Raw genomic sequence first — 144179 nt, 5'->3', positions numbered from 1 at the left:
AGGGGTTTCCCGAATTCCCGACCAGCGAAGGCGAGGATGTTTGCGAGCCTCTAATCCAAACATGCCCAGCCACCAACAACGAGCGGTCGGGAAACGAAAAAGTGCGCGTGCGCATAAATCCGTCGTGTTTTCTTCTGTAGTGCGTGTGTATCAACTACCCTCCGAGTCTCGCGTGAACTTTGACCTCATCAACGACCAACGCTTTCGCCAAAGGATAACGGAATTTGAAAAAAAATTTTTAAAAACAATTAATTAATAGGGATTTTTTTTGGGTAAAAGGGTTTTTTTTGGTTTATATTGTTTTTTAATGCTATTTAAATATGTAAGGGTTTTTTTGGGGTTTTTGGATTTATAGTGTTTTAATTTTTTTGATTATTAATGTTTTTTAAATATCTATGTTTTTAATATAAATAACCTGTCAACAATAATAAAATGTTTATTATTTAAAATGAATCCAACCGAGTCAGTCTCGCATTCTTTAAAGTTCCAAACACCCGCCCAGTTTCTAATCGTGGGGCCAACGCAAGCGGGGAAGAGTTTTCTTTTAAGTAACTTATTGCAAAATCATCAGCTTATGTTTGACCCACCGCATAAAAAGGTTATTTATTGCTACGCCGCCTGGCAGCCAAACTATGAAAAATTGAAACAATTGATTCCGGGAATTCAATTTATTCAAGGCTTGCCAACGGCGGATCCGGACTTTTGGGAAATGAATTGCGACTCCTACTTGATACTAGACGATTTAGCTAGTCAATTATTTAAACAAACTCATATTGCCGATGTAGTGTGCGTGACATCGCATCATTTAGGGTATACGGTTATTATTATTACTCAACAACTGTTTCCCAAGGGTAGCCAATCGCGGATAATTTCTCAAAACTCTTCCTATTTTATAATAATCAAAAATCCTCGAGATGTCGCCTCTATTAGATATTTAGCACAACAAATAAGTCCAGATAACCCGAAGCGTATTACGGAGGCGTACAGACTAGAAACTAAAGAACCCTATAGCTATTTGTTAATTGATTTAAAACAAGAAACTCCTGAAAATTTACGATTAAGGTCGCGTGTTTTACCTCACGAATCACCTATGTATGTCTATGTAGATTAAATTTAATTGTCATTTGAATAATGGCCCCACGCGTTAAACGTCGATCAGCAAAACGCTCCCGACTCGTCGTAGCCCGTCCCTCAGCCAAGTTTGCCAAATTTGTCCCTTATTTACAGAGTTTGCGTCAAACTAGCTGTAAACAACGGCGAACCCTCTTAAGCAATAGTAGCGCGCCTCAATTAAAGAGCATTCAGACAATTTGTAAGAATTTAAAGGGCGGGGGCATTTAATTGAGTAAAGACCGTAAGAAAAAGCTAGCAAAGTACAAGAAAATTATTAGACAACTCGGATCAAGTACCTTGTCGCAGAAAAGCAAAAAAAAAGCTGTTGTTGCAGCAATCAGGTGGCTTTCTTACGACGTTGCTTGCAGCAATCTTGCCTTCAATTGTCCAAGCCATAGCTGCTAAACTATGAAACAAATGGTGCTTGTGCCCGCTAGCGCAGTAACTTCAACAGCTGCCCAAGAACACTCGGCTTTAGACCGAAAGATTGAGGATATTTTAAAATCGCCATTGAATGCCTATGATAAATTATATAAATATTTAGACGCTTTTAAGAGATATTTAAGTATCGAGAAACAAATTCCTTTACCTAAATTTGAGGTCGTAACACAGGCAATGTCCAATGTCCCCACGCCGCCATTACCGGTCACCCCTAAAATGCCCCCGCGAAAAAAACAATTGTCATGGCCGACTTATGCCACGTCATCACCGACAACAAGCGCTTCGGGCAGTTCTTTTACTACGCCTAAACGAACCGAGCCTCGGCAAAAGGTTTTTAAAAGCGAAACGGCTGTTGGGACACCATCACAAGAAGATTTTTACCAGCAAAATGGGCCGACCTATGTTGGAGATATGGTGAAACGGCAAGCCGAAGTCCTGGCAAATCGTTTGCAAAACACATTTTTTATGCCAAAAAGAGAGCTAGAAGAGGGGGCTGTCGGTTATGCAAATCCTGACGACGACGATTTTCAAGAAGAAATCGCCGATAAACAAGAGAATTTAGAGGAGGAAAACGGGGACAATTTAACGGACTTGGAAAACCTGTTCGAGACGGCCTCCGCTAAACAGAAGAACAAGAAAAAAAAAGAAAAAACCTCGGAAAAAGAAAGACGAACTTCAAAATCTTGGTCCAGTAGTTCCATCTAACGAACGAAGAGCTAAACACCATAAATGGCGTGATATTGATTAATAAAATGTAATATTAAGACAAATAAAAAATTGTTTTATTGCGAACAATATCTGTGTACATGTTTTTTTAAATGTAAAGATAAATATAATAAGGCGACATAGTCGTTAAGTTTAAGGTTATTAGCGTAAATGGCGTCTAATATCGTCTTTCTAGCCACGCCCTCGCAGCGGAGTGCTAGGTACAGACTACAATGCAAACCGCACAGTTGAAAAAATGGATGTTGAATTTGTTGTTTATTGTAAACAACTCGTTTCCCGTATCGTTTTAAATTAACTTTATAGTATCGCGGCGACTTTCCGTAAGTGCAAAACATTTCTACCGTGTCATTGTTAGAAAAGCACGCTATCCAATGTTCTCCAGCCTCTCCAGCAGCTTCGTTATTGAATATAAAGCAAAATTTGGGCCTTTTAGGATGTGCTGGGAGTCTGTTTACTGGGAAGCATCCTAAATAGTAGGGTCGCGTTCTTTTGTCGCAAGTTAAGAGAGCGTTTATTTGCGAAGTGTTCATAATTTAGTCTTGACAAGACCCGTCTCGGGTAACGAGACTTTTTGTAGTTCAGCGCCGTAGAAAACACCCAAAATTTGCTCCCCCTTTAAATCCGCTACGCGATAGACGGGTGGTGACCTGGGTATGACGTCAACAACGCGAAATATTTCGTCAGTAAACGTGCCTCCCGAGCTGGTTTTTCTAAAGACTCTACTAGCTATAGAGAGACGCACGTGATCGCCAACTTTAAGCCTCGGTGCGTATCGATTAATGCCGTTTGATTTCCCGTACAGTTTATTCCAAATGATTGACTCGTTATATATATTAACATGAGCCGGTGCAATTCCAGTAGTTGAATGAACCCGTTCATTATAGGCTTGAGTAATTAAAGGTAAATATTTAACGTAATTTTTATTCCCCGTGGCTGTAATAACCCGGGCAATTTGTTCCTTAATTGTTCTAATAAAGCGTTCCGCTAGACTGGCCTTATGCTGACTCCGGGCAAAATGTATTTGCACATTGTTTCGTTTCAAGAAGGAATCAAAGTTGCGCGAACTAAATTCTCCACCGTAGTCAGTGTATATTTTTAAAGGGATTCTCTCTCGAAATATTTTTTTAAAAGCTTCGATAACCTCGCCAGATGTTTTGTTTCTAAGAGGTACTGTCCATCCGTAGCGGCTTAAGACGTCAATAACGCACAAAACATAGCGAACATTTTTATTAAAACGATTTAATTTCGGTAGATCCAACAAATCAGCTTGAAAAACGTCATCGATAGTCGAAGCGTAGACCTGGTTGGTTTTGAATCGGAAACGTCGAAATCGGTGTTTCGTGTAAGCGGGTTGTTTCTCGAGAAAGGCAATTAATTTGGCTTTTGACACGTCCGGTAAGGCCTTTTGTAATCTCGCTAGCGACCCATAAGCGGCCGGATTAGCCACGTTGTAATAAATTTTTCTAATTTTAGCGTTCATGTCTTAACAAGTATAAATAACGACTAAATAGTTTCCCAATAAACAACTTTATTTAATACACGCAAAGGTATTTTATAAAAACAATATCAGTTAAACAAATACGCTATATCAGTACATTTATTTTAATAGCCATAAATCAAGGCATTCTTTAAATCGGCAAAACTGTTGACAAAATAAGCGTAAATATCCTCTTGATCCTCCATCCAGCCATGATCGATCTCAAATTGATGCAAAATTTTCTCACGATCCAGTTGAGGCAGCGCTTCGTGCAAATTACGCTCGACTCGGTCACTGAAATTTGTGTCAAATTCCGAGCAGCTTTGAGAATGGCATATTTGTTTTCGACACTCAACGTTGGCGCAAGTGGAAGTGACGTCAAACAAAGTGGTAGTGAGCTAGTTTAAAATTAATTCGCGCATGCGACAGACAGCTATCCCTTTAGCCTTGAGATCCTCGTCAATCAACGGTTTTAAATCGATCAATGTCTGCCATCCTGTTTTGTTCAGGCTAAATCCTTCGCTGGTGCTAAAGTTGAGGAAATAACGACTGCCGCTGCCTCGTTCATAGTATCGAAGATTGATTAGACGTTCATCTTTCGAGTTGACAAAGCATTCCAGCTTGAGGCGCTCTTTGACGGGCAACCAAATATGATAGCGAGGTATTTTTCCGTCAAAAAAGGACGTGAGTTCATTTTGAAACCGAAACAAAGCGTACCAGGCGTTAGGTTTTAATATAGTTTTTGTACGCGTATCCGATCTTTGAATTAATATCTTAGGTTCAATCGATTCAATGACGCAAATGTCGAGCTTTGGCGTGACGGTGTGTACTTGGTGCATCTTGGCTCGCGACTGATATTGTATTTATAAAGTTTTAGTCTTTTATACGTTGGGGTGATTATAAATAATTTCTCTGTTTTTAGATATTATTAGTTGGTTGTTTGGAAATTCGGCCATGACAATGCACGTGACGTTTTCGGTTAGCGGAGAGCTAAATCTTAACGATAATCGCAAGTTACCAGTCTGGGGCATGGAATTTAGGCCTAACGAAGCGAGATTATCTCTACTCAAATCAAAAACAACGACAAAAAAACCTTTTTTATATAAATCGTAAGAAATTATATTTCCTCGGTCAAGACCTAATATCTCGAGACCCTCGAATAAAGAATTGTAACATCTAACGTATTGATCGTCGGCAAAATTAGGCGTAAAGGGGATATCGGGATAATTTTGTGAAGTTAAAGAGAATTGCATGAAATCGAGTTTGAAGTGTTGGAGATCCAGGGGGTTAGAAGTTGCTTCCCCTACAAATTTTTTATTAGTAACGAAAGCCACGAAAGTTCGCGAGGGTAATTGCCCCGTAAACAAGCTGTCCCTAATAAAATCTTGCGTTCCGGTGGTTATTAAGAAATTTTTCATAACAATAGAGTTTACTTCGTAACAAGCGTTTATTCCCGAATTTAACATCTGGGCGTGAGCTAGCTGCAGCTCTGGATTAACCTCAATTTCGCGCCTAAACAAGGTGCATTCCGTTAAATTAATCTTATACTTTTTGCCCGTTTCATTGTGAATAATAGCAAAATCCGTGGAGCTTCGATGAAGTCTAATTCGCACCTCGATATTATCTAGTAAGAATTTGGGCGTTTTGAACATATCCAAAAATAATTCGCCAATTACATCGCACGTCTTTGATTGTGCCACGCGTTTAGCGCGACGACCAATACCGTTATCTTCCTTGTTGATACTGGCGTCCGCTAAAGCCGTCGCCGGATCGATAATGGTATCCAAATAATATAACATAGAAGTTAACCAGGAATTGGCCGCCGTTTGTCCATAATTTAAAAGTATTTTAAAATAGGCCATATATGGGTACATATTATTAGGTTGCTGGACAGCGACGCCATTAAGAAATAATTCTACTTGACAAAATAGCGAGGCAATTATTAAATTTGTTACCGAGACTTTCTTTTCCGCATCTGGAACGGCCGTGCCGTCCTCGTGTAAAACGCGAAATTTTAATCTCAAAAGAGTTTTAGTCAAATCATGATAATTGTTAGAGGGAGGAATGATAAATTCTATATATTTTGCATTAGTTAGGGGAGAAATTGGATAATGAGCAGTCGTTTTAGTCCCAACAATATTATTATTCACCTCTGGCTTTTCAAATACTTCAAAGTCGGAAAGAACACTTTCGTAGGTCGACATGTTTAGTCTAAAAAATCGCGTTTAGTGCGTCGCTTAACACGTTTGCTCCGGCTTGTTTTAGCAGTCCTCTTTCGTTTTCGGCCCGTCCCGCTTTGAGTGTTGACGAACCGGTCCACGCCTTTATGTAGTAGGGAATTTATAGATTGTTTGACATTTCGTTTAATCGATTCTCGAGGTGATATTCCGGGGTTTTGGGCATCGCTAATTACTCTACTCGTTAACCCAACAGCTTCGGACGCTAAAGTACTAATGGCCGGCCTAATAAAGGGTGTAATTTTGCGCAATAAAGAATTGAATATACCGCCGACACTAAAACGACCGCCCGATTGGAAAACGTTTGCGTGTAAAGCCGGAAGGGACGATCCTCTTTGGAAATACAGAGTGTATCTATTAGGCACCATTGCTCCTGTTCTATTGACGTCGACGCCTAAAAAACAGTTTAATATATACTTTGCCCAAATTAAACGGGATATTTTCCCCGTAATCGGATTTCAATTCAATTTCAATTTCTTGTATATCGCTAGTTGAAATTGGATAAAAGTCGATATTATTAAATATTTCCTGGTTCTCTTCGTCTAGCAGCGAAAAAGCCGGCATTTTTATGAAACGTAGCAGAGGGGCTTGACCACCACCCACTACTTGTTGACGGATAATATTGGTATAAACAAACATGGCATCGACGCCTCTCATGATATCAGCGGGGTACTCCGAAGTCTCGTTATTAAGATACCGATCTAATTGATTGGCACTAAAGCCTAACAGCCTCCCGAGCCCTCTTCCGGGTGTTGTTTTGGGAAACAAAATTGAGACCGTATCGTTTAATTTTGAAACCGTCACGGTTCCGTCTACATTCTGCGTAAATTTTAAACTTTTCCTATGCGCCGGGGACATGGCTTCGCTCATAGCACTTAAAACATCGCTAATATGATAATAAACCCCGGGAGGAATCTCGCACGCGTAATTGTCAACTCGTTTGCCTTGAGGGTTATCCTGTTGATATCCGGGTAGGGCCGGCTGGTCAGCCATATTTGGATCTTCTGGAAATCTATCAACATCGTATTCGCTAGTCCAAAAATTATTAGCCTCTGTCAGTGTCATTGATCTCAATCGAGGGTTCACCAACGCTACACCCGAGTGGCTATGTTGCAAAACTTCTCCCTCTTCGGGAATGTTAAATAACTTGGCCATCGGTCCAGCTACCGATACGCGAACACCTCGCTCTATTTCGAGACGCGTGTAGTATCTATTTTCTGGCGCCGTTTTGAGAATAAAGATTTTAAAATGACGGCGAGTCATAAATTGCTGAACTTCCAATAATTTGTTAATCACTTTCAAATGTAGCGAAAAGGGGATTACCGCACCGGTCGGGGTAAGATCACAGGTATATTCACGCGCCGGTATTTTGATTTTCGCTGTCTCCGTCTTTGTAAAAAGATACATTAATGAAAAGTGGACGCGATATGACACGCCTGTACTGTTAGTAGTTTTAAAATGCGTAAAATTACGCTTTAGAGGCCTCTTGGATAGAAACGTCCCCCCAACGTATTCATTTTCTAAATTTAATATATCCTGCAAATCCGGCGAAAATTTCATTTCAATTTTTGCCGGACAATGGACTCTAAAATAATGCTCCGCTCCTTGTTTAATAACGCTAAATTCAGCATTGTGCAATCTTAAAGGATCATGGTTGTTCGAGCTTATTTTGAGCTCTTCGGCGATTTCATAATAAATTTTAAAATCATCCTCCAAAGATTGTTTCGCTTTAAACTCGCCTGACACCGAGAACAATAAATAAATCCATGGCTCCTCCCCGGCGGTATAATGCTTAATGGTTCTATTGACTCGATATTCTAGATAGGCATTGTTTTCATTTATGGTATATTCTTGTATCGTGAGGCTTAAGGGACCGCATTGCTGCTTTCCGGTATAATATTTATCGGGGTCGAGGTTGAGCAATTTAGCTAATTGGGGAGAAAATTTAATTTCCGCCCATGCTGGTGTGCTAAAATTATACACGATAGCATAGCCCCAATTATCTACTACATGATATGTGAATTGAATTTTATTTATTACTAATTTTTCTAAAGTGTTGGCTACGGCTCGATAAAGCCCTTCGGCGTTTTTCTCTCGCGTTTTACTGGCTCTAAAAGTTTGCGGTAAGAACAATATCTTATAGTTATCATAATCTTCGGGGTTAATTTGCTTAGGCTTTTCAGAGATAATTGGCTTGGGTTTTTTCTTTGGCGGATCAACCGGCTGCGGAAACAAGGGTTTTTCATCAACCGGTGGTGGGGAGGGGGTCGGTAATACGGGTAGCTCAAAAGTAGAGGATGTTGTAGAGTCTGGAGATTTTGAGAGATCAGGCTTGGATAGGTCGGGTTTCGATAGGTCGGGGTTCGGTAAGTCGGGTTTCGGTGAGTCGGGTTTCGGTAAGTCAGGTTTTGGGGGGTCTGGAAATATATATATTTCCTCAACCTCCGTTGGCGAGGGGGTCGGCGTCAGTGGCTCGAAGGTAGAGGGTTTTGGGGCCTCTTGTTTGATAGATCAGGCTTATATGGGTCCGGAGCTGGAATTTTGGGGGGATCCGGAAGTTTCAGGGGATCTGGCTCCGGCTTTGACTTCGGTGATTCAGCCTTTGGTTTTGGTAGTTCGGACTTCGTTGGCTCCGGCTTTGACTTTGGTAATTCAGCCTTTGGTGGCTCTGTAGTCAGAATCTTTAAGGGATCTGAAGTAGACGGGGTTGGCCTAGTTGTTGTTGTTGTAGTAGATGTTGGTTTAGTTGTTGTGGTAGATGCTGAATTAATCGTTGTAGTAGCGGCTGAATTAGTTGAGCTCGGAGGTATTAGTTTATCCGAACTTGGAGGTATCGGTTTATTTGAACTTGGAGGTATCGGTTTAGTCGAATTTGGAGGTAACTGTTTACCTGAAGCTGGCGTTTTAGAGGGGTCAGGCCCTGAATATGTTGGATAATAAGGTTTTGGAGAGGTTTGTTTCGGAAGCGTTATTTTGGGTGGTGGTGGCGGGGGAGGGGTTATTTTGGATGACTGTGGTTGTACAACTACTACGGGTTCAGTCGTAGCAATAGGTATCGGAAGAAAAGGCGTAGTTCGCGGTAAAATAGGTATAGATGGCGGTACAGGTTTATATTTTGGTTGAGGTTTTTTTCTTATTGGCGGAACCTCATTGCTTGTTTTACGTTTCATGGCGGCCTTAGGAATGTACTTGTAATCAAATTTTTTTTTAAAACTATCTCCAACATTATCAATTTCGATTTCCACGTAATTATTAGTGTAATTTAAACTTATATTTTTAGCATGCTTTGATACAGGATATTTGGATATATAGGGAACATCTTCGTAATTATTCTCATTAAATTCAAATAATGTGGTCAAGGGGGAATCAGCTGGTATTTTGAACCGTATGTTTTCCTCTCCTAACACTTGCAGGTAAACGGGAAAGTTTGTATCTAACTGTTTTCCTAGGGCCCCGTCTTTATATTTATTCACTAATTTAAAAGATAATTTGCCTTTTAAATACGGATGACTGTCTACATCATCATTTAACAGCTCGACAAAATTTTGGGGCAGTTCGTATTCTTTGGTCTTGGTATAACGATTGACAGGTATCTCTATTTTTTGATATTCAACAGGCTCTCTAACAGCTGCATAGTTGTCACGGTTTGGGTCACTTACAACCTGAATTTCAAACTTGTTAAACTCTTCGCTTATATTCACCCAATGATTTGGAAATATGATTTCTGCCAACCCGACTACAAAATCACTAGTCAAGTTCAAAGGTTGATGCAAATAATTTTTAAAACTTGATTGGGTATTGTTTGGGTATATATCTAGACACGTATTAGACGCTAAAGTTAAAAAAAGTCGTCATTCATGACTAACGTCTGTTTATCAACTAACCCCAACTTCTTAAACAAACCTTATTTTATACATAAAAAAAGATCGTCCATAGCTCGGTAGACTGGCCGGGATTTGAACTCGCCACCTTTTTGGGCATTACATTAGTATACCCTGCCTTTAACCACTGAGCTATGGACGATCTTAAAATACACGCCGTTTATCTTCATCAAAAAAAAACTTTAAAAATTCTTAAACTTTTAAAGTCGTTACCCTTGAAAAATCTACGTAGCTAGGTAATTGACCTTACCCGATTCCAATAAAAAAAGACAACGCCCTGACTAGTTCGAGCCGGTTTCAACCTGTTTTCAAGCGGTTATTATATAAGACACGCGGCTTTAATAGTACGTTTCAGGGTGTGGTCGATTGGGTGTGGTCGGTAAAAAATAAAATTTTTTATCTAGAGAACTTGTTTAATATTAAATCTGCTCTCGGTCATTTAGTATATAAGCTCCGTGTTTCGTAAAGAAAGTTATCAGTTGCTCAGCTATGCTCTTAAAAGTCCAACTAAAGATGTCTTGCTTTAACTCGTGCCGCTTTTGTTGGGTGAGTAAAGACCAAACTCAATTTTCCAACGGAAAAGGGACCAATTTCGATTATGCCAACTGTCTCTTCTCGGGCATTGCCTGAAAAGGGACCAATTTCGATTCATGGGCTAGATTTACGTAGCTTTTCAGTACAATCTCTGCTCTGCTACATTTGGTTGAACTGAAAAGCTGCGTAAATTTGTGTGAAGTCGCATTTTTTCGCGTCCCACCACTCAACGTCGGCCATAGTTCGTGACCAAATGCAAGAGATTTACGTCAGAAATCCGGAGAATTTGGTCACGGATGATGTTGAGGAGGTTCATGAATCGACCTTCATTGCAGTGTCATTTGCGTCCATACAACGGACTATAGCAATGAAGGAAAATCAAATTTAAGTTAAGTCCTGCTACTTCTTCCGCGGCAAGACTTAATTTGACGTGTTTTCCATTGGTCTCTTGAAAGTTGCGTAAAATTTGTGTGAAGTCGCCTCAGCCATCAGAATGCATGAGCAAAGCCTTTTGGTTGTGGTTCGATTTCATTCGCAAGGTCGGGCTGACGCTGCAATGAAGGAGAAGTTCTGGCCCAAACAACCAGACCAGAACAAGAAGACCAGGCCCCCCACAGTGGCTCGGATGTAACTTCCTTCGGGAGGTAAAGGGTCAACGAAGAATTTTATAGGACATGGCCCGTACAACCCGACAAGCCCTACTACCGCATACGGTTCTGCGTACCCTGCACCAGCTGGAGCACGTTCTCTTCAGTGCGGCCTTGACTTCGATGTCCTTCTCAAACTTAACAGCTGTTCGCTCGATCAACGTGGATACGATTCGGAGCCTAAATGCCCAAGATCTTCTTGAATCAATGGAGGCATGTATCACCAGAGTGCCTGAAAAAAAGCTAGTGGCCGACGCCCCGGTAGAGTGAATGCCACGTTGATGTCGTGAAATTCTTAATAAAACGCGGCGCTAATTACGATTTAAAGAGCGGCTTTCAGTTAAGATTTCGACTAAAATATCAAGTTTTGAAAATCAAAATGTCACTTTGAGCAAGATGCTTTTTACGCTAGAGATAAGAACAATTACCTTCAAAATTACGATTTAAAGAGTGGTTTTCATTAGCGGTAAAAGTGGCGGTAAATATTTCTAGTTTTAATTTAATCTTTGTTTATATTTATATTCTTGTTATTCTCTATTTATATTCTTGTTATTCTCTATTTTATTGTATATATTATTTGGTATTTGTTATTAAAAAATCTTTATTTATATATTTGTCTTTGTTTCTCAGACATACTTTAAAGGTTATTTTTTATGGCGGGAAATTCAAACGAGAATCTTACAAAATAACTAGACTGGTTTATTAAAAGAACTACAGCCTCCGAGGGTTAAGCCGAGCTTGTTTCGGGGAAAAATGGGTAAAACCCCTCTAAAGAGTCATAGCCTGCTGGAAGGTAGGGTTGGTCAGGTAGAAGTTTAGCTTAATCTTTGTTTGGAAGTTTGGTGGATGATGTTCTGGCCGCCATCTTGGGGTGGCGGCCATCTTGGATCCGTGGCTATTTGTATAGCTATCACTACTCGTGGCGCAATGGTTAGCGCGTTCGGCTGTTAACCGAAAGGTTGGTGGTTCGAGCCCAAACGAGAGAGGCTTTGTGGGGTCTCAGATGTAGCGTGAAAAGTCGTAACTTTTCACTAATACCTGACAACCATTTAATTTTTGGGCGTCCGTGGCGCAATGGTTAGCGCGTTCGGCTGTTAACCGAAAGGTTGGTGGTTCGAGCCCATCCGGGAGCGGTGTTGTGACGTCTCAGATGTTACGTAAAATGTCAGAGTTTTTCCACAATACCTGACGAACATTTAGTTTTTGGGCTTCCGTGGCACAATAATTAGCGCGTCCAGCTGTTAATCGAAAGGTTGGTGGTTCGAGCCCACCCGGGAGCGGTATTTTGGGATCTCAAATGTAACGTAAATAGCCAAAGTTTTTCCACAATACCTGACGACCATTTAATTTTTGGGCGTCCGTGGCGCAATGGTTAGCGCGTTCGGCTGTTAACCGAAAGGTTGGTGGTTCGAGCCCATCCGTGAGCGGTGTTGTGAGGTCTCAGATGTGAAGTAAAAAGTCAAAGTTTTACCTCAATACCTGACGAAAATTTAATATTTGGGCTTCAGTGGCGCAATGGTCAGCGCGTTCAGCTGTTAACCGAAAGGTTGTTGGTTCTAGCCCAAACGAGAGAGGCTTTGTGGGGTCTCAGATGTAGCGTGAAAAGTCGTAACTTTTCACTAATTCCTGACAACCATGTAATTTTTGGGCGTCCGTGGCGCAATGGTTAGCGCGTTCGGCTGTTAACCGAAAGGTTGGTGGTTCGAGCCCATCCGGGAGCGGTGTTGTGACGTCTCAGATGTTACGTAGAATGTCAGAGTTTTTCAACAATACCTGACGAACATTTAATTTTTGGGCTTCCGTGGCGCAATATTTAGCGCGTCCAGCTCTTAATCCAAAGGTTGGTGGTTCGAGCCCACCCGGAAGAGGTGTTGTGGGGTCTCAGATGTAGCGTTAAAAGTCAAAACTTTTCCACAATACGTGACAACCATTTAATTTCTGAGCTTCCGTGGCTCAATGGTTAGCGCGTTCGGCTGTTAACCAATAGGTTATCTTCAAGATATAAAATCCGTGACAACGATTTCTTATTTAAAATTGAATTTTAACAGTTTTTTAAATGAATATCGTTACATTTGCTTGAATTAAAGCAAAAAGTACAAAAATAATGATTTCTTTGGTTTTATTTAAAAATAGTGAAGAAATACTCAAAATGTGTTTTTCAGGCCGAAAAACGTCGATTTTGAAAATGTTATTAAAAATCGAGGTACATTTTTATTTATTGTTCAATCGAGATGAAATCACTTTTAATGAGTGTTTTATAGGGAATTAAGCTGATTTCGGTCAAAAATTTGTCCAGAAAAAAATGCATTCAAAATTGTACCGAAAAAATCGCATGTTTTTTTTCTTCAAGATACAAAATCCGTGACAACGATTTCTTATTTAAAATTGAATTTTAGCAGTTTATTGAATGAATATCGTTACATTTGCTTGAATTAATGCAAAAAGTATAAAAATAATGGTTTCAGGGGTTATATTTGAAAATAGTGAAGAAATACTCAAAATGTTTTTCTCTGGCCGAGTTACGTCGATTTTGAAAATGTTATTTAAAATCGAGGTACATTTTTATTTATTGTTCAATCGAGATGAAATCACTTTTAATGAGTGTTTTATAGGCTATTAAGCTGAATTCGTTCAAACATTTCTCCAGAATAAAATGCATTCAAAAGTGTACCGAAAAAATCGCATGTTTTTCTTCTTCAAGATACAAAATCCGTGACAACGATTTCTTATTGAAAAATTTAATTTTAACAGTTTTTTGAATGAATATCGTTACATTTGCTTGAATTAAAGCAAAAAGTATAAAAATAATGGTTTCAGTGGTTATATTTGAAAATAGTGAAGAAATACTCAAAATATGCTTCTTTGGCCGTGAAACTTCGATTTTGAAAATGTTATTAAAAATCGAGGTAAATTTTTAATTATTGTTCAATCGAGATGAAATCACTTTCAATAAGTGTTTTATAGGGAATTAAGCTGAACTCGGTCAAAATTTGGTCCAGAAAATAGTGCATTCAAAATTGTAACGAAAAAATTGCTTGTTTTTTTTTCTTCTAGATACAAAATCCGTGAATACGATTTCTTATTGAAAATTGAATTTTAACAGTTTTTTGAATGAATATCGTTACATTTGCTTGAATTAAAGCAAAAAGTATAAAAATAATGGTTTCAGTGGTTTTATTTGAAAATAGTGAAGAAATACTCAAAATATGCTTCTTTGACCATGAAACGTCGATTTTGAAAATGTTATTAAAAATCGAGGTACATTTTTAATTATTGTTCAATCGAGATGAAATCACTTTTAATAAGTGTTTTATAGGGAATTAAGCTGAACTCGGTCAAAAATTTGTCCAGAAAATAATGCATTCCAAAGTGTACCGAAAAAATTGCATGTTTTTTTTCTTCTAGAAACAAAATCCGTGACTACGATTTCTTATTGAAAATTGAATTTTAACAGTTTTTTAAATGAATATCGTTACATTTGCTTGAATTAAATCAAAAAGTACAAAAATAATGATTTCTTTGGTTTTATTTAAAAATAGTGAAGAAATACTCAAAATGTTTTTATTCAGGCCGAAAAACGTCGATTTTGAAAATGTTATTAAAAATCGAGGTACATTTTTATTTATTGTTCAATCGAGATGAAATCACTTTTAATGAGTGTTTTATAGGGAATTAAGCTGAATTCGGTCAAACATTTCTCCAGAAAAAAATGCTTTCAAAAGTGTACCCGAAAAAATCGCATGTTTTTCTTCTTAAAGATACAAAATCCGTGAAAACGATTTCTTATTGAAAAATTGAATTTTAACAGTTTTGTGAATGAATATCGTTACATTTGCTTGAATTAAAGCAAAAAGTATAAAAATAATGGTTTCAGTGGTTATATTTGAAAATAGTGAAGAAATACTCAAAATGATTTTCTCAGGCCGAGTTACGTCGATTTTGAAAATGTTATTTAAAATCGAGGTACATTTTTATTTATTGTTCAATCGAGATGAAATCACTTTTAATGAGTGTTTTATAGAATATTAAGCTGAATTCGGTCAAACATTTCTCCAGAATAAAATGCATTCAAAAGTGTACCGAAAAAATCGCATGTTTTTCTTCTTCAAGATACAAAATCCGTGACAACGATTTCTTATTGAAAAATTTAATTTTAACAGTTTTTTGAATGAATATCGTTACATTTGCTTGAATTAAAGCAAAAAGTATAAAAATAATGGTTTCAGTGGTTATATTTGAAAATAGTGAAGAAATACTCAAAATATGCTTCTTTGGCCGTGAAACGTCGATTTTGAAAATGTTATTAAAAATCGAGGTACATTTTTAATTATTGTTCAATCGAGATGAAATCACTTTTAATAAGTGTTTTATAGGGAATTAAGCTGAACTCGGTCAAAAATTTGTCCAGAAAATAATGCATTCAAAAGTGTACCGAAAAAATTGCATGTTTTTTTTCTTCTAGAAACAAAATCCGTGACTACGATTTCTTATTGAAAATTGAATTTTAACAGTTTTTTAAATGAATATCGTTACATTTGCTTGAATTAAAGCAAAAAGTACAAAAATAATGATTTCTTTGGTTTTATTTAAAAATAGTGAAGAAATACTCAAAATATGCTTCTTTGGCCGTGAAACGTCGATTTTGAAAATGTTATTAAAAATCGAGGTACATTTTTAATTATTGTTCAATCGAGATGAAATCACTTTTAATGAGTGTTTTATAGGGAATTAAGCTGAACTCGGTCAAAAATTTGTCCAGAAAATAATGCATTCAAAAGAGTACCGAAAAAATTGCATGTTTTTTTCTTCTAGATACAAAATCCGTGAATACGATTTCTTATTGAAAATTGAATTTTAACAGTTTTTTGAATGAATATCGTTACATTTGCTTGAATTAAAGCAAAAAGTATAAAAATAATGGTTTCAGTGGTTATGTTTGAAAATAGTGAAGAAATACTCAAAATGATTTTCTCAGGCCGAGTTACGTCGATTTTGAAAATGTTATTTAAAATCGAGGTACATTTTTATTTATTGTTCAATCGAGATGAAATCACTTTTAATGAGTGTTTTATAGGCTATTAAGCTGAATTCGTTCAAACATTTCTCCAGAATAAAATGCATTCAAAAGTGTACCGAAAAAATCGCATGTTTTTCTTCTTCAAGATACAAAATCCGTGACAACGATGTCTTATTGAAAAATTTAATTTTAACAGTTTTTTGAATGAATATCGTTACATTTGCTTGAATTAAAGCAAAAAGTATAAAAATAATGGTTTCAGTGGTTATATTTGAAAATAGTGAAGAAATACTCAAAATATGCTTCTTTGGCCGTGAAACTTCGATTTTGAAAATGTTATTAAAAATCGAGGTAAATTTTTAATTATTGTTCAATCGAGATGAAATCACTTTCAATAAGTGTTTTATAGGGAATTAAGCTGAACTCGGTCAAAAATTGGTCCAGAAAATAGTGCATTCAAAATTGTAACGAAAAAATTGCTTGTTTTTTTTTCTTCTAGATACAAAATCCGTGAATACGATTTCTTATTGAAAACTGAATTTAAACAGTTTTTTGAATGAATATCGTTACATTTGCTTGAATTAAAGCAAAAAGTATAAAAATAATGGTTTCAGTGGTTATATTTGAAAATAGTGAAGAAATACTCAAAATATGCTTCTTTGACCATGAAACGTCGATTTTGAAAATGTTATTAAAAATCGAGGTACATTTTTGATTATTGTTCAATCGAGATGAAATCACTTTTAATAAGTGTTTTATAGGGAATTAAGCTGAACTCGGTCAAAAATTTGTCCAGAAAATAATGCATTCAAAAGTGTACCGAAAAAATTGCATGTTTTTTTTCTTCTAGAAACAAAATCCGTGACTACGATTTCTTATTGAAAATTGAATTTTAATAGTTTTTTAAATGAATATCGTTACATTTGCTTGAATTAAAGCAAAAAGTACAAAAATAATGATTTCTTTGGTTTTATTTAAAAATAGTGAAGAAATACTCATAATGTGTTTTTCAGGCCGAAAAACGTCGATTTTGAAAATGTTATTAAAAATCGAGGTACATTTTTATTTATTGTTCAATCGAGATGAAATCACTTTTAATGAGTGTTTTATAGGAAATTAAGCTGAACTCGGTCAAAAATTTGTCCAGAAAATAATGCATTCAAAAGAGTACCGAAAAAATTGCATGTTTTTTTCTTCTAGATACAAAATCCGTGAATACGATTTCTTATTGAAAATTGAATTTTAACAGTTTTTTGAATGAATATCGTTACATTTGCTTGAATTAAAGCAAAAAGTATAAAAATAATGGTTTCAGTGGTTATGTTTGAAAATAGTGAAGAAATACTCAAAATGATTTTCTCAGGCCGAGTTACGTCGATTTTGAAAATGTTATTTAAAATCGAGGTACATTTTTATTTATTGTTCAATCGAGATGAAATCACTTTTAATGAGTGTTTTATAGGCTATTAAGCTGAATTCGTTCAAACATTTCTCCAGAATAAAATGCATTCAAAAGTGTACCGAAAAAATCGCATGTTTTTCTTCTTCAAGATACAAAATCCGTGACAACGATGTCTTATTGAAAAATTTAATTTTAACAGTTTTTTGAATGAATATCGTTACATTTGCTTGAATTAAAGCAAAAAGTATAAAAATAATGGTTTCAGTGGTTATATTTGAAAATAGTGAAGAAATACTCAAAATATGCTTCTTTGGCCGTGAAACTTCGATTTTGAAAATGTTATTAAAAATCGAGGTAAATTTTTAATTATTGTTCAATCGAGATGAAATCACTTTCAATAAGTGTTTTATAGGGAATTAAGCTGAACTCGGTCAAAAATTGGTCCAGAAAATAGTGCATTCAAAATTGTAACGAAAAAATTGCTTGTTTTTTTTCTTCTAGATACAAAATCCGTGAATACGATTTCTTATTGAAAATTGAATTTAAACAGTTTTTTGAATGAATATCGTTACATTTGCTTGAATTAAAGCAAAAAGTATAAAAATAATGGTTTCAGTGGTTATATTTGAAAATAGTGAAGAAATACTCAAAATATGCTTCTTTGACCATGAAACGTCGATTTTGAAAATGTTATTAAAAATCGAGGTACATTTTTGATTATTGTTCAATCGAGATGAAATCACTTTTAATAAGTGTTTTATAGGGAATTAAGCTGAACTCGGTCAAAAATTTGTCCAGAAAATAATGCATTCAAAAGTGTACCGAAAAAATTGCATGTTTTTTTCTTCTAGATACAAAATCCGTGAATACGATTTCTTATTGAAAATTGAATTTTAACAGTTTTTTGAATGAATATCGTTACATTTGCTTGAATTAAAGCAAAAAGTATAAAAATAATGGTTTCAGTGGTTATGTTTGAAAATAGTGAAGAAATACTCAAAATGATTTTCTCAGGCCGAGTTACGTCGATTTTGAAAATGTTATTTAAAATCGAGGTACATTTTTATTTATTGTTCAATCGAGATGAAATCACTTTTAATGAGTGTTTTATAGGCTATTAAGCTGAATTCGTTCAAACATTTCTCCAGAATAAAATGCATTCAAAAGTGTACCGAAAAAATCGCATGTTTTTCTTCTTCAAGATACAAAATCCGTGACAACGATGTCTTATTGAAAAATTTAATTTTAACAGTTTTTTGAATGAATATCGTTACATTTGCTTGAATTAAAGCAAAAAGTATAAAAATAATGGTTTCAGTGGTTATATTTGAAAATAGTGAAGAAATACTCAAAATATGCTTCTTTGGCCGTGAAACTTCGATTTTGAAAATGTTATTAAAAATCGAGGTAAATTTTTAATTATTGTTCAATCGAGATGAAATCACTTTCAATAAGTGTTTTATAGGGAATTAAGCTGAACTCGGTCAAAAATTGGTCCAGAAAATAGTGCATTCAAAATTGTAACGAAAAAATTGCTTGTTTTTTTTTCTTCTAGATACAAAATCCGTGAATACGATTTCTTATTGAAAATTGAATTTAAACAGTTTTTTGAATGAATATCGTTACATTTGCTTGAATTAAAGCAAAAAGTATAAAAATAATGGTTTCAGTGGTTATATTTGAAAATAGTGAAGAAATACTCAAAATATGCTTCTTTGACCATGAAACGTCGATTTTGAAAATGTTATTAAAAATCGAGGTACATTTTTGATTATTGTTCAATCGAGATGAAATCACTTTTAATAAGTGTTTTATAGGGAATTAAGCTGAACTCGGTCAAAAATTTGTCCAGAAAATAATGCATTCAAAAGTGTACCGAAAAAATTGCATGTTTTTTTTCTTCTAGAAACAAAATCCGTGACTACGATTTCTTATTGAAAATTGAATTTTAATAGTTTTTTAAATGAATATCGTTACATTTGCTTGAATTAAAGCAAAAAGTACAAAAATAATGATTTCTTTGGTTTTATTTAAAAATAGTGAAGAAAAACTCAAAATGTGTTTTTCAGGCCGAAAAACGTCGATTTTGAAAATGTTATTAAAAATCGAGGTACATTTTTATTTATTGTTCAATCGAGATGAAATCACTTTTAATGAGTGTTTTATAGGAAATTAAGCTGAACTCGGTCAAAAATTTGTCCAGAAAATAATGCATTCAAAAGAGTACCGAAAAAATTGCATGTTTTTTTCTTCTAGATACAAAATCCGTGAATACGATTTCTTATTGAAAATTGAATTTTAACAGTTTTTTGAATGAATATCGTTACATTTGCTTGAATTAAAGCAAAAAGTATAAAAATAATGGTTTCAGTGGTTATATTTGAAAATAGTGAAGAAATACTCAAAATGTTTTTCTCAGGCCGAGTTACGTCGATTTTGAAAATGTTATTTAAAATCGAGGTACATTTTTATTTATTGTTCAATCGAGATGAAATCACTTTTAATGAGTGTTTTATAGGGAATTAAGCTGAATTCGGTCAAACATTTCTCCAGAAAAAAATGCATTCAAAAGTGTACCCGAAAAAATCGCATGTTTTTCTTCTTAAAGATACAAAATCCGTGACAACGATTTCTTATTGAAAAATTGAATTATAACAGTTTTTTGAATGAATATCGTTACATTTGCTTGAATTAAAGCAAAAAGTATAAAAATAATGGTTTCAGTGGTTATATTTGAAAATAGTGAAGAAATACTCAAAATATGCTTCTTTGGCCGTGAAACGTCGATTTTGAAAATGTTATTAAAAATCGAGATACATTTTTATTTATTGTTCAATCGAGATGAAATCACTTTAAATGAGTGTTTTATAGAAAATTAAGCTGATTTCGGTCAAAAATTTGTCCAGAAAAAAATGCATTCAAAATTGTACCGAAAAAATCGCATGTTTTTTTTCTTCAAAATACAAAATCCGTGACAACGATTTCTTATTTAAAATTGAATTTTAGCAGTTTATTGAATGAATATCGTTACATTTGCTTGAATTAATGCAAAAAGTATAAAAATAATGGTTTCAGTGGTTATATTTAATAATAGTGAAGAAATACTCAAAATATGCTTCTTTGGCCGTGAAACGTCGATTTTGAAAATGTTATTAAAAATCGAGGTACATTTTTAATTATTGTTCAATCGAGATGAAATCACTTTTAATGAGTGTTTTATAGGGAATTAAGCTGAACTCGGCCAAAAATTTGTCCAGAGAATCCGGGAGCGGTGTTGTGAGGTCTCAGATGTAGCGTGAAAAGTCAAACCTTTTCCATAATACCCGACAACCATTAAATTTCTGAGCTTCCGTGGCTCAATGATTAGCGCGATCGGCTGTTAACCAATAGGTTGGTGGTTCGAGCCCATCCGGGAGCGGTGTTGTGACGTCTCAGATGTAACGTAAAATGTCAGAGTTTTTCCACAATACCTGACGAGCATTTAATTTTTGGGCTTCCGTGGCGCAATGTTTAGAGCGTTCAGCTGTTAAACGAAAGGTTGGTGGTTCGAGCCCACCCGGGAGAGGTGTTGTAGGGTCTCAGACGTGACGTAAAACGTCAAGGTTTTTCCACAATACCTGACGAGCATTTAATTTTTGGGCTTCCGTGGCGCAATGATTAGCGCGTTCAGCTGTTAATCGAAAGGTTGAGGGTTCGAGCCCACCCGGGAGAGATGTTGTGGGGTCTCATACGTAGCGTAAAAAGTCAAAACTTTTCCACAATACGTGACAATCATTTAATTTCTGAGCTTCTGTGGCTCAATGGTTAGCGCGTTCGGCTGTTGACCAATAGGTTGGTGGTTCGAGCCCATCCGGGAGCGGAGTTGTGACGTTTCAGATGTGACGTAAAAAGCGAAGGTTTTTTCCACAATAGCTGACGACCATTTAATTTTTGGGCTTCCGTGGCGCAATGGTTAGCGCGTTCGGCTGTTAACCAATAGGTTAGTGGTTCGAGCCCTCCCCGGAGCGGTGTTGTGACGTCTCAGATGTAACGTAAAATGTCAGAGTTTTTCCACAATACCTGACGAGCATATAATTTTAGGGCTTCCGTGGCGCAATGGTTAGCGCGTTCAGCTGTAAATCGAAAGGTTGGTGGTTCGAGCCCACCCGGGAGAAGTGTTGTGGGGTCTCAGATGTAGTGCAAAAAGTCAAAACTTTTCGCCAATACCCGACAACCATTAAATTTCGGAGCTTCCGTGGCTCAATGGTTAGCGCGTTCGGCTGTTAACCAATAGGTTGGTGGTTCGAGCCCATCCGGGAGCGGTGTTGTCACGTCTCAGATGTAACGTAAAATGTCAGAGTTTTTCCACAATACATGACGAACCTTTAATTTTTGGGCCTCCGTGGCTCAATGGTTAGCGCGTTCGGCTGTTAACCAATAGGTTGATGGTTCGAGCCCTCCCGAGAGCGGTGTTGTGACGTCTCAGATGTAACGTAAAATGTCAGAGTTTTTCCACAATACCTGACGAGCATTTAGTTTTTGGGCTTCCGTGGCGCAATGGTTAGCGTGTTCGGCTGTTAACCAATAGGTTGGTGGTTCGAAACCACCCGGGAGCGGTGTTGTGGGATCTCAAATGTAACGTAGAAAGCCAAAGATTTTCCACAATACCTGACGACCATTTAATTTCTGAGCTTCCGTGGCTCAACGGTTAGCGCTTTCGGCTTTTAACCGAAATTTTGGTTTTTCGAGCCCATCCGGGAGCGTTTTGTGAGGTCTCAGATGTAACGTAAAAAGTCAGAGTTTTTCCACAATACCTGACGACCATTTAATATTTAGGCTTCCGTGGCGCAATGGTTAGCGCGTTCAGCTGTTATTCAAAAGACTGGTGGTTTGAGCCCTCCCGAGAGCGGTGTTGTGAGTTCTCAGATGTAGCGTAATTAGTCAAAACGTTTCTTCAATACCCGACAACCATTAAATTTCTGAGCTTCCGTGGCTCAATGGTTAGCGCGTTCGGCTGTTAACCAATAGGTTGGTGGTTCGAGCCCATCCGGGAGCGGTGTTGTCACGTCTCAGATGTAACGTAAAATGTCAGTGTTTTTCCACAATACCTGACGAACATTTAATTTTTGGGCTTCCGTGGCGCAATGGTTAGCGCGTTCAGCTGTTAATCGAAAGGTTGGTGGTTCTCGCCCACCAGGAAGAGGTGTTGTGGGGTCTCAGATGTAGCGTAAAAAGTCAAAACTTTTCCACAATACGTGTCAACCTTTTAATTTCGGAGCTTCCGTGGCTCAATGGTTAGCGCGTTCGGCTGTTAATCGAAAGGTTGGTGGTTCGAGAAAATCCGGGAGCGGTGTTGTGACGTCTCAGATGTAACGTAAAATGTCAGAGTTTTTCCACAATACCTGACGAGCATTTAGTTTTTGGGCTTCCGTGGTGCAATGGTTAGCGCGTTCGGCTGTTAACCAATAGGTTGGTGGTTCGAAACCACCCGGGAGCGGTGTTGTGGGATCTCAAATGTAAAGTAGAAAGCCAAAGATTTTCCACAATACCTGACGACCATTTAATTTCTGAGCTTCCGTGGCTCAACGGTTAGCGCTTTCGGCTTTTAACCGAAATTTTGGTTTTTCGAGCCCATCCGGGAGCGGTGTTGTGAGGTCTCAGATGTAGCGTGAAAAGTCAAACTTTTTCCATAATACGTGATAACCATTTATTTTCTGTTCTCTTTTGGCTCAATGGTTAGCGCGTTCGGCTGTTAACCAATAGGTTGGTGGTTCAAGCCCACCCGGGAGCGGTGTTTTTGGATCTCAAATGTCACGTAAATAGCCAAAGTTTTTCCACAATACCTGACGAAAATTTAATTTTTGGGCTTCAGTGGCTCAATGGTTAGCGCGTTCGGCTGTTAATCGAAAGGTTGGTGGTTCGAGCCCACCAGGAAGAGGTGTTGTGGGGTCTCAGATGTAACGTAAAATGTCAGAGTTTTTCCACAATACCTGACGAACATTTAATTTTTGGGCTTCCGTGGCGCAATGGTTAGCGCGTTCAGCTGTTAATCGAAAGGTTGGTGGTTCGAGCCCACCAGGAACGGTGTTGTGAGGTCTCAGATGTGAAGTAAAAAGTCAAAGTTTTACTTCAATACCTGACGAACATTTAATTTTTGGGCTTCCGTGGCTCAATGGTTAGCGCGTTCGGCTGTCAACCTATAGGTTGGTGGATCGAGCCCTCCCGGGAGCGGTGTTGTGACATCTCAGATGTAACGTAAAATGTCAGAGTTTTTCCACAATACCTGACGAGCATTTAATTTTTGGGCTTCCGTGGCGCAATGGTTAGCGCGTTCAGCTGTTAATCGAAAGGTTGGTGGTTCGAGCCCACCCGGGAGAGGTGTTGTGGGGTCTCAGATGTAGCGTAAAAAGTCAAACTTTTTCCATAATAAGTGATAACCATTTATTTTCTGAGCTTTCGTGGCTCAATGGTTAGCGCGTTCGGCTGTTAACCAATAGGTTGGTGGTTTGAGCCCACCCGGGAGCGGTGTTTTTGGATCTCAAATGTCACGTAAATTGCCAAAGTTTTTCCACAATACCTGACGACCAATAAATTTCTGAGCTTCCGTGGCTCAATGGTTAGCGCGTTCGGCTGTTAACCAATAGGTTGGTGGTTCGAGCCCATTCGGGAGCGGTGTTGTGACGTCTCAGATGTAACGTAAAATGTCAGAGTTTTTCCACAATAACTGACGAACATTTAATTTTCGGGCTTCCGTGGCTCAATGGTTAGCGCGTTCGGCTGTTAACCAATAGGTTGGTGGTTCGAGCCCTCCCGGGAGCGGTGTTGTGACGTCTCAGATGTAACGTAAAGTGTCAGTGTTTTTCCACAATACCTGACGAGCGTTTAATTTTTGGGCTTCCGTGGCGCAATGCTTAGCGCGTTCAGCTGTTAATCGAAAGGTTGGTGGTTCGAGCCCACCCGGGAGAGGTGTTGTGGGGCCTCAGATGTAGCGTAAAAAGTCAAAACTTTTCCACAATACGTGTCAACCTTTTAATTTCGGAGCTTCCGTGGCTCAATGGTTAGCGCGTTCGGCTGTTAATCGAAAGGTTGGTGGTTCGAGAAAATCCGGGAGCGGTGTTGTGACGTCTCAGATGTAACGTAAAATGTCAGAGTTTTTCCACAATACCTGACGAGCATTTAGTTTTTGGGCTTCCGTGGTGCAATGGTTAGCGCGTTCGGCTGTTAACCAATAGGTTGGTGGTTCGAAACCACCCGGGAGCGGTGTTGTGGGATCTCAAATGTAAAGTAGAAAGCCAAAGATTTTCCACAATACCTGACGACCATTTAATTTCTGAGCTTCCGTGGCTCAACGGTTAGCGCTTTCGGCTTTTAACCGAAATTTTGGTTTTTCGAGCCCATCCGGGAGCGGTGTTGTGAGGTCTCAGATGTAGCGTGAAAAGTCAAACTTTTTCCATAATACGTGATAACCATTTATTTTCTGTTCTCTTTTGGCTCAATGGTTAGCGCGTTCGGCTGTTAACCAATAGGTTGGTGGTTCAAGCCCACCCGGGAGCGGTGTTTTTGGATCTCAAATGTCACGTAAATAGCCAAAGTTTTTCCACAATACCTGACGAAAATTTAATTTTTGGGCTTCAGTGGCTCAATGGTTAGCGCGTTCGGCTGTTAATCGAAAGGTTGGTGGTTCGAGCCCACCAGGAAGAGGTGTTGTGGGGTCTCAGATGTAACGTAAAATGTCAGAGTTTTTCCACAATACCTGACGAACATTTAATTTTTGGGCTTCCGTGGCGCAATGGTTAGCGCGTTCAGCTGTTAATCGAAAGGTTGGTGGTTCGAGCCCACCAGGAACGGTGTTGTGAGGTCTCAGATGTGAAGTAAAAAGTCAAAGTTTTACTTCAATACCTGACGAACATTTAATTTTTGGGCTTCCGTGGCTCAATGGTTAGCGCGTTCGGCTGTCAACCTATAGGTTGGTGGATCGAGCCCTCCCGGGAGCGGTGTTGTGACATCTCAGATGTAACGTAAAATGTCAGAGTTTTTCCACAATACCTGACGAGCATTTAATTTTTGGGCTTCCGTGGCGCAATGGTTAGCGCGTTCAGCTGTTAATCGAAAGGTTGGTGGTTCGAGCCCACCCGGGAGAGGTGTTGTGGGGTCTCAGATGTAGCGTAAAAAGTCAAACTTTTTCCATAATAAGTGATAACCATTTATTTTCTGAGCTTTCGTGGCTCAATGGTTAGCGCGTTCGGCTGTTAACCAATAGGTTGGTGGTTTGAGCCCACCCGGGAGCGGTGTTTTTGGATCTCAAATGTCACGTAAATTGCCAAAGTTTTTCCACAATACCTGACGACCAATAAATTTCTGAGCTTCCGTGGCTCAATGGTTAGCGCGTTCGGCTGTTAACCAATAGGTTGGTGGTTCGAGCCCATTCGGGAGCGGTGTTGTGACGTCTCAGATGTAACGTAAAATGTCAGAGTTTTTCCACAATAACTGACGAACATTTAATTTTCGGGCTTCCGTGGCTCAATGGTTAGCGCGTTCGGCTGTTAACCAATAGGTTGGTGGTTCGAGCCCTCCCGGGAGCGGTGTTGTGACGTCTCAGATGTAACGTAAAGTGTCAGTGTTTTTCCACAATACCTGACGAGCGTTTAATTTTTGGGCTTCCGTGGCGCAATGCTTAGCGCGTTCAGCTGTTAATCGAAAGGTTGGTGGTTCGAGCCCACCCGGGAGAGGTGTTGTGGGGCCTCAGATGTAGCGTAAAAAGTCAAAACTTTTCCACAATACGTGACAACCATTTAATTTCTGAGCTTCCGTGGCTCAATGGTTAGCGCGTTCGGCTGTTAATCGAAAGGTTGGTTTTTCGAGCCCATCCGGGAGCGGTGTTTTGAGGTCTCAGATGTAGCGCGAAAAATCAAACTTTTTCCATAATACATGATAACCATTAATTTTCTGAGCTTTCGTGGCTCAATGGTTAGCGCGTTCGGCTGTTAACCAATAGGTTGGTGGTTCGAGCCCACCCGGGAGCGGTGTTTTTGGATCTCAAATGTCACGTAAATAGCCAAAGCTTTTCCACAATACCTGACGACCATTTAATTTTTGGGCGTCCGTGGCGAATGGTTAGCGCGTTCGGCTGTTAACCGAAAGGTTGGTGATTCGAGCCCATCCGGGAGCGGTGTTGTGAGGTCTCAGATGTGAAGTAAAAAGTCAAAGTTTTACTTCAATACCTGACGAAAATTTAATTTTTGGGCTTCCGTGGCGCAATGGTTAGCGCGTTCGGCTGTTAACCAATAGGTTGGTGGTTCCAGCCCATCCGGGAGCGGTGTTGTGACGTCTCAGATGTAACGTAAAATGTCAGAGTTTTTCCACAATACCTGACGAACATTTAATTTTTGGGCTTCCGTGGCTCAATGGTTAGCGCGTTCGGCTGTTAACCTATAGGTTGGTGGTTTGAGCCCTCCCGGGAGCGGTGTTGTGACGTCTCAGATGTAACGTAAAATGTCAGAGTTTTTCCACAATACCTGACGAGCATTTAATTTTTGGGCTTCCGTGGCGCAATGGTTAGCGCGTTCGGCTGTTAATCGAAAGGTTGGTGGTTCGAGCCCATCCGGGAGCGGTGTTGTGAGGTCTCAGATGTGAAGTAAAAATTCAAAGTTTTACCTCAATACCTGACGAAAATTTAATTTTTGGGCTTCAGTGGCGCAATGGTCAGCGCGTTCAGCTGTTAACCGAAAGGTTGGTGGTTCGAGCCCAAACGAGAGAGGTTTTGTGGTGTCTCAGATGTAGCGTGAAAAGTCGTAACTTTTCAAGAAAACCTGACAACCATTTAATTTCTGAGCTTCCGTGGCTCAATGGTTAGCGCGTTCGGCTGTTAACCAATAGGTTGGTGGTTCTAGCCCATCCGGGAGCTGTGTTGAGGTCTCAGATGTAACGTAAAATGTCAAAGTTTTACCTCAATACCTGACGAAAATTTAATTTTTGGGCTTCAGTGGCGCAATGGTCAGCGCGTTCAGCTGTTAACCGAAAGGTTGGTGGTTCGAGCCCAAACGAGAGAGGTTTTGTGGGGTGTCAGATTTAGCGTGAAAAGTCGTAACTTTTCAACAATACCTGACAACCATTTAAATTCTGAGCTTCCGTGGCTCAATGGTTAGCGCGTTCGGCTGTTAACCAATAGGTTGGTGGTTCGAGCCCATCCGGGAGCGGTGTTGTGAGGTCTCAAATGTAGCGTAAAAGGTCAAAACTTTTCCACAATACGTGACAACCATTTAATTTCTGAGCTTCCGTGGCTCAATGGTTAGCGCGTTCGGCTGTTAACCAATAGGTTGGTGGTTCGAGCCCATCCGGGAGCGGTGTTGTCACGTCTCAGATGTAGCGTGTAAAGTCACACTTTTACCACAATACCTGACGAACATTTAATTTTTGGGCGTCCGTGGCGCAATGGTTAGAGCGTTCGGCTGTTAACCGAAAGTTTGGTGGTTCGAGCCCACCCGGGAGAGGTGTTGTAGGGTCTCAGATGTAGCGTGAAAAGTCAAACTTTTTCCATAATACATGATAACCATTTATTTTCTGAGCTTCCGTGGCTCAATGGTTAGCCGGCTGTTAACCGAAAGGTTGGTGGTTCGAGCCCATCCGGGAGCGGTGTTGTGAGGTCTCAGATGTAGCGTGAAAAGTCAAACTTTTTCCATAATACATGATAACCATTTATTTCCTGAGCTTCTGTGGCTCAATGGTTAGCGCGTTCGGCTGTTAACCAATAGGTTGGTGGTTCGAGCCCACCCGGGAGAGGTGTTGTGGGGTCTCAGATGTAGCATAAAAAGTCAAAACTTTTCCACAATACCCGACAACCATTAAATTTCTGAGCTTCCGTGGCTCAATGGTTAGCGCGTTCGGCTGTTAACCATTAGGTTGGTGGTTCGAGCCCATCCGGGAGCGGTGTTGTGAGGTCTCAAATGTAGCGTAAAAGGTCAAAACTTTTCCACAATACGTGACAACCATTTAATTTCTGAGCTTCCGTGGCTCAATGGTTAGCGCATTCGGCTGTTAACAAATAGGTAGGTGGTTCGAGCCCATCCGTGAGCGGTGTTGTGACGTCTCAGAGCTGACGTCAAAATTCAAGGTTTTTCCACAATACCTGACGACCATTTAATTTTTGGGCTTGCGTGGCGCAATGGTTAGCGCGTTCAGCTGTTAATCGAAAGGTTGGTGGTTCGAACCCACCCGGGAGAGGTGTTGTACGGTCTCAGATGTAACGTAAAAAGTCATAACTTTTCCACAATACCTGACAACCATTTAATTTCAGAGCTTCCGTGGCTCAATGGTTAGCGCGTTCGGCTGTTAACAAATAGGTTGGTGGTTCGAGCCAATCCGGGAGCGGTGTTGTCACGTCTCAGATGTAGCGTGTAAAGTCACACTTTTTCCACAATACCTGACGAACATTTAATTTTTGGGCGTCCGTGGCGCAATGGTTAGAGCGTTCGGCTGTTAACCGAAAGTTTGGTGGTTCGAGCCCACCCGGGAGAGGTGTTGTAGGGTCTCAGATGTAGCGTGAAAAGTCAAACTTTTTCCATAATACATGATAACCATTTATTTTCTGAACTTCCGTGGCTCAATGGTTAGCCGGCTGTTAACCGAAAGGTTGGTGGTTCGAGCCCATCCGGGAGCGGTGTTGTGAGGTCTCAGATGTAGCGTGAAAAGTCAAACTTTTTCCATAATACATGATAACCATTTATTTCCTGAGCTTCTGTGGCTCAATGGTTAGCGCGTTCGGCTGTTAACCAAAAGGTTGGTGGTTCGAGCCCATCCGGGAGCGGTGTTGTGAGGTCTCAAATGTAGCGTAAAAGGTCAAAACTTTTCCACAATACGTGACAACCATTTAATTTCTGAGCTTCCGTGGCTCAATGGTTAGCGCGTTCGGCTGTTAACCAATAGGTTGGTGGTTCGAGCCCATCCGGGAGCGGTGTTGTCACGTCTCAGATGTAGCGTGTAAAGTCACACTTTTTCCACATTACCTGACGAACATTTAATTTTTGGGCGTCCGTGGCGCAATGGTTAGAGCGTTCGGCTGTTAACCGAAAGTTTGGTGGTTCGAGCCCACCCGGGAGAGGTGTTGTAGGGTCTCAGATGTAGCGTGAAAAGTCAAACTTTTTCCATAATACATGATAACCATTTATTTTCTGAGCTTCCGTGGCTCAATGGTTAGCCGGCTGTTAACCGAAAGGTTGGTGGTTCGAGCCCATCCGGGAGCGGTGTTGTGAGGTCTCAGATGTAGCGTGAAAAGTCAAACTTTTTCCATAATACATGATAACCATTTATTTCCTGAGCTTCTGTGGCTCAATGGTTAGCGCGTTCGGCTGTTAACCAATAGGTTGGTGGTTCGAGCCCATCCGGGAGCGGTGTTGTGAGGTCTCAAATGTAGCGTAAAAGGTCAAAATTTTTCCACAGTACGTGACAACCATTTAATTTCTGAGCTTCCGTGGCTCAATGGTTAGCGTGTTCGGCTGTTAACCAATAGGTTGGTGGTTCGAGCCCATCCGGGAGCGGTGTTGTCACGTCTCAGATGTAGCGTGTAAAGTCACACTTTTTCCACAATACCTGACGAACATTTAATTTTTGGGCGTCCGTGGCGCAATGGTTAGAGCGTTCGGCTGTTAACCGAAAGTTTGGTGGTTCGAGCCCACCCGGGAGAGGTGTTGTAGGGTCTCAGATGTAGCGTGAAAAGTCAAACTTTTTCCATAATACATGATAACCATTTATTTTCTGAGCTTCCGTGGCTCAATGGTTAGCCGGCTGTTAACCGAAAGGTTGGTGGTTCGAGCCCATCCGGGAGCGGTGTTGTGAGGTCTCAGATGTAGCGTGAAAAGTCAAACTTTTTCCATAATACATGATAACCATTTATTTCCTGAGCTTCTGTGGCTCAATGGTTAGCGCGTTCGGCTGTTAACCAATAGGTTGGTGGTTCGAGCCCACCCGGGAGAGGTGTTGTGGGGTCTCAGATGTTAGCATAAAAAGTCAAAACGTTTCCACAATACCCGACAACCATTAAATTTCTGAGCTTCCGTGGCTCAATGGTTAGCGCGTTCGGCTGTTAACCATTAGGTTGGTGGTTCGAGCCCATCCGGGAGCGGTGTTGTGAAGTCTCAAATGTAGCGTAAAAGGTCAAAACTTTTCCACAATACGTGACAACCATTTAATTTCTGAGCTTCCGTGGCTCAATGGTTGGCGCGTTCGGCTGTTATCCAATAGGTTGGTGGTTCGAGCCCATCCGGGAGCGGTGTTGTCACGTCTCAGATGTAGCGTGTAAAGTCACACTTTTTCCACAATACCTGACGAACATTTAATTTTTGGGCGTCCGTGGCGCAATGGTTAGAGCGTTCGGCTGTTAACCGAAAGTTTGGTGGTTCGAGCCCACCCGGGAGAGGTGTTGTAGGGTCTCAGATGTAGCGTGAAAAGTCAAACTTTTTCCATAATACATGATAACCATTTATTTTCTGAGCTTCCGTGGCTCAATGGTTAGCCGGCTGTTAACCGAAAGGTTGGTGGTTCGAGCCCATCCGGGAGCGGTGTTGTGAGGTCTCAGATGTAGCGTGAAAAGTCAAACTTTTTCCATAATACATGATAACCATTTATTTCCTGAGCTTCTGTGGCTCAATGGTTAGCGCGTTCGGCTGTTAACCAATAGGTTGGTGGTTCGAGCCCATCCGGGAGCGGTGTTGTGAGGTCTCAAATGTAGCGTAAAAGGTCAAAACTTTTCCACAATACGTGACAACCATTTAATTTCTGAGCTTCCGTGGCTCAATGGTTAGCGCGTTCGGCTGTTAACCAATAGGTTGGTGGTTCGAGCCCATCCGGGAGCGGTGTTGTCACGTCTCAGATGTAGCGTGTAAAGTCACACTTTTTCCACAATACCTGACGAACATTTAATTTTTGGGCGTCCGTGGGGCAATCGTTAGCGCGTTCGGCTGTTAACCGAAAGGTTGGTGGTTCGAGCCCATCCGGGAGCGGTGTTGTGAGGTCTCGGATGTAGCGTGAAAAGTCAAACTTTTTCCATAATACATGATAACCATTTATTTTCTGAGCTTCTGTGGCTCAATGGTTAGCGCGTTGGGCTGTTAACCAATAGGTTGGTGGTTCGAGCCCATCCGGGAGCGGTGTTGTGAGGTCTCAAATGTAGCGTGAAAAGTCAAACTTTTTCCATAATACATGATAACCATTTATTTTCTGAGCTTCTGTGGCTCAATGGTTAGCGCGTTCGGCTGTTAACCAATAGGTTGGTGGTTCGAGCCCATCCGGGAGCGGTGTTGTGAGGTCTCAGATGTGACGTAAATAGCCAAAGTTTTTCCACAATACCTGACGACCATTTAATTTTTGGGCTTCTGTGGCGCAATGGTTAGCGCGTTCGGCTGTTAACCAATAGGTTGGTCGTTCGAGCCCATCCGGGAGCGGTGTTGTGTGGTCTCAGATGTGACGTAAAAAGTCAAGGTTTTTACACAATACCTGACGAGCATTTAATTTTTGGGCTTCCGTGGCGCAATGGTTAGCGCGTTCGGCTGTTAACCAATAGGTTGGTGGTTAGAGCCCATCCGGGAGCGGTGTTGTCACGTCTCAGATGTAGCGTGTAAAGTCACACTTTTTCCACAATACCTGACGAACATTTAATTTTTGGGCGTCCGTGGCGCAATGTTTAGAGCGTTCGGCTGTTAACCGAAAGTTTGGTGGTTCGAGCCCACCCGGGAGAGGTGTTGTAGGGTCTCAGATGTAGCGTGAAAAGTCAAACTTTTTCCATAATACATGATAACCATTTATTTTCTGAGCTTCCGTGGCTCAATGGTTAGCCGGCTGTTAACCGAAAAGTTGGTGGTTCGAGCCCATCCGGGAGCGGTGTTGTGAGGTCTCAGATGTAGCGTGAAAAGTCAAACTTTTCCATAATACATGATAACCATTTATTTCCTGAGCTTCTGTGGCTCAATGGTTAGCGCGTTCGGCTGTTAACCAATAGGTTGGTGGTTCGAGCCCATCCGGGAGCGGTGTTGTGAGGTCTCAAATGTAGCGTAAAAGGTCAAAACTTTTCCACAATACGTGACAACCATTTAATTTCTGAGCTTCCGTGGCTCAATGGTTAGCGCGTTCGGCTGTTAACCAATAGGTTGGTGGTTCGAGCCCATCCGGGAGCGGTGTTGTGAAGTCTCAAATGTAGCGTAAAAGGTCAAAACTTTTCCACAATACGTGACAACCATTTAATTTCTGAGCTTCCGTGGCTCAATGGTTGGCGCGTTCGGCTGTTATCCAATAGGTTGGTGGTTCGAGCCCATCCGGGAGCGGTGTTGTCACGTCTCAGATGTAGCGTGTAAAGTCACACTTTTTCCACAATACCTGACGAACATTTAATTTTTGGGCGTCCGTGGCGCAATGGTTAGAGCGTTCGGCTGTTAACCGAAAGTTTGGTGGTTCGAGCCCACCCGGGAGAGGTGTTGTAGGGTCTCAGATGTAGCGTGAAAAGTCAAACTTTTTCCATAATACATGATAACCATTTATTTTCTGAGCTTCCGTGGCTCAATGGTTAGCCGGCTGTTAACCGAAAGGTTGGTGGTTCGAGCCCATCCGGGAGCGGTGTTGTGAGGTCTCAGATGTAGCGTGAAAAGTCAAACTTTTTCCATAATACATGATAACCATTTATTTCCTGAGCTTCTGTGGCTCAATGGTTAGCGCGTTCGGCTGTTAACCAATAGGTTGGTGGTTCGAGCCCATCCGGGAGCGGTGTTGTGAGGTCTCAAATGTAGCGTAAAAGGTCAAAACTTTTCCACAATACGTGACAACCATTTAATTTCTGAGCTTCCGTGGCTCAATGGTTAGCGCGTTCGGCTGTTAACCAATAGGTTGGTGGTTCGAGCCCATCCGGGAGCGGTGTTGTCACGTCTCAGATGTAGCGTGTAAAGTCACACTTTTTCCACAATACCTGACGAACATTTAATTTTTGGGCGTCCGTGGGGCAATGGTTAGCGCGTTCGGCTGTTAACCGAAAGGTTGGTGGTTCGAGCCCATCCGGGAGCGGTGTTGTGAGGTCTCGGATGTAGCGTGAAAAGTCAAACTTTTTCCATAATACATGATAACCATTTATTTTCTGAGCTTCTGTGGCTCAATGGTTAGCGCGTTGGGCTGTTAACCAATAGGTTGGTGGTTCGAGCCCATCCGGGAGCGGTGTTGTGAGGTCTCAAATGTAGCGTGAAAAGTCAAACTTTTTCCATAATACATGATAACCATTTATTTTCTGAGCTTCTGTGGCTCAATGGTTAGCGCGTTCGGCTGTTAACCAATAGGTTGGTGGTTCGAGCCCATCCGGGAGCGGTGTTGTGAGGTCTCAGATGTGACGTAAATAGCCAAAGTTTTTCCACAATACCTGACGACCATTTAATTTTTGGGCTTCTGTGGCGCAATGGTTAGCGCGTTCGGCTGTTAACCAATAGGTTGGTCGTTCGAGCCCATCCGGGAGCGGTGTTGTGTGGTCTCAGATGTGACGTAAAAAGTCAAGGTTTTTACACAATACCTGACGAGCATTTAATTTTTGGGCTTCCGTGGCGCAATGGTTAGCGCGTTCGGCTGTTAACCAATAGGTTGGTGGTTAGAGCCCATCCGGGAGCGGTGTTGTCACGTCTCAGATGTAGCGTGTAAAGTCACACTTTTTCCACAATACCTGACGAACATTTAATTTTTGGGCGTCCGTGGCGCAATGTTTAGAGCGTTCGGCTGTTAACCGAAAGTTTGGTGGTTCGAGCCCACCCGGGAGAGGTGTTGTAGGGTCTCAGATGTAGCGTGAAAAGTCAAACTTTTTCCATAATACATGATAACCATTTATTTTCTGAGCTTCCGTGGCTCAATGGTTAGCCGGCTGTTAACCGAAAAGTTGGTGGTTCGAGCCCATCCGGGAGCGGTGTTGTGAGGTCTCAGATGTAGCGTGAAAAGTCAAACTTTTCCATAATACATGATAACCATTTATTTCCTGAGCTTCTGTGGCTCAATGGTTAGCGCGTTCGGCTGTTAACCAATAGGTTGGTGGTTCGAGCCCATCCGGGAGCGGTGTTGTGAGGTCTCAAATGTAGCGTAAAAGGTCAAAACTTTTCCACAATACGTGACAACCATTTAATTTCTGAGCTTCCGTGGCTCAATGGTTAGCGCGTTCGGCTGTTAACCAATAGGTTGGTGGTTCGAGCCCATCCGGGAGCGGTGTTGTGAGGTCTCAGATGTGACGTAAATAGCCAAAGTTTTTCCACAATACCTGACGACCATTTAATTTTTGGGCTTCTGTGGCGCAATGGTTAGCGCGTTCGGCTGTTAACCAATAGGTTGGTCGTTCGAGCCCATCCGGGAGCGGTGTTGTGTGGTCTCAGATGTGACGTAAAAAGTCAAGGTTTTTACACAATACCTGACGAGCATTTAATTTTTGGGCTTCCGTGGCGCAATGGTTAGCGCGTTCGGCTGTTAACCAATAGGTTGGTGGTTAGAGCCCATCCGGGAGCGGTGTTGTCACGTCTCAGATGTAGCGTGTAAAGTCACACTTTTTCCACAATACCTGACGAACATTTAATTTTTGGGCGTCCGTGGCGCAATGTTTAGAGCGTTCGGCTGTTAACCGAAAGTTTGGTGGTTCGAGCCCATCCGGGAGCGGTGTTGTGAGGTCTCAGATGTAGCGTGAAAAGTCAAACTTTTCCATAATACATGATAACCATTTATTTCCTGAGCTTCTGTGGCTCAATGGTTAGCGCGTTCGGCTGTTAACCAATAGGTTGGTGGTTCGAGCCCATCCGGGAGCGGTGTTGTGAGGCCTCGGATGTGACGTAAATAGCCAAAGTTTTACCACAATACCTGACGACCATTTAATTTTTGGGCTTCTGTGGCGCAATGGTTAGCGCGTTCGGCTGTTAACCAATAGGTTGGTCGTTCGAGCCCATCCGGGAGCGGTGTTGTGTGGTCTCAGATGTGACGTAAAAAGTCAAGGTTTTTACACAATACCTGACGAGCATTAAATTTCTGAGCTTCCGTGGCTCAATGGTTAGCGCGTTCGGCTGTTAACCAATAGGTTGGTGGTTCGAGCCCACCCGGGAGCGGTGTTGTGACGTCTCAGATGTAACTTAAAATGTCAGAGTTTTTCCACAATACCTGACGAGCATTTAGTTTTTGGGCGTCCGTGGCGCAATGGTTAGAGCGTTCGGCTGTTCACCGAAAGTTTGGTGGTTCGAGCCCACCCGGGAGAGGTGTTGTAGGGTTTCAGATGTAGCGTGAAAAGTCAAACTTTTTCCATAATACATGATAACCACTTATTTTCTGAGCTTCCGTGGCTCAATGGTTAGCGCGTTTGGCTGTTAACCAATAGGTTGGTGGTTCGAACCCATCCGGGAGCGGTGTTGTAAGGTCTCAGATGTGACGTAAATAGCCAAAGTTTTTCCACAATACCTGACGACCATTTAATTTTTGGGCGTCCGTGGCGCAATGGTTAGCGCGTTCGGCTGTTAACCGAAAGGTTGGTGGTTCGAACCCATCCGGGAGCGGTGTTGTGACGTCTCAGATGTTACGTAAAATGTCAGAGTTTTTCCACAATACCTGACGAACATTTAAGTTTTGGGCTTCCGTGGCGCAATAATTAGCGCGTTCAGCTGTTAATCGAAAGGTTGGTGGTTCGAGCCCACCCGGAAGAGGGGTTGTGGGGTCTCAGATGTAGCGTTAAAAGTCAAAGTTTTTCCACAATACCTGACGACCGTTTAATTTTTGGGCGTCCGTGGGGCAATGGTTAGCGCGTTCGGCTGTTAACCGAAAGGTTGGTGGTTCGAGCCCATCCGGGAGCGGTGTTGTGAGGTCTCAGATTTAGCGTGAAAAGTCAAACTTTTTCCATAATACATGATAACCATTTATTTTCTGAGCTTCTGTGGCTCAATGGTTAGCGCGTTCAGCTGTTAATCGAAAGGTTGGTGGTTCGAGCCCACCCGGAAGAGGTGATGTGGGGTCTCAGATGTAGCGTAAAAAGTCAAAACTTTTCCACAATACGTGACAACCATTTAATTTCTGAGCTTCCGTGGCTCAATGGTTAGCTCGTTCGGCTGTTAATCAATAGGTTGGTGGTTCGAGCCCACCCGGGAGCGGTGTTGTGGGATCTCAATTGTAACGTAGAAAGCCAAAGTTTTTCCACAATACCTGACGACCATTTAATTTTTGTGCGTCTGTGGCGCAATGGTTAGCGCGTTCGGCTGTTAACCAATAGGTTGGTGGTTCGAGCCCATCCGGAATCGGTGTTGTGAGGTCTCAGATGTAGCGTAAAAAGTCAAAGTTTTACCTCAATACCTGACGAAAATTTAATTTTTGGGCTTAAGTGGCGCAATGGTCAGCGCGTTCAGCTGTTAACCGAAAGGTTGGTGGTTCGAGCCCAAACGAGAGAGGTTTTGTGGGGTCTCAGATGTAGCGTGAAAAGTCGTAACTTTTCAACAATACCTGACGAGCATTTAATTTTTGGGCGTCCGTGGCGCAATGGTTAGAGCGTTCGGCTGTTAACCGAAAGTTTGGTGGTTCGAGCCCACCCGGGAGAGGTGTTGTAGGGTCTCAGATGTAGCGTGAAAAGTCAAACTTTTTCCATAATACATGATAACCATTTATTTTCTGAGCTTCCGTGGCTCAATGGTTAGCACGTTCGGCTGTTAACCAATAGGTTGGTGGTTCGAGCCCACTCGGGAGCGGTGTTTTGGGATCTTAAATGTAACGTAAAAAGTCCATGTGTTTCCACAATACCTGACGACCATTTAATTTTTGGCTTCCGTGGCGCAATGGTTAGCGCGTTCAGCTGTTAATCGAAAGATTGGTGGTTCGAGCCCACCCGGGAGAGGTGTTGTGGGGTCTCAGATGTAGCGTAAAAAGTCAAAACCTTTCCACAATACCCGACAACCATTAAATTTCTGAGCTTCCGTGGCTCAATGGTTAGCGCGTTCGGCTGTTAACCAATAGGTTGGTGGTTCGAGCCCACCCGGGAGCGGTGTTGTGACGTCTCAGATGTAACGTAAAATGTCAGAGTTTTTCCACAATACCTGACGAGCATTTAATTTTTGGGCGTCCGTGGCGCAATGGTTAGAGCGTTCGGCTGTTAACCGAAAGTTTGGTGGTTCGAGCCCACCCGGGAGAGGTGTTGTGGGTCTCAGATGTAACGTAAATAGCCAAAGTTTTTCCACAATACCTGATGACCATTTAATTTTTGGGCGTCCGTGGGGCAATGGTTAGCGCGTTCGGCTGTTAACCGAAAGGTTGGTGGTTTGAGCCCATCCGGGAGCGGTGTTGTGAGGTCTCAGATGTAGCGTGAAAAGTCAAATTTTTTCCATAATACATGATAACCATTTATTTTCTGAGCTTCTGTAGCTCAATGGTTAGCGCGTTCGGCTGTTAACCAATAGGTTGGTGGTTCGAGCCCATCCGGGAGCGGTGTTGTGAAATCTCAGATGTAGCGTAAAAAGTCAAAACTTTTCCACAATACGTGACAACCATTTAATTTCTGAGCTTCCGTGGCTCAATGGTTAGCGCGTTCGGCTGTTAACCAATAGGTTGGTGGTTCGAGCCCATCCGGGAGCGGTGTTCTGACGTCTCAGATGTAGCGTGAAAAGTCACACTTTTTCCACAATACCTGACGAACATTTAATTTTTTGGCTTCCGTGGCGCAATGGTTAGCGCGTTCAGCTGTTAATCGAAAGGTTGGTGGTTCTAGCCCACCCAGAAGATGTGTTGTGGGGTCTCAGATGTAGCGTAAAAAGTCAAAACTTTTCCACAATACGTGACAACCATTTAATTTCTGAGCTTCCGTGGCTCAATGGTTAGCTCGTTCGGCTGTTAATCGAAAGGTTGGTGGTTCGAGCCCACCCGGAAGAGGGGTTGTGGGTCTCAGATGTAACGTAAATAGCCAAAGTTTTTCCACAATACCTGATGACCATTTCATTTTTGGGCGTCCGTGGGGCAATGGTTAGCGCGTTCGGCTGTTAACCGAAAGGTTGGTGGTTCGAGCCCATCCGGGAGCGGTGTTGTGAGGTCTCAGATGTAGCGTGAAAAGTCAAATTTTTTCCATAATACATGATAACCATTTATTTTCTGAGCTTTTGTGGCTCAATGGTTAGCGCGTTCGGCTGTTAACCAATAGGTTGGTGGTTCGAGCCCATCCGGGAGCGGTGTTGTGAGGTCTCAGATGTAGCGTAAAAAGTCAAAACTTTTCCACAATACGTGACAACCATTTAATTTCTGAGCTTCCGTGGCTCAATGGTTAGCGCGTTCGGCTGTTAACCAATAGGTTGGTGGTTCGAGCCCATCCGGGAGCGGTGTTCTGACGTCTCAGATGTAGCGTGAAAAGTCACACTTTTTCCACAATACCTGACGAACATTTAATTTTTTGGCTTCCGTGGCGCAATGGTTAGCGCGTTCGGCTGTTAATCGAAAGGTTGGTGGTTCGAGCCCACCCGGAAGAGGGGTTGTGGGTCTCAGATGTAACGTAAATAGCCAAAGTTTTTCCACAATACCTGATGACCATTTAATTTTTGGGCGTCCGTGGGGCAATGGTTAGCGCGTTCGGCTGTTAACCGAAAGGTTGGTGGTTCGAGCCCATCCGGGAGCGGTGTTGTGAGGTCTCAGATGTAGCGTGAAAAGTCACACTTTTTCCACAATACCTGACGAACATTTAATTTTTGGGCTTCCGTGGCGCAATGGTTAGCGCGTTCAGCTGTTAATTGAAAGGTTGGTGGTTCGAGCCCACCCAGAAGAGGTGTTGTGGGGTCTCAGATGTAGCGAAAAAAGTCAAAACTTTTCCACAATACGTGACGAGCATTTAATTTTTGGGGGTCCGTGCGCAATGGTTAGCGCGTTCAGCTGTTAATCGAAAGGTTGGTGGTTCGAGCCCACCCGGGAGAGGTGTTGTGGGGTCTCAGATGTAGCGTAAAAAGTCAAAACTTTTCCACGATACGTGACAACCATTTAATTTCTGAGCTTCCGTGGCTCAATGGTTAGCGCGTTCGGCTGTTAAACAATAGGTTGGTGGTTCGAGCCCACCCGGGAACGGTGTTGTGGGGTCTCAAATCCAACGTAAAAAGTCAAGGTTTTTCCACAATACCTGACGAGCATTTAATTTTTGGGCGTCCGTGGCGCAATGGTTAGCGCGTTCGGCTGTTAACCGAAAGGTTGGTGGTTCGAGCCCATCCGGGAGCGGTGTTGTGACGTCTCAGATGTTACGTAAAATGTCGGAGTTTTTCCACAATACCTGACGAACATTTAATTTTTGGGCTTCCGTGGCGCAATAATAAGCGCGTCCAGCTGTTAATCGAAAGGTTGGTGGTTCGAGCCCACCCGGGAGCGGTGTTGTGGGATCTCAAATGTAACGTAGAAAGCCAAAGTTTTTCCACAATACCTGACTACCATTTAATTTTTGGGCTTCCTTGGCGCAATGGTTAGCGCGTTCGGCTGTTAACCGAAAGGTTGGTGGTTCGAGCCCACCCGGGAGAGGTGTTGTAGGGTCTCAGATGTAACGTAAAAAGTCAAAACTTTTCCCCAATACGTGACAACCATCTAATTTCTGAGCTTCCGTGGCTCAATGGTTAGCGCGGTCGGCTGTTAACCAATAGGTTGGTGGTTCTAGCCCACCCGGGAGCGGTGTTTTGGGATCTCAAATGTAACGTAAAAAGGCAAGGTTTTTCCACAATAACTGACGGTCATTTAATTTTTGGGCGTCCGTGGCGCAATGGTTAGCGCGTTCGGCTGTTAACCGAAAGGTTGGTGGTTCGAGCCCATCCGGGACCGGTGTTGTGACGTCTCAGATGTTACGTAAAATGTCAGAGTTTTTCCACAATACATGAAGAACATTTAATTTTTGGGCTTCCGAGGCGCAATAATTAGCGCGTTCAGCTGTTAATCGAAAGGTTGGTGGTTCGAGCCCATCCGGGAGCGGTGTTGTGAGATGTAGCGTGAAAAGTCAAACTTTTTCCATAATACGTGATAACCATTTATTTTCTGAGTTTCCGTGGCTCAAGGGTTAGCGCGTTCGGCTGTTAACCAATAGGTTGGTGGTTCGAGCCCACCCGGAAGAGGTGTTGTGGGGTCTCAGATGTAGCGTAGAAAGCCAAAGTTTTTCCACAATACCTGACTACCATTTAATTTTTGGGCTTCCTTGGCGCAATGGCTAGCGCGTTCGGCTGTTAACCGAAAGGTTGGTGGTTCGAGCTCATCCGGGAGCGGTGTTGTGAGGCCTCAGATGTAGCGTGAAAAGTCAAACTTTTTCCATAATACGTGATAACCATTTATTTTCTGAGCTTCCGTGGCTCAATGGTTAGCGCGTTCGGCTGTTAACCAATAGGTTATCTTAAAGATAAAAAATCCGTGACAACGATTTCTAATTTAAAATTGATTTTTAACAGTTTATTGAATGAATATCGTTACATTTAATTGAATTAACGCAAAAAGTACAAAAATGATGGTTTCAGTGGTTATATTTGAAAATAATAAAAAAATAATAAAAAAAATAAGAGAACAAATACTCAAAATGTTTTTCTCAGGCCGAGTTACGTCGATTTTGAAAATGTTATTAAAAATCGAGGTACATTTTTATTTATTGTTCACTCGAGATGAAATCACTTTTAATGAGTGTTTTATAGGGAATTAAGCTGAATTCGGTCAAACATTTCTCCAGAAAATAATGCATTCAAAAGTGTACCGAAAAAACTGCACGTTTTTTTCTTCTAGATACAAAATCCGTGAATACGATTTCTTATTGAAAATTAAATTTCAACAGTTTTTTGAATGAATATCGTTACATTTGCTTGAATTTAAGCAAAAAGTATAAAAATAATGGTTTCAGTGGTTATATTTGGAAATAGTGAAGAAATATTCAAAATATGCTTCTTTGGCCGTGAAACGTCGATTTTCAAAATGTTATTAAAAATCGAGGTAAATTTTTATTTATTGTTCAATCGAGATGAAATCACTTTTAATAAGTGTTTTATAGGGAATTCAGCTGAACTCGGTCAAAAATTTGTCCAGAAAATAATGCATTCAAAAGTGTACCGAAAAAATTGCATGTTTTTTTCTTCTAGATACAAAATCCGTGACTACGATTTTTTATTGAAAATTGAATTTTAACAGTTTTTTGAATGAATATCGTTACATTTGCTTGAATTTAAGCAAAAAGTATAAAAATAATGGTTTCAGTGGTTATATTTGAAAATAGTGAAGAAATACTCAAAATATGCTTCTTTGGCCGTGAAACGTCTATTTTGAAAATGTTATTAAAAATCGAGGTAAATTTTTAATTATTGTTCAATCGAGATGAAATCACTTTTAATAAGTGTTTTATAGGGAATTCAGCTGAACTCGGTCAAAAATTTGTCCAGAAAATAATGCATTCAAAAGTGTACCGAAAAAATTGCATGTTTTTTTCTTCTAGATACAAAATCCGTGACTACGATTTCTTATTGAAAATTGAATTTTAACAGTTTTTTGAATGAATATCGTTACATTTGCTTGAATTTAAGCAAAAAGTATAAAAATAATGGTTTCAGTGGTTATATTTGAAAATAGTGAACAAATACTCAAAATGTTTTCTCAGGCCGAGTTACGTCGATTTTGAAAATGTTATTAAAAATCGAGGTACATTTTTATTTATTGTTCAATCGAGGTGAAATCACTTTTAATGAGTGTTTTATAGGGAATTAAGCTGAACTCGGTCAAAAATTTGTCCAGAAAATAATGCATTCAAAAGAGTACCGAAAAAATTGCATGTTTTTTTCTTCTAGATACAAAATCCGTGAATACGATTTCTTATTGAAAATTGAATTTTAACAGTTTTTTGAATGAATATCGTTACGTTTGCTTGAATTAAAGCAAAAAGTATAAAAATAATGGTTTCAGTGGTTGTATTTGAAAATAGTGAAGAAATACTCAAAATATGCTTCTTTGGCCGTGAAACGTCGATTTTGAAAATGTTATTAAAAATCGAGGTACATTTTTAATTATTGTTCAATCGAGATTAAATCACTTTTAATGAGTGTTTTATGTGGGAATTAAGCTGAACTCGGCCAAAAATTAGTCTAGAAAAAAATGCATTCAAAAGTGTACCGAAAAAATCGCATGTTTTTCTTCTTCAAGATACAAAATCCGTGAATACTATAACATGTTTTTTCTTAATTATGTAATTATAACATGTTTTTTTTTTAATTATGTTTTTCAAGCATAATGTTTTAACGATGATTTTGTTTTATCTTAATTCATGGGCTCACAAATGCTTATATACTCTTATTTACTCGTGTTATACACTCTTAATTCTAAAACCCTAAAAACACTATTGTGTGACGGCTATACCGTGTCAGGCATAGGCTGACTCCGAAAAACATGACCACGAAAACATCTATACGCATCATCGTGTATCTGATGCCCGTGCCGTACCAGGCAGATCGGTACACCGAAAAATATTCTGCACTAGGCCTACTCCTTACCTAGTAATCATCTTGTCGCTCAGCGACAAGTATAAGGGTACCTGGATTGAGTTTTTAGAGGAGTATCAAAAAGTAACTCTTCAAGTCAGGATGGCCAAACTTTGCGGGAGTAAAGAAAGATCTCATACATTTTCGTGAAGCGAGATGACCAGAATTATGTCTTGGCAGAGATGCGTATCGCGCTACGCGGTTGATAAAGTGAAATAAAATATATTAAATCGATATTAAGTTATCCGTGCGGAAATAGTGCGGTAAATGCGCGGCATCGAAAACAACTGGAAACAACATTAAAGATGTTCCTTGGTCACAGTGAGTCGAACAATATTTTAAAACAGTCACAATGACTCTAAGATTATTATTAAGGGTTGATATTTAAAATAAACTATGGGTTTGATCCCATATATTTCTAAAGATTTTAAGAGTGTTTACTATTACATTATAATTGATTTATAATTGATTGATTAAAGTTTTGACTTATTAAACGATATTCATACTAAAGCATTTGAGTCAGATCCCGAAATTATTAACACCAATGAGTATGTTTTACAGTAAAATTAAAATTCCCTAGACTTTCTAATCTTAGACTTATCCTTTAGTTAAATTTAAAAATATGTCTATTCCCCTACTAAGAAAAACGTCTCATTATGGGGGTCCGTCCGGGATCCACTTAAGTTTGGTGACTCTCTCGCAGAAGTATGTAGGATAAAAGTAAACATTCTCTATGATTAGAAACGTGTTCATTGTGGTCAGAAATAACCAGGAAAACATTTTTACGCCTTGAGCCATTTAAGTTTTATTGTATCTCGCACTTATCAAAGTTTCACCTAGAATTTATTTAGATTACGTATGTCCTTTGGGTAAGGGTACGGAGGTGTCCTAAGGTATATTAGTGCAGTATATTGTGATAACTTTGAGGGTCAAAGTTCTGAAAAGGCTAAAAATATAATACACACTGTTATTAAGCTGTATAGAACTACATGTTCATGTTTATATGGAATTTACATCTTTCAAACCTACTCATGCGGCTTGCTCTCCTCATTTTAGTCGTGATTTGAGTTGCGACTCCTGTTATTTAGAATTTAAAAATTTTCAAAGGAGAGAGCGCTTAGAAAAGCGTAAAACTAAACAATCGCTTCAGCCCACCGCTGTGAAAAGACGAGTAAGCTTACGAACTACACGTCCAAAAATTATTAAGCGCAAAAGTATGGCTTCGAGTCCTGGGTCTCAACAGAGTTCCCCCCCTTCACCCTCTCTTACACGACCGGGGGTTTCGTTTAGTGTAAGCTCAGTTGTTACAACGTCGCTGCAGAGTAGTCAAAGTACGATTTCTCCTATGGTATCCTCATGTGTTGCTATCACCTCAACAACTATGAGTTACACTGCACCTTTAGCAGCAGGTCAGGTACCAACCCTTAGCGTGTCAAAACCACCAGCTTTAGTTCAGCAGCAATCAGGTGTTCCATTAGCGTCTGGTTCAACCCCACCAGTCACCTCGGGAATGAACCCCACTATGCACGCCATACAAATGCAAATACAAGCCTTAACACAGCAGGTAGCCAATTTGACAAACCAATTTGCTCTAGCACAACAGACTAGCCAGACTTTAACACCTCCTATTCCGCCTATCACAACTGTACCCCAAACTACTGTAACCCAAAGTGTTCCAACGTTGGGTACAACTCAAGCAACACCACTTTTGCAGTTGCCTCCCATGGTACAGTTGACACAACCTACTGGTACATCTCTTTTGGTAGCCACATCTGGTCCGAGTATGCAGACCCCTAGTGTTCCACCCTTATTAGGAACTAGTGGAACCTCAGTTATGACGGGTCAAGGGTCCATTGGTCCAACTGCAGGTGCGCTTCCCGATCCGAGCAGTCAGGGACTTCCTAGTTCTTGGGTTCCCGCGGTTACGTTACCCCATTTTTCAGGTGCTAGTACTGGTATGGGTGTAAAGGAATTTTTGACGAAAGCACGTCAAATATTAGCTAGTAGAGATTGTCCAGAGGCTTTGTTCGTTAAAAGATGGGTGCCCAATATGTTAGCAGGTTCAGCATTGGAGTGGTTTGAACTCCAAGATCCCTATCCAAATTTTTCTGAATTTGCCCAGGCCCTTAAGGCTGAATATCAGGAAGATACTGATGACGACCATATTTTGGAACAGATAGATAATCGTTATCAAAAGCCAGGTGAAAGTCCTGCTGTCTATGGTGAGGCTATGTTATCGCTCTTGAGAAAGTTGTCAGAACCTCTATGTGATCGCGATCAAGTGCGCTTGATTCGTCGAAATTTAGATAAGGAAATTAAAAAACAATTGGCTACAAAGACTTATAGGCGCGCGCGTGAATTAATATCAGATGCTGTCAAGATAGACCACGCATCTCAAGATGTACGTGCATCAACATCTCAAAGTAGTACTTCTCGTGCTGCTGCGCGTCCCAAAAAGCCAGATGTAATTTGCATGAATTGCGGAGACCAAGGTCATTACCAATTTCATTGTCCTAATCCCATAAGAAGTTTTTCTCCTGTCCAGGCTCAGATTCCCGAATCTGCAGAAAAACCTAGTCAAGTTCTCAATGTCGAGGCCGCGCCCTTTGAACCAACTTGTTATGGATGCGGTAAGTTAGGCCATATAAAACCCAATTGCCCAAAACCTAAGCGTCGTAAAAAGGGAAACGGCAAGTCCGGGGGGAAAAACACGGGAAAACCCACCGGCAATCAGCAATAGATCCCGTACATTCCAATATATTAGGAGAGGCCCACAGCCCACCTCCACTCGCTTGGATTTCTCTTTCTGTTGGTGACCTACACTTTAATGCTTTCCTTGATCCAGGGTCATCCTTTACCTTAATTGACGATCGCTTTAGAAGTAAACTAACCAAAAATTTGTCAAATAGTCGATCTCATCGTATAAGAATAAACTTAGCTAATAAAACACGTGTAACCTCTACAGGTTCCACGCACGTTCAGTTTTTATTGCCAGGAGGGAAAGAGAAATCCAACCGTGTATATTTTGTAAGGGATTTAGTTTATCCAATTGTTTTGGGAATGGATTTTATACAGGAATGTGGTTTGATAGTAAATTATAAAACAATGTGTTATTGGTTCATGAATAAGCCTAATCAAATATATGCTTTTAGTAAACCCCATTCGGTAGCCCAGGTCCCTGGTGAACCAATGTTATGTAATGTTGAAATTGACGAAGAAGATCTCAAGAGAGCTTTATCTCTAGCGCAAGTCTCCCCTAAGGAGCGCGTGCAATTAGAAACATTGGTTTATAAATATAAAAACGTTTTCACTACTATACCTGGACGAACGAATACAGCGTGCCATTATATTGACACAGGGGATGCTACACCAAAAAGTCGCGCCCCATATAGGTATTCTCCTTGGAAAAAAGATAAAATTGACGAAATTGTTAGTGAAATGCTCGCGCAAGATTTAATTGAACCTTGCAACAGTCCTTGGGGTGCTCCCTCAATTTTAGTTAACAAAAAACCTGATAGGACTGAGGATGAGCAACGTTTGTCAGAAAGCCCAGAGGAACCACAATTTAGACTGTGCCATGACTATAGGGATTTAAACGCGGTAACGGTGAAGGATTCATACCCCTTACCTCGTATAGATGATATACTCGACTCCCTAAAAGATCCTCAAATTATAACAACTTTGGATCTAAAAGCCGGTTACTGGCAAGTTCCTCTGGATCCGGCTAGCCAAGATAAGGCCGCTTTCTTAACCCATCGAGGATTATACCGTCCAAAAGTTTTACTTTTTGGCTTATGTAATGCACCAAGCACTTTTCAAAGAATGATAGATAGGTTGTTCAGTAAATTAGAGGATAAGGGAGTAAGAGCTTATTTAGACGATTTGATTATCATCTCGTCATCCTTTAAGGAACATTTGAAAACGTTAGAAGAAGTGTTTAAAATTCTCCTTCATGCAGGCTTAACAGCAAAGGCTAGTAAAACGAAATTTTGTATTTCGGAAACCAAAATCCTTGGACACATTGTTGGTAGGGACGGAATAAAAGTTGATCCATCTAAAACCAAAGCTATAAACCAGCTAGCACCCCCAACGAATCTTAAAACATTAAGATCATTCCTTGGCATGGCCGGGTATTATCGGCGCTTTATTAAGGGTTTTGCAGCTTTGGCATCCCCTTTAACAGCACTCTTGCATAAGGACACTCCTTGGGTTTGGTCCGATGATCAACAAGCCGCCTTTAACGCTCTGAAAACAGCTCTAGTCTTTATGCTATGGCATTGCGAACTGCAGTTCACGAATCTACGGGCTTTACGCCTGCATTCCTTAATTTTGGGCGTGAACTTCGAACCCCAGCAGATGTAGGTCTCCTTAGTAGCCCCGACGCAGTTCCTGACCCTACAAAAACACATGCGTATGCTCTTACACTCAAGAATTTAATAACCGAAGCCCAATCACAAGCGCAGAAAAATATTGAAGATCAACAAACTCGTCAAGCACAATATTACAATAAAGGCCATCGAGATGTTGAATTGGAAGAAGGGCAGAAAGTATTAGAGCGCACTCACTTTTTATCGAAAGCAGGCTCTTACTTTTCACAAAAGTTGGCTCCGCGAAGCGAAGGCCCATTTATTATCGCTAAAAAGCTTTCCCCCTTGACCTACAAATTGAAAGGTATGAACTCTAAGAAAGTACTTAAGGGCACCTTCCATATCCGTGACCTTAAGCCGTTTGTCGAGCGTGAAGCCGACAACCGTTCATTGCCAGAGTTTTCTCAAAGCAATGATACAAACGATTCTGATGTCGAGAGTAAATCCGACAACGTTAGGCCAGATAGTGCTGTAAGTTTTGTTAGTTCCCAGCGAGATGATGATCCTGGTCATGATGAACAATTTTCAATTAACAAACGTAGCCTTAGGCCTCGTGACCCCAGAACTGGTAGGGTCATGCGCAACTAAGTTTATTATTCTGAGAGAGAGGGTCTCTCCACGGACCTTCATGTCCAACCCCACTTGTTTTTCAAGTGATTTTAATGATTTTCCCATTAAATGGTATTGTTTTTGTCGCGATAAATTGAATACGTATTTTATTAGGTCTAGCTAGCCTACTTATTGTTATACAGGGTCCTTAATTCAAATGTCCCCAATTCATTTTGTTTGTTATTAATGCCCTTTGGTTTATTGATTTATTTTCTTTTGGTTGAGCGAGGTCGCTCAACACTAAGTCGGGGAGAACTATAACATGTTTTTTCTTAATTATGTAATTATAACATGTTTTTTTTTTAATTATGTTTTTCAAGAATAATGTTTTAACGATGATTTTGTTTTATCTTAATTCATGGGCTCACAAATGCTTATATACTCTTATTTACTCGTGTTATACACTCTTAATTCTAAAACCCTAAAAACACTATTGTGTGACGGCTATACCGTGTCAGGCATAGGCTGACTCCGAAAAACATGACCACGAAAACATCTATACGCATCATCGTGTATCTGATGCCCGTGCCGTACCAGGCAGATCGGTACACCGAAAAATATTCTGCACTAGGCCTACTCCTTACCTAGTAATCATCTTGTCGCTCAGCGACAAGTATAAGGGTACCTGGATTGAGTTTTTAGAGGAGTATCAAAAAGTAACTCTTCAAGTCAGGATGGCCAAACTTTGCGGGAGTAAAGAAAGATCTCATACATTTTCGTGAAGCGAGATGACCAGAATTATGTCTTGGCAGAGATGCGTATCGCGCTACGCGGTTGATAAAGTGAAATAAAATATATTAAATCGATATTAAGTTATCCGTGCGGAAATAGTGCGGTAAATGCGCGGCATCGAAAACAACTGGAAACAACATTAAAGATGTTCCTTGGTCACAGTGAGTCGAACAATATTTTAAAACAGTCACAATGACTCTAAGATTATTATTAAGGGTTGATATTTAAAATAAACTATGGGTTTGATCCCATATATTTCTAAAGATTTTAAGAGTGTTTACTATTACATTATAATTGATTTATAATTGATTGATTAAAGTTTTGACTTATTAAACGATATTCATACTAAAGCATTTGAGTCAGATCCCGAAATTATTAACACCAATGAGTATGTTTTACAGTAAAATTAAAATTCCCTAGACTTTCTAATCTTAGACTTATCCTTTAGTTAAATTTAAAAATATGTCTATTCCCCTACTAAGAAAAACGTCTCAATACGATTTCTTATTGAAAATTGAATTTTAACAGTTTTTTGAATGAATATCGTTACATTGCTAGAATTAAAGCAAAAAGTACAAAAATAATGGTTTCAGTGGTTTTATTTCAAAATAGTGAAGAAATACTCACAATATGCTTCTTTGGCCGTGAAACGTCGATTTTGAAATTGTTATTAGAATTCGAGGTACATTTTTAATTATTGTTCAATCGAGATGAAATCACTTTTAATGAGTGTTTTATGTGGGAATTAAGCTGAACTCGGCCAAAAATCAGTCTAGAAAAAAATGCATTCAAAAGTGTACCGAAAAAATCGCATGTTTTTCTTCTTCAAGATACAAAATCCGTGAATACGATTTCTTATTGAAAATTGAATTTTAACAGATTTTTGAATGAATATCGTTACATTGCTAGAATTAAAGCAAAAAGTACAAAAATAATGGTTTCAGTGGATTTATTTCAAAATAGTGAAGAAATACTCAAAATATGCTTCTTTGGCCGTGAAACGTCGATTTTGAAAATGTTATTAAAAATCGAGGTACATTTTTAATTATTGTTCAATCGAGATGAAATCACTTTTAATGAGTGTTTTATGGGGAATTAAGCTGAACTCGGCCAAAAATTTGTCCAGAAAATCCGGGAGCGGTGTTGTGAGGTCTCAGATGTAGCGTAAAAAGTCAAAACGTTTCCACAATACGTGACAACCATCTAATTTCCGAGCTTCCGTGGCTCAATGGTTAGCGCGTTCGGCTGCTATTCAAAAGACTGGTGGTTGGAGCCCTCCCAGGAGCGGTGTTGAAACGTCTCAGATGTAACGTAAAATGTCAGAGTTTTTCCACAATACATGACGAACATTTAATTTTTGGGCTTCCGAGGCGCGAAAATTAGCGCGTTCAGCTGTTAATCGAAAGGTTGGTGGTTCGAGCCCATCCGGGAGCGGTGTTGTGAGGTCTCAGATGTAGCGTGAAAAGTCAAGGTTTTTCCACAATACCTGACGAGCATTTAATTTTTGGGCGTCCGTGGCGCAATGGTTAGCGCGTTCGGCTGTTAACCGAAAGGTTGGTGGTTCGAGCCCATCCTGGAGCGGTGTTGTGACGTCTCAGATGTTACGTAAAATGTCAGTTTTTCCACAATACCTGACGAACATTTAATTTTTGGGCTTCCGAGGCGCAATAATTAGCGCGTCCAGCTGTTAATCGAAAGGTTGGTGGTTCGAGCCCACCCGGGAGCGGTATTGTGGGATCTCAAATGTAACGTAGAAAGCCAAAGTTTTTCCACAATACCTGACTACCATTTAATTTTTGGGCTTCCTTGGCGCAATGGTTAGCGCGTTCGGCTGTTAACCGAAAGGTTGGTGGTTCGAGCCCACCCGGGAGGGGTGTTGTAGGGTCTCAGATGTAACGTAAAAAGTCAAAACTTTTCCACAATACGTGACAACCATCTAATTTCTGAGCTTCCGTGGCTCAATGGTTAGCGCGTTCGGCTGCTATTCAAAAGACTGTTGGTTTGAGCCCTCCCAGGAGCGGTGTTGAAACGTCTCAGATGTAACGTAAAATGTCAGAGTTTTTCCACAATATATGACGAACATTTAATTTTTGGGCTTCCGAGGCGCAATAATTAGCGCGTTCAGCTGTTAATCGAAAGGTTGGTGGTTCGAGCCTATCCGGGAGCGGTGTTGTGAGGTCTCAGATGTAGCGTGAAAAGTCAAACTTTTTCCATAAAACGTGATAACCATTTATTTTCTGAGTTGCCGTGGCTCAATGGTTAGCGCGTTCGGCTGTTAACCAATAGGTTGGTGGTTCTAGCCCACCCGGGAGCGGTGTTGTGGGATCTCAAATGTAACGTAGAAAGCCAAAGATTTCCACAATACCTGACTACCATTTAATTTTTGGGCTTCCTTGGCGCAATGGTTAGCGCGTTCGGCTGTTAACCGAAAGGCTGGTGGTTCGAGCCCACCTGGGAGAGGTGTTGTAGGGTCTCAGATGTAACGTAAAAAGTCAAACTTTTTCCATAATACGTGATAACCATTTATTTTTAGAGTTTCCGTGGCTCAATGGTTAGCGCGTTCGGCTGTTAACCAACAGGTTGGTGGTTCGAGCGCACCCGGGAGCGGTGTTTTGGCATCTCAAATGTAACGTAAATAGCCAAAGCTTTTCCACAATACCTGACTACCATTTAATTTTTGGGCTTCCTTGGCGCAATGGTTAGCGCGTTCGGGATGGGCTCGAACCACCAACTTATTGGCTAACAGCCGAACGCGCTAACCATTGAGCCACGGAAGCTCAGAAATTAAATGGTTGTCAGGTATTGTGGATACGTTATGACTTATTACGTTACATCTGAGACCCTACAACACCTCTCCCGGTTGGCCTCGAACCACCAACCTTTCGGTTAACAGCCGAACGCGCTAACCATTGCGCCAAGGAAGCCCATGAATTAAATGTTCGTCAGGTATTGTGGAAAAACCTTGACTTTTTACGTCACATCTGAGACCTCACAACACCGCTCCCGGATGGGCTCGAACCACCAACTTATTGGCTAACAGCCGAACGCGCTAACCATTGCGCCACGGAAGCCCAAAAGTTAAATGCTCGTCAGGTATTGTGTAAAAACCTTGACTTTTTACGTCACATCTGAGACCTCACAACACCGCTCCCGGAAGGGCTCGAACCAACAACCTATTGGTTAACAGCCGAACACGGTAACCATTGAGCCACGGAAGCTCGGAAATTAAATGGTTGTCACGTATTGTGGAAAAGTTTTGACTTTTTACGCTATATCTGAGACCCCACAACACCTCTCCCGGGTGGGCTCGAACCTTCAACCTTTCGATTAACAGCTGAACGCGCTAATCATTGCGCCACGGAAGCCCAAAAATTAAATGTTCGTCAGGTATTGTGGAAAAACCTTGACTTTTTACGTCACATCTGAGACCTCACAACACCGCTCCCGGATGGGCTCGAACCACCAACTTATTGGCTAACAGCCGAACGCGCTAACCATTGAGCCACGGAAGCTCAGAAATTAAATGGTTGTCAGGTATTGTGGATAAGTTATGACTTATTACGTTACATCTGAGACCCTACAACACCTCTCCCGGTTGGGCTCGAACCACCAACCTTTCGGTTAACAGCCGAACGCGCTAACCATTGCGCCAAGGAAGCCCAAAAATTAAATGTTCGTCAGGTATTGTGGAAAAACCTTGACTTTTTACGTCACATCTGAGACCTCACAACACCGCTCCCGGATGGGCTCGAACCACCAACCTATTGGTTAACCGCCGAACGCGCTAACCATTGAGCCACGGAAGCTCAGAAATTAAATGGTCGTCACGTATTGTGGAAAAACTTTGGCTTTCTACGTTACATTTGAGATCCCACAACACCGCTCCCGGGTGGGCTCGAACCACCAACCTATTGGTTAACAGCCGAACGCGCTAACCATTGCGCCACGGAAGCCCAAAAATTAAATGGTCGTCAGGTATTGTGGAAAAACCTTGACTTTTTACGTCACATCTGAGACGTCACAACACCGCTCCCGGATGGGCTCGAACCACCAACCTATTGGTTAACAGCCGAACGCGCTAACCATTGAGCCACGGAAGCTCAGAAATTAAATGGTTGTCACGTATTGTGGAAAAGTTTTGACTTTTTACGCTACATCTGAGACCCCACAACACCTCTCCCGGGTGGGCTCGAACCTTCAACCTTTCGATTAACAGCTGAACGCGCTAATCATTGCGCCACGGAAGCCCAAAAATTAAATGTTCGTCAGGTATTGTGGAAAAACTCTGACATTTTACGTTACATCTGAGACCTCACAACACCGCTCCCGGATGGGCTCGAACCACCAACCTATTGGTTAACAGCCGAACGCGCTAACCATTGAGCCACGGAAGCTCAGAAATTAAATGGTTGTCACGTATTGTGGAAAAGTTTTGACTTTTTACGCTACATCTGAGACCCCACAACACCTCTCCCGGGTGGGCTCGAACCTTCAACCTTTCGATTAACAGCTGAACGCGCTAATCATTGCGCCACGGAAGCCCAAAAATTAAATGTTCGTCAGGTATTGTGGAAAAACTATGACATTTTACGTTACATCTGAGACCTCACAACACCTCTCCCGGTTGGGCTCGAACCACCAACCTTTCGGTTAACAGCCGAACGCGCTAACCATTGCGCCAAGGAAGCCCATAAATTAAATGTTCGTCAGGTATTGTGGAAAAACCTTGACTTTTTACGTCACATCTGAGACCTCACAACACCGCTCCCGGATGGGCTCGAACCACCAACCTATTGGTTAACAGCCGAACGCGCTAACCATTGAGCCACGGAAGCTCAGAAACTAAATGGTCGTCAAGTGTTGTGGAAAAACATTGGCTTTCTACGTTACATTTGATATCCCACAACACCGCTCCCGGGTGGGCTCGAACCACCAACCTTTCGATTAACAGCTGAACGCGCTAATCATTGCGCCACGGAAGCCCAAAAATTAAATGTTCGTCAGGTATTGTGGAAAAACCTTGACTTTTTACGTCACATCTGAGACCTCACAACACCGCTCCCGGATGGGCTCGAACCACCAACTTATTGGCTAACAGCCGAACGCGCTAACCATTGAGCCACGGAAGCTCAGAAATTAAATGGTTGTCAGGTATTGTGGATAAGTTATGACTTATTACGTTACATCTGAGACCCTACAACACCTCTCCCGGTTGGGCTCGAACCACCAACCTTTCGGTTAACAGCCGAACGCGCTAACCATTGCGCCAAGGAAGCCCAAAAATTAAATGTTCGTCAGGTATTGTGGAAAAACCTTGACTTTTTACGTCACATCTGAGACCTCACAACACCGCTCCCGGATGGGCTCGAACCACCAACCTATTGGTTAACCGCCGAACGCGCTAACCATTGAGCCACGGAAGCTCAGAAATTAAATGGTCGTCACGTATTGTGGAAAAACTTTGGCTTTCTACGTTACATTTGAGATCCCACAACACCGCTCCCGGGTGGGCTCGAACCACCAACCTATTGGTTAACAGCCGAACGCGCTAACCATTGCGCCACGGAAGCCCAAAAATTAAATGGTCGTCAGGTATTGTGGAAAAACCTTGACTTTTTACGTCACATCTGAGACGTCACAACACCGCTCCCGGATGGGCTCGAACCACCAACCTATTGGTTAACAGCCGAACGCGCTAACCATTGAGCCACGGAAGCTCAGAAATTAAATGGTTGTCACGTATTGTGGAAAAGTTTTGACTTTTTACGCTACATCTGAGACCCCACAACACCTCTCCCGGGTGGGCTCGAACCTTCAACCTTTCGATTAACAGCTGAACGCGCTAATCATTGCGCCACGGAAGCCCAAAAATTAAATGTTCGTCAGGTATTGTGGAAAAACTCTGACATTTTACGTTACATCTGAGACCTCACAACACCGCTCCCGGATGGGCTCGAACCACCAACCTATTGGTTAACAGCCGAACGCGCTAACCATTGAGCCACGGAAGCTCAGAAATTAAATGGTTGTCACGTATTGTGGAAAAGTTTTGACTTTTTACGCTACATCTGAGACCCCACAACACCTCTCCCGGGTGGGCTCGAACCTTCAACCTTTCGATTAACAGCTGAACGCGCTAATCATTGCGCCACGGAAGCCCAAAAATTAAATGTTCGTCAGGTATTGTGGAAAAACTATGACATTTTACGTTACATCTGAGACCTCACAACACCTCTCCCGGTTGGGCTCGAACCACCAACCTTTCGGTTAACAGCCGAACGCGCTAACCATTGCGCCAAGGAAGCCCATAAATTAAATGTTCGTCAGGTATTGTGGAAAAACCTTGACTTTTTACGTCACATCTGAGACCTCACAACACCGCTCCCGGATGGGCTCGAACCACCAACCTATTGGTTAACAGCCGAACGCGCTAACCATTGAGCCACGGAAGCTCAGAAACTAAATGGTCGTCACGTGTTGTGGAAAAACATTGGCTTTCTACGTTACATTTGATATCCCACAACACCGCTCCCGGATGGGCTCGAACCACCAACCTATTGGTTAACAGCCGAACGCGCTAACCATTGAGCCACGGAAGCTCAGAAATTAAATGGTTGTCACGTATTGTGGAAAAGTTTTGACTTTTTACGCTACATCTGAGACCCCACAACACCTCTCCCGGGTGGGCTCGAACCTTCAACCTTTCGATTAACAGCTGAACGCGCTAATCATTGCGCCACGGAAGCCCAAAAATTAAATGTTCGTCAGGTATTGTGGAAAAACTATGACATTTTACGTTACATCTGAGACCTCACAACACCTCTCCCGGTTGGGCTCGAACCACCAACCTTTCGGTTAACAGCCGAACGCGCTAACCATTGCGCCAAGGAAGCCCATAAATTAAATGTTCGTCAGGTATTGTGGAAAAACCTTGACTTTTTACGTCACATCTGAGACCTCACAACACCGCTCCCGGATGGGCTCGAACCACCAACCTATTGGTTAACAGCCGAACGCGCTAACCATTGAGCCACGGAAGCTCAGAAACTAAATGGTCGTCACGTGTTGTGGAAAAACATTGGCTTTCTACGTTACATTTGATATCCCACAACACCGCTCCCGGGTGGGCTCGAACCACCAACCTTTCGATTAACAGCTGAACGCGCTAATCATTGCGCCACGGAAGCCCAAAAATTAAATGTTCGTCAGGTATTGTGGAAAAACCTTGACTTTTTACGTCACATCTGAGACCTCACAACACCGCTCCCGGATGGGCTCGAACCACCAACTTATTGGCTAACAGCCGAACGCGCTAACCATTGAGCCACGGAAGCTCAGAAATTAAATGGTTGTCAGGTATTGTGGATAAGTTATGACTTATTACGTTACATCTGAGACCCTACAACACCTCTCCCGGTTGGGCTCGAACCACCAACCTTTCGGTTAACAGCCGAACGCGCTAACCATTGCGCCAAGGAAGCCCAAAAATTAAATGTTCGTCAGGTATTGTGGAAAAACCTTGACTTTTTACGTCACATCTGAGACCTCACAACACCGCTCCCGGATGGGCTCGAACCACCAACCTATTGGTTAACCGCCGAACGCGCTAACCATTGAGCCACGGAAGCTCAGAAATTAAATGGTCGTCACGTATTGTGGAAAAACTTTGGCTTTCTACGTTACATTTGAGATCCCACAACACCGCTCCCGGGTGGGCTCGAACCACCAACCTATTGGTTAACAGCCGAACGCGCTAACCATTGCGCCACGGAAGCCCAAAAATTAAATGGTCGTCAGGTATTGTGGAAAAACCTTGACTTTTTACGTCACATCTGAGACGTCACAACACCGCTCCCGGATGGGCTCGAACCACCAACCTATTGGTTAACAGCCGAACGCGCTAACCATTGAGCCACGGAAGCTCAGAAATTAAATGGTTGTCACGTATTGTGGAAAAGTTTTGACTTTTTACGCTACATCTGAGACCCCACAACACCTCTCCCGGGTGGGCTCGAACCTTCAACCTTTCGATTAACAGCTGAACGCGCTAATCATTGCGCCACGGAAGCCCAAAAATTAAATGTTCGTCAGGTATTGTGGAAAAACTCTGACATTTTACGTTACATCTGAGACCTCACAACACCGCTCCCGGATGGGCTCGAACCACCAACCTATTGGTTAACAGCCGAACGCGCTAACCATTGAGCCACGGAAGCTCAGAAATTAAATGGTTGTCACGTATTGTGGAAAAGTTTTGACTTTTTACGCTACATCTGAGACCCCACAACACCTCTCCCGGGTGGGCTCGAACCTTCAACCTTTCGATTAACAGCTGAACGCGCTAATCATTGCGCCACGGAAGCCCAAAAATTAAATGTTCGTCAGGTATTGTGGAAAAACTATGACATTTTACGTTACATCTGAGACCTCACAACACCTCTCCCGGTTGGGCTCGAACCACCAACCTTTCGGTTAACAGCCGAACGCGCTAACCATTGCGCCAAGGAAGCCCATAAATTAAATGTTCGTCAGGTATTGTGGAAAAACCTTGACTTTTTACGTCACATCTGAGACCTCACAACACCGCTCCCGGATGGGCTCGAACCACCAACCTATTGGTTAACAGCCGAACGCGCTAACCATTGAGCCACGGAAGCTCAGAAACTAAATGGTCGTCAAGTGTTGTGGAAAAACATTGGCTTTCTACGTTACATTTGATATCCCACAACACCGCTCCCGGGTGGGCTCGAACCACCAACCTTTCGATTAACAGCTGAACGCGCTAATCATTGCGCCACGGAAGCCCAAAAATTAAATGTTCGTCAGGTATTGTGGAAAAACCTTGACTTTTTACGTCACATCTGAGACCTCACAACACCGCTCCCGGATGGGCTCGAACCACCAACTTATTGGCTAACAGCCGAACGCGCTAACCATTGAGCCACGGAAGCTCAGAAATTAAATGGTTGTCAGGTATTGTGGATAAGTTATGACTTATTACGTTACATCTGAGACCCTACAACACCTCTCCCGGTTGGGCTCGAACCACCAACCTTTCGGTTAACAGCCGAACGCGCTAACCATTGCGCCAAGGAAGCCCAAAAATTAAATGTTCGTCAGGTATTGTGGAAAAACCTTGACTTTTTACGTCACATCTGAGACCTCACAACACCGCTCCCGGATGGGCTCGAACCACCAACCTATTGGTTAACCGCCGAACGCGCTAACCATTGAGCCACGGAAGCTCAGAAATTAAATGGTCGTCACGTATTGTGGAAAAACTTTGGCTTTCTACGTTACATTTGAGATCCCACAACACCGCTCCCGGGTGGGCTCGAACCACCAACCTATTGGTTAACAGCCGAACGCGCTAACCATTGCGCCACGGAAGCCCAAAAATTAAATGGTCGTCAGGTATTGTGGAAAAACCTTGACTTTTTACGTCACATCTGAGACGTCACAACACCGCTCCCGGATGGGCTCGAACCACCAACCTATTGGTTAACAGCCGAACGCGCTAACCATTGAGCCACGGAAGCTCAGAAATTAAATGGTTGTCACGTATTGTGGAAAAGTTTTGACTTTTTACGCTACATCTGAGACCCCACAACACCTCTCCCGGGTGGGCTCGAACCTTCAACCTTTCGATTAACAGCTGAACGCGCTAATCATTGCGCCACGGAAGCCCAAAAATTAAATGTTCGTCAGGTATTGTGGAAAAACTCTGACATTTTACGTTACATCTGAGACCTCACAACACCGCTCCCGGATGGGCTCGAACCACCAACCTATTGGTTAACAGCCGAACGCGCTAACCATTGAGCCACGGAAGCTCAGAAATTAAATGGTTGTCACGTATTGTGGAAAAGTTTTGACTTTTTACGCTACATCTGAGACCCCACAACACCTCTCCCGGGTGGGCTCGAACCTTCAACCTTTCGATTAACAGCTGAACGCGCTAATCATTGCGCCACGGAAGCCCAAAAATTAAATGTTCGTCAGGTATTGTGGAAAAACTATGACATTTTACGTTACATCTGAGACCTCACAACACCTCTCCCGGTTGGGCTCGAACCACCAACCTTTCGGTTAACAGCCGAACGCGCTAACCATTGCGCCAAGGAAGCCCATAAATTAAATGTTCGTCAGGTATTGTGGAAAAACCTTGACTTTTTACGTCACATCTGAGACCTCACAACACCGCTCCCGGATGGGCTCGAACCACCAACCTATTGGTTAACAGCCGAACGCGCTAACCATTGAGCCACGGAAGCTCAGAAACTAAATGGTCGTCACGTGTTGTGGAAAAACATTGGCTTTCTACGTTACATTTGATATCCCACAACACCGCTCCCGGATGGGCTCGAACCACCAACCTATTGGTTAACAGCCGAACGCGCTAACCATTGAGCCACGGAAGCTCAGAAATTAAATGGTTGTCACGTATTGTGGAAAAGTTTTGACTTTTTACGCTACATCTGAGACCCCACAACACCTCTCCCGGGTGGGCTCGAACCTTCAACCTTTCGATTAACAGCTGAACGCGCTAATCATTGCGCCACGGAAGCCCAAAAATTAAATGTTCGTCAGGTATTGTGGAAAAACTATGACATTTTACGTTACATCTGAGACCTCACAACACCTCTCCCGGTTGGGCTCGAACCACCAACCTTTCGGTTAACAGCCGAACGCGCTAACCATTGCGCCAAGGAAGCCCATAAATTAAATGTTCGTCAGGTATTGTGGAAAAACCTTGACTTTTTACGTCACATCTGAGACCTCACAACACCGCTCCCGGATGGGCTCGAACCACCAACCTATTGGTTAACAGCCGAACGCGCTAACCATTGAGCCACGGAAGCTCAGAAACTAAATGGTCGTCACGTGTTGTGGAAAAACATTGGCTTTCTACGTTACATTTGATATCCCACAACACCGCTCCCGGGTGGGCTCGAACCACCAACCTTTCGATTAACAGCTGAACGCGCTAATCATTGCGCCACGGAAGCCCAAAAATTAAATGTTCGTCAGGTATTGTGGAAAAACCTTGACTTTTTACGTCACATCTGAGACCTCACAACACCGCTCCCGGATGGGCTCGAACCACCAACTTATTGGCTAACAGCCGAACGCGCTAACCATTGAGCCACGGAAGCTCAGAAATTAAATGGTTGTCAGGTATTGTGGATAAGTTATGACTTATTACGTTACATCTGAGACCCTACAACACCTCTCCCGGTTGGGCTCGAACCACCAACCTTTCGGTTAACAGCCGAACGCGCTAACCATTGCGCCAAGGAAGCCCAAAAATTAAATGTTCGTCAGGTATTGTGGAAAAACCTTGACTTTTTACGTCACATCTGAGACCTCACAACACCGCTCCCGGATGGGCTCGAACCACCAACCTATTGGTTAACCGCCGAACGCGCTAACCATTGAGCCACGGAAGCTCAGAAATTAAATGGTCGTCACGTATTGTGGAAAAACTTTGGCTTTCTACGTTACATTTGAGATCCCACAACACCGCTCCCGGGTGGGCTCGAACCACCAACCTATTGGTTAACAGCCGAACGCGCTAACCATTGCGCCACGGAAGCCCAAAAATTAAATGGTCGTCAGGTATTGTGGAAAAACCTTGACTTTTTACGTCACATCTGAGACGTCACAACACCGCTCCCGGATGGGCTCGAACCACCAACCTATTGGTTAACAGCCGAACGCGCTAACCATTGAGCCACGGAAGCTCAGAAATTAAATGGTTGTCACGTATTGTGGAAAAGTTTTGACTTTTTACGCTACATCTGAGACCCCACAACACCTCTCCCGGGTGGGCTCGAACCTTCAACCTTTCGATTAACAGCTGAACGCGCTAATCATTGCGCCACGGAAGCCCAAAAATTAAATGTTCGTCAGGTATTGTGGAAAAACTCTGACATTTTACGTTACATCTGAGACCTCACAACACCGCTCCCGGATGGGCTCGAACCACCAACCTATTGGTTAACAGCCGAACGCGCTAACCATTGAGCCACGGAAGCTCAGAAATTAAATGGTTGTCACGTATTGTGGAAAAGTTTTGACTTTTTACGCTACATCTGAGACCCCACAACACCTCTCCCGGGTGGGCTCGAACCTTCAACCTTTCGATTAACAGCTGAACGCGCTAATCATTGCGCCACGGAAGCCCAAAAATTAAATGTTCGTCAGGTATTGTGGAAAAACTATGACATTTTACGTTACATCTGAGACCTCACAACACCTCTCCCGGTTGGGCTCGAACCACCAACCTTTCGGTTAACAGCCGAACGCGCTAACCATTGCGCCAAGGAAGCCCATAAATTAAATGTTCGTCAGGTATTGTGGAAAAACCTTGACTTTTTACGTCACATCTGAGACCTCACAACACCGCTCCCGGATGGGCTCGAACCACCAACCTATTGGTTAACAGCCGAACGCGCTAACCATTGAGCCACGGAAGCTCAGAAACTAAATGGTCGTCACGTGTTGTGGAAAAACATTGGCTTTCTACGTTACATTTGATATCCCACAACACCGCTCCCGGGTGGGCTCGAACCACCAACCTTTCGATTAACAGCCGAACGCGCTAACCATTGAGCCACGGAAGCCCAAAAATTAAATGCTCGTCAGGTATTGTGGAAAAACTTTGGCTTTCTACGTTACATTTGAGATCCCACAACGCCGCTCCCGGGTGGGCTCGAACCACTAACCTATTGGTTAACAGCTGAACGCGCTAACCATTGCGCCACGGAAGCCCAAAAGTTAAATGCTCGTCAGGTATTGTGTAAAAACCTTGACTTTTTACGTCACATCTGAGACCTCACAACACCGCTCCCGGATGGTCTCGAACCACCAACCTATTGGTTAACAGCCGAACGCGCTAACCATTGAGCCACGGAACCTCAGAAATTAAATGGTTGTCACGTATTGTGGAAACGTTTTGACTTTTTACGCAACATCTGAGACCCCACAACACCTCTCCCGGGTGGGCTCGAACCACCAACCTTTCGATTAACAGCTGAACGCGCTAACAATTGCGCCATGGAACCCCAAAAATTAAATGCTCGTCAGGTTTTGCGTAAAAACCTTGACTTTTTACGTCACATCTGAGAACTCACAACACCGCTCCCGGGTGGGCTCGAACCACCAACCTATTGGTTAACAGCCGAACGCGCTAACCATTGCGTCACGGAAGCCCAAAAATTAAATGGTCGTCAGGTATTGTGGAAAAACCTTGACTTTTTACGTCACATCTGAGACGTCACAACACCGCTCCCGGATGGGCTCGAACCACCAACCTATTGGTTAACAGCCGAACGCGCTAACCATTGAGCCACGGAAGCTCAGAAATTAAATGGTTGTCACGTATTGTGGAAAAGTTTTGACTTTTTACGCTACATCTGAGACCCCACAACACCTCTCCCGGGTGGGCTCGAACCTTCAACCTTTCGATTAACAGCTGAACGCGCTAATCATTGCGCCACGGAAGCCCAAAAATTAAATGTTCGTCAGGTATTGTGGAAAAACCTTGACTTTTTACGTCACATCTGAGGCCTCACAACACCGCTCCCGGATGGGCTCGAACCACCAACCTATTGGTTAACAGCCGAACGCGCTATCCATTGAGCCACGGAAGCTCAGAATTTAAATGGTCGTCACGTATTGTGGAAAAACATTGGCTTTCTACTTTACATTTGATATCCCACAACACCGCTCCCGGGTGGGCTCGAACCACCAACCTATTGGTTAACAGCCGAACGCGCTAACCATTGCGCAAAGGAAGCCCAAAAATTAAATGTTCGTCAGGTATTGTGGAAAAACCTTGACTTTTTACGTCACATCTGAGACCTCACAACACCGCTCCCGGATGGGCTCGAACCACCAACTTATTGGCTAACAGCCGAACGCGCTAACCATTGCGCCACGGAAGCTCAGAAATTAAATGGTTGTCACGTATTGTGTAAAAACCTTGACTTTTAACGTCACATCTGAGACCTCACAACACCGCTCCCGGATGGGCTCGAACCACCAACCTATTGGTTAACAGCCGAACGCGCTAACCATTGAGCCACGGAAGCTCAGAAATTAAATGGTTGTCACGTATTGTGGAAAAGTTTTGACTTTTTACGCTACGTCTGAGACCCCACAACACCTCTCCCGGGTGGGCTCGAACCTTCAACCTTTCGATTAACAGCTGCACGCGCTAATCATTGCGCCACGGAAGCCCAAAAATTAAATGTTCGTCAGGTATTGTGGAAAAACCTTGACTTTTTACGTCACATCTGAGACCTCACAACACCGCTCCCGGATGGGCTCGAACCACCAAGTTATTGGCTAACAGCCGAACGCGCTAACCATTGAGCCACGGAAGCTCAGAAATTAAATGGTTGTCATGTATTGTGGATAAGTTATGACTTATTACGTTACATCTGAGACCCTACAACACCTCTCCCGGTTGGGCTCGAACCACCAACCTTTCGGTTAACAGCCGAACGCGCTAACCATTGCGCCAAGGAAGCCCGTAAATTAAATGTTCGTCAGGTATTGTGGAAAAACCTTGACTTTTTACGTCACATCTGAGACCTCACAACACCGCTCCCGGATGGGCTCGAACCACCAACCTATTGGTTAACAGCCGAACGCGCTAACCATTGCGCCACGGAAGCCCAAGAATTAAATGGTCGTCAGGTATTGTGGAAAAACTTTGGCTTTCTACGTTACATTTGAGATCCCACAACACCGCTCCCGGGTGGGCTCGAACCACCAACCTATTGGTTAACAGCCGAACGCGCTAACCATTGCGCCACGGAAGCCCAAAAATTAAATGGTCGTCAGGTATTGTGGAAAAGCCTTGACATTTTACGTCACATCTGAGACGTCACAACACCGCTCCCGGATGGGCTCGAACCACCAACCTATTGGTTAACAGCCGAACGCGCTAACCATTGAGCCACGGAAGCTCAGAAATTAAATGGTTGTCACGTATTGTGGAAAAGTTTAGACTTTTTACGCTACATTTGAGACCCCACAACACCTCTCCCGGGTAAGCTCGAACCTTCAACCTTTCGATTAACAGCTGAACGCGCTAATCATTGCGCCACGGAAGCCCAAGAATTAAATGGTCGTCAGGTATTGTGGAAAAACTTTGGCTTTCTACGTTACATTTGAGATCCCACAACACCGCTCCCGGGTGGGCTCGAACCACCAACCTATTGGTTAACAGCCGAACGCGCTAACCATTGCGCCACGGAAGCCCAAAAATTAAATGGTCGTCAGGTATTGTGGAAAAACCTTGACTTTTTACGTCACATCTGAGACGTCACAACACCGCTCCCGGATGGGCTCGAACCACCAACCTATTGGTTAACAGCCGAACGCGCTAACCATTGAGCCACGGAAGCTCAGAAATTAAATGGTTGTCACGTATTGTGGAAAAGTTTTGACTTTTTACGCTACATCTGAGACCCCACAACACCTCTCCCGGGTGGGCTCGAACCTTCAACCTTTCGATTAGCAGCTGAGCGCGCTAATCATTGCGCCACGGAAGCCCAAAAATTAAATGTTCGTCAGGTATTGTGGAAAAACCTTGACTTTTTACGTCACATCTGAGACCTCACAACACCGCTCCCGGATGGGCTCGAACCACCAACCTATTGGTTAACAGCCGAACGCGCTATCCATTGAGCCACGGAAGCTCAGAAATTAAATGGTCGTCACGTATTGTGGAAAAACATTGGCTTTCTACGTTACATTTGATATCCCACAACACCGCTCCCGGGTGGGCTCGAACCACCAACCTATTGGTTAACAGCCGAACGCGCTAACCATTGCGCAAAGGAAGCCCAAAAATTAAATGTTCGTCAGGTATTGTGGAAAAACCTTGACTTTTTACGTCACATCTGAGACCTCACAACACCGCTCCCGGATGGGCTCGAACCACCAACCTATTGGTTAACCGCCGAACGCGCTAACCATTGAGCCACGGAAGCTCAGAAATTAAATGGTCGTCACGTATTGTGGAAAAACTTTGGCTTTCTACGTTACATTTGAGACGTCACAACACCGCTCCCGGATGGGCTCGAACCACCAACCTATTGGTTAACAGCCGAACGCGCTAACCATTGAGCCACGGAAGCTCAGAAATTAAATGGTTGTCAGGTATTGTGGATACGTTATGACTTATTACGTTACATCTGAGACCCTACAACACCTCTCCCGGTTGGCCTCGAACCACCAACCTTTCGGTTAACAGCCGAACGCGCTAACCATTGCGCCAAGGAAGCCCATGAATTAAATGTTCGTCAGGTATTGTGGAAAAACCTTGACTTTTTACGTCACAACTGAGACCTCACAACACCGCTCCCGGATGGGCTCGAACCACCAACTTATTGGCTAACAGCCGAACGCGCTAACCATTGCGCCACGGAAGCTCAGAAATTAAATGGTTGTCACGTATTGTGTAAAAACCTTGACTTTTAACGTCACATCTGAGACCTCACAACACCGCTCCCGGATGGGCTCGAACCACCAACCTATTGGTTAACAGCCGAACGCGCTAACCATTGAGCCACGGAAGCTCAGAAATTAAATGGTTGTCACGTATTGTGGAAAAGTTTTGACTTTTTACGCTACGTCTGAGACCCCACAACACCTCTCCCGGGTGGGCTCGAACCTTCAACCTTTCGATTAACAGCTGAACGCGCTAATCATTGCGCCACGGAAGCCCAAAAATTAAATGTTCGTCAGGTATTGTGGAAAAACCTTGACTTTTTACGTCACATCTGAGACCTCACAACACCGCTCCCGGATGGGCTCGAACCACCAAGTTATTGGCTAACAGCCGAACGCGCTAACCATTGAGCCACGGAAGCTCAGAAATTAAATGGTTGTCAGGTATTGTGGATAAGTTATGACTTATTACGTTACATCTGAGACCCTACAACACCTCTCCCGGTTGGGCTCGAACCACCAACCTATTGGTTAACAGCCGAACGCGCTAACCATTGCGCAAAGGAAGCCCAAAAATTAAATGTTCGTCAGGTATTGTGGAAAAACCTTGACTTTTTACGTCACATCTGAGACCTCACAACACCGCTCCCGGATGGGCTCGAACCACCAACCTATTGGTTAACAGCCGAACGCGCTAACCATTGAGCCACGGAAGCTCAGAAATTAAATGGTCGTCACTTATTGTGGAAAAACTTTGGCTTTCTACGTTACATTTGAGATCCCACAACACTGCTCCCGGGTGGGCTCGAACCACCAACCTATTGGTTAACAGCCGAACGCGCTAACCATTGCGCCACGGAAGCCCAAAATTTGAATGGTCGTCAGGTATTGTGGAAAAACTTTGGCTTTCTACGTTACATTTGAGATCCCACAACGCGGCTCCCGGGTGGGCTCGAACCACTAACCTATTGGTTAACAGCTGAACGCGCTAACCATTGCGCCACGGAAGCCCAAAAATTAAATGCTCGTCAGGTATTGTGTAAAAACCTTGACTTTTTACGTCACATCTGAGACCTCACAACACCGCTCCCGGATGGGCTCGAACCACCAACCTATTGGTTAACAGCCGAACGCCCTAACCATTGAGCCACGGAAGCTCAGAAATTAAATGGTTGTCACGTATTGTGGAAAAGTTTTGACTTTTTACGCTACATCTGAGACCCCACAACACCACATCTCTCGGGTGGGCTCGATCCACCAACCTTTCGATTAGCAGCTGAACGCGCTAATCATTGCGCCACGGAAGCCCAAAAATTAAATGTTGGTCAGGTATTGTGGAAAAACTCTGATATTTTACGTTACATCTGAGACGTCACAACACCGCTCCCGGGAGGGCTCAAACCACCAGTCTTTAGAATAGCAGCTGAACGCGCTAACCATTGCGCAAAGGAAGCCCAAAAATTAAATGTTCGTCAGGTATTGTGGAAAAACCTTGACTTTTTACGTCACATCTGAGACCTCACAACACCGCTCCCGGATGGGCTCGAACCACCAACCTATTGGTTAACAGCCGAACGCGCTAACCATTGAGCCACGGAAGCTCAGAAATTAAATGGTCGTCACTTATTGTGGAAAAACTTTGGCTTTCTACGTTACAATTGAGATCCCACAACACTGCTCCCGGGTGGGCTCGAACCACCAACCTATTGGTTAACAGCCGAACGCGCTAACCATTGCGCCACGGAAGCCCAAAATTTGAATGGTCGTCAGGTATTGTGGAAAAACTTTGGCTTTCTACGTTACATTTGAGATCCCACAACGCGGCTCCCGGGTGGGCTCGAACCACTAACCTATTATTTAAAAAAGGACTTGGTTTGCCCAAGCCAAAAAAACAAAACGATAAGAGTTTTTTCCAGTTGACTGAAGCGCGGATATTTTATTTTTCTATATAATTTTAAAGACAATCCGTATTTTACTACTCTTTAGAATTTAATTCAATCTCCTGATTTTACTGGTAATGGATTTATTTCCTATAAATTTATTGAAATAAAAAATTACTTATCTCAGATTTTTACCTCTCCGAGTGACGTATGTCACGGAGAGGTTCTAATTTCGACGTGTCTGTGTGTGTGTCTGTCTGTTGTTATTGACTTACACCCCAGGGGACCGCGTTCGCAGTTTTCAAATCGGAGCAAACGTGTTCTCAATTTCCGGAAATTTCGAAAATTGTATTACACTTACAGTCTATTACTCCATTGCCTATCTAACACCAACAGCCTCTGGTCTATGCCCATCCAACCTGGACACCAGTCTGTACACACTGGCTTCTAATCACCACCCTCTTATGGTCTTTGTCCATCCTACATGAACACTTGTCTGTACACACTGGCTTCTAATCACCACCGTCATCTGCTCTATGTCCATCCCACATGGACACCAGTCTGTACTTACTGGCTTCTAACACCACCATCTTCTGGTCTTTGTTTTTATCCATCCCACATGGACACCAGTCTGTACACCTGGCTTCTAATCACCACCGTCATCTGCTCTATGTCCATCCCACATGGACACCAGTCTGTACACCTGGCTTCTACTCCATCATCATCGTTAAGGTTAAGACATACGCGGCGATCGGCCAGGGTTACGAGAAACGTCTGGCCTCCCAATGGTGGGGCTTCCACCAAAGGTTCACGCAATTGCGCTGTTCTTATCTATAGCTGCGATTCGAAACCCTTATATACTACCTATTTGAATAAGGCGGAGCAACCGGCGTATGCTTCATTTCAAACGCCAATAATAGTCAAGTCTCTCAAGAATGTTTAATTGATCTTTATCAAAACGATGTAACGCTCAATAAGGCGAACAACTAACGAAAAAAATAATTAATATTAATTATATTTATTTTAATATTTAAGATAATCTTGTTTCTCAACTCAAAATTAATACGGAAAGAGTTAAAAAGCAGTCTATGCTTTTGTCTGTGTGTGTCCGTCCATTTTTACACTAGTGCGTCGCGTTAGCAGTTAGCCTTGTGTTGATGTGTTAAGAAATCATACAGAACCATAATATTCCCTTTTTCCATAATATAAAGTGAATATGTGGAAGTATTTTTCGTAATTATGATGCATTTAGTACTTTTTTAGCTTTAAAGCTCTGTTTCATTTCGATTTTCCAAAGATTTTTTTTAATATTGTTATTTGAAATGGCTGTTTATATATTACTTAAGCTATACTACATCTGTATATAGAATAATCCTTGGTTTAGTGATTTCATGAAGAAAATTAAGACTGAGACTCCGGCGGGTATATCAAGCATTATCCGCAATAGGCTTAGTGAAACAAAGAGTATATAATTGAGGCCTGAGGTGAAGTAAACTTTGGGCTTTGATTTTCGTGTCTGAAATGAAGAGACATCAACGGTTCAGTGTGAGCCGAAAATTAAATACACTCTTAAATAATCGGGTTAAGATTTTATAATAGAAGAAAAGATCATGGTGGCAATTAGAATAGTAAAAGGGCTAATGGTAAACGGGTAGTACCTACATACATTATATTCTCTTTATGGTGCGCATTGACTATTAGTGCGTCTAGCTACAATATAGCTTTGGTGTTATTTAACGTTAACATTCATGTTGGCAAACTAAGAATATTGTTGAGGTGAGACGAGACGATAGTGTTTACACTGCAAACCAGTTGTGAATGTAGCTATCAGAATATACGGTAAACAGCTGAAGCGTAGACTTCATTTCCTGTTTTTTCCCCATTGACTGATTTCCATATGTCCAAGATTTATCCTTATTGGATGTAAAATGTCGTCTGCTTTACTGTATATTCGCTATGCTTGGAATACTGCTTCAATATTTCGTAAATTTTTACTTCAAAAAAGAGAAATAATTCCATATCTAGGTAAATAAGTTTGTAGTAGTAGACCTCTAGACTCGGAGAGGTAATATTTTGGTTTTCCCAACTTGTTCATGATAAAATTTTACGAAAATGGAATTGTTGTTGAAAAATCTGAGATAAGTATTTTTTTATATCAATTAATTTATAGGAAATAAATCCATTACCAGTAAAATCAGGAGATTGAATTAAATTCTAAAGAGTAGTAAAATACGGATTGTCTTTAAAATTATATAGAAAAATAAAATATCCGCGCTTCAGTCAACTGGAAAAAACTCTTATCGTTTCGTTTTTTTGGCTTGGGCAAACCAAGTCCTTTTTTAAATAATATCTGTTCCTTCAGTCTGCATTTGTATTAATCTATTATAAAACAATTTCTTGCCTGAAATGCTAAATTTTTCACTTCTAGGACGAGGTTAAAAATGGTTCTACACTTCTACTAATTCTTTTAAGATACGGCTCACAATTCGTTTTAGAACCCGAGCTTTATAGTCAACTTCAAAACCAACATCCTGCCACGATTTTTAAACTATCAAAGCCGTATCTTTTACAGTCCACTTTACGATTGCAATTATCCATGACATTGCGTTCACTGCCCTTGTACGTTTACAGTGAGTGGCACCGTGGCCAGTTTTTTTAATTAAACAGGTCCAGTTTTAGAAAAATCCTTATTTCCAACACTGCTTCCAAGCTTTTACAATCACCCATTGCATAGACTCACTCAATAGTCTGCCTTAGCATGGATTTATAATAGAAGCTTACGCTTCCTGGATATTTCACTAACCTTAAAACGCGCACAACATTTATTCCTCGTCTGAAATAGTACCAGCCTGGCACGCGCGTTTGTGACGTAAAATTTGAGGCAAATTCAGAGGGGGGGTTGAAGTTTTTCACGTGATCGAGTTCTAATTTTTACTAGCGCGCGCGAAATTATTTTTTGAAAAACGCGCGCGCACGCGCACCAAAAGAAAAAAGTTTGCCTCAATTTCTACGTCATCAGCGCGAATTTTTATGACATAAATTTGTTTAAAATCAAAATGCCTTACTGAAGGCTACAGTGAAATATCCATGAAGCGTAAGCTTCTATTATAAATCCATGGCCTAAGTAAGCCAACTTAAGCCTTGGTCGAAACTAACATCTAAAATATAAATTAAAAAGGTATCTTTAGTATAGAATTTCAACCGAGACACATAATTAAACGAAAATTAGACCCGCCAGAGAAATTTTTAATAAATATAGTGTTATATTTATTGAAAAATATCAAGTTAAAGTTTCAAGGCGGTGAAATGGCAAATGAGCGTCGTCTACTTTAGAGTAATGAACAATTAGCGTCGTCTGCTGTAGAATAATCTTTTGAGGTACTTACAATTTTAATTAAATTAACATGCTTAGACTTAATTAATTTTCATGAAACTTGAAAAAGGCACACCTTAAATAGTTACTGGTTAATTTGAAAGTATTCCGAAACGTAACTTCGCTTTAGTTTTTAAATGATTCGATGTACAGGAGCACCAAAAACCCCATGTTATTCCTATGGGAAAATCGGCGAAAATCTGTGAATTTTCATTTAACATTACGGGAGGGTGTGGGATCTTATCTAGAAGGGCCTACCGGCCCTCTAGAATTGGTTAACAGCTGAACGCGCTAACCATTGCGCCACGGAAGCCCAAAAATTAAATGCTCGTCAGGTATTGTGTAAAAACCTTGACTTTTTACGTCACATCTGAGACCTCACAACACCGCTCCCGGATGGGCTCGAACCACCAACCTATTGGTTAACAGCCGAACGCCCTAACCATTGAGCCACGGAAGCTCAGAAATTAAATGGTTGTCACGTATTGTGGAAAAGTTTTGACTTTTTACGCTACATCTGAGACCCCACAACACCACATCTCTCGGGTGGGCTCGATCCACCAACCTTTCGATTAGCAGCTGAACGCGCTAATCATTGCGCCACGGAAGCCCAAAAATTAAATGTTGGTCAGGTTTTGTGGAAAAACTCTGATATTTTACGTTACATCTGAGACGTCACAACACCGCTCCCGGGAGGGCTCAAACCACCAGTCTTTAGAATAGCAGCTGAACGCGCTAACCATTGCGCCACGGAAGCCCAAAAATTAAATGGTCGTCAGGTGTTGTGGAAAAAACCTTGATTTTTTAAGATACATCTGAGACGTCACAACACCGCTCCCGGATGGACTCGAACCACCAGCCTATTGGTTAACAGCCGATCGCGCTAACCATTGAGCCACGGAAGCTCAGAAATTAAATGGTTGTCACGTATTGTGGAAAAGTTTTGACTTTTTACGCTACATCTGAGACCCCACAACACCGCTCCCGGATGGGCTCGAACCACCAACCTTTCGGTTAACAGCTGAACGCGCCTACCATTGCGCAACGGAAGCCCAAAATTCAAATGGTCGTCAGTTATTGTGGAAAAATTTTGGCTTTCAACGTTACATTTGAGATCCCAAGCACCGCTCCCGGGTGGGCTCGAACCACCAGCCTATTGGTTAACAGCCGAACTCGCTAACCATTGAGCCACCGAAGCTCAGAATTTAAATGGTTGTCACGTATTGTGGAAAAGTTTTGACTTTTTACGCTACATCTGAGACCCCACAACACCTCTCCCGGGTGGGCTCGAACCACCAACCTTTCGATTAACAGCTGAACGCGCTAACCGTTGCGCCACGGAAGCCCAAAAATTCAATGTTCGTCAGGTAATGTGGAAAAACTCTGATATTTTACGTTACATCTGAGACGTCACAACACCGCTCCCGGGAGGGCTCAAACCACCAGTCTTTTGAATAGTGCTGAACGCGCTAACCATTGCGCCACGGAAGCCCAAAAATTAAATGGTCGTCAGGTGTTGTGGAAAAAACCTTGACTTTTTAAGTCACATCTGAGACGTCACAACACCGCTCCCGGATGCGCTCGAACCACCAGCCTATTGGTTAACAGCCGATCGCGCTAACCATTGAGCCACGGAAGCTCAGAAATTAAATGGTTGTCACGTATTGTGGAAAAGTTTTGACTTTTTACGCTACATCTGAGACCCCACAACACCGCTCCCGGATGGGCTCGAACCACCAACCTTTCGGTTAACAGCTGAACGCGCCTACCATTGCGCAACGGAAGCCCAAAATTCAAATGGTCGTCAGTTATTGTGGAAAAGTTTTGGCTTTCAACGTTACATTTGAGATCCCAAAGCAACGCTCCCGGGTGGGCTCGAACCACCAACCTATTGGTTAACAGCCGAACTCGCTAACCATTGAGCCACCGAAGCTCAGAATTTAAATGGTTGTCATGTATTGTGGTAAAGTTTTGACTTTTTACGCTACATCTGAGACCCCACAACACCTCTCCCGGGTGGGCTCGAACCACCAACCTTTCGATTAACATCTGAACGCGCTAACCATTGCGCCACGGAAGCCCAAAAATTCAATGTTCGTCAGGTAATGTGGAAAAACTCTGATATTTTACGTTACATCTGAGACGTCACAACACCGCTCCCGGGAGGGCTCAAACCACCAGTCTTTTGAATAGTGCTGAACGCGCTAACCATTGCGCCACGGAAGCCCAAAAATTAAATGGTCGTCAGGTGTTGTGGAAAAAACCTTGACTTTTTAAGTCACATCTGAGACGTCACAACACCGCTCCCGGATGCGCTCGAACCACCAGCCTATTGGTTAACAGCCGATCGCGCTAACCATTGAGCCACGGAAGCTCAGAAATTAAATGGTTGTCACGTATTGTGGAAAAGTTTTGACTTTTTACGCTACATCTGAGACCCCACAACACCGCTCCCGGATGGGCTCGAACCACCAACCTTTCGGTTAACAGCTGAACGCGCCTACCATTGCGCAACGGAAGCCCAAAATTCAAATGGTCGTCAGTTATTGTGGAAAAATTTTGGCTTTCAACGTTACATTTGAGATCCCAAGCACCGCTCCCGGGTGGGCTCGAACCACCAGCCTATTGGTTAACAGCCGAACTCGCTAACCATTGAGCCACCGAAGCTCAGAATTTAAATGGTTGTCACGTATTGTGGAAAAGTTTTGACTTTTTACGCTACATCTGAGACCCCACAACACCTCTCCCGGGTGGGCTCGAACCACCAACCTTTCGATTAACAGCTGAACGCGCTAACCGTTGCGCCACGGAAGCCCAAAAATTCAATGTTCGTCAGGTAATGTGGAAAAACTCTGATATTTTACGTTACATCTGAGACGTCACAACACCGCTCCCGGGAGGGCTCAAACCACCAGTCTTTTGAATAGTGCTGAACGCGCTAACCATTGCGCCACGGAAGCCCAAAAATTAAATGGTCGTCAGGTGTTGTGGAAAAAACCTTGACTTTTTAAGTCACATCTGAGACGTCACAACACCGCTCCCGGATGCGCTCGAACCACCAGCCTATTGGTTAACAGCCGATCGCGCTAACCATTGAGCCACGGAAGCTCAGAAATTAAATGGTTGTCACGTATTGTGGAAAAGTTTTGACTTTTTACGCTACATCTGAGACCCCACAACACCGCTCCCGGATGGGCTCGAACCACCAACCTTTCGGTTAACAGCTGAACGCGCCTACCATTGCGCAACGGAAGCCCAAAATTCAAATGGTCGTCAGTTATTGTGGAAAAGTTTTGGCTTTCAACGTTACATTTGAGATCCCAAAGCAACGCTCCCGGGTGGGCTCGAACCACCAACCTATTGGTTAACAGCCGAACTCGCTAACCATTGAGCCACCGAAGCTCAGAATTTAAATGGTTGTCATGTATTGTGGTAAAGTTTTGACTTTTTACGCTACATCTGAGACCCCACAACACCTCTCCCGGGTGGGCTCGAACCACCAACCTTTCGATTAACATCTGAACGCGCTAACCATTGCGCCACGGAAGCCCAAAAATTCAATGTTCGTCAGGTAATGTGGAAAAACTCTGATATTTTACGTTACATCTGAGACGTCACAACACCGCTCCCGGGAGGGCTCAAACCACCAGTCTTTTGAATAGTGCTGAACGCGCTAACCATTGCGCCACGGAAGCCCAAAAATTAAATGGTCGTCAGGTGTTGTGGAAAAAACCTTGACTTTTTAAGTCACATCTGAGACGTCACAACACCGCTCCCGGATGCGCTCGAACCACCAGCCTATTGGTTAACAGCCGATCGCGCTAACCATTGAGCCACGGAAGCTCAGAAATTAAATGGTTGTCACGTATTGTGGAAAAGTTTTGACTTTTTACGCTACATCTGAGACCCCACAACACCGCTCCCGGATGGGCTCGAACCACCAACCTTTCGGTTAACAGCTGAACGCGCCTACCATTGCGCAACGGAAGCCCAAATTCAAATGGTCGTCAGTTATTGTGGAAAAATTTTGGCTTTCAACGTTACATTTGAGATCCCAAAGCACCGCTCCCGGGTGGGCTCGAACCACCAACCTATTGGTTAACAGCCGAACTCGCTAACCATTGAGCCACCGAAGCTCAGAATTTAAATGGTTGTCACGTATTGTGGAAAAGTTTTGACTTTTTACGCTACATCTGAGACCCCACAACACCTCTCCCGGGTGGGCTCGAACCACCAACCTTTCGATTAACATCTGAACGCGCTAACCATTGCGCCACGGAAGCCCAAAAATTCAATGTTCGTCAGGTAATGTGGAAAAACTCTGATATTTTACGTTACATCTGAGACGTCACAACACCGCTCCCGGGAGGGCTCAAACCACCAGTCTTTTGAATAGTGCTGAACGCGCTAACCATTGCGCCACGGAAGCCCAAAAATTAAATGGTCGTCAGGTGTTGTGGAAAAAACCTTGACTTTTTAAGTCACATCTGAGACGTCACAACACCGCTCCCGGATGCGCTCGAACCACCAGCCTATTGGTTAACAGCCGATCGCGCTAACCATTGAGCCACGGAAGCTCAGAAATTAAATGGTTGTCACGTATTGTGGAAAAGTTTTGACTTTTTACGCTACATCTGAGACCCCACAACACCGCTCGCGGATGGGCTCGAACCACCAACCTTTCGGTTAACAGCTGAACGCGCCTACCATTGCGCAACGGAAGCCCAAAATTCAAATGGTCGTCAGTTATTGTGGAAAAATTTTGGCTTTCAACGTTACATTTGAGATCCCAAAGCACCGCTCCCGGGTGGGCTCGAACCACCAACCTATTGGTTAACAGCCGAACTCGCTAACCATTGAGCCACCGAAGCTCAGAATTTAAATGGTTGTCACGTATTGTGGAAAAGTTTTGACTTTTTACGCTACATCTGAGACCCCACAACACCTCTCCCGGGTGGGCTCGAACCACCAACCTTTCGATTAACAGCTGAACGCGCTAACCATTGCGCCACGGAAGCCCAAAAATTAAATGTTCGTCAGGTATTGTGGAAAAACTCTGATATTTTACGTTACATCTGAGACGTCACAACACCGCTCCCGGGAGGGCTCAAACCACCAGTCTTTTGAATAGCAGCTGAACGCGCCAACCATTGCGCCACGGAAGCCCAAAAATTAAATGGTCGTCAGGTGTTGTGGAAAAAACCTTGACTTTTTAAGATACATCTGAGACGTCACAACACCGCTCCCGGATGGGCTCGAACCACCAGCCTATTGGTTAACAGCCGATCGCGCTAACCATTGAGCCACGGAAGCTCAGAAATTATATGGTTGTCACGTATTGTGGAAAAGTTTTGTCTTTTTACGCAACATCTGAGACCCCACAACACCGCTCCCGGATGGGCTCGAACCACCAACCTTTCGGTTAACAGCTGAACGCGCCTACCATTGAGCCACGGAAGCCCAAAATTCAAATGGTCGTCAGTTATTGTGGAAAAATTTGGCTTTCAACGTTACATTTGAGATCCCAAGCACCGCTCCGGGGTGGGCTCGAACCACCAACCTATTGGTTAACAGCCGAACTCGCTAACCATTGAGCCACCGAAGCTCAGAATTTAAATGGTTGTCACGTATTGTGGAAAAGTTTTGACTTTTTACGCTACATCTGAGACCCCACAACACCTCTCCCGGGTGGGCTCGAACCACCAACCTTTCGATTTACAGCTGAACGCGCTAACCATTGCGCCACGGAAGCCCAAAAATTCATTGTTCGTCAGGTATTGTGGAAAAACTCTGACATTTTATGTTACATCTGAGACGTCACAACACCGCCCCCGGGAGGGCTCAAACCACCAGTCTTTTGAATAGCAGCTGAACGCGCTAACCATTGCGCCACGGAAGCCCGAAATTTAAATGGTCGTCAGGTATTGTGGAAAACTTTTGGCTTTCAACGTTACATTTGAGATCCGAAAGCACCGCTCCCGGGTGGGCTCGAACCACGAACCTATTGGTTAACAGCCGAACTGGCTAACCATTGAGCCACCGAAGCTCAGAATTTAAACGTTTGTCACGTATTGTGGAAAAGTTTTGACTTTTTACGCTACATCTGAGACGTCACAACACAGCTCCCGGATGGGCTCGAACCACCAGCCTATTGGTTAACAGCCGAACGCGCTAACCACTGAGCCACGGAAGCTCAGAAATTAAATGGTTGTCACGTATTGTGGAAAAGTTTTGACTTTTTACGCTACATCTGAGACCCCACAACACCGCTCCCGGATGGGCTCGAACCACCAACCTTTCGGTTAACAGCTGAACACGCCTACCATTGCGCAACGGAAGCCCAAATTCAAATGGTCGTCAGTTATTGTGGAAAAATTTGGCTTTCAACGTTACATTTGAGATCCCAAGCACCGCTCCGGGGTGGGCTCGAACCACCAACCTATTGGTTAACAGCCGAACTCGCTAACCATTGAGCCACCGAAGCTCAGAATTTAAATGGTTGTCACGTATTGTGGAAAAGTTTTGACTTTTTACGCTACATCTGAGACCCCACAACACCTCTCCCGGGTGGGCTCGAACCACCAACCTTTCGATTTACAGCTGAACGCGCTAACCATTGCGCCACGGAAGCCCAAAAATTCATTGTTCGTCAGGTATTGTGGAAAAACTCTGACATTTTATGTTACATCTGAGACGTCACAACACCGCCCCCGGGAGGGCTCAAACCACCAGTCTTTTGAATAGCAGCTGAACGCGCTAACCATTGCGCCACGGAAGCCCGAAATTTAAATGGTCGTCAGGTATTGTGGAAAACTTTTGGCTTTCAACGTTACATTTGAGATCCGAAAGCACCGCTCCCGGGTGGGCTCGAACCACGAACCTATTGGTTAACAGCCGAACTGGCTAACCATTGAGCCACCGAAGCTCAGAATTTAAACGTTTGTCACGTATTGTGGAAAAGTTTTGACTTTTTACGCTACATCTGAGACGTCACAACACAGCTCCCGGATGGGCTCGAACCACCAGCCTATTGGTTAACAGCCGAACGCGCTAACCACTGAGCCACGGAAGCTCAGAAATTAAATGGTTGTCACGTATTGTGGAAAAGTTTTGACTTTTTACGCTACATCTGAGACCCCACAACACCGCTCCCGGATGGGCTCGAACCACCAACCTTTCGGTTAACAGCTGAACACGCCTACCATTGCGCAACGGAAGCCCAAATTCAAATGGTCGTCAGTTATTGTGGAAAAATTTTGGCTTTCAACGTTACATTTGAGATCCCAAAGCACCGCTCCCGGGTGGGCTCGAACCACCAACCTATTGGTTAACAGCCGAACTCGCTAACCATTGAGCCACCGAAGCTCAGAATTTAAATGGTTGTCACGTATTGTGGAAAAGTTTTGACTTTTTACGCTACATCTGAGACCCCACAACACCTCTCCCGGGTGGGCTCGAACCACCAACCTTTCGATTAACAGCTGAACGCGCTAACCTTTGCGCCACGGAAGCCCAAAAATTCAATGTTCGTCAGGTAATGTGGAAAAACTCTGATATTTTACGTTACATCTGAGACGTCACAACACCGCTCCCGGGAGGGCTCAAACCACCAGTCTTTTGAATAGTGCTGAACGCGCTAACCATTGCGCCACGGAAGCCCAAAAATTAAATGGTCGTCAGGTGTTGTGGAAAAAACCTTGACTTTTTAAGTCACATCTGAGACGTCACAACACCGCTCCCGGATGCGCTCGAACCACCAGCCTATTGGTTAACAGCCGATCGCGCTAACCATTGAGCCACGGAAGCTCAGAAATTAAATGGTTGTCACGTATTGTGGAAAAGTTTTGACTTTTTACGCTACATCTGAGACCCCACAACACCGCTCGCGGATGGGCTCGAACCACCAACCTTTCGGTTAACAGCTGAACGCGCCTACCATTGCGCAACGGAAGCCCAAAATTCAAATGGTCGTCAGTTATTGTGGAAAAATTTGGCTTTCAACGTTACATTTGAGATCCCAAGCACCGCTCCGGGGTGGGCTCGAACCACCAACCTATTGGTTAACAGCCGAACTCGCTAACCATTGAGCCACCGAAGCTCAGAATTTAAATGGTTGTCACGTATTGTGGAAAAGTTTTGACTTTTTACGCTACATCTGAGACCCCACAACACCTCTCCCGGGTGGGCTCGAACCACCAACCTTTCGATTTACAGCTGAACGCGCTAACCATTGCGCCACGGAAGCCCAAAAATTCATTGTTCGTCAGGTATTGTGGAAAAACTCTGACATTTTATGTTACATCTGAGACGTCACAACACCGCCCCCGGGAGGGCTCAAACCACCAGTCTTTTGAATAGCAGCTGAACGCGCTAACCATTGCGCCACGGAAGCCCGAAATTTAAATGGTCGTCAGGTATTGTGGAAAAATTTTGGCTTTCAACGTTACATTTGAGATCCGAAAGCACCGCTCCCGGGTGGGCTCGAACCACGAACCTATTGGTTAACAGCCGAACTGGCTAACCATTGAGCCACCGAAGCTCAGAATTTAAACGTTTGTCACGTATTGTGGAAAAGTTTTGACTTTTTACGCTACATCTGAGACGTCACAACACAGCTCCCGGATGGGCTCGAACCACCAGCCTATTGGTTAACAGCCGAACGCGCTAACCACTGAGCCACGGAAGCTCAGAAATTAAATGGTTGTCACGTATTGTGGAAAGGTTTTGACTTTTTACGCTACATCTGAGACCCCAAAACACCTCTCCCGGGTGGGCTCGAACCTTCAACCTTTCGATTAACAGCTGAACGCGCTAATCATTGCGCCACGGAAGCCCAAAAATTAAATGTTCGTCAGGTATTGTGGAAAAACTCTGACATTTTACGTTACATCTGAGACCTCACAACACCGCTCCCGGATGGGCTCGAACCACCAACCTATTGGTTAACAGCCGAACGCGCTAACCATTGAGCCACGGGAGCTCAGAAATTAAATGGTTGTCAGGTTTTGTGGATAAGTTATGACTTATTACGTTACATCTGAGACCCTACAACACCTCTCCCGATTGGGCTCGAACCACCAACCTTTCGGTTAACAGCCAAACGCGCTAACCATTGCGCCAAGGAAGCCCAAAAATTAAATGTTCGTCAGGTATTGTGGAAAAACCTTGACTTTTAACGTCACATCTGAGACCTCACAACACCGCTCCCGGATGGGCTCGAACCACCAACCTATTGGTTAACAGCCGAACGCGCTAACCATTGAGCCACGGAAGCTCAGAAATTAAATGGTCGTCACGTATTGTGGAAAAACTTTGGCTTTCTACGTTACATTTGAGATCCCACAACGCCGCTCCCGGGTGGGCTCGAACCACTAACCTATTGGTTAACAGCCGAACGCGCTAACCATTGCGCCACGGAAGCCCAAAAATTGAATGGTCGTCAGGTATTGTGTAAAAACCTTGACTTTTAACGTCACATCTGAGACCTCACAACACCGCTCCCGGATGGGCTCGAACCACCAACCTATTGGTTAACAGCCGAACGCGCTAACCATTGAGCCACGGAAGCTCAGAAATTAAATGGTTGTCACGTATTGTGGAAAAGTTTTGACTTTTTACGCTACATCTGAGACCCCACAACACCTCTCCCGGGTGGGCTCGAACCTTCAACCTTTCGATTAACAGCTGAACGCGCTAATAATTGCGCCACGGAAGCCCAAAAATTAAAATTTCGTCAGGTATTGTGGAAAAACTCTGACATTTTAGGTTACATCTGAGACCTCACATCACCGCTCCCGGATGGGCTCGAACCACCAACCTATTGGTTAACAGCCGAACGCGCTAACCATTGAGCCACGCAAGCTCAGAAACTAAATGGTTGTCAGGTATTGTGGATAAGTTATGACTTATTACGTTACATCTGAGACCCTACACCACCTCTCCCGGTTGGGCTCGAACAACCAACCTTTCGGTTAACAGCCGAACGCGCTAACCATTGCGCCAAGGAAGCCCAAAAATTAAATGTTCGTCAGGTATTGTGGAAAAACCTTGACTTTTTACGTCACATCTGAGACCTAACAACACCGCTCCCGGATGGGCTCGAACCACCAACCTATTGGTTAACAGCCGAACGCGCTAACCATTGAGCCACGGAAGCTCAGAAATTAAATGGTCGTCACGTATTGTGGAAAAACTTTGGCTTTCTACGTTACATTTGAGATCCCACAACACCGCTCCCGGGTGGGCTCGAACCACCAACCTATTGGTTAACAGCCGAACGCGCTAACCATTGCGCCACGGAAGCCCAAAAATTGAATGGTCGTCAGGTATTGTGGAAAAACTTTGACTTTCTACGTTACATTTGAGATCCCACAACGCCGCTCCCGGGTTGGCTCGAACCACTAACCTATTGGTTAACAGCTGAACGCGCTAAACATTGCGCCTAGGAAGCCCAGAAATTAAATGCTCGTCAGGTATTGTGTAAAAACCTTGACTTTTTACGTCACATCTGAGACCTCACAACACCGCTCCCGGATGGGCTCGAACCACCAACCTATTGGTTTACAGCCGAACGCGCTAACCATTGCGCCACGGAAGCCCAAAAGTTAAATGCTCGTCAGGTATTGTGTAAAAACCTTGACTTTTTACGTCACATCTGAGACCTCACAACACCGCTCCCGGATGGGCTCGAACCACCAACCTATTGGTTAACAGCCGAACGCGCTAACCATTGAGCCACGGAAGCTCAGAAATTAAATGGTTGTCACGTATTGTGGAAAAGTTTTGACTTTTTACGCTACATCTGAGACCCCACAACACCTCTCTCGGGTGGGCTCGAACCTTCAACCTTTCGATTAACAGCTGAACGCGCTAATCATTGCGCCACGGAAGCCCAAAAATGAAGTGGTTGTCAGGTATTGTGGATAAGTTATGACTTATTACGTTACATCTGAGACCCTACACCACCTCTCCCGGTTGGGCTCGAACCACCAACCTTTCGGTTAACAGCCGAACGCGCTAACCATTGCGCCAAGGAAGCCCAAAAATTGAATGTTCGTCAGGTATTGTGGAAAAACCTTGACTTTTTACGTCACATCTGAGACCTAACAACACCGCTCCCGGATGGGCTCGAACGACCAACCTATTGGTTAACAGCCGAACGCGCTAACCATTGAGCCACGGAAGCTCAGAAATTAAATGGTCGTCACGTATTGTGGAAAAACTTTGGCTTTCTACGTTACATTTGAGATCCCACAACACCGCTCCCGGGTGGGCTCGAACCACCAACCTATTGGTTAACAGCCGAACGCGCTAACCATTGCGCCACGGAAGCCCAAAAATTGAATGGTCGTCAGGTATTGTGGAAAAACTTTGACTTTCTACGTTACATTTGAGATCCCACAACGCCGCTCCCGGGTGGGCTCGAACCACTAACCTATTGGTTAACAGCTGAACGCGCTAACCATTGCGCCACGGAAGCCCAGAAATTAAATGCTCGTCAGGTATTGTGTAAAAACCTTGACTTTTTACGTCACATCTGAGACCTCACAACACCGCTCCCGGATGGGCTCGAACCACCAACCTATTGGTTTACAGCCGAACGCGCTAACCATTGCGCCACGGAAGCCCAAAAGTTAAATGCTCGTCAGGTATTGTGTAAAACCTTGACTTTTTACGTCACATCTGAGACCTCACAACACCGCTCCCGGATGGGCTCGAACCACCAACCTATTGGTTAACAGCCGAACGCGCTAACCATTGAGCCACGGAAGCTCAGAAATTAAATTGTTGTCACGTATTGTGGAAAAGTTTTGACTTTTTACGCTACATCTGAGACCCCACAACACCTCTCTCGGGTGGGCTCGAACCTTCAACCTTTCGATTAACAGCTGAACGCGCTAATCATTGCGCCACGGAAGCCCAAAAATTAAGTGGTTGTCAGGTATTGTGGATAAGTTATGACTTATTACGTTACATCTGAGACCCTACACCACCTCTCCCGGTTGGGCTCGAACCACCAACCTTTCGGTTAACAGCCGAACGCGCTAACCATTGCGCCAAGGAAGCCCAAAAATTAAATGTTCGTCAGGTATTGTGGAAAAACCTTGACTTTTTACGTCACATCTGAGACCTAACAACACCGCTCCCGGATGGGCTCGAACCACCAACCTATTGGTTAACAGCCGAACGCGCTAACCATTGAGCCACGGAAGCTCATAAATTAAATGGTCGTCACGTATTGTGGAAAAACTTTGGCTTTCTACGTTACATTTGAGATCCCACAACACCGCTCCCGGGTGGGATCGAACCACCAACCTGTTGGTTAACAGCCGAACGCGCTAACCATTGCGCCACGGAAGCCCAAAAATTGAATGGTCGTCAGGTATTGTGGAAAAACTTTGGCTTTCTACGTTACATTTGAGATCCCACAACGCCGCTCCCGGGTGGGCCCGAACCACTAACCTATTGGTTAACAGCTGAACGCGCTAACCATTGCGCCACGGAAGCCCAGAAATTAAATGCTCGTCAGGTATTGTGTAAAAACCTTGACTTTTTACGTCACATCTGAGACCTCACAACACCGCTCCCGGATGGGCTCGAACCACCAGCCTATTGGTTAACAGCCGAACGCGCTAACCACTGAGCCACGGAAGCTCAGAAATTAAATGGTTGTCACGTATTGTGGAAAGGTTTTGACTTTTTACGCTACATCTGAGACCCCACAACACCGCTCCCGGGTGGGCTCGAACCTTCAACCTTTCGATTAACAGCTGAACGCGCTAATCATTGCGCCACGGAAGCCCAAAAATTAAATGTTCGTCAGGTATTGTGGAAAAACTCTGACATTTTACGTTACATCTGAGACCTCACAACACCGCTCCCGGATGGGCTCGAACCAAAAACCTATTGGTTAACAGCCGAACGCGCTAACCATTGAGCCACGGGAGCTCAGAAATTAAATGGTTGTCAGGTTTTGTGGATAAGTTATGACTTATTACGTTACATCTGAGACCCTACAACACCTCTACCGATTGGGCTCGAACCACCAACCTTTCGGTTAACAGCTGAACGCGCTAACCATTGCGCCAAGGAAGCCCAAAAATTAAATGGTCGTCACGTATTGTGGAAAAACTTTGGCTTTCTACGTTACATTTGAGATCCCACAACACCGCTCCCGGGTGGGCTCGAACCACCAACCTATTGGTTAACAGCCGAACGCGCTAACCATTGCGCCACGGAAGCCCAAAAATTGAATGGTCGTCAGGTATTGTGGAAAAACTTTGACTTTCTACGTTACATTTGAGATCCCACAACGCCGCTCCCGGGTTGGCTCGAACCACTAACCTATTGGTTAACAGCTGAACGCGCTAAACATTGCGCCTAGGAAGCCCAGAAATTAAATGCTCGTCAGGTATTGTGTAAAAACCTTGACTTTTTACGTCACATCTGAGACCTCACAACACCGCTCCCGGATGGGCTCGAACCACCAACCTATTGGTTTACAGCCGAACGCGCTAACCATTGCGCCACGGAAGCCCAAAAGTTAAATGCTCGTCAGGTATTGTGTAAAAACCTTGACTTTTTACGTCACATCTGAGACCTCACAACACCGCTCCCGGATGGGCTCGAACCACCAACCTATTGGTTAACAGCCGAACGCGCTAACCATTGAGCCACGGAAGCTCAGAAATTAAATGGTTGTCACGTATTGTGGAAAAGTTTTGACTTTTTACGCTACATCTGAGACCCCACAACACCTCTCTCGGGTGGGCTCGAACCTTCAACCTTTCGATTAACAGCTGAACGCGCTAATCATTGCGCCACGGAAGCCCAAAAATGAAGTGGTTGTCAGGTATTGTGGATAAGTTATGACTTATTACGTTACATCTGAGACCCTACACCACCTCTCCCGGTTGGGCTCGAACCACCAACCTTTCGGTTAACAGCCGAACGCGCTAACCATTGCGCCAAGGAAGCCCAAAAATTGAATGTTCGTCAGGTATTGTGGAAAAACCTTGACTTTTTACGTCACATCTGAGACCTAACAACACCGCTCCCGGATGGGCTCGAACGACCAACCTATTGGTTAACAGCCGAACGCGCTAACCATTGAGCCACGGAAGCTCAGAAATTAAATGGTCGTCACGTATTGTGGAAAAACTTTGGCTTTCTACGTTACATTTGAGATCCCACAACACCGCTCCCGGGTGGGCTCGAACCACCAACCTATTGGTTAACAGCCGAACGCGCTAACCATTGCGCCACGGAAGCCCAAAAATTGAATGGTCGTCAGGTATTGTGGAAAAACTTTGACTTTCTACGTTACATTTGAGATCCCACAACGCCGCTCCCGGGTGGGCTCGAACCACTAACCTATTGGTTAACAGCTGAACGCGCTAACCATTGCGCCACGGAAGCCCAGAAATTAAATGCTCGTCAGGTATTGTGTAAAAACCTTGACTTTTTACGTCACATCTGAGACCTCACAACACCGCTCCCGGATGGGCTCGAACCACCAACCTATTGGTTTACAGCCGAACGCGCTAACCATTGCGCCACGGAAGCCCAAAAGTTAAATGCTCGTCAGGTATTGTGTAAAACCTTGACTTTTTACGTCACATCTGAGACCTCACAACACCGCTCCCGGATGGGCTCGAACCACCAACCTATTGGTTAACAGCCGAACGCGCTAACCATTGAGCCACGGAAGCTCAGAAATTAAATTGTTGTCACGTATTGTGGAAAAGTTTTGACTTTTTACGCTACATCTGAGACCCCACAACACCTCTCTCGGGTGGGCTCGAACCTTCAACCTTTCGATTAACAGCTGAACGCGCTAATCATTGCGCCACGGAAGCCCAAAAATTAAGTGGTTGTCAGGTATTGTGGATAAGTTATGACTTATTACGTTACATCTGAGACCCTACACCACCTCTCCCGGTTGGGCTCGAACCACCAACCTTTCGGTTAACAGCCGAACGCGCTAACCATTGCGCCAAGGAAGCCCAAAAATTAAATGTTCGTCAGGTATTGTGGAAAAACCTTGACTTTTTACGTCACATCTGAGACCTAACAACACCGCTCCCGGATGGGCTCGAACCACCAACCTATTGGTTAACAGCCGAACGCGCTAACCATTGAGCCACGGAAGCTCATAAATTAAATGGTCGTCACGTATTGTGGAAAAACTTTGGCTTTCTACGTTACATTTGAGATCCCACAACACCGCTCCCGGGTGGGATCGAACCACCAACCTGTTGGTTAACAGCCGAACGCGCTAACCATTGCGCCACGGAAGCCCAAAAATTGAATGGTCGTCAGGTATTGTGGAAAAACTTTGGCTTTCTACGTTACATTTGAGATCCCACAACGCCGCTCCCGGGTGGGCCCGAACCACTAACCTATTGGTTAACAGCTGAACGCGCTAACCATTGCGCCACGGAAGCCCAGAAATTAAATGCTCGTCAGGTATTGTGTAAAAACCTTGACTTTTTACGTCACATCTGAGACCTCACAACACCGCTCCCGGATGGGCTCGAACCACCAGCCTATTGGTTAACAGCCGAACGCGCTAACCACTGAGCCACGGAAGCTCAGAAATTAAATGGTTGTCACGTATTGTGGAAAGGTTTTGACTTTTTACGCTACATCTGAGACCCCACAACACCGCTCCCGGGTGGGCTCGAACCTTCAACCTTTCGATTAACAGCTGAACGCGCTAATCATTGCGCCACGGAAGCCCAAAAATTAAATGTTCGTCAGGTATTGTGGAAAAACTCTGACATTTTACGTTACATCTGAGACCTCACAACACCGCTCCCGGATGGGCTCGAACCAAAAACCTATTGGTTAACAGCCGAACGCGCTAACCATTGAGCCACGGGAGCTCAGAAATTAAATGGTTGTCAGGTTTTGTGGATAAGTTATGACTTATTACGTTACATCTGAGACCCTACAACACCTCTACCGATTGGGCTCGAACCACCAACCTTTCGGTTAACAGCTGAACGCGCTAACCATTGCGCCAAGGAAGCCCAAAAATTAAATGTTCGTCAGGTATTGTGGAAAAACCTTGACTTTTTACGTCACATCTGAGACCTCACAACACCGCTCCAGGATGGGCTCGAACCACCAACCTTTCGGTTAACAGCTGAACGCGCTGACCATTGCGCCACGGAAACCCGAAATTCTAAAATTGTCGTCAGGTATTGTGGAAAAATTTTGGCTTTCAACGTTACATTTGAGATCCCAAAGCACCGCTCCCGAGTGGGCTCGAACCACCAACCTATTGGTTAACAGCCGAACTCGCTAACCATTGAGCCACCGAAGCTCAGAATTTAAATGGTTGTCACGTATTGTGGAAAAGTTTTGACTTTTTACGCTACATCTGAGACCCCACAACACCTCTCCCGGGTGGGCTCGAACCACCAACCTTTCGATTTACAGCTGAACGCGCTAACCATTGTGCCACGGAAGCCCAAAAATTCAATGTTCGTCAGGTATTATGGAAAAACTCTGACATTTTATGTTACATCTGAGACGTCACAACACCGCCACCGGGAGGGCTCAAACCACCAATCTTTTGAATAGCAGCTGAACGCGCTAACCATTGCGCCACGGAAGCCCAAAAATTAAATGGTCGTCAGGTATTGTGGAAAAACCTTGACTTTTTACGTCACATCTGAGACGTCACAACACCGCTCCCGGATGGGCTCGAACCACCAGCCTATTGGTTAACAGCCGAACGCGCTAACCACTGAGCCACGGAAGCTCAGAAATTAAATGGTTGTCACGTATTGTGGAAAAGTTTTGACTTTTTACGCTACATCTGAGACCCCACAACACCTCTCCCGGGTGGGCTCGAACCTTCAACCTTTCGATTAACAGCTGAACGCGCTAATCATTGCGCCACGGAAGCCCAAAAATTAAACGTTCGTCAGGTATTGTGGAAAAACTCTGACATTTTACGTTACATCTGAGACCTCACAACACCGCTCCCGGATGGGCTCGAACCACCAACCTATTGGTTAACAGCCGAACGCGCTAACCATTGAGCCACGGGAGCTCAGAAATTAAATGGTTGTCAGGTTTTGTGGATAAGTTATGACTTATTACGTTACATCTGAGACCCTACAATACCTCTCCCGGTTGGGCTCGAACCACCAACCTTTCGGTTAACAGCCGAACGCGCTAACCATTGCGCCAAGGAAGCCCAAAAATTAAATGTTCGTCAGGTATTGTGGAAAAACCTTGACTTTTTACGTCACATCTGAGACCTCACAACACCGCTCCCGGATGGGCTCGAACCACCAACCTATTGGTTAACAGCCGAACGCGCTAACCATTGAGCCACGGAAGCTCAGAAATAAAATGGTCGTCACGTATTGTGGAAAAACTTTGGCTTTCTACGTTACATTTGAGATCCCACAACACCACTCCCGGGTGGGCTCGAACCACCAACCTATTGGTTAACAGCCGAACGCGCTAACCATTGCGCCACGGAAGCCCAAAAATTGAATGGCCGTCAGGTATTGTGGAAAAACTTTGGCTTTCTACGTTACATTTGAGATCCCACAACGCCGCTCCCGGGTGGGCTCGAACCACTAACCTATTGGTTAACAGCCGAACGCGCTAACCATTGCGCCACGGAAGCCCAAAAATTGAATGGTCGTCAGGTATTGTGTAAAAACCTTGACTTTTAACGTCACATCTGAGACCTCACAACACCGCTCCCGGATGGGCTCGAACCACCAACCTATTGGTTAACAGCCGAACGCGCTAACCATTGAGCCACGGAAGCTCAGAAATTAAATGGTTGTCACGTATTGTGGAAAAGTTTTGACTTTTTACGCTACATCTGAGACCCCACAACACCTCTCTCGGGTGGGCTCGAACCTTCAACATTTCGATTAACAGCTGAACGCGCTAATCATTGCGCCACGGAAGCCCAAAAATTAAGTGGTTGTCAGGTATTGTGGATAAGTTATGACTTATTACGTTACATCTGAGACCCTACACCACCTCTCCCGGTTGGGCTCGAACCACCAACCTTTCGGTTAACAGCCGAACGCGCTAACCATTGCGCCAAGGAAGCCCAAAAATTAAATGTTCGTCAGGTATTGTGGAAAAACCTTGACTTTTTACGTCACATCTGAGACCTAACAACACCGCTCCCGGATGGGCTCGAACCACCAACCTATTGGTTAACAGCCGAACGCGCTAACCATTGAGCCACGGAAGCTCATAAATTAAATGGTCGTCACGTATTGTGGAAAAACTTTGGCTTTCTACGTTACATTTGAGATCCCACAACACCGCTCCCGGGTGGGCTCGAACCACCAACCTATTGGTTAACAGCCGAACGCGCTAACCATTGCGCCACGGAAGCCCAAAAATTGAATGGTCGTCAGGTATTGTGGAAAAACTTTGACTTTCTACGTTACATTTGAGATCCCACAACGCCGCTCCCGGGTGGGCTCGAACCACTAACCTATTGGTTAACAGCTGAACGCGCTAACCATTGCGCCACGGAAGCCCAGAAATTAAATGCTCGTCAGGTATTGTGTAAAAACCTTGACTTTTTACGTCACATCTGAGACCTCACAACACCGCTCCCGGATGGGCTCGAACCACCAACCTATTGGTTTACAGCCGAACGCGCTAACCATTGCGCCACGGAAGCCCAAAAGTTAAATGCTCGTCAGGTATTGTGTAAAAACCTTGACTTTTTACGTCACATCTGAGACCTCACAACACCGCTCCCGGATGGGCTCGAACCATCAACCTATTGGTTAACAGCCGAACGCGCTAACCATTGAGCCACGGAAGCTCAAAAATTAAATGGTTGTCACGTATTGTGGAAAAGTTTTGACTTTTTACGCTACATCTGAGACCCCACAACACCTCTCTCGGGTGGGCTCGAACCTTCAACCTTTCGATTAACAGCTGAACGCGCTAATCATTGCGCCACGGAAGCCCAAAAATTAAGTGGTTGTCAGGTATTGTGGATAAGTTATGACTTATTACGTTACATCTGAGACCCTACACCACCTCTCCCGGTTGGGCTCGAACCACCAACCTTTCGGTTAACAGCCGAACGCGCTAACCATTGCGCCAAGGAAGCCCAAATATTAAATGTTCGTCAGGTATTGTGGAAAAACCTTGACTTTTTACGTCACATCTGAGACCTAACAACACCGCTCCCGGATGGGCTCGAACCACCAACCTATTGGTTAACAGCCGAACGCGCTAACCATTGAGCCACGGAAGCTCATAAATTAAATGGTCGTCACGTATTGTGGAAAAACTTTGGCTTTCTACGTTACATTTGAGATCCCACAACACCGCTCCCGGGTGGGATCGAACCACCAACCTATTGGTTAACAGCCGAACGCGCTAACCATTGCGCCACGGAAGCCCAAAAATTGAATGGTCGTCAGGTATTGTGGAAAAACTTTGGCTTTCTACGTTACATTTGAGATCCCACAACGCCGCTCCCGGGTGGGCCCGAACCACTAACCTATTGGTTAACAGCTGAACGCGCTAACCATTGCGCCACGGAAGCCCAGAAATTAAATGCTCGTCAGGTATTGTGTAAAAACCTTGACTTTTTACGTCACATCTGAGACCTCACAACACCGCTCCCGGATGGGCTCGAACCACCAACCTATTGGTTTACAGCCGAACGCGCTAACCATTGCGCCACGGAAGCCCAAAAGTTAAATGCTCGTCAGGTATTGTGTAAAAACCTTGACTTTTTACGTCACATCTGAGACCTCACAACACCGCTCCCGGATGGGCTCGAACCATCAACCTATTGGTTAACAGCCGAACGCGCTAACCATTGAGCCACGGAAGCTCAGAAATTAAATGGTTGTCACGTATTGTGGAAAAGTTTTGACTTTTTACGCTACATCTGAGACCCCACAACACCTCTCTCGGGTGGGCTCGAACCTTCAACCTTTCGATTAACAGCTGAACGCGCTAATCATTGCGCCACGGAAGCCCAAAAATTAAGTGGTTGTCAGGTATTGTGGATAAGTTATGACTTATTACGTTACATCTGAGACCCTACACCACCTCTCCCGGTTGGGCTCGAACCACCAACCTTTCGGTTAACAGCCGAACGCGCTAACCATTGCGCCAAGGAAGCCCAAATATTAAATGTTCGTCAGGTATTGTGGAAAAACCTTGACTTTTTACGTCACATCTGAGACCTAACAACACCGCTCCCGGATGGGCTCGAACCACCAACCTATTGGTTAACAGCCGAACGCGCTAACCATTGAGCCACGGAAGCTCATAAATTAAATGGTCGTCACGTATTGTGGAAAAACTTTGGCTTTCTACGTTACATTTGAGATCCCACAACACCGCTCCCGGGTGGGATCGAACCACCAACCTATTGGTTAACAGCCGAACGCGCTAACCATTGCGCCACGGAAGCCCAAAAATTGAATGGTCGTCAGGTATTGTGGAAAAACTTTGGCTTTCTACGTTACATTTGAGATCCCACAACGCCGCTCCCGGGTGGGCCCGAACCACTAACCTATTGGTTAACAGCTGAACGCGCTAACCATTGCGCCACGGAAGCCCAGAAATTAAATGCTCGTCAGGTATTGTGTAAAAACCTTGACTTTTTACGTCACATCTGAGACCTCACAACACCGCTCCCGGATGGGCTCGAACCACCAACCTATTGGTTTACAGCCGAACGCGCTAACCATTGCGCCACGGAAGCCCAAAAGTTAAATGCTCGTCAGGTATTGTGTAAAAACCTTGACTTTTTACGTCACATCTGAGACCTCACAACACCGCTCCCGGATGGGCTCGAACCACCAACCTATTGGTTAACAGCCGAACGCGCTAACCATTAAGCCACGGAAGCTCAGAAATTAAATGGTTGTCACGTATTGTGGAAAAGTTTTGACTTTTTACGCTACATCTGAGACCCCACAACACCTCTCTCGGGTGGGCTCGAACCTTCAACCTTTCGATTAACAGCTTAACGCGCTAACCATTGCGCCAAGGAAGCCCAAAAATTAAATGGTCGTCAGGTATCGTGGAAAAACTTTGGCTTTCTACGTTACATTTGAGATCCCACAACACCGCTCCCGGGTGGGCTCGAACCACCAACCTATTGGTTCACAGCCGAACGCGCTAACCATTGCGCCACGGAAGCCCAAGAATTAAATGGTCGTCAGGTATTGTGGAAAAACTTTGGCTTTCTACGTTACATTTGAGATCCCACAACACCGCTCCCGGGTGGGCTCGAACCACCAACCTATTATTATTGTTATTGTTATTGTTGAAGGGGGTGCCATGGGGGATGGGAACCGCAGGCTCTGGTCCGAAGAACTTCGCCTCAGCCCCCCTTTTGGCATACATATCAGCCCTCTCATTGCCCAGGTATCCGCAGTGCCCTGGCACCCACAGCAATTGAACCTTGTTGCGGGCAGCCAAAGAACCCAGCAGATCCAGACAGCTGAGCACCAGTCTGGAATCGACAAGGCACTGATTCCGCGCCTTGAGGGCGGCCTGACTATCCGAATAGATCTGAATCGTCCGTCCGCGATAGTTTTTCTTGTTGCAGAAATCCGCGCATAAACAAATGGCCATGATTTCCGCCTGGAAAACGCTGGCATAGTTGCCAAGGCTCTCGTAAAAACCAAACTTCTTGGTCAAGCAGTAGACCCCGGCACCAACTCCAGAGTCCGTCTTAGAGCCGTCCGTGAACCAGACGGACTCCCCCCCAGTCCCGAGGACTGGGGTTGTCTCCCAATCAGCGCGACTGGGAAAGTGCACGCTGAAGGGCTTGTCGAAATGGTATGATATAACAGACTTATCTGAGACCATCACGAGTGATGGCTCAGTACTGCTGTACTCACTGAAAAGCTTGGTGTGACTGAAGTCCCAATGCTTGGGCTTCCACCAGCCGAGGTTGTTGAGCCTACAGGCTCCCATAATAGCTTCCTCCTCAATAAAAAGGTGAAGAGGAAGCATATTGAGAAGGATTTCCAGAGAAGCTGTGGGGGCTGTTCTCATGGACCCTGTGATACCGATGCACGCCAGCCTTTGAAGCTTGCGTAGTTCATCTTGGGCTGTTTTAAGGCGAACCCTGGGCCACCAGACAAGAGCTCCATAGGAGACCACTGGCCTGATGATCCTGGTATAAATCCAGTTTACAACGCTAGGGCTTAAGCCCCAGGACTTGCTGACTGAACTTCTTAAACGCCAAAATAAAATTTTGGCCTTCTTGATACTCAGATCAAGGTGGGACTTCCAAGTAAGCTTGGCATCGAAAGTCACGCCAAGGTATTTGACCTCGGAGGACTTCTTTAAAACCTGTCCAAAGAAGGAAATATCGTTGAATAGGTCATTAGTCCTTTTCCGAGTAAACGGTATAAGGACAGTCTTGTTGGGATTGACGGTTAGGTTAACACCCCTACACCAATCCTCAACATCATGCAAGACAGATTTCATCAGTGCAGCGATAGTTGTAGGGAACCTCCCTGTAACAATCACTGCGATGTCATCCGCATAGCCAAAACAGTGACATCCCCTCTCCCCGAGTCGACCCAGCAGCTCATCCACCACCAGGCACCAAAGAAGAGGGGAAAGAACCCCTCCCTGAGGACAGCCACGGTCGGTGGAGATCTCCAAGGTTTCCACGAGAAGAGACGCCGTCACCCTGCGATACGTGAGCATGGATTTTATCCAACGACACAAAGTGTCGTCAATACCAAACCGCTCCGCAGCGCGAAGGATGACTTCACTAGAGACCCTATCAAAGGCACCCTCAATATCAAGGAAGATGGCCAAAGACATCTCCTTGAACTCGATGGCCCTGTCAAGGCAGTTCAAAATGCCATGAAGCGCCGTCTCTGTGGATTTGCCTTTCTGATAGGCAAACTGAAAAGTGGACAGGGGTGTGTGGGAAAGAACACCATCCCGCAGATACCTGTCCACCAATTTCTCTAAAGTCTTTAGGAAGAAAGAGGTAAGACAGATAGGTCTAAATGCCTTAGCCTCAAGATAGCTCGTCTTCCCAGGTTTGGGAATAAAGATAACCTTCGAGCGCTTCCAGACATCTGGAATATGCGCCAGAGCAATGCAGGCTCTAAATATCCTGCACAGATAAGGGCCAATGGCGTCTATGCCTTCCTGGAGGAGGGCGGGAAAGACGCCATCTGGGCCAGGGGACTTGTAGGGCTGAAACGAGTTTACAGCCCACTGAAGTCTAGAGTATGTAACTACCTTATTGGCGATGCCCCAGTCCGCCCTGTGCGCTCTCCGAAAGTGCACGGGGGGAGCGCCGGTGCCTGTGAGGTCAAAGGCCTTGGAGTCCGAGAAGTGTACCTTAAGCATATGCTTAAGGGTATCAGTCCCTGACTTGGTAAACTCACCATCTGCCACCTTGATGGTGCTGAGCTGGTGAGTGTTATCATAAGCCAGGATCTTCATGATTTTGGCAGTAGCGGGGGCATCAGAGATGCTACCGCAAAAGTCCCTCCAGGAGTTCCTCTTGGCCTCCCGGATGGCTTTATTATACTTATTGAGGGTCTGTCTATAAATAGTCCAGTCCCCAGTCCTCTTAGCCCTATTAAAGAGTTTCCGAGTGAGCTTGCGAAGCTTGCCAAGTTCCGTATTCCACCAAGGAACGAGCCTTGGCCGGCTGGCAAGCTTCGCTGGACAGTTGTGGTGGTAGGAATCGATAATGGCTTGTTGCATGAGATCAACTGCCGAATCAAATTCCAGCACCGAGGAAAGCTTTGGAGCATTACCTCTGAGAAGGAGGCGAAGTTCCTCCCTGTAGCCGGACCAGTCGGTCCGACGGGGGTTACGCAGTTCCGTCTTAACCGAAGTTGACTTGACCGCAACCGAGAAGCAGATGTGCCTATGGTCCGAAAGAGACGGTTCATTAGACACATGCCAGTTGGAAACCGACAGACTGATATTGTCTGTGGCCAGGGTGACATCAATGACCTCCTTTCTGTTAGAAGTAACGAAGGTTGGCTCATTGTGCCTGTTGAGAATATGCAGGTTCGTACCGACCAGATATTCAAGCAGTTCATCACCACGTCTGTTGCAGTCACTGCTGCCCCACGTGACATGGTGGGCATTGGCATCACAGCCCAAAATGAGCCTGTCCCCCTGCCTCTCACAGCGGTCGACAAGAGCGACAACCTCCTGTGGTGGAGGGGAACCCGTGGCATCATGGGGAAAGTAAGCGGACGCCATGGTAAGGCCAGTTGCCTCTCCAAAAGAGGAGGGCATTACCTTAATCACAGCAGTATCCCTAGTGAGGTAGTTCGGAAGCGGAAGGATATCAAGACCCTTCCTGGTCAGAACACACGCCCTGGGGTTTGGTGAGGTAAAGTCATAAGAGATATTACCTACATTCTTTAAACCAAGGATTTTACCATTATGAATCCAAGGTTCCTGAATGAGGGCCACATCCAGGCCCTCTAAGGCAAACCTCCGGCATAAAACTGCCGAGGCTGCTTTGCAGTGATGCAGGTTGATCTGGATCACCTTGATGCTCATATCGCAGGAAGAGAGGCGGCCCCGGCTACTGCTTGGCGGTAGCGCGGAGTCCCGATCCAAGACCGGTTTCTCCCACGCCTCCACCAGCAGCACCCTCGGCCCCTAACTCCATCCTAGTGACAGGAGCGTGGGTCCTCTCGGTATCAGAGTCCTTCAAAAAGTCGGACTCTGTCCCGAGGTCTATGTCTGAGCTATCTGGAAGGGATGGCTCTAAATTAATGCCAGCAATATTTGCTGCCAGCTCCCCACTCACGCTGGCTGCAGTGTTGTCTTCTTCTTCCGAAGCCTCAAGGGCATTCTGGAGAGGGTCCTTAGGCGCATTCAGGACTTTAAAAGTCCCGACATCCACGCCAGTAAGACCCTCGAAGCCGGCCTCCTTGATGGCCTCCATGGAGGAGCCATCAATTAAGAAGATCCAGCGTCTGGTGCTCTTCTCATCGAACGACTTCAGGCACCGCCAACAGTCGGTCAGAAACGTACCGTTGTAGGCCTTCAATCGCCGGAGAAGAGCCGCCGGATCAGTGGTGCGACGGTCCTTGGTCCGGAAGGACACTTTGAACGGCTTCGGGTGTTCACTGGCCTTCATTACTGAAAGCCGTGTTCCCCCTATGGCACGCTCATTATGGTGTAGCACCTTCACGAGCCAATCGCCGGTCGCAGAATCCAAACAAGAATAGATCATGGCCCCAGCCATGATGTGGAAATTGAGAGGACGCGGCAGCGAGCTTCCCGAAGAAAGCTCAGCGTCCAGTGCGTCAAGTATAGCGGCCTTGATGGGAACAACGTCCTCCTCCGTGACCGCATTGGTCGGATAGCCATCTTTAACAATGGCCATCTTGACAATACTAGCGACGTCGCAGTAAGACTTGGTCTTCTTTGACGCCGCAGCTTGTAAGCTAGGCGAGTGATCAGGGTCCTCAGCCCTAGCTCTCTTTCCAGAAAGGATGGTAGCTTCTCTTGCACCAGGCGTAGAGTCCGTACCCAAGACGTTACTCCCAGCACCCGAAGGTACAGGAGTCCCATCTCGGTCCGTATCTCCTGCACCCAGTGCAGATTTCTGGCCATCTTTTTGGGATTGTTTTCTTCGGCGGTTGGCCTTGCGCCTGCTATTAGCCTCACTCAACCTGGTAGAACCCGATTAAGGAGCAGGAGGTGACTTTTGGCCTTCCGCCGATTGCGGGTGGTTGCTGCCAGAGGCAGCATCACGCCCAGAAGCAGGTTGGGAGTTGCCTCCTTCCCTGAGAGAAGGCTGGGTACCGGTAGAACCGGCTCCATGCCCAGGTTTGTTTTTAGTTTTAGTTTTTAGAGAATCCATAGAGATCCCACGAGTAATGAGGCAAGTAAAAGGTCACCACCCGGTAGTCCTCAACCCGGGTGGAAGGCTAATTACAACGGGGTTTCGCCTGGTGCCCCGAGGGGACCGTTCGAGATACCGTAGATTAACTTCCCCGGTACCACACAGCCCTCAGCACGGTACCTGCACACCTTGGATTGGGAAGGGCGCGTATCAACTCAGCCCACAAAACGCAGTGGGCTGTTAACCTATTGGTTAACAGCCGAACGCGCTAACCATTGACCCCACGGAACCTTAGAAATTAAATGGTTGTCACGTATTGTGGAAAAGTTTTGACTTTTTACGCTACATCTGAGACCCCACAACACCTCTCCCGGGTGGGCTCGAACCACCAGCCTTTCGATTAACAGCTGAACGCGCTAACCATTGCGCCACGGAAGCCCAAAAATTAAATACTCGTCAGGTATTGTGTAAAAACCTTGACTTTTTACGTCACATCTGAGACCTCACAACACCGCTCCTGGGTGGGCTCGTACCACCAACCTATTGGTTAACAGCTGAACGCGCTAACCATTGCGCCACGGAAGCCCAAGAATTAAATGCTCGTCAGGTATTGTGTAAAAACTTGACTTTTTACGTCACATCTGAGACCTCACAACACCGCTCCAAGATGGGCCCGAACCACTAACCTATTGGTTAACAGCTGAACGCGCTAACCATTGCGCCACGGAAGCCCAAAAATTAAATGCTCGTCAGGTATTGTGTAAAAACCTTGACTTTTTACGCCACATCTGAGACCTCACAACACCGCTCCCGGATGGGCTCGAACCACCAACCTATTGGTTAACAGCCGAACGCGCTAACCATTGCGCCACGGAAGCCCAAAAGTTAAATGCTCGTCAGGTATTGTGTAAAAACCTTGACTTTTCACGTCACATCTGAGACCTTACAACACCGCTCCCGGATGGGCTCGAACCACCAACCTATTGGTTAACAGCCGAACGCGCTAACCATTGAGCCACGGAAGCTCAGAAATTAAATGGTTGTCACGTATTGTGGAAAAGTTTTGACTTTTTACGCTACATCTGAGACCCCACAACACCTTTCCCGGGTGGGCTCGAACCTTCAACCTTTCGATTATCAGCTGAACGGGCTAATCATTGCGCCACGGAAGCCCAAAAACTAAATGGTCGTCAGGTATTGTGGAAAAACTTTGGCTTTATACGTTACATTTGAGATTCCACAACACCGCTCCCTGGTGGGCTCGAACCACCAACCTCTTGGTTAACAGCTGAACGCGCTAACTATTGCGCCACGGAAGCCCAAAAATTAAATGCTCGTCAGGTATTGTGTAAAAACCTTGACTTTTTACGTCACATCTGAGACCTCACAACACCGCTCCCGGATGGGCTCGAACCACTAACCTATTGGTAACAGCTGAACGCGCTAACCTTTGCCCTACGGAAGCCCAAAAATTAAATGCTCGTCAGGTATTGTGTAAAAACCTTGGTTTTTGGGCGCGTTAGGCTGTTAACCAATAGGTTGGTGGTTCGAGCCCAACCGGGAGAGGTGTTGTAGGGTCTCAGATGTAACTTAATAAGTCATAACTTATCCACAATACCTGACAACCATTTAATTTCTGAGCTTCCGTGGCTCAGTGGTTAGCGCGTTCGGCTGTTAACCAATAGGTTGGTGGTTCGAGCCCATCCGGGAGCGGTGTTGTGAGGTCTCAGATGTAACGTAAAATGTCAGAGTTTTTCCACAATACCTGACGAACATTTAATTTGTGGGCTTCCGTGGCGCAATGATTAAGCGCGTTCAGTTGTTAACCAATAGGTTGGTGGTTCGAGCCAACCCGGGAGCTGTGTTGTGGGATCTCAAATGTAACGTAGAAAGCCAAAGTTTTTCCACAATACCTGACGACCATTTAGTTTTTGGACTTCCGTTGCGCAATGGTTAGCGCGTTCGGCTGTTAACCGAAAGGTTGGTGGTTCGAGCCCACCCAGGAGAGGTGTTTTGAGGTCTCAGATGTAGCGTAAAAAGTCAAAACTTTTCCAAATTTAATTTCTTAGCTTCCGTGGCTCAATGGTTAGCACGTTCGGCTGTTAACCAATTGGTTGGTGGTTCGAGCCCATCCGGGAGCGGTGTTGTGAGGTCTCAGATGTGACGTAAAAAGTCAAGGTTTTTACACAATACCTGACGAGCATTTAATTTTTGGGCTTCCGTGGCGCAATGGTTAGCGCTTTCAGCTGTTAATCGAAAGGTTGGTGGTTCGAGCCCACCCGGGAGAGGTGTTGTTGGGTCTCAAATGTAACGTAGAAAGCCAAAGTTTTTCCACAATACCTGACAACCATTTATTTTTTGGGCTTCCTTGGCGCAATGGTTAGCGCGTTCGGCTGTTAACCGAAAGGTTGGTGGTTCGAGCCCAACCGGGAGAGGTGTTGTGGGATCTCAAATGTAACTTTGAAAGCCAAAGTTTTTCCACAATACCTGACGACCATTTATTTTTTGGGCTTCCTTGGCGCAATGGTTAGCGCGTTCGGCTGTTAAACGAAAGGTTGGTGGTTCGAGCCCAACCGGGAGAGGTGTTGTAGGGTCTCAGATGTAACGTAATAAGTCATAACTTATCCACGATACCTGACAACCATTTAATTTCTGAGCTTCCGTGGCTCAATGGTTAGCGCGTTCGGCTGTTAACCAATAGGTTGGTGGTTCGAGCCCATCCGGGAGCGGTGTTGTGAGGTCTCAGATGTAACGTAAAATGTCAGAGTTTTTTCACAATACCTGACGAACATTTAATTTTTGGGCTTCCGTGGCGCAATGATTAGCGCGTTCAGCTGTTAATCGAAAGGTTGAAGGTTCGAGCCCACCCGGGAGAGGTGTTGTGGGGTCTCAGATGTAGCGTAAAAAGTCAAAACTTTTCCACAATACGTGACAACCATTTAATTTCAGAGCTTCCGTGGCTCAATGGTTAGCGCGTTCGGCTGTTAACCAATAGGTTGGTGGTTCGAGCCCACCCGGGAGCGGTGTTGTGGGATCTCAAATGTAACGTAGAAAGCCAAAGTTTTTCCACAATACCTGACGACCATTTAATTTTTGGGCTTCCGTGGGGCAATGGTTAGCGCGTTCAGCTGTTAACCAATAGGTTGGTGGTTCGAGCCCACCCGGGAGCGGTGTTGTGGGATCTCAAATGTAACGTAGAAAGCCAAAGTTTTTCCACAATACCTGACGACCATTTAGTTTTTGGTCTTCCGTGGCGCAATGGTTAGCGCGTTCGGCTGTTAACCAATAGGTTGGTGGTTCGAGCCCACCCGGGAGCGGTGTTGTGGGATCTCAAATGTAACGTAGAAAGCCAAAGTTTTTCCACAATACCTGACGACCATTTAATTTTTGGGCTTCCTTGGCGCAATGGTTAGCGCGTTCGGCTGTTAACCGAAAGGTTGGTGGTTCGAGCCCAACCGGGAGAGGTGTTGTAGGGTCTCAGATGTAACGTAATAAGTCGTAACTTATCCACAATACCTGACAACCATTTAATTTCTGAGCTTCCGTGGCTCAATGGTTAGCGCGTTCGGCTGTTAACCAATAGGTTGGTGGTTCGAGCCCATCCGGGAGCGGTGTTGTGAATTCTCAGATGTGACGTAAAAAGTCAAGGTTTTTACACAATACCTGACGAGCATTTAACTTTTGGGCTTCCGTGGCGCAATGGTTAGCGCGTTCGGCTGTTAACCGAAAGGTTGGTGGTTCGAGCCCAACCGGGAGAGGTGTTGTAGGGTCTCAGATGTAACGTCATAAGAAATAACTTATCCACAATACCTGACAACCATTTAATTTCTGATCTTCCGTGGTTCAATGGTTAGCGCGTTCAGCTGTCAACCGAAAGGTTGGTGGTTCGAGCCCACCCAGAAGAGTTGCTGTGGGGTCTCAGATTTAGCGAAAAAATTCAAAACTTTTCCACAATACGTAATAAACATTTCATTTCTGAGCATCTGTGGCTCAATGGTTAGCGCGTTCGGCTGTTAACCAATAGGTTGGTGGTTCGAGCCCACCCGGGAGCGGTGTTTTGGGATCTCAAATGTAACGTAGAAAGCCAAAGTTTTTCCACAATACCTGACCACCATTTATTTTCTGAGCTTCCGTGGCTCAATGGTTAGCGCGTTCGGCTGTTAACCAATAGGTTGGTGGTTCGAGCCCATCCGGGAGCTGTGTTGAGGTCTCAGATGTAACGTAAAATGTCAGAGTTTTTCCACAATACCTGACGAAAATTTATTTTCTGAGTTTCCGGGGCTCAATGGTTAGCGCGTTCGGCTGTTAACCAATAGGTTGGTGGTTCGAGCCCACCCGGAAGCGGTGTTTTGGGATCTCAAATGTAACGTAGAAAGCCAAAGTTTTTCCACAGTAACTGACGATCATTTATTTTCTGAGCTTCCGTGGCTCAATGGTTTTCGCGTTCGGCTGTTAACCAATAGGTTGGTGGTTCGAGCCCACTCGGGAGAGGTGTTTTGGGATCTCAAATGTAACGTAAAACGTCCATGTGTTTCCACAATACCTGACGACCATTTAATTTTTGGCTTCCGTGGCGCTATGGTTAGCGCGTTCGGCTGTTAACCGAAAGGTTGGTCGTTCGAGCCCACCCGGGAGAGGTGTTGTGGGGTCTCAGATGTAGCGTGAAAAGTCATAACTTTTCCACAATACCTGACAACCATTTAATTTCTGATCTTCCGTGGTTCAATGGTTAGCGCGTTCAGCTGGCAACCGAAAGGTTGGTGGTTCGAGCCCTCCCAGAAGAGTTGCTGTGGGGTCTCAGATTTAGCGTAAAAATTCAAAACTTTTCCACAATACGTAATAACCATTTCATTTCTGAGCTTCTGTGGCTCAATGCTTAGAGCGTTCGGCTGTTAACCAATAGGATGGTGGTTCGAGCCCACCCATGAGCGGTGTTTTGGGATCTCAAATGTAACGTAGAAAGCCAAAGTTTTTCCACAATACCTGACGACCATTTATTTTCTGAGCTTCCGTGGCTCAATGGTTAGAGCGTTCGGCTGTTAACCAATAGGTTGGTGGTTCGAGCCCACCCGGGAACGGTGTTTTGGAATCTCAAATGTAACGTAGAAAGCCAAAGTTTTTCCACAATACCTGACGACCATTTAATTTTTGGGCTTCCGTGGCGCAATGGTTAGCGCGTTCGGCTGTTAACAGAAAGCTTGGTGGTTCGAGCCCACCCGGGAGAGGTGATGTGGGGTCTCAGATGTAGCGTGAAAGGTGATAATTTTTCCACAATACCTGACAACCATTTCATTTCTGAGCTTCCGTGGCTCAATGGTTAGCGCGTTCGGCTGTTAACCAATAGGTTGGTGGTCCGAGCCCACCCGGGAGCGGTGTTGTGGGATCTCAACTGTAACGTAAAAAGCCAAAGTTTTACCAAAATACCTAACGACCATTTAATTTTTGGGCATCCGTGGCGCAATGTTTAGCGCGTTCGTCTGTTAACCGAAAGGTTGGTGGTTCGAGCCCATCCGGGAGCGGTGTTGTGAGGTTTCAGATGTAGCGTGAAAAGTCAAACCTTTTCCATAATTCGTGATAACCATTTATTTTCTGAGCTTCCGTGGCTCTATGGTTAGCGCGTTCGGCTGTTAACCAATAGGTTGGTGGTTCGAGCCCACCCGGGAGCGGTGTTTTGGGATCTCATATGTAACGTAGAAAGCCAAAGTTTTTCCACAATACCTGACGACCATTTATTTTCTGAGCTTCCGTGGCTCAATGGTTAGCGCGTTCGGCTGTTAACCAATAGGTTGGTGGTTCGAGCCCACTCGGGAGCGGTGTTTTGGGATCTCAAATGTAACGTAAAAAGTCCATGTGTTTCCACAATACCAGACGACCATTTAATTTTTGGCTTCCGAGGCGCAATGGTTAGCGCGTTCGGCTATTAACCGAAAGGTTGGTCGTTCGAGCCCACCCGGGAGAGGTGTTGTGGGGTCTCAGATGTAGCGTGAAAAGTCATAACTTTTCCACAATACCTGACCACCATTTAATTTCCTATCTTCCGTGGTTCAATGGTTAGCGCGTTCAGCTGTCAACCGAAAGGTTGGTGGTTCGAGCCCACCCGGGAGCGGTGTTTTAGGATCTCAAATGTAACGTAGAAAGCCAAAGTTTTTCCACAATACCTGACGACCACTTATTTTCTGAGCTTCCGTGGCGCAATGGTTAGCGCGTTCGGCTGTTAACCAATAGGTTGGTGGTTCGAGCCCACCCGGGAGCGGTGTTTTGGGATCTCAAATGTAACGTAGAAAGCCAAAGTTTTTCCACAATACCTGACGACCATTTAATTTTTTGGCGTCCGTGGCGCAATGGTTAGCGCGTTCGGCTGCTAACGGAAAAATTAGTGGTTCAAGCCCACCCGGGAGAGGTGTTGTGGGGTCTCAGATGTAACGTAAGTAGCAAATGTTTTTCCACAATACCTGACGACCATTTAATTTTTGGGTTCCGTGGCGCAATGGTTAGCGCGTTCGGCTGTTAATCGAAAGGCTGGTGGTTCGAGCCCACCTGGGAGAGGTGCTTTGGGGTCTCAGATGTAGCGTGAAAAGTCGTAACTTTTCAACAATACCTGACAGCCATTTAATTTCTGAGCTTCCGTGGCTCAATGGTTAGCGCGTTCGGCTGTTAACCAATGGGTTGGTGGTTCTAGCCCATCCGGGAGCTGTGTTGAGGTCTCAGATGTAACGTAAAATGTCAGAGTTTTTCCACAATACCTGACGAACATTTAATTTCTGATCTTCCGTGGTTCAATGGTTAGCGCGTTCAGCTGTCAACCGAAAGGTTGGTGGTTCGAGCCCACCCAGAAGAGTTGCTGTGGGGTCTCAGATTTAGCGTAAAAATTCAAAACTTTTCCACAATACGTAATAACCATTTCATTTCTGAGCTTCTGTGGCTCAATGGTTAGCGCGTTCGGCTGTTAACCAATAGGTTGGTGGTTCGAGCCCACCCGGGAGCGGTGTTTTGGGATCTCAAATGTAACGTAAAAAGTCCATGTGTTTCCACAATACCAGACGACCATTTAATTTTTGGCTTCCGAGGCGCAATGGTTAGCGCGTTCGGCTGTTAACCGAAAGGTTGGTCGTTCGAGCCCACCCGGGAGAGGTGTTGTGGGGTCTCAGATGTAGCGTGAAAAGTCATAACTTTTCCACAATACCTGACCACCATTTAATTTCCTATCTTCCGTGGTTCAATGGTTAGCGCGTTCAGCTGTCAACCGAAAGGTTGGTGGTTCGAGCCCACCCGGGAGCGGTGTTTTAGGATCTCAAATGTAACGTAGAAAGCCAAAGTTTTTCCACAATACCTGACGACCACTTATTTTCTGAGCTTCCGTGGCGCAATGGTTAGCGCGTTCGGCTGTTAACCAATAGGTTGGTGGTTCGAGCCCACCCGGGAGCGGTGTTTTGGGATCTCAAATGTAACGTAAAATGTCAGAGTTTTTCCACAATACCTGACGAGCACTTAATTTTTGTGGTTCCGTGGCGCAATGGTTAGCGCGTTCAGCTGTTAATCGAAAGGTTGGTGGTTCGAGCCCACCCGGGAGCGGTGTTGTGGGATCTCAAATGTAACGTAAAAAGTCAAAACTTTTCCACAATACGTGACAACCATTTAATTTCTGAGCTTGCGTGGCTCAATGGTTAGCGCGGTCGGTTGTTTACCGAAAGGTTGGTGGTTCGAGCCCACCCGGGAGAGGTGTTGTAGGGTCTCAGATTGTAGAATCCGGCGATCCACAACGAGCCTGGTCCTTTAGACTTAAATAATTATTGAAATTAATGGTTTTCCCCACTGGGGTTTTCCCAGGACCTTTTTTCCCATAAGCAGAAGTTATGGATTTTTAAGGTCCGAATTTAGTTTAGATACAGTTTAGATAAGATTAGTTAAGGTTTACTTATAGAGAATACTTATGTTTGATATGTTTTTTATGTAAAGACCTTTAACATAACATTGTACTCAAAACCAAAATAAGAACTGTCGTATGGCACGGCCTGTAATTGCTAAGAAATACTGCACTATTGTAAAGGCTATAGTAATGCATTTGAATGGTTCGACGGATGGTTTTTGCTACTAGGATGTTTAAAGGCCCTCTGGCCCTGTAAAGTCATAAAACTTCGGAGTGACGAATATTGGGGATCGCTTGGTAACAATATTAGGGGGTAAAACTTGAACTTTGTGTTAAAACTAGCAAAAGCAAAGCCTGAGTAGAACGTATTGGACTCTTGATGGAGAAAGAGCGCTTGTTACCATCGGACAATATAGAATGCAAACCGACTCTGCCGAGAGAGGTTGTAAAAGAAAGACTTAGAACTTTAGATAAACGGACGTGTTTTAAGGAAAATTAATGTAAAGATATATTGATTTGAGTATGATTTGACAGACAATACAACAATAAAAGAAATTATTGACGATTGCATTTGGAGCTTCTTCGTTATTGAATAAAGACACACAAATAAGTTAGGGATTTAGATCAGTGTTTCAGTCCGCCGATGTGATATCAGAAGGGTATCACAAACTCTTATGTTGGGATGGAAGTCGCAACATAAAATGGTGCCGAAACCCAGGACTAATTACGTGCTCGGGATTAATTATCATGCGATTTTTTCGGTACACTTTTGAATGCATATTTTTCTGGACAAATTTTTGACCGAATTCAGCTTAATTCCCTATAAAACACTCATTAAAAGTGATTTCATCTTGATTGAACAATAATTAAAAATGTACCTCGATTTTTAATAACATTTACAAAATCGACGTTTCACGGCCAAAGAAGCATATTTTGAGTATTTCTTCACTATTTTCAAATATAACCACTGAAACCATTATTTTTATACTTTTTGCTTTAATTCAAGCAAATGTAACGATATTCAATCAAAAAACTGTTAAAATTAAATTTTTCAATAAGAAATCGTTGTCACGGATTTTGTATCTTGAAGAAGAAAAACATGCGATTTTTTCGGTGCACTTTTGAATGCATTTTTTTCTGGAGAAATGTTTGACCGAATTCAGCTTAATTCCCTATAAAACACTCATTAAAAGTGATTTCATCTCGATTGAACAATAATTAAAAATTTACCTCGATTTTTAATAACATTTTCAAAATCGACGTTTCACGGCCAAAGAAGCATATTTTGAGTATTTCTTCACTATTTTCAAATATATTCACTGAAACCATTATTTTTATACTTTTTGCTCGAACCACCAACCTTTCGATTAACAGCTGAACGCGCTAATCATTGTGCCACGGAAGCCCAAAAATTAAATGTTCGTCAGGTATTGTGGAAAAACTCTGATATTTTACGTTACATCTGAGACCTCACAACACCGCTCCCGGATGGGTTCGAACCACCAACCTATTGGTTAACAGCCGAACGCGCTAACCATTGAGCCACGGAAGCTCAGAAATTAAGTGGTTGTCAGGTATTGTGATTAAGTTATGACTTATTACGTTACATCTGAGACCCTACAACACCTCTCCCGGTTGGGCTCGAACCACCAACCTTTCGGTTAACAGCTGAACGTGCTAACCATTGCGCCACGGAAGCCCAAGAATTAAATGCTCGTCAGGTATTGTGTAAAAACCTTGACTTTTTACGTCACATCTGAGACCTCTTAACACCGTTCCCGGATGGGCTCGAACCACCAACCTATTGGTTAACAGCCGAACGCGCTAACCATTGAGCCACGGAAGCTCAGAAATTAAATGGATGTCAGGTATTGTGGAAAAGTTATGACTTTTTACGTTACATCTGAGACCCTACAACACCTCTCCCGGGTGGGCTTGAACCACCAGCCTTTCGGTTAACAGCCGAACGCGCTAACCATGGCGCCACGGACGCCCAAAAATTAAATGGTCGCCAGGTATTGTGGAAAAACTTTGGCTTTCTACGTTGCATTTGAGATTCCAAAACACCGTTCCCGGGTGGGCTCGAACCACCAACCTATTGGATAAAAGCCGAACGCGCTAACCATTGAGCCACGGAAGCTCAGAAAATAAATGGTCGTCAGGTATTGTGGAAAAGCTTTGGCTTTCTACGATACATTTGAGATCCCACAACACCGCTCCAGGGTGGGCTCGAACCAACAACCTATTGGTTAACAGCCGAACGCGCTTACCATTGAGCCACAGAAGCTCAGAAGTGAACTGGTTATTACGTATTGTGGAAAAGTTTTGAATTTTTACGCTAAATCTGAGACCCCACAGCAACTCTTCTGGGTGGGCTCGAACAACCAACCTTTCGGTTGACAGCTGAACGCGCTAACCATTGCGCCAAGGAAGCCCAAAAATTAAATGCTCGTCAGGTATTGTGGAAAAACTCTGACATTTTACGTTACATCTGAGACGTCACAACACCGCTCCCGGGAGGGCTCGAACCACCAACCTATTGGTTAACAGCCGAACGCGCTAACCATTGACCCACGGAAGCCCAAAAATAAAATGTTCGTCAGGTATTGTGGAAAAACTCTGACATTTTACGTTACATCTGAGACGTCACAACACCGCTCCCGGAAGGCTCGAACCACCAACCTATTGGTTAAAAGCCGAACGCGCTAACCATTGAGCCATGGAAGCTCAGAAAATAAATGTTCGTCATGTATTGTGGAAAAACTGACATTTTACGTTACATCTGAGACGTCACAACACCGCTCCCGAATGGGCTCGAACCAAAACCCTATTGGTTAACAGCCGAACGCGCTAACCATTGAGCCACGGAAGCACAGAAATTTAATGGTTGTCGGGTATTGTGGAAAGGTTTTTACTTTTTACACTACATCTGAGACCCACCAACACTTCTCCCGGGTGGGCTCGAACCACCAGCCTTTCGATTAACAGCTGAACGCGTTAACCATTGCGCCACGGAAGCCCAAAAATTAAATGCTCGTCAGGTATAGTGTAGAAACCTTGACTTTTTACGTCACATCTGAGACCTCACAACACCGCTCCCGGATGGGCTCGAACCACCAACCTATTGGATAACAGCCGAACGCGCTAACCATTGCGCCACGAAACCCAAAAATTAAATGGTCGTCAGGTATTGTGGAAAAACTTTGGCTTTCTACGTTACAATTGAGATCCCACAACACCGCTTCCGGGTGGGCTCGAACCACCAACCTATTGGTTAACAGCCGAACGTGCTAACCATTGAGCCACGGAAGCTCAGAAATTAAATGTTTGACACGTATTGTGGAAAAGTTTTGACTTTTTACGCTACATCTGAGACCCCACAACACCTCTCCCGGGTGGGCTCGAACCACCAACCTTTCGATTAACAGCTGAACGCGCTAACCATTGCGCCACGGAAGCCCAAAAATTAAATGCTCGTCAGGTATTGTGGAAAAACTCTGAAATTTTACGTTACATCTGAGACGTCACAACACCGCTCCCGGGAGGGCTCGAACCACCAACCTATTGGTTAACAGCCGAACGCGCTAACCATTGAGCCACGGAACCCAAAAATTAAATGTTCGTCAGGTATTGTGGAAAAACTCTGACATTTTACGTTACATCTGAGACCTACAACACCGCTCCCGAATGGGCTCGAACCACCAACCTTTCGGTTAACAGCCGAACGCGCTAACCATTGCGCCACGGAAGCCCAAATATAAAATGGTCGTCAGGTATTGTGGAAAAACTTTGGCGTTTTACGTTACATTTGAGATCCCACAACACCGCTCCCGGGTGGGCTCGAACCACCAACCTATTGGTTAACAGCCGAACGCGCTAACCATTGCGCAACGGAAGCCCAAGAATTAAATGGTCGTCAGGTATTGTGGAAAAACTTTGGCTTTTTACGTTACATTTGAGATCCCACAACACCGCTCCCGGGTGGGCTCGAACCACCAACCTATTAATTAACTGCTGAACGCGCTAACCATTGCGCCACGGAAGCCCAAAATTTAAATGTTCGTTAGTTATTGTGAAAAACTCTGACATTTTATGTTACATTTGAGATCCCACAACACCGCTCCCGGGTGGGCTCGAACAACCAACCTATTGGTTAACTGCTGAACGCGCTAACCATTGCGCCACGGAAGCCCAAAATTTAAATGTTCGTTAGTTATTGTGGAAAAACTCTGACATTTTATGTTACATCTGAGACCTCACAGCACCGCTCCCGGGAGGGCTCAAACCACCAGTCTTTTGAATAAAGGCCCGTTCGCAAAAGCGCTTTTAGCTCAAGCTAATTGCTGATAGAACAGAATGCAGTTCCGGCTTCCAATTTACTCGATAAGCGTCTGCTTTACGCCGTCAGCTTCAGCTTCCGCAAATTCGTTCACATAAACGCCGGTATGGTCGCGCTGATTTTTGAATTTAATCACTGGCGTCAAGAAAATGGAGGACGAACACAGGGAGAGCAGCCAAAACTTATAAATTCCTTACTTGAAAAATGGGATTTTATAGGAGAAAAACTGTGTTTTTTGGGCAAATATTGATATAAAATTGCTTATATATAGTATTATTTTGGCGTACATCAAAAAAAATACTATACTTTGAAAAGAGGAACTTAATTAAAATATAGTTTAAAAAATCTGAGCAAGCAAAGAAAGCTCCGAAATTTCGGTGTCTAGTCAAATGTGATGTGATCGCGATGAAAGAGATAAATATTGATAAATTTGATGCTAAACCATGGGAAAACTTCGACATAGTCAAAAAATATCGGATATTTTAGGACCTTTCCTGAAATTATAGGATAATATAGGACATGAACAAAATTATAATATTTAAATAGTATTTGTGAGAAGATGGAAATCGAGCTCAAGTTTTGCTTTAATTGTTAAAAAGGAAAAGAAAAGCTAAACCATAATTTTCAATTTATTTCGCTCTCTGTTCAGCTTTTAAAGCCTTTTCGGCGACTTTTTTTAGAGACATGTTACCACACAAGCACGAAAAGTTTCTGTGTGTTTTAGTAGACGACAAAAGATAACGCTGATCAGCTATATATCTAGCAGCGATAGATCGAGGCTGACTCCGACAATCAGCCTCTGCTACCAGCGTACGCCCGTATGAAACCCGCCTAAGCTCTTTTGAGAACAGTCACGGAAGACGCCGAGAACGAACTCCGCCTACTCTCTCAGCAATCAGCTTGAGCTAAAAGCGCCTTTGCGAACGGGCCTTTACAGCTGAACGCGCTAACCATTGCGCCACGAAGCCGAAAAATTAAATGGTCGTCAGGTGCTGTGGAAACACCTTGACTTTTTACGTCACATCTGAGACCTCACAACACCGCTCCCGGATGGGCTCGAACCACCAACCTATGGGTTAACAGCCGAACGCGCTAACCATGGAGCCACGGAAGCTCAGAAATTAAATGGTTGTGAGGTATTGTGGAGAAACTCTGATTTTTACGTTACATATGAGACCCAACAAAACGCTCCCGGATGGGGTCGAACCACCAACCTTTTGAATAACAGCTGAGCGCACTAACCATTGCGCCATGGAAGCCCAAAAATTAAATGTTCGTCAGGTATTGTGGAAAAACTCTGACTTTTTTCGTTACATCTGAGACCCCACAAAACGCCCCGGATGGGCTCGAACCACCAAACTTTCGGTTCGTCAGTTATTGTGGAAAAAGTTTGTCTTTTTGCGTTACATCTAAGACCTCACAACACCGCTCCCAGATGGGCTCGAACAACCAACCTTTCGGTTAACAGCCGAACGCACTAACCATTGCGCCACGGAAGCCGAAATATTAAATGGTCGTCAGGTATTGTGGAAAAACTTTGGCTTTTTACGTTACATTAGAGATCCCACAACACCGCTCCCGAGTGGGCTCGATCAACCACCCTTTCGGTTAACAGCCGAACGCGCTAACCATTGCGCCACGGAAGCCGAAATATTAAATGGTCGTCAGATATTGTGGAAAATCCTTGACTTTTTACATCACATATGAGACCTCACAACACCACTCCCGGATGGGCTCGAACCACCAACCTTTCGGTTAACAGCCGAACGCGCTAACCATTGCGCAACGGAAGCCCAAAAATTAAATGGTCGTCAGGTATTGTGGAAAAACTTTGGCGTTTTACGTCACATCTGAGACCTCACAACACCACTCCCGGATGGGCTCGAACCACCAACCTTTCGGTTAACAGCCGAACGCGCTAACCATTGCGCAAAGGAAGCCCAAGAATTAAATGGTCGTCAGGTATTGTGGAAAAACTTTGGCTTTTTACGTTACACTAGAGATCCCACAACACCGCTCCCGGGTGGGCTCGAACCACCAACCTTTCGGTTAACAGCCGAACGCGCTAAACATTGCGCAACGGAAGCCCAAAAATTAAATGGTCGTCAGGTATTGTGGAAAAACTTTGGCTTTTTACGTTACATTTGAGATCCCACAACACCGCTCCCGGGTGGGCTCGAACCACCAACATATTGGTTAACTGCTGAACGCGCTAACCATTGCGCCACGGAAGCCCGAAAATTAAATGTTCGTCAGTTATTTTGGAAAAACTCTGACATTTTAGGTTACATCTGAGACCTCACAGCACCGCTCCCGGATGGGCTCGAACCACCAACCTTTTGAATAACAGCTGAACGCGCTAACCATTGCGCCACGGAAGCCCAAAAATTAAATGGTCGTCAGGTGCTGTGGAAATACCTTGACTTGTTACGTCACTTCTGAGACCTCACAACACCGCTCCTGGATGGGCTCGAACCACCAACCTATAGGTTAACAGCCGAACGCGCCACGGAAAAATTAAATGGTCGTCAGGTATTGTGGAAAAACTTTGGCTTTTTACGTTACATTTGAGATCCCACAACACCGGTCCCGGGTGGGCTCGAACCACCAACCTATTGGTTAACTGCTGAACGCGCTAACCATTGCGCCACGGAAGCTCAGAAATTAAATGGTTGTCCGGTATTGTATAGAAACTCTGACTTTTTACGTTACATCTGAGACCCCACAAAACGCTCCCGGATGGGCTCGAACCACCAACCTTTTGAATAACAGCTGAGCGAACTAAACATTGCGCCACGGAAGCCCAAAAATTAAATGTTCGTCAGGTATTGTGGAAAACTCTGACTTTTTACGTTACATCTGAGACCCCACAAAACGCACCGGGATGGGCTCGAACCACCAAACTTTCGGTTCGTCAGTTATTGTGGAAAAAGTTTGACTTTTTACGTTACATCTGAGACCACACAATACCGCTCCCAGATGGGCTCGAACAACCAACCTTTCGGTTAACAGCCGAACGCGCTAACCATTGCGCCACGGAAGCCCAAATATTAAATGGTCGTCAGGTATTGTGGAAAATCCTTTACTTTTTACGTCACATCTGAGACCTCACAACACCGCTCCCGGATGGGCTCGAACCACCAACCTTTCGGTTAACATTCGAACGTGCTAACCATTGCGCAACGGAAACCCAAAAATTGAATGGTCGTCAGGTATTGTGGAAAAACTTTGGCTTTTTACGTTACATTTGAGATCCCACAACACCGCTCCCGGATGGGCACGAACCACCAACCTTTCGGTTCATAGCCGAACGCGCTAACCAATGCGCCACGGAAACCCAAAAATTGAATGGTCGTCAGGTATTGTGGAAAAGCCTTGACTTTTTACGTCACATCTGAGACCTCACAACACCGCTTTCGGGTGGGCTCGAACCACCAACCTTTCGGTTAACAGCCGAACGCGCTAACCATTGCGCCACGGAAGCCCAAATATTAAATGTTCGTCAGTTATTGTGGAAAAACTATGACAGTTTACGTTACATCTGAGACCTCACAACACCGCTTTCGGGTGGGTTCGAAAAACCAACCTTTCGGTTAACAGCCGAACGCGCTAACCATTGCGCCACGGAAGCCCAAATATTAAATGGTCGTCAGGTATTGTGGAAAATACTTGACTTTTTACATCACATATGAGACCTCACAACACCACTCCCGGATGGGCTCGAACCACCAACCTTTCGGTTAACAGCCGAACGCGCTAACCATTGCGCAACGGAAGCCCAAAAATTAAATGGTCGTCAGGTATTGTGGAAAAACTTTGGCGTTTTACGTCACATCTGAGACCTCACAACACCACTCCCGGATGGGCTCGAACCACCAACCTTTCGGTTAACAGCCGAACGCGCTAACCATTGCGCAAAGGAAGCCCAAGAATTAAATGGTCGTCAGGTATTGTGGAAAAACTTTGGCTTTTTACGTTACACTAGAGATCCCACAACACCGCTCCCGGGTGGGCTCGAACCACCAACCTTTCGGTTAACAGCCGAACGCGCTAAACATTGCGCAACGGAAGCCCAAAAATTAAATGGTCGTCAGGTATTGTGGAAAAACTTTGGCTTTTTACGTTACATTAGAGATCCCACCACACCGCTCCCGAGTGGGCTCGAACAACCAACCTTTCGGTTAACAGCCGAACGCGCTAACCATTGCGCAACGGAAGCCCAAAAATTAAATGGTCGTCAGGTATTGTGGAAAAACTTTGGCGTTTTACGTCACATCTGAGACCTCACAACACCACTCCCGGATGGGCTCGAACCACCAACCTTTCGGTTAACAGCCGAACGCGCTAACCATTGCGCAAAGGAAGCCCAAGAATTAAATGGTCGTCAGGTATTGTGGAAAAACTTTGGCTTTTTACGTTACACTAGAGATCCCACAACACCGCTCCCGGGTGGGCTCGAACCACCAACCTTTCGGTTAACAGCCGAACGCGCTAAACATTGCGCAACGGAAGCCCAAAAATTAAATGGTCGTCAGGTATTGTGGAAAAACTTTGGCTTTTTACGTTACATTTGAGATCCCACAACACCGCTCCCGGGTGGGCTCGAACCACCAACATATTGGTTAACTGCTGAACGCGCTAACCATTGCGCCACGGAAGCCCGAAAATTAAATGTTCGTCAGTTATTTTGGAAAAACTCTGACATTTTAGGTTACATCTGAGACCTCACAGCACCGCTCCCGGATGGGCTCGAACCACCAACCTTTTGAATAACAGCTGAACGCGCTAACCATTGCGCCACGGAAGCCCAAAAATTAAATGGTCGTCAGGTGCTGTGGAAATACCTTGACTTGTTACGTCACTTCTGAGACCTCACAACACCGCTCCTGGATGGGCTCGAACCACCAACCTATAGGTTAACAGCCGAACGCGCCACGGAAAAATTAAATGGTCGTCAGGTATTGTGGAAAAACTTTGGCTTTTTACGTTACATTTGAGATCCCACAACACCGCTCCCGGGTGGGCTCGAACCACCAACCTATTGGTTAACTGCTGAACGCGCTAACCATTGCGCCACGGAAGCTCAGAAATTAAATGGTTGTCCGGTATTGTATAGAAACTCTGACTTTTTACGTTACATCTGAGACCCCACAAAACGCTCCCGGATGGGCTCGAACCACCAACCTTTTGAATAACAGCTGAGCGAACTAAACATTGCGCCACGGAAGCCCAAAAATTAAATGTTCGTCAGGTATTGTGGAAAACTCTGACTTTTTACGTTACATCTGAGACCCCACAAAACGCACCGGGATGGGCTCGAACCACCAAACTTTCGGTTCGTCAGTTATTGTGGAAAAAGTTTGACTTTTTACGTTACATCTGAGACCACACAATACCGCTCCCAGATGGGCTCGAACAACCAACCTTTCGGTTAACAGCCGAACGCGCTAACCATTGCGCCACGGAAGCCCAAATATTAAATGGTCGTCAGGTATTGTGGAAAATCCTTTACTTTTTACGTCACATCTGAGACCTCACAACACCGCTCCCGGATGGGCTCGAACCACCAACCTTTCGGTTAACATTCGAACGTGCTAACCATTGCGCAACGGAAGCCCAAAAATTAAATGGTCGTCAGGTATTGTGGAAAAACTTTGGCTTTTTACGTTACATTTGAGATCCCACAACACCGCTCCCGGATGGGCACGAACCACCAACCTTTCGGTTCATAGCCGAACGCGCTAACCAATGCGCCACGGAAACCCAAAAATTGAATGGTCGTCAGGTATTGTGGAAAAGCCTTGACTTTTTACGTCACATCTGAGACCTCACAACACCGCTTTCGGGTGGGCTCGAACCACCAACCTTTCGGTTAACAGCCGAACGCGCTAACCATTGCGCCACGGAAGCCCAAATATTAAATGTTCGTCAGTTATTGTGGAAAAACTATGACAGTTTACGTTACATCTGAGACCTCACAACACCGCTTTCGGGTGGGTTCGAACCACCAACCTTTCGGTTAACAGCCGAACGCGCTAACCATTGCGCCACGGAAGCCCAAATATTAAATGGTCGTCAGGTATTGTGGAATAACCTTGACTTTTTACGTCACATCTTAGACCTCACAACACCGCTCCCGGATGGGCACGAACCACCAACCTTTCGGTTCATAGCCGAACGCGCTAACCAATGCGCCACGGAAACCCAAAAATTAAATGGTCGTCAGTTATTGTGGAAAAACTTTGGCTTTTTACGTTACATTTGAGATCCCACAACACCGGTCCCGGGTGGGCTCGAACCACCAGCCTATTGGTTAACAGCCGAACGCGCTAACAATTAAGCCACGGAAGCTCAGAAATTAAATGGTTATCACGTATTGTGGAAAAGTTTTGAATTTTTATGCTACATCTGAGACCCCACAACACCGCTCCCGGGTGGGCTCGAACCACCAACCTTTCGGTTAACTGCTGAACGCGCTAACCATTGCGCCACGGAAGCCCAAAAATTAAATGCTCGTCAGGTATTGTGGAAAAACTCTGACATTTTACGTTACATCTGAGACGTCATAACACCGCTTTCGGGTGGGCTCGAACCACCAGCCTTTTGGTTAACAGCCGAACGCGCTAACCATTGCGCCACGGAAGCCCAAAAATTAAATGCTCGTCAGGTATTGTGGAAAAACTATGACATTTTACGTTACATCTGAGACCTCACAACAGAGCTTTCGGGTGGGCTCGAACCACCAGCCTTTTGGTTAACAGCCGAACGCGCTAACCATTGCGCCACGGAAGCCCAAAAATTAAATGTTCGTCAGGTATTGTGGAAAAACTCTGACATTTTACGTTACATCTGAGACGTCACAACACCGCTCCCGAATGGGCTCGAACCACCAACCTATTGGTTAACAGCTGAACGCGCTAACCATTGAGCCACGGAAACTCAGAAAATAAATGTTCGTCATGTATTGTGGAAAAACTCTGACATTTTACGTTACATCTGAGACGTTTCAGCACCGCTCCCGGGAGGGCTCAAACAACCAGTCTTTTGAATAGCAGCTGAACGCGCTAACCATTGCGCCACGGAAGCCCAAAAATTAAATGGTCGTCAGGTATTGTGGAAAAACCTTGACTTTTTACGTCACATCTGAGACTTCACAACACCGCTCCCGGATGGGCTCGAACCAGCAACCTATTTTTTAACAGCCGAACGCGCTAACCATTGAGCCACGGAAGCTCAGAAATTAAATGGTTGCCACGTTTTGTGGAAAAGTTTTGACTTTTTACGGTACATCTGAGACCACACAACACCTCTCCCGGGTGGGCTCGAACCACCAATCTTTCGATTAACAGTTTTTTGAATGAATATCGTTACATTGCTTGAATTAAAGCAAAAAGTATAAAAATAATGGTTTCAGTGAATATATTTGAAAATAGTGAAGAAAATATGCTTCTTTGGCCGTGAAACGTCGATTTTGAAAATGTTATTAAAAATCGAGGTAAATTTTTAATTATTGTTCAATCGAGATGAAATCACTTTTAATGAGTGTTTTATAGGGAATTAAGCTGAATTCGGTCAAACATTTCTCCAGAAAAAAATGCATTCAAAAGTGTACCGAAAAAATCTTATGTTTTTCTTCTTCAAGATACAAAATCCGTGACAACGATTTCTTATTGAAAAATTGAATTTTAACAGTTTTTTGAATGAATATCGTTACATTTGCTTGAATTAAAGCAAAAAGTATAAAAATAATGGTTTCAGTGGTTATATTTGAAAATAGTGAAGAAATACTCAAAATATGCTTCTTTGGCCGTGAAACGTCGATTTTGTAAATGTTATTAAAAATCGAGGTACATTTTTAATTATTGTTCAATCAAGATGAAATCACTTTTAATGAGTGTTTTATAGGGAATTAAGCTGAATTCGGTCAAAAATTTGTCCAGAAAAATATGCATTCAAAAGTGTACCGAAAAAATCGCATGATTTTTTCTTCAAGATACAAAATCCGTGACAACGATTTCTTATTTAAAATTGAATTTTAACAGTTTATTGAATGAATATCGTTACATTTGCTTGAATTAAAGCAAAAAGTATAAAAATAATGGTTTCAGTGGTTATATTTGAAATTAGTGAACAAATACTCAAAATGTTTTTCTCAGGCCGAGTTACGTCGATTTTGAAAATGTTATTAAAAATCGAGGTACATTTTTATTTATTGTTCAATCGAGATGAAATCACTTTTAATGAGTGTTTTATAGGGAATTTAGCTGAATTCGGTCAAACCTTTCTCCAGAAAATAATGCATTCAAAAAAGTACCGAAAAAATCGCATGTTTTTCTTCTTCAAGATACAAAATCCGTGAATCCGATTTCTTATTGAAAATTGAATTTTAACAGTTTTTTGAATGAATATCGTTACATTGCTTGAATTAAAGCAAAAAGTATAAAAATAATGGTTTCAGTGAATATATTTGAAAATAGTGAAGAAATACTCAAAATATTCTTCTTTGGCCGTGAAACGTCGATTTTGAAAATGTTATTAAAAATCGAGGTAAATTTTTATTTATTGTTCAATCGAGATGAAATCACTTTTATGAGTGTTTTATAGGGAATTTTTAAGGAGTGTTTTAAGCTGAATTCGGTCAAAGTTTTTCCACAATACCTGACGACCATTTAATTCTTGGGCGTCCGTGGCGCAATGGTTAGCGCGTTCGGCTAATAACCGAAATCTTGGTGGTTCGAGCCCATCCGGGAGCGGTGTTGTGAGGTCTCAGATGTGAAGTAAAAAGTCAAAGTTTTACCTCAATACCTGACGAAAATTTATTTTTGGGCTTAAGTGGCGCAATGGTCAGCGCGTTCAGCTGTTAACCGAAAGGTTGGTGGTTCGAGCCCAAACGAGAGAGGTTTTGTGGGGTCTCAGATGTAGCGTGAAAAGTCGTAACTTTTCAACAATACCTGACAACCATTTAATTTCTGAGCTTCCTTGGCTCAATGATTAGCGCGTTCGGCTGTTAACCAATAGGTTGGTGGTTCTAGCCCATCCGGGGGCTGTGTTGAGGTCTCAGATGTAACGTAAAATGTCAGAGTTTTTCCACAATACTTGACGAACATTTAATTTTTGGGCTTCCGTGGCGCAATGGTTAGCGCGTTCAGCTGTTAATCGAAAGGTTGGTGGTTCGAGCCCACCTGGAAGAGGTTTTGTGGGGTCTCAGATGTAGCGGGAAAAGTCGTAACTTTTCAACAATACCTGACAACCATTTATTTTCTGAGTTTCCGGGGCTCAATGGTTAGCGCGTTCGGCTGTTAACCAATAGGTTGGTGGTTCGAGCCCACCCGGGAGCGGTGTTTTGGGATCTCAAATGTAACGTAGAAAGCCAAAGTTTTTCCACAATACCTGACGATCATTTATTTTCTGAGCTTCCGTGGCTCAATGGTTTGCGCGTTCGGCTGTTAACCAATAGGTTGGTGGTTCGAGCCCACTCGGGAGCGGTGTTTTGGGATCTCAAATGTAACGTAAAAAGTCCATGTGTTTCCACAATACCTGACGACCATTTAATTTTTGGCTTCCGTGGCGCAATGGTTAGCGCGTTCGGCTGTTAACCGAAAGTTTGGTAGTTCGAGCCCATCCGGGAGCGGTGTTGTGACGTCTCAGATGTTAAGTAAAATGTCAGAGTTTTTCCACAATACCTGACGAACATTTAAGTTTTGGGCTTCCGTGGCGCAATAATTAGCGCGTTCAGCCGTTAATCGAAAGGTTGGTAGTTCGAGCCCATCCGGGAGCGGTGTTGTGAGGTCTCAGATGTGACGTAAATAGCCAAAGTTTTTCCACAATACCTGATGACCATTTAATTTTTGGGCTTCCGTGGCGCAAAAATTAGCGCGTTCAGCCGTTAACCGAAAGGTTGGTGGTTCGAGCCCATCCGGGAGCGGTGTTGTGAGGTCTCAGATGTGACGTAAATAGCCAAAGTTTTTCCACAATACCTGACGACCATTTAATTTTTGGGCGTCCGTGGCGCAATGGTTAGCGCGTTCGGCTGTTAACCGAAAGGTTGGTGGTTCGAGCCCATCCGGGAGCGGTGTTGTGACGTCTCAGATGTTACGTAAAATGTCAGAGTTTTTCCACAATACCTGACGATCATTTAATTTCTGGGCGTCCGTGGCGAATGGTTAGCGCGTTCGGCTAATAATCGAAAGTTTGGTGGTTCGAGCCCATCCGGGAGCGGTGTTGTGAGGTCTCAGATGTGAAGTAAAATGTCAGAGTTTTTCCAAAATACCTGACGAACATTTAAGTTTTGGGCTTCCGTGGCGCAATAATTAGCGCGTTCAGCCGTTACTCGAAAGGTTGGTGGTTCGAGCCCACCCGTAAAGGGGTTGTGGGGTCTCAGATGTAACGTAAATAGTCAAAGTTTTTCCACAATACCTGATGACCATTTATTTTCTGAGCTTCTGTGGCTCAATGGTTAGCGCGTTCGGCTGTTAACCAATGGGTTGGTGGTTCGAGCCCATCCGGGAGCGGTGTTGTGAGGTCTCAGATGTGACGTAAAAAGAGAAGGTTTTTACACAATACCTGACGAGCATTTAGTTTTTGGGCTTCCGTGCGCAATGGTTAGCGCGTTCAGCTGTTAATCGAAAGGTTGGTGGTTCGAGCCCACCCGGGAGAGGTGTTGTGGGATCTCAAATCCAACGTAAAAAGTCAAGGTTTTTCCACAATACCTGACGAGCATTTAATTTTTGGGCTTCCGTGGCGCAATGATTAGCGCGTTCAGCTGTTAATCGAAAGGTTGGTGGTTCGAGCCCAAACGAGAGAGGTTTTGTGGGGTCTCAGATGTAGCGTGAAAAGTCAAACTTTTTCCATAATACGTGATAACCATTTATTTTCTGAGTTTCGGTGGCTCAATGGTTAGCGCGTTCGGCTGTTAACCAATAGGTTGGTGGTTCGAGCCCATCCGGGAGCGGTGTTGTGAGGTCTCAGATGTGACGTAAATAGCCAAAGTTTTTCCACAATACCTGACGACCATTTAATTTTTGGGCGTCCGTGGCGCAATGGTTAGCGCGTTCGGCTGTTAACCGAAAGATTGGTGGTTTGAGCCCATCCGGGAGCGGTGTTGTGACGTCTCAGATGTTACGTAAAATGTCAGAGTTTTTCCACAATACCTGACGAACATTTAAGTTTTGGGCTTCCGTGGCGCAATAATTAGCGCGTTCAGCTGTTAATCGAAAGGTTGGTGGTTCGAGCCCACCCGGAAGAGGGGTTGTGGGATCTCAGATGTAACGTAAATAGCCAAAGTTTTTCCACAATACCTGATGACCATTTAATTTTTGGGCTTCCCCGGCGCAATAATTAGCGCGTTCAGCCGTTAACCGAAAGGTTGGTGGTTCGAGCCCATCCGGGAGCGGTGTTGTGAGGTCTCAGATGTGACGTAAATAGCCAAAGTTTTTCCACAATACCTGACGATCATTTAATTTTTGGGCGTCCGTGGCGAATGGTTAGCGCGTTCGGCTAATAATCGAAAGGTTGGTGGTTCGAGCCCATCCGGGAGCGGTGTTGTGACGTCTCAGATGTTACGTAAAATGTCAGAGTTTTTCCAAAATACCTGACGAACATTTAAGTTTTGGGCTTCCGTGGCGCAATAATTAGCGCGTTCAGCCGTTACTCGAAAGGTTGGTGGTTCGAGCCCACCCGGAAAGGGGTTGTGGGGTCTCAGATGTAACGTAAATAGCCAAAGTTTTTCCACAATACCTGATGACCATTTATTTTCTGAGCTTCTGTGGCTCAATGGTTAGCGCGTTCGGCTGTTAACCAATGGGTTGGTGGTTCGAGCCCATCCGGGAGCGGTGTTGTGAGGTCTCAGATGTGACGTAGAAAGAGAAGGTTTTTACACAATACCTGACGAGCATTTAGTTTTTGGGCTTCCGTGCGCAATGGTTAGCGCGTTCAGCTGTTAATCGAAGGTTGGTGGTTCGAGCCCACCCGGGAGAGGTGTTGTGGGATCTCAAATCCAACGTAAAAAGTCAAGGTTTTTCCACAATACCTGACGAGCATTTAATTTTTGGGCTTCCGTGGCGCAATGATTAGCGCGTTCAGCTGTTAATCGAAAGGTTGGTGGTTCGAGCCCAAACGAGAGAGGTTTTGTGGGGTCTCAGATGTAGCGTGAAAAGTCAAACTTTTTCCATAATACGTGATAACCATTTATTTTCTGAGTTTCGGTGGCTCAATGGTTAGCGCGTTCGGCTGTTAACCAATAGGTTGGTGGTTCGAGCCCATCCGGGAGCGGTGTTGTGAGGTCTCAGATGTGACGTAAATAGCCAAAGTTTTTCCACAATACCTGACGACCATTTAATTTTTGGGCGTCCGTGGCGCAATGGTTAGCGCGTTCGGCTGTTAACCGAAAGATTGGTGGTTTGAGCCCATCCGGGAGCGGTGTTGTGACGTCTCAGATGTTACGTAAAATGTCAGAGTTTTTCCACAATACCTGACGAACATTTAAGTTTTGGGCTTCCGTGGCGCAATAATTAGCGCGTTCAGCTGTTAATCGAAAGGTTGGTGGTTCGAGCCCACCCGGAAGAGGGGTTGTGGGGTCTCAGATGTAGCGTTAAAAGTCGTAACTTTTCAACAATACCTGACAACCATTTATTTTCTGAGTTTCCGGGGCTCAATGGTTAGCGCGTTCGGCTGTTAACCAATAGGTTGGTGGTTCTAGCCCACCCGGGAGCGGTGTTTTGGGATCTCAAATGTAACGTAAAAAGTCAAGGTTTTTCCACAATACCTGACGAGCATTTAATTTTGGGCGTCCGTGGCGCAATGGTTAGCGCGTTCGGCTGTTAACCGAAAGGTTGGTGGTTCCAGGCCATCCGGGAGCGGTGTTGTGACGGCTCAGATGTTACGTAAAATGTCAGAGTTTTTCCAAAATACCTGACGAACATTTAATTTTTGGGCTTCCGTGGCGCAATAATTAGCGCGTCCAGCAGTTAATTGAAAGGTTGGTGGTTCGAGCCCACCCGGGAGAGGTGTTGTAGCGTCTCAGATGTAGCGTGAAAAGTCAAACTTTTTCCATAATACATGATAACCATTTATTTTCTGAGCTTCCGTGGCTCAATGGTTAGCGCGTTCGGCTGTTAACCAATAGGTTGGTGGTTCGAGCCCATCCGGGAGCGGTGTTGTGAGGTCTCAGATGTGACGTAAATAGCCAAAGTTTTTTAACAATACCTGACGACCATTTAATTTTTGGGCGTCCGTGGCGCAATGGTTAGCGCGTTAAGGCGGATGCATACATACGCCGCTGAGCCGTTGCCGCTCTCCGTTGTCGCCGGCGCGCATGCGCTAAACCATCTCGGTTCATGCCGCGCCGTGTTCCGCTTGCCGCTCGTGAGCCTTGACGAGAATAGGATATTTTTCTATTTTCGCCGAAGGTAACGGAACGGCGGAGAAGCGCAATCCAATCACGACAGTTTAGACGATCACGTGGTTTCTTTAGAAAGCAGACGAATATAGTATTTATATAATATATAATATGTAATATATATTATTATTATTATATATATTTATTTATATATATTTTTATTTTATATATATATATTATTATTATTATATATATTTATTTATATATCTTTTTATTTATATATATATATATATATATATATATATATATATATATATATATATTATTATTATATATATTTATTTATATATATTTTTATTTTATATATATATATTTTTATTTTATATATATATATTTTATTACATAATTACATATAGTGTATAATATGGATTTGGAAGTCTCCTTGTTGCCGCCTCTTGAGAAATATACCTTTAACCCACTTGGTTCTCTCTCTCTCTTGTTTATATTATTAACAAGTAAAGTTAATAATAATTTTCCTCGTCACAAGGTCAATAAATCGTAATCCATTTTACCCAAGTATTCGTCTGCTACTGGTTTTCATTATATTTTGTGCCTACAACGCCACCTATATCTATGGAAATCGGTGGCGTTGGTGCTAGCGACGCGTCAAACCAAACTGTAGGTGTGCATGATTTTCCGCTGACGCGCTCCGTTGGCCGTTGCCGCTACCGTTCCGTTTACCGCTCCGAAACCCATGTGTGCATCCGCCTTTAGGCTGTTAACCGAAAGGTTGGTGGTTTGAGCCCATCCGGGAGCGGTGTTGTGACGTCTCAGATGTTACGTAAAATGTCAGAGTTTTTCCACAATACCTGACGAACATTTAAGTTTTGGGCTTCCGTGGCGCAATAATTAGCGCGTTCAGCTGTTAATCGAAAGGTTGGTGGTTCGAGCCCACCCGGAAGAGGGGTTGTGGGGTCTCAGATGTAGCGTTAAAAGTCAAAGTTTTTCCACAATACCTGACGACCATTTAATTTTTGGGCGTCCGTGGCGCAATGGTTAGCGCGTTCGGCTAATAACCGAAAGTTTGGTGGTTCGAGCCCATCCGGGAGCGGTGTTGTGAGGTCTCAGATGTGAAGTAAAAAGTCAAAGTTTTACCTCAATACCTGACGAAAATTTAATTTTTGGGCTTAAGTGGCGCAATGGTCAGCGCGTTCAGCTGTTAACCGAAAGGTTGGTGGTTCGAGCCCAAACGAGAGAGGTTTTGTGGGGTCTCAGATGTAGCGTGAAAAGTCGTAACTTTTCAACAATACCTGACAACCATTTATTTTCTGAGTTTCCGGGGCTCAATGGTTAGCGCGTTCGGCTGTTAACCAATAGTTTGGTGGTTCGAGCCCACTCGGGAGCGGTGTTTTGGGATCTCAAATGTAACGTAAAAAGTCCATGTGTTTCCACAATACCTGACGACCATTTAATTTTTGGCTTCCGTGGCGCAATGGTTAGCGCGTTCAGCTGTTAATCGAAAGGTTGGTGGTTCGAGCCCACCCGGGAGCGGTGTTGTGACGTCTCAGATGTAACGTAAAATGTCAGAGTTTTTCCACAATACCTGACGAGCATTTAATTTTTGGGCGTCCGTGGCGCAATGGTTAGAGCGTTCGGCTGTTAACCGAAAGTTTGGTGGTTCGAGCCCACCCGGGAGAGGTGTTGTAGGGTCTCAGATGTAGCGTGAAAAGTCAAACTTTTTCCATAATACATGATAACCATTTATTTTCTGAGCTTCCGTGGCTCAATGGTTAGCGCGTTCGGCTGTTAACCAATAGGTTGGTGGTTCGAGCCCATCCGGGAGCGGTGTTGTGAGGTCGCAGATGTGACGTAAATAGCCAAAGTTTTTCCACAATACCTGACGACCATTTAATTTTTGGGCGTCCGTGGGGCAATGGTTAGCGCGTTCGGCTGTTAACCGAAAGTTTGGTGGTTCGAGCCCACCCGGGAGCGGTGTTTTGGGATCTCAAATGTAACGTAGAAAGCCAAAGTTTTTCCACAATACCTGACTACCATTTAATTTTTGGGCTTCCTTGGCGCAATGGTTAGCGCGTTCGGCTGTTAACCGAAAGGTTGGTGGTTCGAGCCCACCCGGGAGAGGTGTTGTAGGGTCTCAGATGTTACGTAAAATGTCAGAGTTTTTCCACAATACCTGACGAACATTTATGTTTTGGTTTTCCGTGGCGCAATAATTAGCGCGTTCAGCTGTTAATCGAAAGGTTGGTGGTTCGAGTCCACCCGGAAGAGGGGTTGTGGGGTCTCAGATGTAACGTAAATAGCCAAAGTTTTTCCACAATACCTGATGACCATTTAATTTTTGGGCGTCCGTGGGGCAATGGTTAGCGCGTTCAGCTGTTAATCGAAAGGTTGGTGGTTCGAGCCCACCCGGGAGCGGTGTTTTGGGATCTCAAATGTAACGTAGAAAGCCAAAGTTTTTCCACAATACCTGACTACCATTTAATTTTTGGGCTTCCTTGGCGCAATGGTTAGCGCGTTCGGCTGTTAACCGAAAGATTGGTGGTTCGAGCCCACCCGGGAGAGGTGTTGTAGGGTCTCAGATGTAACGTAAAAAGTCAAGGTTTTTCCACAATACCTGACGAGCATTTAATTTTTGGGCTTCCGTGGCGCAATGATTAGCGCGTTCAGCTGTTAATCGAAAGGTTGGTGGTTCGAGCCCATCCGGGAGAGGTGTTGTAGGGTCTCAGATGTAACGTAAAAAGTCAAAACTTTTCCACAATACGTGACAACCATCCAATTTCTGAGCTTCCGTGGCTCAACGGTTAGCGCGTTCGGCTGTTAACCAATAAGTTAGTGATTCGAGCCCACCCGGGAGCGGTGTTGTGGGATCTCAAATGTAACGTAGAAAGCCAAACTTTTTCCACAATACCTGACTACCATTTTATTTTTGGGCTTCCATGGTGCAATGGTTAGCGCGTTCGGCTGTTAACCGAAAGGTTGGTGGTTCGAGTCCATCCGGGAGCGGTGTTGTGACGTTTCAGATGTTACGTTAAATGTCAGAGTTTTTCCACAATACCTGACGACCATCTAATTTCTGAGCTTCCGTGGCTCAATGGTTAGCGCGTTCGGCTGCTATTCAAAAGACTGGTGGTTTGAGCCCTCCCAGGAGCGGTGTTGAAACGTCTCAGATGTAACGTAAAATGTCAGAGTTTTTCCACAATACCTGACGAACATTTAATTTTTGGGCTTCCGAGGCGCAATAATTAGCGCGTTCAGCTTCTAATCGAAAGGTTGGTGGTTCGAGCCCCTCCGGGAGCGGTGTTGTGAGGTCTCAGATGTAGCGTAAAAAGTCAAAACTTTTCCACAATACGTGACAACCATTTAATTTCTGAGCTTCCGTGGCTCAATGGTTAGCGCGTTCGGCTGTTAACCAATAGGTTGGTGGTTCGAGCCCATCCGGGAGCGGTGTTGTGGGATCTCAATTGTAACGTAGAAAGCCAAAGTTTTTCCACAATACCTGACTACCATTTAATTTTTGGGCTTCCTTGGCGCAATGGTTAGCGCGTTCGGCTGTTAACCGAAAGGTTGGTGGTTCGAGCCCACCCGGGAGAGGTGTTGTAGGGTCTCAGGTGTAACGTAAAAAGTCATAAGTTATCCACAATACCTAACAACCATTTAATTTCTGAGCATCTGTGGCTCAAGGGTTAGCGCGTTCGGCTGTTGACCAATAGGTTGGTGGTTCGAGCCCATCCGGGAGCGGTGTTGTGACGTCTCAGATGTGACGTAAAAAGTGAAGGTTTTTTCCACAATACCTGACGACCATTTAATTTTTGGGCTTCCGTGGCGCAATGGTTAGCGCGTTCAGCTGCTATTCAAAAGACTGGTGGTTTGAGCCCTCCCGGGAGCGGTGTTGTGGGATCTCAATTGTAACGTAGAAAGCCAAAGTTTTTCCACAATACCTGACGACCATTTAATTTTTGGGCTTCCGTGGCGCAATGGTTAAAGCGTTCGGCTGTTAACCAATAGGTTGGTGGTTCGAGCCCATCCGGGTGCGGTGTTGTGAGGTCTCAGATGTGACGTAAATATCAAGGTTTTTACACAATACCTGACTACCATTTAATTTTTGGGCTTCCTTGGCGCAATGGTTAGCGCGTTCGGCTGTTAACCGAAAGGTTGGTGGTTCGAGCCCACCCGGGAGAGGTGTTGTAGGGTCTCAGATGTAACGTAAAAAGTCATAACTTATCCACAATACCTAACAACCATTTAATTTCTGAGCTTCCGTGGCTCAATGGTTAGCGCGTTCGGCTGTTAACCAATAGGTTGGTGGTTCGAGCCCACCCGGGAACGGTGTTGTGGGATCTCAATTGTAACGTAGAAAGCCAAAGTTTTTCCACAATACCTGACGACCATTTAATTTTTGGGCTTCCGTGGCGCAATGGTTAACGCGTTCGGCTGTTAACCAATAGGTTGGTGGTTCGAGCCCATCCGGATGCGGTGTTGTGAGGTCTCAGATGTGACGTAAAAAGTCAAGGTTTTTACACAATACCCGACTACCATTTAATTTTTGGGCTTCCGTGGCTCAATGGTTAGCGCGTTCGGCTGTTAACCAATAGGTTGGTGGTTCGAGCCCACCCGGGAACGGTGTTGTGGGATCTCAATTGTAACGTAGAAAGCCAAAGTTTTTCCACAATACCTGACGACCATTTAATTTTTGGGCTTCCGTGGCGCAATGGTTAATGCGTTCGGCTGTTAACCAATAGGTTGGTGGTTCGAGCCCATCCGGATGCGGTGTTGTGAGGTCTCAGATGTGACGTAAAAAGTCAAGGTTTTTACACAATACCCGACTACCATTTAATTTTTGGGCTTCCTTGGCGCAATGGTTAGCGCGTTCGGCTGTTAACCGAAAGGTTGGTGGTTCGAGCCCACCCGGGAGAGGTGTTGTAGGGTCTCAGGTGTAACGTAAAAAGTCATAAGTTATCCACAATACCTAACAACCATTTAATTTCTGAGCATCTGTGGCTCAAGGGTTAGCGCGTTCGGCTGTTGACCAATAGGTTGGTGGTTCGAGCCCATCCGGGAGCGGTGTTGTGACGTCTCAGATGTGACGTAAAAAGTGAAGGTTTTTTCCACAATACCTGACGACCATTTAATTTTTGGGCTTCCGTGGCGCAATGGTTAGCGCGTTCAGCTGCTATTCAAAAGACTGGTGGTTTGAGCCCTCCCGGGAGCGGTGTTGTGGGATCTCAATTGTAACGTAGAAAGCCAAAGTTTTTCCACAATACCTGACGACCATTTAATTTTTGGGCTTCCGTGGCGCAATGGTTAAAGCGTTCGGCTGTTAACCAATAGGTTGGTGGTTCGAGCCCATCCGGGTGCGGTGTTGTGAGGTCTCAGATGTGACGTAAATATCAAGGTTTTTACACAATACCTGACTACCATTTAATTTTTGGGCTTCCTTGGCGCAATGGTTAGCGCGTTCGGCTGTTAACCGAAAGGTTGGTGGTTCGAGCCCACCCGGGAGAGGTGTTGTAGGGTCTCAGATGTAACGTAAAAAGTCATAACTTATCCACAATACCTAACAACCATTTAATTTCTGAGCTTCCGTGGCTCAATGGTTAGCGCGTTCGGCTGTTAACCAATAGGTTGGTGGTTCGAGCCCACCCGGGAACGGTGTTGTGGGATCTCAATTGTAACGTAGAAAGCCAAAGTTTTTCCACAATACCTGACGACCATTTAATTTTTGGGCTTCCGTGGCGCAATGGTTAGCGCGTTCAGCTGCTATTCAAAAGACTGGTGGTTTGAGCCCTCCCGGGAGCGGTGTTGTGGGATCTCAATTGTAACGTAGAAAGCCAAAGTTTTTCCACAATACCTGACGACCATTTAATTTTTGGGCTTCCGTGGCGCAATGGTTAAAGCGTTCGGCTGTTAACCAATAGGTTGGTGGTTCGAGCCCATCCGGGTGCGGTGTTGTGAGGTCTCAGATGTGACGTAAAAAGTCAAGGTTTTTACACAATACCTGACTATCATTTAATTTTTGGGCTTCCTTGGCGCAAAGGTTAGCGCGTTCGGCTGTTAACCGAAAGGTTGGTGGTTCGAGCCCACCCGGGAGAGGTGTTGTAGGGTCTCAGATGTAACGTAAAAAGTCATAACTTATCCACAATACCTAACAACCATTTAATTTCTGAGCTTCCGTGGCTCAATGGTTAGCGCGTTCGGCTGTTAACCAATAGGTTGGTGGTTCGAGCCCACCCGGGAACGGTGTTGTGGGATCTCAATTGTAACGTAGAAAGCCAAAGTTTTTCCACAATACCTGACGACCATTTAATTTTTGGGCTTCCGTGGCGCAATGGTTAACGCGTTCGGCTGTTAACCAATAGGTTGGTGGTTCGAGCCCATCCGGATGCGGTGTTGTGAGGTCTCAGATGTGACGTAAAAAGTCAAGGTTTTTACACAATACCCGACTACCATTTAATTTTTGGGCTTCCTTGGCGCAATGGTTAGCGCGTTCGGCTGTTAACCGAAAGGTTGGTGGTTCGAGCCCACCCGGGAGAGGTGTTGTAGGGTCTCAGATGTAACGTAAAAAGTCATAACTTATCCACAATACCTAACAACCATTTAATTTCTGAGCTTCTGTGGCTCAATGGTTAGCGCGTTCGGCTGTTAACCGAAAGGTTGGTGGTTCGAGCCCATCCGGGAGCGGTGTTGTGACGTCTCAGATGTTACGTAAAATGTCAGAGTTTTTCCACAATACCTGACGAACATTTAATTTTTGGGCTTCCGTGGCGTAATAATTAGCGCGTCCAGCTGTTAATCGAAAGGTTGGTGGTTCGAGCCCACCCGGAAGAGGTGTTGTGGGGTCTCAGATGTAGCGTTAAAAGTCAAAACTTTTCCACAATACGTGACAACCATTTAATTTCTGAGCTTCCGTGGCTCAATGGTTAGCGCGTTCGGCAGTTAACCAATAGGTTGGTGATTCGAGCCCACTTGGGAGCGGTGTTGTGGGATCTCAAATGTAACGTAAATAGCCAAAGTTTTTCCACAATACCTGACGACCATTTAATTTTTGGGCGTCCTTGGCGCAATTGTTAGCGCGTTCGGCTGTTAACCGAAAGGTTGGTGGTTCGAGCCCATCCGGGAGCGGTGTTGTGACGTCTCAGATGTTACGTAAAATATCAGAGTTTTTCCACAATACCTGACGAGCATTCAATTTTTGGGCTTCCGTGGCGCAATAATTAGCGCGTCCAGCTGTTAATCGAAAGGTTGGTGGTTCGAGCCCACCCGGAAGAGGTGTTGTTTTTGACTTTTTACGCTACATCTGAGACCCCACAACACCTCTCCCGGGTGGGCTCGAACCACCAACCTTTCGATTAACAGCTGAACGCGCTAACCATTGCGCTACGGAAGCCCAAAATTAAATGGTCGTCAGGTATTGTGGAAAAATCTTGACTTTTTACGTCACATCTGAGACGTCACAACACCGCTCCCGGATGGGCTCGAACCACCAACCTATTGGTTAACAGCCGAACGCGCTAACCATTGAGCCACGGAAGCCCAAAAATAAAATGTACGTCAGGTATTGTGGAAAAACTCTGACATTTTACGTTACATCTTAGACCTCACAACACCGCTCCCGGATGGGCTCGAACCACCAACCTATTGGTTAACCGCCGAACGCGCTAACCATTGAGCCACGGAAGCTCAGAAATTAAATGGTCGTCAGGTATTGTGGAAAAACCTTGACTTTTTACGTCACATCTTAGACGTCACAACACCGCTCCTGGATGGGCTCGAACCACCAACCTATTGGTTAACAGCCGAACGCGCTAAGCATTGAGCCACGGAAGCTCAGAAATTAAATGGTTGTCACGTATTGTGGAAAAGTTTTGACTTTTTACGCTACATCTGAGACCCCACAACACCTCTCCCGGGTGGGCTCGAACCTTCAACCTTTCGATTAACAGCTGAACGCGCTAATCATTGCGCCACGGAAGCCCAAAAATTAAATGTTCGTCAGGTATTGTGGATAAGTTATGACTTATTACGTTACATCTGAGACCCTACAACACCTCTCCCGGTTGGGCTCGAACCACCAACCTTTCGGTTAACAGCCGAACGCGCTAACCATTGCGCCAAGGAAGCCCATAAATTAAATGTTCGTCAGGTATTGTGGAAAAACCTTGACTTTTTACGTCACATCTGAGACCTCACAACACCGCTCGCGGATGGGCTCGAACCACCAACCTATTGGTTAACAGCCGAACGCGCTAACCATTGAGCCACGGAAGCTCAGAAATTAAATGGTTGTCAGGTATTGTGGATAAGTTATGACTTATTACGTTACATCTGAGACCCTGCAACACCTCTCCCGGTTGGGCTCGAACCACCAACCTTTCGGTTAACAGCCGAACGCGCTAACCATTGCGCCAAGGAAGCCCATAAATTAAATGTTCGTCAGGTATTGTGGAAAAACCTTGACTTTTTCCGTCACATCTGAGACCTCACAACACCGCTCCCGGATGGGCTCGAACCACCAACCTATTGGTTAACAGCCGAACGCGCTAACCATTGAGCCACGGAAGCTCAGAAATTAAATGGTTGTCAGGTATTGTGAATAAGTTATGACTTATTACGTTACATCTGAGACCCTACAACACCTCTCCCGGTTGGGCTCGAACCACCAACCTTTCGGTTAACAGCCGAACGCGCTAACCATTGCGCCAAGGAAGCCCATAAATTAAATGTTCGTCAGGTATTGTGGAAAAACCTTGACTTTTTACGTCACATCTGAGACCTCACAACACCGCTCCCGGATGGGCTCGAACCACCAACCTATTGGTTAACAGCCGAACGCGCTAACCATTGAGCCACGGAAGCTCAGAAATTAAATGGTTGTCAGGTATTGTGGATAAGTTATGACTTATTACGTTACATCTGAGACCCTACAACACCTCTCCCGGTTGGGGTCGAACCAACAACCTTTCGGTTAACAGCCGAACGCGCTAACCATTGCGCCAAGGAAGCCCATAAATTAAATGTTCGTCAGGTATTGTGGAAAAACCTTGACTTTTTACGTCACATCTGAGACCTCACAACACCGCTCCCGGATGGGCTCGAACCACCAACCTATTGGTTAACAGCCGAACCCGCTAACCATTGAGCCACGGAAGCTCAGAAATTAAATGGTCGTCACGTATTGTGGAAAAACATTGGCTTTCTACGTTACATTTGATATCCCACAACACCGCTCCGGGTAGGCTCGAACCACCAACTTATTGGTTAACAGCCGAACGCGCTAACCATTGAGCCACGGAAGCTCAGAAATTAAATGGTTGTCAGGTATTGTGGATAAGTTATGACTTATTACGTTACATCTGAGACCCTACAACACCTCTCCCGGTTGGGCTCGAACCACCAACCTTTCGGTTAACAGCCGAACGCGCTAACCATTGCGCCAAGGAAGCCCATAAATTAAATGTTCGTCAGGTATTGTGGAAAAACCTTGACTTTTTACGTCACATCTGAGACCTCACAACACCGCTCCCGGATGGGCTCGAACCACCAACCTATTGGTTAACAGCCGAACCCGCTAACCATTGAGCCACGGAAGCTCAGAAATTAAATGGTCGTCACGTATTGTGGAAAAACATTGGTTTTCTACGTTACATTTGATATCCCACAACACCGCTCCGGGTAGGCTCGAACCACCAACTTATTGGTTAACAGCCGAACGCGCTAACCATTGCGCCACGGAAGCCCAAAAATTAAATGGTCGTCAGGTATTGTGGAAAAACCTTGACTTTTTACGTCACATCTGAGACGTCACAACACCGCTCCCGGATGGGCTCGAACCACCAACCTATTGGTTAACAGCCGAACGCGCTAACCATTGAGCCACGGAAGCTCAGAAATTAAATGGTCGTCACGTATTGTGGAAAAACATTGGCTTTCTACGTTACATTTGATATCCCACAACACCGCTCCCGGGTGGGCTCGAACCACCAACCTATTGGTTAACAGCCGAACGCGCTAACCATTGCGCCAAGGAAGCCCAAAAATTCAATGTTCGTCAGGTATTGTGGAAAAACCTTGACTTTTTACGTCACATCTGAGACCTCACAACACCGCTCCCGGATGGGCTCGAACCACCAACCTATTGGTTAACAGCCGAACGCGCTAACCATTGCGCCACGGACGCTCAAAAATTAAATGTTCGTCAGGTATTGTGGAAAAACCTTGACTTTTTACGTCACATCTGAGACCTCACAACACCGCTCCCGGATGGGCTCGAACCACCAACCTATTGGTTAACAGCCGAACGCGCTAACCATTGAGCCACGGAAGCTCAGAAATTAAATGGTTGTCAGGTATTGTGGATAAGTTATGACTTATTACGTTACATCTGAGACCCTACAACACCTCTCCCGGTTGGGCTCGACCCACCAACCTTTCGGTTAACAGCCGAACGCGCTAACCATTGCGCCAAGGAAGCCCATAAATTAAATGTTCGTCAGGTATTGTGGAAAAACCTTGACTTTTTACGTCACATCTGAGACCTCACAACACCGCTCCCGGATGGGCTCGAACCACCAACCTATTGGTTAACAGCCGAACGCGCTAACCATTGAGCCACGGAAGCTCAGAAATTAAATGGTTGTCAGGTATTGTGGATAAGTTATGACTTATTACGTTACATCTGAGACCCTACAACACTCTCCCCTTTGGGCTCGAACCACCAACCTTTCGGTTAACAGCCGAACGCGCTAACCATTGCGCCAAGGAAGCCCATAAATTAAATGTTCGTCAGGTATTGTGGAAAAACCTTGACTTTTTACGTCACATCTGAGACCTCACAACACCGCTCCCGGATGGGCTCGAACCACCAACCTATTGGTTAACAGCCGAACCCGCTAACCATTGAGCCACGGAAGCTCAGAAATTAAATGGTCGTCACGTATTGTGGAAAAACATTGGCTTTCTACGTTACATTTGATATCCCACAACACCGCTCCGGGTGGGCTCGAACCACCAACCTATAGGTTAACAGCCGAACGCGCTAACCATTGAGCCACGGAAGCTCAGAAATTAAATGGTCGTCACGTATTGTGGAAAAACATTGGCTTTCTACGTTACATTTGATATCCCACAACACCGCTCCCGGGTGGGCTCGAACCACCAACCTATTGGTTAACAGCCGAACGCGCTAACCATTGCGCCAAGGAAGCCCAAAAATTCAATGTTCGTCTGGTATTGTGGAAAAACTCTGACATTTTATGTTACATCTGAGACGTCACATCACCGCCCCCGGGAGGGCTCAAACCTTCAGTCTTTTGAATAGCAGCTGAACGCGCTAACCATTGCGCCACGGAAACCCCAAAATTAAATGATCGTCAGGCATTGTGGAAAAATCTTGACTTTATACGTCACATCTGAGACGTCACAACACCGCTCCCGGATGGGCTCGAACCACCAACCTATTGGTTAACAGTCGAACGCGCTAACCATTGAGCCACGGAAGCCCAAAAATTAAATGTACGTCAGGTATTGTGGAAAAATCTTGACTTTTTACGTCACATCTGAGACGTCACAACACCGCTCCCGGATGGGCTCGAACCACCAACCTATTGGTTAACAGCCGAACGCGCTAACCATTGAGCCACGGAAGCTCAGAAATTAAATGGTCGTCACGTATTGTGGAAAAACATTGGCTTTCTACGTTACATTTGATATCCCACAACACCGCTCCCGGGTGGGCTCGAACCACCAACCTATTGGTTAACAGCCGAACGCGCTAACCATTGCGCCAAGGAAGCCCAAAAATTCAATGTTCGTCAGGTATTGTGGAAAAACCTTGACTTTTTACGTCACATCTGAGACCTCACAACACCGCTCCCGGATGGGCTCGAACCACCAACCTATTGGTTAACAGCCGAACGCGCTAACCATTGCGCCACGGACGCTCAAAAATTAAATGTTCGTCAGGTATTGTGGAAAAACCTTGACTTTTTACGTCACATCTGAGACCTCACAACACCGCTCCCGGATGGGCTCGAACCACCAACCTATTGGTTAACAGCCGAACGCGCTAACCATTGAGCCACGGAAGCTCAGAAATTAAATGGTTGTCAGGTATTGTGGATAAGTTATGACTTATTACGTTACATCTGAGACCCTACAACACCTCTCCCGGTTGGGCTCGACCCACCAACCTTTCGGTTAACAGCCGAACGCGCTAACCATTGCGCCAAGGAAGCCCATAAATTAAATGTTCGTCAGGTATTGTGGAAAAACCTTGACTTTTTACGTCACATCTGAGACCTCACAACACCGCTCCCGGATGGGCTCGAACCACCAACCTATTGGTTAACAGCCGAACGCGCTAACCATTGAGCCACGGAAGCTCAGAAATTAAATGGTTGTCAGGTATTGTGGATAAGTTATGACTTATTACGTTACATCTGAGACCCTACAACACTCTCCCCTTTGGGCTCGAACCACCAACCTTTCGGTTAACAGCCGAACGCGCTAACCATTGCGCCAAGGAAGCCCATAAATTAAATGTTCGTCAGGTATTGTGGAAAAACCTTGACTTTTTACGTCACATCTGAGACCTCACAACACCGCTCCCGGATGGGCTCGAACCACCAACCTACTGGTTAACAGCCGAACGCGCTAACCATTGAGCCACGGAAGCTCAGAAATTAAATGGTTGTCAGGTATTGTGGATAAGTTATGACTTATTACGTTATATCTGAGACCCTACAACACCTCTCCCGGTTGGGGTCGAACCAACAACCTTTCGGTTAACAGCCGAACGCGCTAACCATTGCGCCAAGGAAGCCCATAAATTAAATGTTCGTCAGGTATTGTGGAAAAACCTTGACTTTTTACGTCACATCTGAGACCTCACAACACCGCTCCCGGATGGGCTCGAACCACCAACCTATTGGTTAACAGCCGAACCCGCTAACCATTGAGCCACGGAAGCTCAGAAATTAAATGGTCGTCACGTATTGTGGAAAAACATTGGCTTTCTACGTTACATTTGATATCCCACAACACCGCTCCGGGTGGGCTCGAACCACCAACCTATTGGTTAACAGCCGAACGCGCTAACCATTGAGCCACGGAAGCTCAGAAATTAAATGGTCGTCACGTATTGTGGAAAAACATTGGCTTTCTACGTTACATTTGATATCCCACAACACCGCTCCCGGGTGGGCTCGAACCACCAACCTATTGGTTAACAGCCGAACGCGCTAACCATTGCGCCAAGGAAGCCCAAAAATTCAATGTTCGTCTGGTATTGTGGAAAAACTCTGACATTTTATGTTACATCTGAGACGTCACATCACCGCCCCCGGGAGGGCTCAAACCTTCAGTCTTTTGAATAGCAGCTGAACGCGCTAACCATTGCGCCACGGAAACCCCAAAATTAAATGATCGTCAGGCATTGTGGAAAAATCTTGACTTTATACGTCACATCTGAGACGTCACAACACCGCTCCCGGATGGGCTCGAACCACCAACCTATTGGTTAACAGTCGAACGCGCTAACCATTGAGCCACGGAAGCCCAAAAATTAAATGTACGTCAGGTATTGTGGAAAAACTCTGACATTTTACGTTACATCTGAGACCTCAAAACACCGCTCCCGGATGGGGTCGAACCACCAACCTATTGGTTAACCGCCGAACGCGCTAACCATTGAGCCACGGAAGCTCAGAAATTAAATGGTCGTCACGTATTGGGGAAAAACTTTGGCTTTCTACGTTACATTTGAGACGTCACAACACCGCTCCCGGATGGGCTCGAACCACCAACCTATTGGTTAACAGCCGAACGCGCTAACCATTGAACCACGGAAGCTCAAAAATTAAATGGTTGTCAGGTATTTTGGATAAGTTATGACTTATTACGTTACATCTGGGACCCTACAACACCTCTCCCTGTTGGGCTCGAACCACCAACCTTTCGGTTAACAGCCGAACGCGCTAACCATTGCGCCAAGGAAGCCCAAAAATTAAATGTTCGTCAGGTATTGTGGAAAAACCTTGACTTTTTACGTCACATCTGAGACCTCACAACACCGCTCCCGGATGGGCTCGAACCACCAACCTATTGGTTAACAGCCGAACGCGCTAACCATTGAGCCACGGAAGCTCAGAAATTAAATGGTCGTCACGTATTGTGGAAAAACATTGGCTTTCTACGTTACATTTGATATCCCACAACACCGCTCCCGGGTGGGCTCGAACCACCAACCTATTGGTTAACAGCCGAACGCGCTAACCATTGCGCCAAGGAAGCCCAAAAATTCAATGTTCGTCTGGTATTGTGGAAAAACTCTGACATTTTATGTTACATCTGAGACGTCACATCACCGCCCCCGGGAGGGCTCAAACCACCAGTCTTTTGAATAGCAGCTGAACGCGCTAACCATTGCGCCACGGAAGCCCAAAATTAAATGAACGTCAGGTATTATGGAAAAATCTTGACTTTTTACGTCACATCTGAGACGTCACAACACCGCTCCCGGATGGGCTCGAACCACCAACCTATTGGTTAACAGCCGAACGCGCTAACCATTGAGCCACGGAAGCCCAAAAATTAAATGTACGTCAGGTATTGTGGAAAAACTCTGACATTTTACGTTACATCTGAGACCTCACAACACCGTTCCCGGATGGGTTCGAACCACCAACCTATTGGTTAACCGCCGAACGCGCTAACCATTGAGCCACGGAAGCTCAGAAATTAAATGGTCGTCACGTATTGGGGAAAAACTTTGGCTTTCTACGTTACATTTGATATCCCACAACACCGCTCCCGGGTGGGCTCGAACCACCAATCTATTGGTTAACAGCCGAACGCGCTAACCATTGCGCCAAGGAAGCCCAAAAATTCAATGTTCGTCTGGTATTGTGGAAAAACTCTGACATTTTATGTTACATCTGAGACGTCACATCACCGCCCCCGGGAGGGCTCAAACCACCAGTCTTTTGAATAGCAGCTGAACGCGCTAACTATTGCGCCACGGAAGCCCAAAATTAAATGATCGTCAGGTATTGTGGAAAAACTTTGGCTATTTACGTCACATCTGAGACCTCACAACACCGCTCCCGGATGGGCTCGAACCACCAAGCTATTGGTTAATAGCCGAACGCGCTAACCATTGAGCCACCGAAACTCAGAAAATAAATGGTTATCACGTATTATGGAAAAAGTTTGACTTTTCACGCTACATCTGAGACCCCACAAAACCTCTCTCGTTTGGGCGCGAACCACCAACCTTTCGATTAACAGCTGAACGCGCTAATCATTGCGCCACGGAAGCCCAAAAATTAAATGCTCGTCAGGTATTGTGGAAAAACCTTGACTTTTTACGTTGGATTTGAGATCCCACAACACCTCTCCCGGGTGGGCTCGAACCACCAACCTTTCGATTAACAGCTGAACGCGCTAACCATTGCGCACGGAAGCCCAAAAACTAAATGCTCGTCAGGTATTGTGTAAAAACCTTCTCTTTTTACGTCACATCTGAGACCTCACAACACCGCTCCCGGATGGGCTCGAACCACCAACCCATTGGTTAACAGCCAAACGCGCTAACCATTGAGCCACGGAAGCCCAAAAATTAAATGTACGTCAGGTATTGTGGAAAAATCTTGACTTTTTACGTCACATCTGAGACGTCGAAACACCGCTCCCGGATGGGCTCGAACCACCAACCTATTGGTTAACAGCCGAACGCGCTAACCATTGAGCCACGGAAGCCCAAAAATTAAATGTATGTCAGGTATTGTGGAAAAACTCTGACATTTTACGTTACATCTGAGACCTCACAACACCGCTCCCGGATGGGCTCGAACCACCAACCTATTGGTTAACCGCCGAAAGCGCTAACCATTGAGCCACGGAAGCTCAGAAATTAAATGGTCGTCACGTATTGGGGAAAAACTTTGGCTTTCTACGTTACTTATGAGACGTCACAACACCTCTCCCGGTTGGGCTCGAACCACCAACCTTTCGGTTAACAGCCGAACGCGCTAACCATTGCGCCAAGGAAGCCCAAAAATTAAATGTTCGTCAGGTATTGTGGAAAAACCTTGACTTTTTACGTCACATCTGAGACCTCACAACACCGCTCCCGGATGGGATCGAACCACCAACCTATGGGTTAACCGCCGAACGCGCTAACCATTGAGCCACGGAAGCTCAGAAATTAAATGGTCGTCACGTATTGTGGAAAAACTTTGGCTTTCTACGTTACATTTGAGATCCCACAACACCGCTCCCGGGTGGGCTCGAACCACCAACCTATTGGTTAACAGCCGAACGCGCTAACCATTGCGCCACGGAAGCCCAAAAATTAAATGGTCGTCAGGTATTGTGGAAAAACCTTGACTTTTTACGTCACATCTGAGACGTCACAACACCGCTCCCGGATGGGCTCGAACCACCAACCTATTGGTTAACAGCCGAACGCGCTAACCATTGAGCCACGGAAGCTCAGAAATTAAATGGTTGTCACGTATTGTGGAAAAGTTTTGACTTTTAACGCTACATCTGAGACCCCACAACACCTCTCCCGGGTGGGCTCGAACCTTCAACCTTTCGATTAACAGCTGAACGCGATAATCATTGCGCCACGGAAGCCCAAAAGTTAAATGTTCGTCAGGTATTGTGGAAAAACTCTGACATTTTACGTTACATCTGAGACCTCACAACACCGCTACCGGATGGGCTCGAACCACCAACCTTTCGGTTAACAGCCGAACGCGCTAACCATTGCGCCAAGGAAGCCCATAAATTAAATGTTCGTCAGGTATTGTGGAAAAACCTTGACTTTTTACGTCACATCTGAGACCTCACAACACCGCTCCCGGATGGGCTCGAACCACCAACCTATTGGTTAACAGCCGAACGCGCTAACCATTGAGCCACGGAAGCTCAGAAATTAAATGGTCGTCACGTGTTGAGGCAAAACATTGGCTTTCTACGTTACATTTGATATCCCACAACACCGCTCCCGGGTGGGCTCGAACCACCAACGTATTGGTTAACAGCCGAACGCGCTAACCATTGCGCCACGGAAGCCCAAAAATTAAATGTACGTTAGGTATTGTGGAAAAACTCTGACATTTTACGTTACATCTGAGACCTCACAACACCGCTCCCGGATGGGGTCGAACCACCAACCTATTGGTTAACCGCCGAACGCGCTAACCATTGAGCCACGGAAGCTCAGAAATTAAATGGTCGTCAGGTATTGTGGAAAAACCTTGACTTTTTACGTCACATCTGAGACGTCACAACACCGCTCCCGGATGGGCTCGAACCACCAACCTATTGGTTAACAGCCGAACGCGCTAACCATTGAGCCACGGAAGCTCAGAAATTAAATGGTTGTCACGTATAGTGGAAAAGTTTTGACTTTTTACGCTACATCTGAGACCCCACAACACCTCTCCCGGGTGGGCTCGAACCTTCAACCTTTCGATTAACAGCTGAACTTGCTAATCATTGCGCCACGGAAGCCCAAAAGTTAAATGTTCGTCAGGTATTGTGGAAAAACTCTGACATTTTACGTTACATCTGAGACCTCACAACACCGCTCCCGGATGGGCTCGAACCACCAACCTATTGGTTAACAGCCGAAGGCGCTAACCATTGCGCCACGGAAGCCCAAAAATTAAATGGTCGTCAGGTATTGTGGAAAAACCTTGACTTTTTACGTCACATCTGAGACGTCACAACACCGCTCCCGGATGGGCTCGAACCACCAACCTATTGGTTAACAGCCGAACGCGCTAACCATTGAGCCACGGAAGCTCAGAAATTAAATGGTCGTCACGTATTGTGGAAAAACTTTGGCTTTCTACGTTACATTTGAGATCCCACAACACCGCTCCCGGGTGGGCTCGAACCACCAACCTATTGGTTAACAGCCGAACGCGCTAACCATTGCGCCAAGGAAGCCCAAAAGTTAAATGTTCGTCAGGTATTGTGGAAAAACTCTGACATTTTACGTTACATCTGAGACCTCACAACACCGCTCCCGGATGGGCTCGAACCACCAACCTTTCGCTTAACAGCCGAACGCGCTAACCATTGCGCCAAGGAAGCCCATAAATTAAATGTTCGTCAGGTATTGTGGAAAAACCTTGACTTTTTACGTCACATCTGAGACCTCACAACACCGCTCCCGGATGGGCTCGAACCACCAACCTATTGGTTAACAGCGGAACGCGCTAACCATTGAGCCACGGAAGCTCAGAAATTAAATGGTCGTCACGTGTTGAGGCAAAACATTGGCTTTCTACGTTACATTTGATATCCCACAACACCGCTCCCGGGTGGGCTCGAACCACCAACCTACTGGTTAACAGCCGAACGTGCTAACCATTGCGCCACGGAAGCCCAAAATATTAAATGGTCGTCAGGTATTGTGGAAAAACCTTGACTTTTTACGTGACATCTGAGACGTCACAACACCGCTCCCGGATGGGCTCGAACCACCAACCTATTGGTTAACAGCCGAACGCGCTAACCATTGAGCCACGGAAGCTCAGAAATTAAATGGTCGTCACGTGTTGAGGCAAAACATTGGCTTTCTACGTTACATTTGATATCCCACAACACCGCTCCCGGGTGGGCTCGAACCACCAACCTTTCGGTTAACAGCCGAACGCGCTAACCATTGCGCCAAGGAAGCCCATAAATTAAATGTTCGTCAGGTATTGTGGAAAAACCTTGACTTTTTACGTCACATCTGAGACCTCACAACACCGCTCCCGGGTGGGCTCGAACCACCAACCTATTGGTTAACAGCCGAACGCGCTAACCATTGCGCCACGGAAGCCCAAAATATTAAATGGTCGTCAGGTATTGTGGGAAAACCTTGACTTTTTACGTCACATCTGAGACGTCACAACACCGCTCCCGGATGGGCTCGAACCACCAACCTATTGGTTAACAGCCGAACGCGCTAACCATTGAGCCACGGAAGCTCAGAAATTAAATGGTCGTCACGTATTGTGGAAAAACTTTGGCTTTCTACGTTACATTTGAGATCCCACAACACCGCTCCCGGGTGGGCTCGAACCACCAACCTATTGGTTAACAGCCGAACGCGCTAACCATTGCGCCAAGGAAGCCCAAAAGTTAAATGTTCGTCAGGTATTGTGGAAAAACTCTGACATTTTACGTTACATCTGAGACCTCACAACACCGCTCCCGGATGGGCTCGAACCACCAACCTTTCGGTTAACAGCCGAACGCGCTAACCATTGCGCCAAGGAAGCCCATAAATTAAATGTTCGTCAGGTATTGTGGAAAAACCTTGACTTTTTACGTCACATCTGAGACCTCACAACACCGCTCCCGGATGGGCTCGAACCACCAACCTATTGGTTAACAGCCGAACGCGCTAACCATTGAGCCACGGAAGCTCAGAAATTAAATGGTCGTCACGTGTTGAGGCAAAACATTGGCTTTCTACGTTACATTTGATATCCCACAACACCGCTCCCGGGTGGGCTCGAACCACCAACCTATTGGTTAACAGCCGAACGTGCTAACCATTGCGCCACGGAAGCCCAAAATATTAAATGGTCGTCAGGTATTGTGGAAAAACCTTGACTTTTTACGTGACATCTGAGACGTCACAACACCGCTCCCGGATGGGCTCGAACCACCAACCTATTGGTTAACAGCCGAACGCGCTAACCATTGAGCCACGGAAGCTCAGAAATTAAATGGTCGTCACGTGTTGAGGCAAAACATTGGCTTTCTACGTTACATTTGATATCCCACAACACCGCTCCCGGGTGGGCTCGAACCACCAACCTTTCGGTTAACAGCCGAACGCGCTAACCATTGCGCCAAGGAAGCCCATAAATTAAATGTTCGTCAGGTATTGTGGAAAAACCTTGACTTTTTACGTCACATCTGATACCTCACAACACCGCTCCCGGGTGGGCTCGAACCACCAACCTATTGGTTAACAGCCGAACGCGCTAACCATTGCGCCACGGAAGCCCAAAATATTAAATGGTCGTCAGGTATTGTGGGAAAACCTTGACTTTTTACGTCACATCTAAGACGTCACAACACCGCTCCCGGATGGGCTCGAACCACCAACCTATTGGTTAACAGCCGAACGCGCTAACCATTGAGCCACGGAAGCTCAGATATTAAATGGTTGTCACGTATTGTGGAAAAGTTTTGACTTTTTACGCTACATCTGAGACCCCACAACACCGCTCCCGGGTGGGCTCGAACCTTCAACCTTTCGATTAACAGCTGAACGCGCTAATCATTGCGCCACGGAAGCCCAAAAATTAAATTTTCGTCAGGTATTGTGGAAAAACCTTGACATTTTATGTTACATCTGAGACCTCACAACACCGCTCCCGGATGGGCTCGAACCACCAACATATTGGTTAACAGCCGAACGCGCTAACCACTGAGCCACGGAAGCTCAGAAATTAAATGGTTGTCAGGTATTCTAGAGGGCCGGTAGGCCCTTCTAGATAAGAACCCACACCCTCCCGTAATGTTAAAGAAATTATTCACAGATTTTAGGCTTAGCGTCCCATAGAAAAAGCATGGGATTTTTGGTGGTCCACTCCATCGAATAACTCAGAAACTGCTGCGAAGTTAAGGTTAGGAACACTTTTGAATTATCAAGCAACTATGGAATGTTGAACTTCTGAAGTTTGATTAAGAACAATTGAGTCTAAGTATTTTATTTTAATTAATTTATAAATCATGGTAAAACCGTTACATATATTACACTGTTTGCATAGCATTTTGTTCAACCTCCAACGGGTTTGTGGCGCATAGGGTAACGCATCTGCCTACGGAGCAGAAGATTGCAGGTTCGAGTCCTGGCGAGCTCGGAGTTTATTTTTACAGATCTTTTATACATCATAAAAGAAATAATCCTATGAATACAATGTTTGGATAATTGTTTTTGTTACGAAGTACTGGCATGTGGCGTAATGGATAACGCGTTTGCTTTCGAGACAAAACATTGCAGGTTCGACTCTTGGAAAGCTCGTTGTCTATTTTTGATGAAGATTTTTAGTATATAGAAGGAAAAATTCTTAAATAACAAACTTTCAATGAAATGTGCGCGTGCTGGCGCATGGTTTAGAAATAACTTTTTTTAAAACCTATACAAAAAGGTTAACTGAACTTTACACTGAGATATGTGCCTTTGCTAGACTATTGCTTTAAAGTTTTGTTGTGAAAAAAGTGCTCCCTCTTGGTTGCGAAACCTTGGGTCTAACTCTGAAAATTATTTTCACGTCGTAATGTTAAGCTCCGTAGAGATTAACATTAAGAGTTAGGATTGAGTAAATATAGAAAATCCCTGACGCGGTTTTCTAAATTATGGGTCATTTAAAAATTTTATTGGACAAAGTTCCGTGTGCTGTTTTTATTTCTGGCCCAGGTCAGGATAGGTGAAACTATCTCAGGGCCGTAAAATCAGCACAGGACACTAGACATTGTCCAATAAATAAATTTAAATGTTCCATAACTTTTATTTAAAACTAAAGGGGTCACGGTTGACCAGTAAATTTTTCCGAAGTTCAAGTTTTGATGGCTTGACCATTGATAAAGAACGCGCGTGAACATTTGTCGCTCTATAGGATGTGTAACTCCCTATACTAAAAAGTAGACAAGTAGATACTAGCGCCACCTGGCTACCAGCGCTGGAAAGCATCGCAAAAATAAAATGTACTGAACACAAGAAAAAAAACCGCGCTACGGTCCATAGCGGCAACTCCATAGACCTTGGCTACGGTCGAGTTTTTCCTAGAAGGAAAACGGTGGGTTTTCTTTTCTTATGTCCAGTACATTTTATTTTTCATGCGAGGCTTTCCAGCGCTGGTAACCAGGCGGCAGTAGTATCGACTTGTTTGAAAATTCCCTCCTACCAATTGTGTATAAATTTACCCCTCCCCTACCAAATTATTTAAACTTTTCCATAAAATAATGAGAGCCACTCGGTGTGATCCAATATGCTCACGAACATCTTACTGAAACATCGAATTAATGACGTTTGACAAGCATATAATTATTTTTAAAACAGATTAATACAAATTAAGGCTGAAGGAAAAGATATTATATAAAAAAGACTTGGTTTGCCCAAGCCTTAAAAACAAAACGATAAGAGTTTTTCCAGTTGACTGAAGCGTGGATATTATTTTTTCTATTGAATTTTAAAAACAAACCGTATTTTACTACTCTTTAGAATTTATTTCAATCACCTGATTTTACTGCTTATGGATTAGTTTCCAATAAATTAATTGAAATAAAAAATTACTTATCTCAGATTTTTCAACAACAATTCCAATTTCCTGAAACATTTTATCGTGCAATTATTATTTTGAGGGATATCGTGTAAATTTAATCAAATTGACACTTTCTTTTTGAATT

The 144179-nt window shown here is 44.5% G+C and overlaps 1 protein-coding gene and 18 non-coding genes across 24 annotated transcripts; 3 read left to right on the top strand and 16 right to left on the bottom strand.

Annotated features, from left to right (window-relative positions):
* The first annotated feature begins 21556 nt into the window (after positions 1-21556).
* Positions 21557-21629, top strand: TRNAY-GUA (transfer RNA tyrosine (anticodon GUA)). Its single transcript has one exon. It is a non-coding gene; the product is annotated as a tRNA-Tyr (tRNA).
* A 54398-nt stretch (positions 21630-76027) lies between these two features.
* TRNAY-GUA (transfer RNA tyrosine (anticodon GUA)) lies at positions 76028-76100 on the bottom strand. Its single transcript has one exon. It is a non-coding gene; the product is annotated as a tRNA-Tyr (tRNA).
* An 806-nt stretch (positions 76101-76906) lies between these two features.
* TRNAY-GUA (transfer RNA tyrosine (anticodon GUA)) lies at positions 76907-76979 on the bottom strand. Its single transcript has one exon. It is a non-coding gene; the product is annotated as a tRNA-Tyr (tRNA).
* A 1541-nt stretch (positions 76980-78520) lies between these two features.
* TRNAY-GUA (transfer RNA tyrosine (anticodon GUA)) lies at positions 78521-78593 on the bottom strand. Its single transcript has one exon. It is a non-coding gene; the product is annotated as a tRNA-Tyr (tRNA).
* Positions 78594-80872: 2279 nt separating this feature from the next.
* On the bottom strand, positions 80873-80945 carry TRNAY-GUA (transfer RNA tyrosine (anticodon GUA)). Its single transcript has one exon. It is a non-coding gene; the product is annotated as a tRNA-Tyr (tRNA).
* Positions 80946-81901: 956 nt separating this feature from the next.
* On the bottom strand, positions 81902-81974 carry TRNAY-GUA (transfer RNA tyrosine (anticodon GUA)). Its single transcript has one exon. It is a non-coding gene; the product is annotated as a tRNA-Tyr (tRNA).
* A 1837-nt stretch (positions 81975-83811) lies between these two features.
* TRNAY-GUA (transfer RNA tyrosine (anticodon GUA)) lies at positions 83812-83884 on the bottom strand. Its single transcript has one exon. It is a non-coding gene; the product is annotated as a tRNA-Tyr (tRNA).
* A 956-nt stretch (positions 83885-84840) lies between these two features.
* TRNAY-GUA (transfer RNA tyrosine (anticodon GUA)) lies at positions 84841-84913 on the bottom strand. Its single transcript has one exon. It is a non-coding gene; the product is annotated as a tRNA-Tyr (tRNA).
* A 1839-nt stretch (positions 84914-86752) lies between these two features.
* Positions 86753-86825, bottom strand: TRNAY-GUA (transfer RNA tyrosine (anticodon GUA)). Its single transcript has one exon. It is a non-coding gene; the product is annotated as a tRNA-Tyr (tRNA).
* Positions 86826-88957: 2132 nt separating this feature from the next.
* Positions 88958-89030, bottom strand: TRNAY-GUA (transfer RNA tyrosine (anticodon GUA)). The gene has a single exon. It is a non-coding gene; the product is annotated as a tRNA-Tyr (tRNA).
* Positions 89031-89986: 956 nt separating this feature from the next.
* Positions 89987-90059, bottom strand: TRNAY-GUA (transfer RNA tyrosine (anticodon GUA)). The gene has a single exon. It is a non-coding gene; the product is annotated as a tRNA-Tyr (tRNA).
* A 956-nt stretch (positions 90060-91015) lies between these two features.
* TRNAY-GUA (transfer RNA tyrosine (anticodon GUA)) lies at positions 91016-91088 on the bottom strand. Its single transcript has one exon. It is a non-coding gene; the product is annotated as a tRNA-Tyr (tRNA).
* Positions 91089-91456: 368 nt separating this feature from the next.
* TRNAH-GUG (transfer RNA histidin (anticodon GUG)) lies at positions 91457-91529 on the bottom strand. The gene has a single exon. It is a non-coding gene; the product is annotated as a tRNA-His (tRNA).
* Positions 91530-93799: 2270 nt separating this feature from the next.
* LOC149583454 (uncharacterized) lies at positions 93800-94949 on the bottom strand. Of its 6 annotated transcripts, none has more exons than XR_016380422.1 (4): positions 94771-94949; positions 94334-94706; positions 94132-94244; positions 93814-93947 (listed from the first exon to the last, which is right to left on the bottom strand). XR_016380422.1 is itself a non-coding variant. In XM_089863996.1 (3 exons), the coding sequence occupies exons 2-3, from the start codon at positions 94622-94624 to the stop codon at positions 93808-93810; spliced, it is 600 nt and encodes a 199-aa protein (XP_089720122.1). In that variant the 5' UTR covers positions 94625-94706; positions 94771-94949; the 3' UTR covers positions 93800-93807. The 6 variants fall into 6 exon arrangements, 4 of the variants coding, with proteins under 4 accessions (XP_089720122.1, XP_089720123.1, XP_089720126.1 ...); XR_016380423.1 differs by having other exon boundaries at positions 93814-93914; XM_089863996.1 differs by having other exon boundaries at positions 93800-93914; positions 94132-94706.
* A 16712-nt stretch (positions 94950-111661) lies between these two features.
* On the bottom strand, positions 111662-111734 carry TRNAH-AUG (transfer RNA histidin (anticodon AUG)). The gene has a single exon. It is a non-coding gene; the product is annotated as a tRNA-His (tRNA).
* A 2353-nt stretch (positions 111735-114087) lies between these two features.
* TRNAH-AUG (transfer RNA histidin (anticodon AUG)) lies at positions 114088-114160 on the bottom strand. Its single transcript has one exon. It is a non-coding gene; the product is annotated as a tRNA-His (tRNA).
* A 368-nt stretch (positions 114161-114528) lies between these two features.
* Positions 114529-114601, bottom strand: TRNAH-AUG (transfer RNA histidin (anticodon AUG)). The gene has a single exon. It is a non-coding gene; the product is annotated as a tRNA-His (tRNA).
* Positions 114602-117077: 2476 nt separating this feature from the next.
* On the top strand, positions 117078-117150 carry TRNAI-AAU (transfer RNA isoleucine (anticodon AAU)). The gene has a single exon. It is a non-coding gene; the product is annotated as a tRNA-Ile (tRNA).
* Positions 117151-122771: 5621 nt separating this feature from the next.
* TRNAI-AAU (transfer RNA isoleucine (anticodon AAU)) lies at positions 122772-122844 on the top strand. The gene has a single exon. It is a non-coding gene; the product is annotated as a tRNA-Ile (tRNA).
* Positions 122845-144179: the final 21335 nt, after the last annotated feature.

This window comes from Phalangium opilio, unplaced genomic scaffold (assembly GCF_054372755.1).
Source record: "Phalangium opilio isolate 3A_F unplaced genomic scaffold, DU_Popi_V2 ptg001421l_1, whole genome shotgun sequence".
NCBI classification, from domain to species: Eukaryota; Metazoa; Arthropoda; class Arachnida; order Opiliones; family Phalangiidae; genus Phalangium; species Phalangium opilio.
Note: the sequence above shows the minus strand (reverse complement) of the source record. Positions and strands in the feature narration are given on the sequence as shown.

What these genes read in the sequence shown, in the direction of transcription:
- LOC149583454 (XM_089863996.1), bottom strand. Translation starts at nt 94,624, where the DNA reads ATGCCCTCCTCTTTTGGAGAGGCAACTGGCCTTACCATGGCGTCCGCT. An exon ending in ACTTCGCCTCCTTCTCAGAG is followed by an intron (nt 93,915 to 94,131) that starts GTAATGCTCCAA and finishes GACTATTTATAG; the next exon opens with ACAGACCCTCAATAAGTATA.